This window comes from Triturus cristatus, chromosome 11 (assembly GCF_964204655.1).
Source record: "Triturus cristatus chromosome 11, aTriCri1.1, whole genome shotgun sequence".
NCBI lineage: Eukaryota > Metazoa > Chordata > Amphibia > Caudata > Salamandridae > Triturus > Triturus cristatus.
The window spans coordinates 812,759,310-812,903,488 of NC_140594.1; the positions used below are offsets into that span (position 1 = coordinate 812,759,310).

Sequence of the window (144,179 nt, forward strand, 5' to 3'; positions counted from 1 at the left end):
TGCTCGGAAACTTGGACTTGTTTTCCTCTCAAACTTGACGATGAATTCTCTTCTCAGACGCGTGGCACAATCGACGACTCTCTCTCCTCACGACTCCGGTGAAGTGCGCCTCTCCACCGGGCTGACACCTGGATCCTACTGATTGACCTGGAACGCTAGAGCGCTAACCTGCTGCTCACGCGTTCCAACAGCGGCGGCCATCTTAGATTCCAGTCTTACTCCTTTTCGCTTGGGGATCACTGTAGCGCCTGGTCTGCTGGTCCTGACATATAGCCACACACAACGAAAATTGTTGTACAATAGCCAATAGTCTCTCAGACATTTCCCTCTTTTTGACAGTTACTCGTGGGTTTAGACTACCTGCAAGTGTTTGGGCTATTCTCATTTCTTGAAAACTTTGCTCCTTCTTCAAAGTTTCCAAAAAAGAGTAGAAGTTTGGATGAGGTTTGCCAATTGTGTGGTTGAAGGAGTTATGCCATCCCTCAATGGCATTGTTTGTTTTTGCTTCTCCCTCTAAACAACTCGTGTAGCAGTTCCACCACTCCACATGGAATCGTGGCTTCCTCCTGCGACCCGATCTGCTTAGGTGTCCAATCCATGTGTCCTCGAAATAATTTAGAATGGGTGCCAATTTTTCTTCGTTACTTGTATAATAAACAGATTCTATAATTGCAGTGTAGTACTCGTCCACACTATCGGGAGCAACAAAACAAAGTGCTGTTAATTTTTTTAGTTCAAATTGTAGTTTGCTATCACGAGAATATTCTGCAACTAGGGATGTTTTTTGTAATTTACGCCAAAATGCCTGGGAAAAATGAAAAAAACATCCCTGAATTTGGGTATCCGTGTACGTTTTATTGATCACATTGATCATGCTCAATTCAAAATCTATAATTATTTTCCTAGGACTTTGAGATGTTTTACTTTTAATCACTGATAAAAGTTCAGTGTATGTTGCAGAAGTCTTATCAGGTAACAAACTATATACTAAGGGGATTACACTATTGTTAATTTTGGCATGTATAGTGTAAATTTGAGTGAAAGGATGGGGTGTACTTTTAAATGTCCCATCCATCATCCAAATTTCACTACTTTCTAACTTTGCAAGGTTACGTGGGGTACTAAAAATTAGAATTCGTTTCTGAGGGTTTTCGTTGTCATGCAGAAGGAAAGGTTCATCAGAAAAAGAAATAGAAAGATCATGTGGAATTCTAATGTCAGAGAAAGAATGTGGTGTAGATAATTGAATGTTACTTGCCTGCTTCTGTCTTTGAATAATTCTTCTCAAATTAGGAATTATAGGCATGTTACTAGCAACATGACTGGGGACATGCTGTGCAACCTCTCTTAAAATTGATCCTGTAGAATCATTGGAGGTGCTTGCAATAGCTTTCATTTCGTTAACTGTTTCTCTAATTTCTACCTCCATTGCAGAGGCAGAGTGGTTATGTTCTGTGGTTTTCACAACTAAATTATCAAGAGTAACCGCTCTGCCACTGCAATGGGTAGTGTAGTATTGCACACACCTCCAATGATTTCTAGTTAAACTTATTCTTTCCTTACTATATATGTATCCTCCATGGTTTAATAATTTTTTTCCCTTCCTGGATTTAATGTACTTCGCAGCTTCAAGACTAGACATTATCTGAAAAGAGAAGAGAAGAAAAAAAAATTAGGCTGAAAAAGTAAATGCAATACCTAAAATGTAACACTTACACCATCCAACACTTTCCCTACTGCTGCACCTTCCTGGAGTTAGAATAGTAAATATTACCCCTACACCATCCAACACTTTCCCTACTGCTGCACCTTCCTGGAGTTACATAGTAAATTGCACCCCTACAACATCCAACACTTTCCCTACTGCTGCACCTTCCTGGAGTTGGAATAGTAAATTGCACCCCTACACCATCCAACACTTTCCCTACTGCTGCACCTTCCTGGAGTTGGAATAGTAAATTGCACCCCTACACCATCCAACACTTTCCCTACTGTTGCACCTTCCTGGAGTTAGAATAGTAAATATTACCCCTACACCATCCAACACTTTCCCTACTGCTGCACCTTCCTGGAGTTGGAATAGTAAATTGCACCCCTACACCATCCAACACTTTCCCTACTGCTGCACCTTCCTGGAGTTGGAATAGTAAATTGCACCCCTACACGATCCAACACTTTCCCTACTGCTGCACCTTCCTGGAGTTGGAATAGTAAATTGCACCCCTACACCATCCAACACTTTCCCTACTGCTGCACCTTCCTGGAGTTAGAATAGTAAATATTACCCCTACACCATCCAACACTTTCCCTACTGCTGCACCTTCCTGGAGTTGGAATAGTAAATTGCACCCCTACACCATCCCACAGTTTTCCCTACTGTTGCACCTTCCTGGAGTTAGAATACTAAATATTACCCCTACACCATCCCACACTTTCCCTACTGCTGCACCTTCCTGGAGTTGGAATAGTAAATTGCACCCCTACACCATCCATCACTTTCCCTACTGCTGCACCTTCCTGGAGTTGGAATAGTAAATTGCACCCCTACACCATCCAACACTTTCCCTACTGTTGCACCTTCCTGGAGTTAGATTAGTAAATATTACCCCTACACCATCCAACACTTTCCCTACTGCTGCACCTTCCTGGAGTTAGAATAGTAAATATTACCCCTACACCATCCAACACTTTCCCTACTGCTGCACCTTCCTGGAGTTGGAATAGTAAATTGCACCCCTACACCATCCCACAGTTTTCCCTACTGTTGCACCTTCCTGGAGTTAGAATAGTAAATATTACCCCTACACCATCCCACACTTTCCCTACTGCTGCACCTTCCTGGAGTTGGAATAGTAAATTGCACCCCTACACCATCCATCACTTTCCCTACTGCTGCACCTTCCTGGAGTTAGAATAGTAAATTGCACCCCTACACCATCCAACACTTTCCCTACTGTTGCACCTTCCTGGAGTTAGATTAGTAAATATTACCCCTACACCATCCAACACTTTCCCTACTGCTGCACCTTCCTGGAGTTGGAATAGTACATTGCACCCCTACACCATCCAACACTTTCCCTACTGCTGCACCTTCCTGGAGTTGGAATAGTAAATTTCACCCCTACACCATCCCACACTTTTCCCTACTGCTGCACCTTCCTGGAGTTAGAATAGTAAATATTACCCCTACATCATCCAACACTTTCCCTACTGCTGCACCTTCCTGAAGTTGCAATAGTAAAATGCACCCCTACACCATCCAACACTTTTCCTACTGCTGCACCTTCCAGGAGTAAGAAAAAAAAATTCTTCAATCTGAAAACTTTATGTTCTACATTTTGGGAATATTTTAAAAATAAAAAGTAAATTGTTTGTTAAACTAATTGATGGTTTAAATACAATGTTGTATAAAAATACCTTGTTTTTTTGGAATTGGTTTCCTTGGTGAGGCTTTTGAAGTGGAATTGGCCTGCTGGCTGGAGTTGACACTTATGTGTTGGATGGAATCGTACAACACAAACAATTGTCTGGAAAAGTGATAAAAGGATAAAATGAGAAAACTGAACGTTGTTGAGAAATGCAAATTTAAAATAACTTTTTGCAAAAATGATATTCAATATAACTAATAGTACATAACACTTTCCCTACTGCTGCACCTTCCTGGAGTTGGAATAGTAAATTGGACCCCTACACCATCCAACAATTTCCCTACTGTTGCACCTTCCTGGAGTAAGAATAGTAAATTGCACCCCTACACCATCCAACACTTTCCCTACTGTTGCACCTTCCTGGAGTAAGAATAGTAAATTGCACCCCTACACCATCCAACAGTTTCCTAACTACTGCACCTTCCTGGAGTTAGAATAGAAAAATGTACCCCTACACCATCCAACACTTTCCCTTCTGCTGCACCTTCCTGGAGTTGGAATAGTAAATTGCACCCCAACACCATCCAACACTTTCCCTACTGCTGCACCTTCCTGGAGTTGGAATAGTAAATTATACCCCTACACCATCCAACACTTTCCCTACCGCTGCACCAACCTGGAGTTAGGAAAAAAAATTCTTCTAACTGCAACTCTTATTTTTATTATTTTGGGATTATATTAACATTAAAAATAAAATGGTTAGTCTAACATATTGATGGTTTAAATACAATGCTGTATAACAATACCTTGATTTTTTTGGAATTGCTTTCCTTGGTGAGGCTTCTGAAGTGGAATTGGCCTGTTGGCTGGAGTTGTCACGTATGTGATGGACTGAATCTTTCTGCAAAGAAACAAACAATTGTCTTGGAAAAAAAAAGAGAAAATAAAATAACTTAACGTTGTTGACAAATGCAAATTCTGAATAACTTTTTAAAATTATGACATAGAATATAAGTAATAGTACATAACACTTTTCTAACTGCTGCACCTTCCTGGAGTTAGAATAGAAAAATGCACCCCTACACCATCCAACACTTTCCCTACTGTTGCACCTTCCTGGAGTTGGAATAGTTAATTGTACCCCTACACTATCCATCACTTACCCTACTTCTGCACTTTACTGGTGTAACAATAGCAAAAGGAATGACTTTTACATTGTGGAAATTATAACTGTGAAAATATAAAATACCTTTTTCTGTTGTTGTTTGTTTTCGTGGCTTTTTGGTAATGCTGGCTGCAGGATTAAGTTATTTTTTATATTTATTTAATCCACAAACTTGTAACCGATTTACTGTGGAAATGAAAAAAAAATTCATAAATTAATGTTACTTAGTCAACGTTGGTTACAGCAAAAAAAACAATTTTTTGTAAATATGATATTTGACAAATGAGTATGAGTAACAATTGGTAAAGCAAAACATAATACACTTTGAATGCATTATTAAATAAGAGTATTAATGGATACACCTACACCATCACTCAATTACTCTACTGCTGAACATTCTGGGACTTAGAATAGTAATAATTACCCTAGTAACATGAAACGGTTTTTCAAATGTAGTACCTGACTGAAGTCATATTAGTAATTGTTACCCCTGCACCATGGTATTATTTCGTTTATGATGTAGTGTGAATGAGTAAAAAATTAATATAATCACCTTAACCATACAACACTTTTGATAATGCAAAAAATATATTTTTAAAGTAAATAATTACAATTAAATAACATTTACCTTCACAATAGTAAAGGTGAATCGATTACGTTGAGGTGATGCAAAATTAGGTACACGAATTCTTGATTTTGAAAAAATAGCAAGTTTCTGTTTTTGGAAAAGAAAGTAGTTGTTTTAATTTGGTATATATTTTTAGTGATAACAAATTAGAAATAGTACATTTTAAAAGTTCATATAAAATTTTTTAAAACATATTTAGTATGGAAAGCAAACATATTTTACGCTAAAGCAAGGTGTTAAAATATTTTACTGACTTACTAGTAGTTGCAAACTAATAATGCTTTTCCGAACGAATTCAGTGCTCTCTCTGAGGAGGTCGCAGTGGAGGTGACAGAGGGTCAGGTTTTGACGTCTGGTCTCTCTGGTAGTTGATAATCAACTGATTACAAAATGGTGTCTTCCGGGTATTTATACGTTTTACTCAGTGTCACTATTAATTTTTTTTAAAAGTGCGTTCGTTGTGTTTTTTTTTATACTTTATTTTACTGTGGAAAATGATAATTTAAAAAAGCATTTTAAAATGTATTGTTTTCATTCATTTGCTCCGTTTTGGCATCCATTTTGGAACATGTCTTTTGCTATTGTTTTCATAGAAAGTGTTGTAGGACAAGTTTTACAAGTGAGATGGTTAAAATGGCGCCTATGTGTATCTGTCTTCTGTTTTTCTCTGTTTACTTTCTTTCCGATGTAATCATGATAAAAATGTGTATGTATTGTTGTTAAATCTTTCGTTGTTTGTTTAAAACTTTGAAATGTGTGAATACGGATTTTTAAGGGGGATTTGAGTATTAATTTTAATACTCGAGTATTAATTTTAATACTCGGGTATTAATTTGGTAATGCATTTCAGTAGATTTACGTACAGTTTTTCTCCACATTTTAATACACTTCCCCACCCTAAAACCCCTAATTTCCCTGCATCCCGTGCCAGATTTTATTGTACTTTAAAAAAAAAAAAAAAAATCGCGTTGTAATGGTATGCGTTGTAATAGATTTCGTTGTAACTGTACTTTTAAGTATTTTAATAGGTTTTGCGTTGTAAAAGTATTCGTTGTAAAGTAATGCGTTGTAGTAGTATTTGCGTTGTAAAAAATGCGTTGTAATAGCATGCGTTGTAACAGCATGCATTGTAACGTCATACATCCACGAGGCAGCCTCTGAATTTAACGATTGGCTTCAGACAGCAGCTGACCAGGTAGCCCCTGAAAAATGGTCTACCATTAGGAGACATAAGCCCACTTCTCCTTGGTATAACCCCCATCTGAAGGCCCTAAAGGTGAAATGTCGAACAGCCAAACGAAGGTGGCGGCAGGATTATGACAAGATTGCGAAAATGAATTATAATACTGCCCTTAAACAATACAAGGTGGCAGTTATGGAGGCAAAAAGGCTGTTTTTGCCACTAAAATTGAGGAAGCTGGAAACTCCTCTAGGGAGCATTTTAAAACAGTAAATCTGCTTTCTAAATCCCAACTTGGCATTACTTTTCATCCCAATCAAATCATGTGTGACAACCTCTTTGAAGCTTGTCAGTTCTCAGATACATTACAGCCATCACAGTTGACAGTAGAACCACCCATGAGGGAATTAACTAGTTTTCCAGTGATTAGCCGAGACGAAGTTTGTAAATTGCTCCTCTCAATGAAATCTGGATCACCTAAAGACCCCTGCCCTGCAACGATACTACACTTGGCTGTTAATAGGATTGGTGATGAATTGACGCCATTAATCAATCAGGTTCTGGAGTTAGGTAGCTTCCCAACATGCTGGAAAAAGGCCACGATTAGGCCCATCTTAAAAAAACCTATGCTAGACCCAACGGAGCCCAAGAACTACCGGCCGTTCGCCGGTCTGCCCATAATGGCCAAGATTTTGGAAAAATCAATGAACAGAACACTGACAGAATGCCTTGATACCAATGAAGTATTGGATTTATCTCAGCATGGTTTTCGATCTAACCACTCGACCGAATCTGCTTTGATCGTAGTTGCTGAGGAGATCCGGAGAATAATTGATCAAGGGGGAAATGCGGTCCTGGTACTGCTTGATCTGTCAGCAGCTTTTGACACCGTAAACCATACGGTGTTGGTTCAGCGGCTTCGAGATGTGGGCATTGGGGGGTCAGCTCTGTCCCTCCTATCCTCTTTTTTGGACGGGAGAGTGCAGAGCCTGCATTGGAAGGGTCTGCAATCAGAGAGCTTCCATCTGCCCTGTGGGGTTCACCAGGGCTCAGCATTATCACCTACTATTTTTAATATCAATATGCTGCCCCTGGCCTGTCTGATTAGGAAGCATGGTTTTGCATTTACGTCATGCGCAGATGACTCCCAGCTCATAATCTCCATGGCTAAACATCCAGAGAACACGGCTGTTAGGTTTAATGCATGCTTGGAGGAGATTATGACTTGGATGAACCATAGCTTCCTAAAAATCAATACAGACAAGACAGAAGTCATCGAATTTGGCCAGGGGCAACATCGATGGGACGCATCTTGGTGGCCAATGACAGCTGGGGAATGTCCCACCCCTGCATCTAAGATTAGAAATTTGAGAGTCATCTTTGATTGTAAATTAACTTTTTCTGCCCAAGTAAACAGTCTCACCTCTTCTTGCTTCTTTTTAATTAAAACTTTGAAGAAGATTTTTCCCGTTATTGGGAAGGAACTGCAGAAGTCAGTGGTAGTAGCCCTTTTGCTTTCCAAGTTAGACTACTGTAATGGCCTGCTACTGGGAATTAATACGTCCCAAATGAGCAGGCTTCAATCATTACAAAACGCTGCTGCCAGATTACTCCTAGATATACCAAGGGGTAAATCTACCTCAGCTGGAATCCGAACCTTGCATTGGCTTCCAATTCAGCGTCAAGTTGAATTCAAAGCCTTATGTTTGGTTCATAAAACTTTCTATGGAGGAGGAGCTAAGGCCATGCAGATATTGTTTAGACCTTATATCCCCGCTCGATCATTAAGATCTAGCACCCTGGGTCTTCTCCATCTGGACAGGGTTAGGAAGGCAAGATGGGGTGGGAGAGCTTTCTCCCACTGTGCAGCAAAGTTATGGAACTCACTGCCTACAGCCATGCGTCTCCAACCTAACAGACTAGTTTTCAGGAGAGACTTGAAGACCTGGCTGTTTGCTATAGCATAGGCGACTGTTGTGGGCATTAACACAGGTACTCACCTTAGCGCCAAGACGCCACGGCATACGAGCGCTCTACAAACACATATCCTAGCCTATCCTACGCCTTCACTGCTTCAAAATCCCTATGCCTGCTCAGAGCAGGCGTAAGGAATGATGCAGGGCTTTTTGAATGGGACTCGCTCATCTACTGTGGCGCATTGCTGGAGTTGCGTTACTTTTATGAGCAACTCCAGCAAAGTGTCACTTTTGCGCCAACGGATGTGTCAGAATTTCTGACACATCTGTTAATCCTTGCGCCATGGAGCACAGTATTTTAAATACAGCACATCCATAGTGGCGCTAGGACATCCGGCACTGACACAAGTAAACTGATGCATCTATACAGATGCGTCAGTCCCTTGTAAATCTGTCCCTATGTACCCGCAACATATCCATGATTACACAATTAGCTTATTTTGGCATTTAAAGTCCACATGGGAGTACATATGTACATTGCTAGATGTGAAATTTACTACAGCAGACAATAAGTTTGTGACTTGTGTATTTATTAACTTGTAAAGGTGAAGAGAGGCTTTGTGCAAAAATAAACATAACAAAAAAAGGGAAGTAGTCAGTCAAGGTGAATGAAGCCATAGTTGTAAATGCCAAATTGGCTGAAGTCCACAGTCCAAAATACTACTCCCATCAGAAAGTGGAAAAGTGGAAAGTGTCCAGAAATAGTACACAGAGTGAATGTGTGACACACACTGGAGGATATTAATGTGGAAGTTTCTTGCTGGCAGTGGTGGGTGTCTTGCCAGCCACACCTGCTGGATTTTTGCATGGATTTCCCCCCTTGCGATCGCAGTTGGAAATCGCTGCTGCAGGGACATGGGTGTTTGCAGGTGTGTCTTTCTCTGGCAGGGCCTCCCTTCCTGTGGCTGCTGTAGATGTAGACATCCTGGATGAAGTTGGACCACAGGAAGAGGTAGATGGTACTGGAAAAGCCATGCTCAGGGTTCTGTTGATGTCCTGCAGGACTCTAATGAGCAGGCCTATGGTGGTGTTGTGGGTGGCCAGCTCCTGGTGTATGCTCCTCTACAGCTGCTTCATCTCCCGTATTTCAGTCAATACCTAGCACATCATGTCTTAGGACTCATGATAGACTCCCAAAACTTGGTTGATGGTGGCCTGGGTGTGAGTGGCCCCAGTGCCCTCACTCAGCGGGCCCACAGTACCCTTTCCATAAACAATACCCTTGGCCCAGTGTGCCCTCTCTCACTGGGTCCTGGTTCCTCTGTGACTGGGCTAATGATTCTCGCCTCAGAATCTAGGACTGGGGGGCACAAGATGGTAGTGACTGTGTTAGGTACACAGGTTGGGGGGATTGGGGGTGGCTGAGGTGTTGCAGTTGGGGTGGGAGGTGTTGGTGTGGGGACAGTGGGACTCACTGTTGACGTCTGCCAAGGCTGACCTGCTATGCCAGGACTGTCATTCATGTCCACATATCCAGGAGTGTTGTCATCGCTGAGGGCTTCATTATTGGGTGGAGTGGGTGTCTGTTCGCTGTTCAAGCTCTGCCCAGGTGCCAGATCTACCTGTTGTAAAATAGAGAACATTGTTATTGGTGAAAGTGTAGTATCTACATCCAAAGGTTTTGTGTCACAGTGAGTAGAGACCTAGGAAAACAAAATAGGTAGAGATTACTATTGTGATATATTTTCGTGTTATTGAACTTGTGTACAAGACATTTGGAGACATTTAATACGTGTACTAGAATTGAGAAGCTCGTTAGACGTGCTGATACATTTCATTTTGGATTAAGGAAAGAACATGACATCTCACAAACATTTAAGAGAACACAGTGGAGAAGTAACATGGGTATCTGACTATTCCAATGTCCAGTTGTGTACAGTACAGGTAAACACACAACTTGGTTGTATATTTAGTATTAGTCATCATGTGAGCAGTGCAGAGTCAATGGGTCACCTGCCACTTCTAATCAGCTGACCTATCTTATTGCCTTACAAATATCTGAGGTACACATTTGGTATGGTGTCACTCATGCCATCAATCTCTACTTCCCAACACTTGGCAACTGGTGAACTCCATGAGAAGTAAACATCAGTTGTAATATGGCAGACAAGTGAGAATGGGCAAATATTATTGCATCTTGTTTTCTGTCACAGAAACAGGGCCTCATAGAAGTTGCAGTCATTTCAAACTTTACTTCCCAACACTTAATAATGGTGAACTCCATGAGAATTAAACATCAGTTGTAGAGTGGCAGACAAGTGAAAATGGGCAACATCATTATTCCATCTTGTTTTCTGTTACAGAAACAGGGCCTCATTTGTAGTCATTTCAATCTCAAAAGTTGACAAATGGTTAGTGTAACATACCTGTTGCCAAAAAGCAGTTGGGCTGGACCATAAATGTATATATTGACACATATCATGGCTCCTGGGATGCTAATTTAATAGTAATACACTTACAGACACCATTCCAACATGTGGCTTGTAAGGGAGATTGATGCATGTGATCTTATATGCAACAATACACATTGATACTCACAGTCAAGCATCTCTGATACTTTGAGTTTTGCATATTAAGAAAGTAGATAGACAACAAAATAGCAAAAGATGAGAGCATACTAGACATTGAAGAGTTGTGACAGTTAGTGAGATGTAACTCCACATCCCCAGATATTCCTTTCAAGCCCTCAGAATGCAGGATGGCCAAGACCTTCTCTTCCCAGAGTACGCATCATCAATATTGCAATCCGCCGCGGCCAGTGGGACACACTCCATTGACGCAATCATTGGATCAGGCTGCATGCAAAGTAATACGGTGGTTGGAAGACCGCCGGCTCAGCGGTCTTCCTGGAACTGCCGTGGTACAGAGGTGAGAATGCAAAACTCTTAATCGGGTCCTCAGTCCCTACATTCTGACTTCTTGCTCTTCCAAGACACAGTTCTGCTTCCAGGCAGAATCCCTGCAACACTGACATTGTCAATTAAACAGAGTTGCTCAGGTTGATATATATATTACCTACTGGCAGTCGCCAGTAGGTAGTTATAGTTAGGACCTATTTTCCATAGGAAATCTGCAACATTCTATTTGGAATAACGTTGGCGCCGATTGACGAATCTTCGCGAAATTTTCCAAACTTTTGGACAGCTCTGGTCCGCTCATATCCTGAAATTTCACGGTGATTCGTCAAGCGGGGGCTGAGAAAAACGGGGGGTCCCAAAACGCATTTTCCCCATGTATTTTCCCATAGGACCTGTTGACGCAGCTACAGCCCGAACTGCTGAACGGAATTACACCAAATTTGGCAAAGAGGTAGTCCTCATTTCAGACTCGTGCCTTTTGCATAAATGGTGTAAATCCGTTCTGTAGGTCCTGAGAAAATTAGAGTTGAAACGATAGATATATCTGGGCGGAGCCTAACCACACATCTCATCGTGAGATCTGATTGGCTGTCAGAACTTCATCCAAGAAGTGTTGGCAGCCATCTTGGGACCAATATACATGATAGCACCTCATTAAAAGCATTGCTGTTAATAGAAGGTTTTAAGACTTTAGTTACATTATAAATTATTTGTTGATCGTACCATACTCATTTTAGGAATTGTGGTGTGTTCTAAGGTGATTTTACCATGTGGAAAAGCCTTCTGCTGTGATATGAATCATGTTTGAGAGAAAACTATTTTCTCATGCTTTTCCCACAGAGGTTTGGAAGGTGATCTATAAGCTAAACTGAGAGCATATTTTCTGTAAATTCACATTATCTTTCTCAGTCATGTGAGATTGAAGTCTGACATTCTCAGTAAAACATGTACATCCAACAAGGGAAGAGACTGTCAGTTAATTCCTTTGTGTTCTACTGCAGCTTCCCAGAGTGTTCTAAACTAGAGCGCTAACAGTCCTACTTATGACAAACGTATTGCACACCTGAAGCCATCTTGATTGGAATAAAGTGGTAACTCTTAAAACATTTAATTTAAAAAGGAACAAAATGAGGGGGTTCATTTTTCTATAGAAAGTATGATTAGTGCTGCAGAAAGAAAAATTGGGGCACATTTTGAGTGACTTCTCAAATCCCCTTCTATTTCATAAAAAATTCTGACATGCAGACTGAAACATGCACTTTCAATACCAGCAGCAGACTTCCCTGGTGAGCAGTAACTTTACTACCGTGATCTGATAAGCAACTAGAGTGCTAACATTCAGAATGAATGGCAAATGTGTGACACATCTGAATGTCTTCTTGATGGAACCAAAGTAAAATACTGAAAGTATTTCCTACTGAGGAGACTGCAGTAAATGAGGAAATTAGGAAACTTCATAACAAATAAATCTCCCAAGATGGCCACCAGAAACAAAAGAGCCCAAATGTAGCCCAAATATCACCCAGGGGTAGCCCAAGTATAGCCCAATGACAGAATATCCCAGAGTGTTCTTAAGAACAACTAGAGCGCTTACTGTCTTACTTATGACAAAAGTATGGCACACCTGAAGCCATCTTGATTGGAATAAAGTGGTAACACTTAAACCATTTAATTTAAAAAGGAATACAATGAGATCATTTTGCCATAGAAATTATGATTAGTGCTGAAGAAAGAAAATTAGGGTACATTTTGAATGACTTCTCAAATCCTCTTCTATTTCATTAAAAAATTCTGATATGCAGACTGAAAAATGCACTTTTAATACCAGCAGCAGACTTCCGTGGTGAGCAGTAGCTTTACTACAGTGATCTAATGAACAACTTGAGTGCTAACATTGAGAATTTATGGCAAATGTGTGACATATCTGAATACCTTCTTGATGGAATCAAAGTAAAAAACTGAAAGCATTTCCTACTGAGGAGACTGCAGTAAATGAGGAAATTAGGAAACTTCATAACAAATAAATCTCCCAAGATGGCCACCAGAGACAAAAGAGCCCAAATGCAGCACAAATATCACCCAGATGTAGCCCACATGTAGCCCAATGACAGAAGTGTGCAAAACACCTATTTTTTGTGTATTTGCAGTTTTATATAGTGCAGACTTGTCAGGTATTGGAGTGCTTTACATGAGCATTGGTTACATCACACAAGATCAAATTCATTTTGGTTGTAGACATGGGGAGATTACGTGATTTGACCAGAATCACAGAATGTTGAGCTGAAGCAGAAACTCCAACCTGGTTCCCCAGTTGCAAAGTCTGCAGCTCTGGAAGTAACACCACATCCTCTCCCCTAAGTGCAACATTTAATCAAGTGGTTAACTGGATAAAAAAACATAAAGATTACAAATAATTTAAAAGTTCTTTGTCGCTATTTGCAAACTCAGAAAATATGTCCTCATTTTTGTTTTTTAGAGCACTAACCATAATTTAGATGCAAATAAGACCCTCTCATATATGTAATTTCTAAAGGAAATGCTCTAGGTATTACAGTTTTGATTACATCAAGATGACGTCAGGCGTTCCACACTTTTGTAATTAATATAGAATGTTAGCAATCTAGTTGTTCATTGGGATTCTGTTGAGAGGCAGAGGCCAGGGTCACGGACTCTGAAAATTGAAGGCAGGTAGGAGAGTGCAGAGGCAACAATTTGACCACACTGGGCATTAAGGAAGGGCAGTGGCAGCACAACTGACTTTGGAGGGCAGTGGAAAGGGGGGCAAGGGCAACAAACCAACAATACAGGACTGGCAAGAGAGGCTGTGGCAAAATAATAGACCATTGTGGGCAGAAGGAAGAGGCAGTGGTAGTACAACCATACATGCCAACAGACCCGTTTCAGCCAGGAAACGTCCAATGTTTCTAAGCTCAAATGGGCTTTATTTGATCTGTCTCCTGTCTACGATCTCCTCTTTTTCAATGTAACTCAAAGGGGAAAATCAATACCCCAGTTTTTGTTTCAAAATCTCCCTCTTACCAAGTTCAAAATGTTCGCAAGTATGGTACATTGGATCATGGTAGGCAGGAGGAATTGGGGTAGGGACATGGACTCGGATAACAGAGTACAGGAGGGACATGGAGAGGTGCACCAAATTGACCCTACAGGGCAGGCATCAGGGTTTGCAGCAGCACAATACACCACACAGGGCATGCGGGACGGGAGTGCAGCACAACAATCCATAGAAAGCAATAGGGAGGGGACAGGACCATGCACATGGACAACAGAGAACAGAGGGGAAAGAGGCAATGGTTGCTAGCTGACCATAATGGACAGACAGGAGAGAAAGCTGCAGCATAACAGACCATAAAGGTCAGGAGGGACAGATCAGGGGCATTGTAAAGGGAAAAGACAAGTCAGGAAGGAGGGAATAGGGGTCTGCACATGGAAACAGAGGGCTGGGGGCAAGGGGGCAGGACAAGAGCAGCAAGATGACCATGGAGGTCAGGCAGGTTGGGCACTAGAAACAAGACACACCATGGAGAGCAACAGTGAGACTATGATGGCATACACACAAACCATGGAGGGAAGGTGGGAGAGGGTCAGGGGCAGCTTGCTGAGCACACAGGGAAGGTGGGAGGGGCTGTGGCAGCACAGAAGACCATGCATGGCAAGCAGGAGGGTTAGTGGCAGCACAATGGCTATGATGGGCAAGAAGGAGGGTGCAGGGGCATGCACAAAGGACCATGGAGGATAGAAGGGAGGATCAGGACCTGGGAACAGACACGAGAGTTCAGGGGAAGGGGCCTCACAATAGACTGCACGGGGCAGGCAGGAGGAGCAGTGGCAGCACAACAGACCAGGGAGGGCAGAAGGGTGTGGCAGTACAATGGACCATGAAGGACAGGAGGAAGGGGATAGGGGCATGGCATGTGGACAGGCAGGGTAGAGGTGGCAGGGACAGGTTACAATCATCTGACAATGCTAGGCAGGTGGGAGGGGAGTGGCAGCTCAACAGAACACTCAGAGTAGATAGGAGTGGATGGTCCATGGAACATGGTGGGCAAAAAGGATGGAACAGGGGCATGCACAAAGAAATTGGAGAGCAGGGGGAAGGAGAATAGGGGCAGCAAGCTAAGCACAGAGGCTAAGCAGGAGGTCAATGATCATGCTAAATGGAGGGCAGTGGCAGCACATCAGACCATGCATGGCAGGAGGGAGGAGGCTAGTCCATGGATTCAGACAACAGAGGATAGGGAGGAGGTGGATGGGGCAGCAAGCTAAATGTTCAGAGTAGGTGGGTATTAGGATTTTTATTGTTTTTAAAATGTGTGTCTGTGCGAACTACTTAAAATATGAACAAGTATGCAGCATAATCTCAATTTTATTCAGGAAGAAGAGGACGTTTGTGACTGTGACTCCGGGCTCACTTGGAAGAAACACCCCCTGACCCTCCACCCCCCATTGCAAAATGTAATGCTCGTGAAAAGGGTAGGTGGACGCAGTGTTATATAGAACATAGTCCTGAGAGCACGATTGAAAATGAAAACTAGATATAGTATATGGTATAAACTATGCACCAGAAAGTGTGATATAAGATGAACAGGTGCGTGAAATATAATATGCAATACATTGTGTGCAATGACAGATTCATTGGAGAGCGCGAGATAGCACAGGCACTAGCGCGTGCTATGCGATATGCGCCTTGGAGTGTAATATGCACAGGGCAGTGTTGTGTAACCTAACTAGTCTCTAAAGTTGTAATATAAAATATGTGCTGGGGAGTGTAACGTTGTATATGCATTGTGACAAAGATATGGATCCCAGATTGTAATATGTATGGCATAGCGCTGTGCGTTATAACATAGGCATCGAGGAAGGCACGTTAGATGGGGCAATATAACCCGTTCGAAGGCAAGTGTGGCATGACATATTCACGGGGTGGTGTTACAGTGCACATTGGCTAGAGAGTGTCATAGCATACGCACCTAGCTGGTGGAATACAACACAGAGGTGTGTGGCACTCGGCGGGCACTGGTGGGTGTAACACAGCATTGGGCTCAGCCAGGAGCATGCTGTGACTCTCAAGTGAGGTTCGTCTCCTTTCCAGAGAGTAAAATAAAAAGTATTACACATCCGGCAGTGGATGTGTGTTTTATTAACCGTGAGGGGGATTTCTTGCATAGTTTGGTCGAATTTTTGTCGAATCCCCTTTGAATGGCTTGCTGTGCGTGTGTATTAAATGTGCCAGTCAATACCTACCCATGTTTGTATAAATAAATGACAAGGGTGTCTACTTGGAGAGTACCCACCGGCGGGGGTGCCGAGATTAGGCACGGTAGGGCAGCAGACACGTCAGAGCTTCACTAGCGTGTAAACACATTCCACGTGGATTCATTGTATGCATAGTCGCCTTTTAATGAATATCACGCAAATTGTCATGGTGATAGGTACATACGGTTTGTCCAGCATGTCCTAGGTGTTTATATAACTATATATTTTTTTTAAATAATAAAAAACAAAGGCCGGCCCTGCGGGGATGGGGTCCCGGGGCCATAAGTGGCCTGAGGAGGGGGACAACGCAGCCCCCCCTCCTGAAGAATAAAAAAAAAAAAAGGCCATGACCCGGGGGTTGCGGTACCCGGGGCCGATTAAGGCCTTGGGAGGGGGGCCACGCGGCCCCCTTCCAAATGTATTTTTTTCAACAAAACAAATTAGGGTGCAGGCCCTGGGGGATGGGGTCCCCAGGGCCAATAAATTAGAAAAAGAAGGAGGCCACACAGCCCTACTTCTTAAAAGAATAAAATAAATAAAAGACCGGCATCGCGCCGGAGGCCACGCCCCCTCCTTGCAGCACTCTGCAAACGCGCCCCCTGGCCAGTTGTAAGTTGGGGAATTAATTCCCCTTCAATAATGAGGGTCCCTGAGGTCCAACTAGCCCAACAGGTATCTCCAGTATGCGCCAGGGAGCTGCGTTGCAGACAGGTGTTCTGAGGCCACGCCCCTTTTTACACCTCTATGCAACGCAGCTCTGTGGCGCTTACTGGAGGTACCTAGTGGGCTAGTTTGACCCTAGGGACCCTTAGGATTCAAGGGGACTTAATCTCACAACTTAGAACGGCCACAGGGCACGTTTACACAGTGGGGAAGGGAGGGGACGGGGCCTGAGTTGACGTGTGCAAACACGCCCTGTGGCGTGTTTTAAGGGGTAGTTTAAATCCCCTGCCCTATTATATACTAGGGGCTTACAGAGGAGGTCATGCTAATCACAGGGGGGCCCCAATGCATAGTGTTCCCTAGTGTATGTAGGTGTTTTCACTGTATTCTGAGTGTCTTTTAACATAGCACTGGCTCTAGGACTGGTTAGTTAAACTCAGTTACCACCATTATCCGTCTGAAAAAGTTGAGGGTACAGGATGATTTTGCAACAAGGCTTCTTTCTGCACTTCTGTTTGTTCTTTCTGCACGTTATCCTTCTTCCTGCACTTTTCTCCGTCTTTGAGGACTTCTGTGTCTTCTTTCTGCATTTCTTTTTTTTTCTTTCTGTGCGTTTTTTCTTCTTTCTTCACATGTCCTATCTCTGTAGGTATAGTTAGGAATTAGCATTTAAAAAACCTTAAAAATTCACTGAAAAACCATAAGTTTCAGGGGTGTTATAGTTAGCTGGACTTTTCACTTGTACAAAACCATTGAAACTCCCCCGTTATAGTTAGTTCAGTGATGTCATTTGAGATGTCATCAGTGATGTCATGAGTGATGTCACTGACCATGTCATGAGTAATATGTGACATGTGACATCATCAGCAGTGCATTGCATAGCTGAACTAACTATAACAGGGGAATTTCAATGGTTTTGTACGAGTGAAAAGTCCAGCTAACTATAATGCCCCTGAAACCTATGGTTTTTTCAGTGAATATATATATATATATTATCTACTGGCGGTCGCCAGTAGATAGTTATAGTTAGGACAAATTTTCCATAGGAAATCCGCAACATTCTATTCCCAATAAGTCTGGTGCCGGTTGATGAATCCTCGCGATATTTTCTAAACTTTTGGCCAGTTCCACTCCGCTCCTACCCTGAAAGTTTCGCGGTGATCTGTCAAGCGGGGGCCGAGAAAAAAGGGGGGTCCCAAACGCATTTTCCCCATGCAATTTCCCATAGGATCTGTTGTCGCAGCTACAGCCCGAACCGCTGAACGGAATGACACCAAATTTGGCAAAGAGGTAGTCCTCATTTCAGACTCATGCCTTTTGCATAAATGGTGTGAATCTGTTCAGTAGTTCCTGAGAATTAGGGTAAAAAAGTTAGTGATATATATGGCCGGGGAGAATCCGCGGACTTACCCGCACCGTAAGCGCACCCTCCCCGAACCGAGCACGCACCCTCCCGATCGCGCGCTGAATACTAATTGGCTGTTGAGTGTCTGTCTACATTCGAAACCAGGAACTGTTGGCGGCCATTTTCTGCCTCAGTAGAAGCGAGGCTGAAGAACCAAGGGGAATAAGTGTGTAAAACATATAAAAGGGGCAGAGTGGAAATACTCTGACCCTCTAGAGGTGCTTAGGGGGTCCCAGAAGGACCCCCTGGGGCCCGCCTTTTTTTTATTTTTTAAACGGCAAAATGCGCGCAAGTGTACTCCATCTCTCCTATACATCTCTTGCATATGAAAGCGCAGATTGTTATTGTAAATGGACCCCATTCTATAGTCTCGGAGAAAAGCAGAAACAGATTTATTCACATGTTTCCTAGATTTCTCAATTTGTGGACAAAAATGATCGGACCAGTTTCATTTCTGCCTTTGGCATATGTTAGAATACACAAAGGTACTTTTGGGAAAAAGTGAAATCAGTTCTGCAAAGGTGTCCTTCATAAGCATTTCCAGACCTACCCCAGTCAAAGTGCCTAGGTCATTGCCACCACAGTGCACTATTATGGTCAGGGTGTTGGATATGCATGAAGGATTTCACCAATGGCATCAATTGGTGCCACTTTAACCCTCTCTGTCCAATCCATGTAATGTCTACATTTGGCAAACATAGGTCTTTGTGAATGCCTTTGTTTTCTGCATACCTTTGGCTCCACAAAATATAGCTGTGTCCCACAATCCACACTGTAAGCATCTTGAAAGGAGGTCTGGATGCACTCAGATGGTCTCTGTACATGAAATGGCAGTTTGGAAAGTAAGATTTTTCTAAAAATTAGGCTAAGATGCAGTTTTGAAAAAAGACAAGAAATCATTGGTTGTTTGACAACCTTCTACACTGAAAGGTACGGTGCATATTTCTGTTTTTTAAACGTAGGATTCTTATTGGTTAACAAAAACTGATTGTAAGGAACATTATATATGATAAGCTGATATGTTGAAAAGTCAAGCACACTTGCTGTCTTGATTAGCAACATTGTGTGCTGAACTTGTGACCTGTGTGCTCAGTACAGTGTTCCATGACCTGTTTCTGTGGTAACAGGCAGAAGGCTGATTGGGGGAAGGGTTCAAATGTATGTCATTTGGAAAGGGTTCAAATGTTTAACCAATAGAAATGTGTGTTTGCTTTTGAATTTATGTGGGAAGGAATGTGATTTGATGTTTACATGTATATGTGGGGAAAATGAGAGGGAAACGTTGCCATTCTTTGGTTCTGCTGACAGGTGCACAGTGCCGAGATTCTGTATAAGAAAATCTGGTTTGTGACTGATATTTGGAGTGTGACTGATGTACTTCTTAATCTACAAAACATCTTGAAAGATGAGTTATTTAATTGTGAGGGGATGTATGTAGACTATTTTGATTTTAATCAGACTGATGTATTTCTCCTGCTAAAGTGTAGGGAGTACTTTTTTTCTCTACAATCTTATTGACAGTGTGTGTGCATGTAGAAACCATTCTGTGATAAGCATTTGTGTTTTTCATGACAGATAACTGTGCTGTTTTTATATTTTGGTAAAATTAGAAACCAGTCATTGTTTATGAATTTGTGAAATGAGTTATGTTTCTACACTAAAATGTAGTACTCCTTCTAGACGAAGAAATGTGTTTTGGTATAGTGCAAGGGATAGTGTTGTTTGTCTAGAATCACACAGTGAGTCTGTGTGTATTTGGGAACCACTGTGAGAGAAGCATTTGGTAACATCGTGTATTTGCTGACAGATAACTGTTTTAAAGCCTGTCTTGTTGTCAAGTTTTAGTAGCATTAGAAGGCAGTTTTTGACTCTAAAGTGCAGTTCTGAAATATGTAGTTTGTGCGCATTCCTCTTACCTCTTCCACTGTAGTGAATGAGTTTTGGTAAACTCCTAGGGATAGTGGTACTTGTCTATAATTAAACTGTGAGTGTGTGTGCCTTTGGGAACCATTGTGAGAGAAGCATTTGGTAACATCATGTATTTTCTGACAGATAACTCTTTTAAAACCTGTCATGTTGTCACGTTTTAGTAGCATTAGAAGCCAGTGTTTGCTTATGCATTGATAAAATGAGTCATGCTTTGACACTAATGTGCTGTACTTTAATATGTAGATTGTGTGTAGTCTCCTTACCCCTTGCACAGTAGTGAATGAGTTTTGTTAAGCTGCTAGGGATAGTGTTGCTTGTCTAGAATCACACTGTGAGTCTGTGTGCATTTGGGAACCACTGTGAGAGAAGCATTTGGTAACATCGTGTATTTGCTGACAGATAACGGTTTTAAAACCTGTCTTGTTGTCAAGTTTTAGTAGCATTAGAAGGTAGTTTTTGCTTATGCTTTGATTAAATGAGTCAGGCTTTCACACAAAAGCACAGTCCTGAAATATGTAGATTGTGTGCAGTTCCCTTACCACTTCCACAGTAGTGAATGAGTTTTGGTAAACTTCTAGGGATAGTGGTGCTTGTCTAGAATCACACTGTGAGTCTGTGTGCATTTGGGAACCACTGTGAGAGAAGCATTTGGTAACATTGTGTATTTGGTGACAGATAACTGTTTTAAAACCTGTCATGTTGTCAGGTTTTAGTAGCATTAGAAGCCAGTCTTTGCTTATGCATTGATAAAATGATTCATGCTTTGAAACTAATGTGCTGTACTTTAATATGTAGATTGTGTGTAGTCTCCTTACCCCTTGCACAGTAGTGAATGAGTTTTGGTAAGCTGCTAGGGATAGTGTTGCTTGTCTAGAATCACACCGTGAGTCTGTGTGCATTTGGGAACCACTGTGAGAGAAGCATTTGGTAACATTGTGTATTTGCTGACAGATAACTGTTTTACAAACTGGCTTGTTGTCAAGTTTTAGTAGCATTAGAAGGCAGTTTTTGCTTATGCTTTGATTAAATGAGTCAGGCTTTGACACAAAAGTGCAGTCCTGAAATATGTAGCTTGTGTGCAGTTCCTTTACCACTTCCACTGTAGTGAATGAGTTTTGGTAAACTGATAGGGATAGTGGTGCTTGTCTAGAATCACACTGTGAGTCTGTGTGCATTTGGGAACCACTGTGAGAGAAACATTTGGTAACATCATGTATTTTCTGACAGATAACTCTTTTAAAACTTGTCATGTTGTCAAGTTTTAGTAGCATTAGAAGCCAGTCTTTGCTTATGCATTGATTAAATGAGTCAGGCTATGACACAAAGTGCAGTCCTGAAATATTTAGATTGTGTGCAGTTCCCTTACCACTTCCACAGTAGTGAATGAGTTTTGGTAAACTCCTAGGGATAGTTATTGTTGTCTAGAATCACACTGTGAGTCTGTGTGCATTTGGGAACCACTGTTTGAGAAGCATTTGGTAACATCGTGTATTTGCTGACAGATAACTGTTTTAAAACCTGTCTTGTTGTCAAGTTTTAGTAGCATTAGAAGGCAGTTTTTGCTTATGCTTTGATTAAATGAGTCTGGCTTTGACACAAAAGTGCAGTCCTGAAATATGTAGATTGTGTGCAGTTCCATTACCACTTCCACTGTAGTGAAGGAGTTTTGGTAAACTCCTTGGGATAGTGGTGCTTGTCTAGAATCACACTGTGAGTCTGTGTGCATTTGGGAACCACTGTGAGAGAAGCATTTGGTAACATCATGTATTTTCTGACCGATAACTCTTTTAAAACTTGTCATGTTGTCAAGTTTTAGTAGCATTAGAAGCCAGTCTTCTCTCATGCGTTGATTAAATGAGTCATGCTTTGACACAAAAGTGCAGTCCTGAAATATGTAGATTGTGTGCAGTTCCTTTACCACTTCCACAGTAGTGAATGACTTTTGGTAAACTCCTCGGGATAGTTGTTGTTGTCTAGAATCACACTGTGAGTCTGTGTGCATTTGGGAACCACTGTGAGATAAGCATTTGGTAGATCGTGTATTTGAGTGAGGGTTTGACACTAAAGTGCAGTACCATGTAGTATTCTCTTCACTGCACCAGAACTGAAAATTTAAAAGTTTTACCCAGGCACTGTCCTAGCAGTAGTCTGATGATTTAGTCAGTTTCCAAGTACTCATGTTGTAAACCATACATTACCACATAGAGTGCTTCAAATGTCTATGCAGTATGCATGCAGTCTTCTAAAATACTATACACTTGTCTTTCACACCTTCAATTCCCTAGTCAGTATCCATATAGTCCAGCAAACATCCTGTCACTCCCTTTGCACTCCTCTAGTGACCCATTCAGTACCAAGTACTAATCCATTCACTGTGTCAAAAGACCACCACTTATAAATTCACCCAGGCACTCTCCTTGCTGTACTCTAATCATTCAGTCAGTACCCAAGTATTCATGCAATGAGCTAGGCCTTAGCACATAGACTGCTTCAAATGTTTATTCACTATAGATGCAGTCCTCTAATCACCTAAACGGTTGTTATTCACACCTTCAATTCTTCAGTAAGTATTCATTCACTTCCAGCAAACACCCTGTCACTCCTTTTGTACTCATATAGTGACCCATTCAGCACCATGTACTAATCCATTCACTGTGCCAAAACCCAAACACTTATAAATTCACCAAGGCACTCTCCTTGCAGTACTCTAATCATTCAGTCAGTGCCCACGTATTCATGCACTGAGCCAGGCCTTAGCACATGGACTGCTTCAAACGCGTTTCCACTATGCATGCAGTCCTCCAACCACCTACATACTTGTCTTTTGCACCTTCAATTCCCCAGTCGGTATATATACACTCCAGCAAACACTCTGTCACTCCCCTTGCACTTCTCTAGTGAGCCATTCAGCATCATGTACTAATCCATTCACTGCGCCAAAACCCAAACACTTATAAATTCACGAATGCACTCTGCTTGCAGTACTGTAATCATTCAGTCAGTACCCAAGTACTCATTCAGCGATCCAGGCCTTAGCACATGGACTGCTTCAAACCCCTATCCACTATGCATGCAGTCCTCTAACTACCTACACACTTGTCTTTCACACCTTCAATTCCCCAGTCAGTATCCATACAGTCCAGCAAACACCCTGTCACTCTTTTTGCACTCCTCCAGTGACCCATTCAGTAATCCATTCACTGCAGCAAAAGGCAACCACTTATAAATTCACCCAGGCACTCTCCTTGCAGTACTCTAATCATTCAGTCAGTACCCAAGTACTCATGCAGTGAGCCGGGCCTTAGCACATGGACTGCTTCAAACGCCTATCCACTATGCATGCAGTCCTCTAACCACCTACACACTTATCTTTCATGCCTTCAATTCCCCAGTCAGTATTCATACACTTCTAGCAAACACCCTGTCACTCACCCAGTGTGTTTCCTTATAGTACTGTAATCATTCAGTCAGTTAGCATGTAGTCTTTTAGCGAGGTAAGCTTTAGGGTATGAACTGCTTCAAAGAAGTATGCACTATGCATGTAGTGTTTTAACCATTGTCACACTTGTGCTTCAGGGCTATAGTTTCTTAGTCAGTTTTTATATAAAATGTGTTTCTACAGTAATAGAATAGTATAAATTTGAAGGTTATTAATATACTTTTATTTGTGATTCTTTTTTACAGATACTGTTTTTCAACGTTAAAATAGAGAAATCATGCCAGAAAAGGAAAAGAACAGAGACAGGAGGATTACTTGAAGAAACATCAACCACAAGTATTGAATGTACAAGATAATGTGGCTAAAAGGAAAAAATCTTCTGGTAAGATTACAAAGCAATTTATTAAAAATGTTTGTAGGACCAAACAGAATGTACATAATGCTGGAACTACTGAGAATTTTTCAAGTAAGAAAAAAATTCAAAATAAGGGGAAAAGCAAATGGTCAGTCAAAGGAGACAAAGTATGGTAAAAGAAGACAAAATCAGTATAAGGAATTACGCAAAAAAATATTTTACAAGAGAGTAGTGCATAATTTGCTGAAAGATGTGAAGAAATATATAAAGAGAGTTTTATTTTATAAAAAGTAGAAGCATATTGAAAACATTGTGGAAAAGGCTTTTGAAATAGAAAGGAAACTGTTTATTTTAGTATCAAAGAAAAGAGTTATTAATAAAAAAAATGTTTGTGATGTTTTTTTGGGAGAATGGAAACACAGTTCCAGTTCAGAGCCTTTTTTTAACGAAGAGAGTTATTCACAGAGCGAAAAATTATTGTATGCAGTTGACACCAGTGGTAGAGGTTATGAGGTTAGAGACGGTTGTCCAATTGAGAAAGAGAAAATGGTTGAAAGAAATGCAGAAGAAGTGATAGCTGATGAAGTTTTAGGGAGACGTGCTAAAAACCCTGTGTACACTTGGGATTGCAGTAGTACTTGCAGTGTATGACAGGAATCTATTGAAAAATTATGTAGTTTTTTACGAGCCTATACTAAAAAAAGTTTAAAACAAAAGATTAAGCTGTTGCAAGGACTAGACCCTTGCAGAGTGAGAAAACATACTGGTTTGCAAGGTCATTCTCTGGCTTGTCTTTCTAGGAAAGTTTGTCAAAGTGTTTTTCACCATTTCAGAATGCTGGCAGTACATCATACTCAAATGCGGAAGTTAGTGAGAAGGTTGTATTATGCAAAAAGTCCAGCACTAAAGTTAAGTGAGTTGAACAGTGCTCTTTTGCGTGGGTCAGTATCAGATGTGAAGCAGGTCTGTGATGATATTGAGTTTTGTTACTTTGGTCCTCAGCAAGAGAGTGAAGAACCTGACACATTAGTAGAACAAAATGTTGAAGACAATGTACAACCCATAATTACAGAAAAATTTGAGGATGAAATCACAAATTTTAAGGTAATTTCAGGTGAAAGACCAAATGTTTCCTGTATTTGTTGTCGGCGAAGTCACTAAAAAAATCAGACTAGGGGTGTCAATCTGTATTTAAAAAGTGAAATAGAAGATAATGATAAGTGGATGGAATTTGCAACTTATTTGTTGGTAGAGGATTGTTATGATTTGGGATCTGAGCAGCGTATTTGCAAATATTGTTATAACAAATTAGATGAGAATAAAATGCCTGCTAGAGCTGTTCATAATAATCTAGAGTTGGTTGCTATTCCTCCAGAGCTGATAGATTTAAATATGTATGAGTCTATTCTCATACAATGTGTTCATCCGTTTCAGGCTATTGTTCGTATGGAGCCCAAAACAGGTAAATTACCTCCATCAGAGTTGCAAAGAGGATTGAAAGGAAGAGTTGTGTATTTACCGTTAGATTTAAGGAAAAATATTGAAACTATTGATGTAGATCATGCAGAAAATGAGCCACTAGTCATTCTAGTTAATGGTGTTCCTACTAAGAATAAGAAAATTTGGCAAGAGTTAGTGGATGTTAGAAAAGTGCAAAAGGCGTCATTGTATCTGTTAAAAAATAATGAGTACTATAGAAATGTGTTTGTAGGAGAAGAAGAAATAGATTTAGCAGAAGATACTGAAACAATAAGTGGACAAATAGAAAAAGTGGACATGTCCAGATGTGAAGAGATCGATGAACATTACATTGTACATCCACTTAATTCCAAAGAGGTGATGGGGAATACGATTGAGTTGTTTCAAATTAAAAAAGCAACAGGAAGTCCCATGAGTGTATGGGAAGAGAGCTTGGAAGCTCGTTGTATCCCGCAGTTGTTTCCAACAGGAAAAGGTGGACGATATGATGAACGTCCTGTGCAGATTCCTGCATCTGAAAATCGGACAACAAGATTATATGCAGAAGATCCAAGATTTCGACAATGTATCCCTTATATGTTTCATCTTCTGTTTGAAAGTGACTTGTCTGGACTTTCATATGCAGTAAATCACATTTTAAAAACTGGAATGCATCTTCAAAATGTAACTGCAAAGGATTTTATGGATAAAGTGCATCAGAGAGATGATCATTTAGAATCTCAGTTGATTAATCTGATGGCATGTCAGCGTGGGACTAATGAATATTGGTACCTTCGACATGGAGAACTGAAATGTATGCTACGGAACTTGGGAACTCCTACATGGTTTATTACACTAAGCTGTGCTGAGTATGCTTGGGATGATTTACTTGAATTTCTTCGAGAGGCAAATTCCAATATAAAAAATATTGAATACAAGACACCTGGAGAATTGTGCTCTTTGGATCCTGTCAATGTATGCAGATATTTCAATCATAGATTTAAAGCTATGATGTCTTTGATCTGCAATAAAAAGAATCCTCCTCTTGGAGAAGTTGTGGATCTCTTTTGGAGAAAGGAGTATCAAGTAAGAGGTACTCCTCAGAGAAGATGAAAACTTAAAACAACAAGTCTTACGATTTCAAAGCCACAGGTGTGGAAAATACTGTCGACGAAAGTACAAGTCAAAGGATAAGTTCTATACCAAATGTCGTTTTGGATTTCCACGTCCTGTATTATCCAAAGGAAGAGTGAACAGTTTTATGTCAGCTGTTCGACATACCATCACAAGAAAGTCTTCGAAAAACACCTACAACTTAAGAAGAAGCGAAGAATCGAAATACATAAATGACTACAATCCAGTTATTTTATCCATGTGGAACGCTAACATGGATATTCAGTATGTTGCGGACAATTCCATTGCTGTTGCTCGATATGTAACGTCTTACATTACTAAATCAGAAAAGACTGAATTGAAAGAAATGTGGGAAGAGATTTCTCATGAGAAGACTCTAAGTAAGAAATTATACTGTTTCAGTTTGAAGATGTTAGCGCATCGTGAAATAGGAGCATATGAATGTTCAGATCGGTTATCATCTGCAAGTCTATATTCCAAAAGTAGAAGAATCATTTGGGTGAGTCTAGGTCTTGCAGGAATGCAAAATTGGGTACTGAAATCTGTTCAAGTAATTGAATATTTAGCAGAAAATGAACCAGAAAGTACAGATATTTTGAAAACGAATATGTTGGACACATACTACCCAAATAGAAGTCATCATCTTGGGAACATGTGTCTCTATGAAGAGCTGCAAAACTACACTTTTAAACGGAACACTACAGAGATCATCAACGATGGAAAATATGCAGTTATTGGTTCCGAAGAATGTCTGGTGAAACAAAGGAAAGGAAATGTAATTAATCACAGGAAACTGAGTTGCGACACTGCTGACAAAAGGGAATATTACTATTTAGCTCTTTTGCTAATGTTCAAACCATGGCGTTCAGAACTGGAATTACTTGGAGATTTTCCCAGCTATGAAGATTCATTTAATGCTTCTAAAGATAGCATAGAATGCAGTGCTTTCGCAAATTATGTCAAAATGTTGAATGATGAAATTGATCAAGAAGCTACAATTGCAGCTGAGATTGCTAGAGACAGTTCTGAAGACAGTCAAAGTTCTGCTGCACTGAGTCAAGATCCACTAGGACAACCAACTGTTGAAAATGAAGCAGCGATTGCAATGAATGAGGTGGAAACAGCAATGTATCAAGCTCAAGAAGATGCAATACAGTTAGGAAACTTGGAAGAACAACTAAATGTTGAACAGAAACAAATATATCAGCAAGTGAAAGAGCAGATTGACCATGGATTACTTCATGAAAAGAGAGAGTGCTCAGGTACATCATTTCAACCTATCCGAATGTATGTGAGTGGTCAAGCTGGAACAGGAAAAAGTTTCTTAATTAAAGTAATTACAAGGTATCTACAGAAAACAACTGATTCGCATTTGTCTTGTGTTGTCACTGCTCCAACTGGGTTGGCAGCACATAACATTAAAGGAATTACTTTACATCGTTTACTAATGCTGCCAGTAGAGCATGAGAACAAATTGGAATACCACAAGCTATCTGGAGAAGCTTGTTGTGAAGTTTCAAGAGTCCTGAAGAAAATGAAACTTCTCATTATTGATGAGGTGAGCATGGTCTCAAACTTGATGCTTGCCTTTGTGCATTTAAGAATGCAGCAAATTCTTAAAACAGAGTATGAAGTGTTATTTGGAGGAAAACACGTCATAGTTTTTGGAGATCTACTGCAACTGACTCCGGTAAAAGGACAACCGGTGTTTAAAACACTAGCCCATGAAGATACCAGAAAGTCTCTTGGCAGTGTTGGTAATGTGAACATTTGGACTCCTTTTGAATACAAAGAACTGACAACAAATATGCGACAGGCAAATGATGCTGAATATGGAAGTATTCTTCAAGATATAAGAATTGGAATTCTTTCAAAACAAGGAAAACAAGCTTTGGAGAGTCGATTGCTTTGCAATGTCTTTCCAAATGATAATGCAGTTCCTGCTTAAGTGTACGTGGAAATTGCTGAAAATAAACCAGTGATTTGCTGAATACTAACACTGCATGAGTGTTCCATATTCAACGAAGAATTATTGAAACTGGAAAATGAAGAAATTGTAAAAATGGAATCCTTCGATAAAATACTGCATGAAGTATTCACTATCATTTTGACGGAAAAGTTGAGATCAAAACTGGATTGTTTAGAAAAAAACTATCTAAAACTGCTGGTTTAGAAAGGCACTATGTGCGTGTGTAAACTGTCGGGTAATTTTAAGGCGTAATTTGGATGTAGAGAAAGGTTTAGTTAATGGTGCAATGGGTAAGTGGTGGATTTTGTGAATTATCAGAAAAAAGAAGGAATTGAATTTTTAAAAATTAAATTTGATCAGATTGATGAAGTTAAAGAAATTGGTCGTTGTTCAGTTCGTTTTTTGCTTGTTAAAGATTTATATGTCCGTAGGAAACAATTTCCATTTTCTCTGGCATATGCAGTGACTATTCATAAATCTCAAGGATTAAGTGTAGACAGTGCATTGCTGAACATTGGATCTACTGTATTTAAAGAGGGTATGGCATATGTTGCTTTGTCGCGAGTCAGAACATTATCTGGTTTGTTTTTGATTGATTTTGATGAGACAAAGGTTACTGCAGATGCCAACTGTGTAAAAGAGTATAATAGGTTAAGAAGGGCATATGCACCGAATTTAGGTCAATATCCTGTATTTGAAAAGCGTGTGGTTGGTCGGAAAAGAAGGTTGGAGAATATCTGTTCTGAAGGTGTGAAGAAGGGAAAAGAACAAGATAATGTTGTGATTGCAAGTAAAAAGAAATTGGACACTGTTGAAGAGATTTTTGGTTATCAGTTTGAAAATAGTTCTGGTGTCAACTGCTATGCTAATGTAGTGGTCAATGTTGTTTTTTATCTGGAAGGTTTGCAAGAATAAATTATGCAGAATCAGGAAAAAAGATTTTGTTCTCTGTTGCATTCTGTTTATGAAAAACTGCCAGCAGATAGAAGTAAAATACAATCTGTTTCAGATGTTCGTAGTCTTTTGGATGTGTGTTCTGGTTCTACACAATTTACACAAAATATCCAACAAGATGCTCAGGAATTTTTAATGTATATGCTTACCATTTTTGAAAACGAAGGTGTAGAAATAGAAAATATTTTTGGCCTTTCTTACAAATGGGAACATCATTGTGAAAATTGCATGTATACATGTAGCACCAATGTTGACACTGAGAGATATCTCTATTTAACATTACCAGACTGTAAATTAGTGTCTTTCAATTAATTAGTTGAAGGTGCAAATCAAAACATGGAGTGTAGCCATTGTAAATCAGAAATGTTATCCACATTATTCTTAACAAAATATGGAAAATACATAATTTTAATGATGCAACGTTGTACAGCTGACGGTAGAAAATTGGATACTTTAATAAAGCAATTTGTAGCAGCACAACTATCAATATCAGGAAGGACTTTTGTAGCAATTGCAATAATTTTCCATGATGGTCCTTCCACCACATCTGGACATTACACAGCCTATCTAAAATGTGAGAAAGGGTGGACACTTTGTAATGATTCCCAGTTGGTTTTTAAACAACGTTTGCCTAGGGAATTACAAAATTCCTACCTAATATTTTTAAAGGCAAAGTTTTAGGAAGATAATTCACTCTCTGAGGAATTTATTAATATAATTTAATAGGACTACCATTGGACAATTTACATAAAGAAGGAGTGAAAAAATACCATTCGGCCTCAAGGAAAGGTATATTTTTGAATGATGGACTTTTTGGTGGTCATTGATTCGGTGAATATTTTAATGCGGCAATATTTACAGTTTTTATATGTTAAACTTATAAAATGTTGTTAGCCGTAAGCATTTTATATATCAGTGATTTGTATCTTGTGGAGCATGTTGTTTTTTTTTAACAATCTGTCTGATTCTTTTTTTTTTGCCCGCTGTTAAGTGATGAGTACGATTGAAATCACTATTTCTAGTGAAATTCAATATATTCTGAGAACAGCAAAAAAGGCAAACAAATTACTTTGTGGAAATTATGCTGTGTTGTTAAAAATGTATTTTTACATGTTATAATTTTTTTTTCTTTTCTTTCACAGATCCAAATTTTAAAATAAGCAATTTATATGAATTTAGATTGCAATGAAAATCTGAAAAAAATGTATACAATTTTTTATTGCTATTACTGTGAAGGTAAGTTTAACTAAGTCTCAATATGCAGAATGAGGAGGTCTGCAAGAAGCTACAATGTTGAAACACGTTTGTAAAAACACTCTGTTTATACCTATGTAGTTTTAAAATCTGACCATAATCAGATATCATGTGACCTGCAAAAAAAGCGATTTGAGGGGTTCATAATATTTCCCATTGTAGCTATTGAAAGACCGCAATCATTTCAATCATTCTTCTTTGAACATCTTTGCAGACAAAACTCTGTGCTTACATTCTATCATTCGCAAGGAATTTTAAAACCTGGAAATATGTCACTTTTTGTAACATAGTTATTGCGCAAGACACTCTTTCATATTTACAAAGAGAGGAAAAGGCACTCTGTGCACTTTTTATACTCCATGTAAATACAACCTCATTATGCACACCAGTTTACGTTGAAAGGGTGTTCTATAAGTGTTGTTGTGCATGATTGCACTGAATACTCATAGAACAAGACAGATGTCTAGATTTGTCAGAAATCATAAATCTCGATATGTGTGTGAATGCTGCACCATTCTAAAATTGGTGTAGGAAAGCACAATAAGGAGAACTAAAAAAACTAGCAAATGTGACTTTCTTGCCAGCCGCAGATCAGATCGATCGACTGTTCACCGTAGCACAAAGTCGCATTGCACTTAGTGCAGTGCACTTTTAAAAATTGAAATTGAGGACGGATGTCCAAATTTTGGGCTGATGGATGCACTCTTGAAGTGCTCGGCTGCGATGAGGTGGAAGGCGCAGGAGCAGGAGTGTGTCTCATCCATCGGCATTCTTCTCGTGCAAGATTGTTTGGATGAAGGGTCCTTAGGTGCTTCATCATACTAGCCGTGCCGTACGAGTATTTCTTGTTAGGATCCCCTCGCGACAGCACTCCTTTGCAAATCTTGCATGTGACCAAGGTGGCATTGGTCTTATTCTGCCCCTCGGGAAAAGTAAAAAATGTCCACACCACTGAAGAAAAACATTCTTTGCGTGGTGCCTCCTCCAAAAATTCATCCTCAGATGTATGAGGAGATGCAGGTGATTCCTGCTGCCCTGAAGCCATTTTTAGTTGAAAAAAGTTAGAGCCAAGTGTAAACTTAGTCTAAAAAAATCTTCTTCTCTGCAAAGAGATGCTCCTCAAAAGAAGGTCAAAGAAGAATGATTGAATTGGGTAGGGTCTTTCAATAGTTAGAAGAGGAAGTGTAATGAACCAATCAAATCTCTTTTTTTGCAGGTCACATGGGATCCGCGCACCCTGCGCATAGGCAGCACGCACCCAGCGCGCATCCGCGAAATTGAATAAAAAAAATTATAGGATTAGATGTAAAAATATATTAGTTTTAAAACTAGTTTAGAGTTTGTCTTCAATTAATATTCACATGAAATACATATATATGTTTTTTTAAATGTTAAATATTTCGCGGGATCCGCGCACCTACCGCGTCATAGACGCAGATGACGCATCGCGGAAGCGCCTAAACGTCAACTTACGTACATCAAACTTGTCGCGTATAGGCTGGGAGTCGCGTACCTGTCGCATTGCGATTGCGCACTAGACACGTACCCAACGCATACCATGCGCGGATGCTAACGCGTAGGGATCGAGAACGGTGCGCATAGGGTGCGCGGATCCAAAAACATTGGAAAAAAATATATAAAATAAAGTTTTGAACATATAGTTAAAGAAATATTTTTTTAAATATAAAAAAATATGTTTGAAAAACCCAATAGAAACAAATATTTTAAAATTTTTAAAACAATTAATTAAAAAAATAAATTTTAAAAATGGTGATAAAAAAGAATTTCAAAAAAACATAATTAATGAAATTGACACACTGAATTTGAAAAATATAGAAATCCAATGAAAATCATTAAACATGATATCTTTAGAGATAAGTTATAGATAAGAATTAGCATTTAAAAAACCTTTGAAATTCACTGAAAAAACCATAGGTTTCATGCACGTTATAGTTAGGAATTGGCATTTAAAAAACCTTTGAAATTCACTGAAAAAACCAAAGGTTTCGGGGGCGTTATAGTTAGGAATTGGCATTTAAAAAACCTTTGAAATTCACTGAAAAAACCAAAGGTTTCGGGGGCGTTATAGTTAGGAATTGGCATTTAAAAAACCTTAGAAATTCACTAAAAAAAATAAAGGTTTCAGGGGCGTTATAGTTAGCTGGACATTTCCCTCGTACAAAACCCTAGAAATTCCCCTGTTATAGTTAGTTCAGCTAACTATAACTCGCGCCCCCGCAATGCACTATTGATGACGTCACATATTACATCACTCATGACATGGTCAGTGACATCACTGATGACATCACTGATGACATCTCAAATGACATCACTGATGATGTCATCCATGTGAAATTAGTGCATCTTCTCACACCCTAATATAACCTTTGATACACCGACTCAAAATTTCAGACGGCCATTTTGAAAACCATAGATACGCCAATACCAATAACTACATACCCACTCATTGACTCTTAGGTCTACATACACTTCCACTCCCTCACCTGTACAGTCACTCATACTTACAGTTACTCAATACAGGACAATCATATGCATTTATACACCTATATAGACACTCACACACTGCCAATCATCCATTGAGGTACTGACACACCTAGTCAGCCATGCAAATAATTAATTACAGTCCAATTTACTCACCTATACAGTTAAACATACTCAAGTTCACTTACTCATAAAAATACTATTAAATTCTGACGCTCTTATACAATTACTGATACAAGCACACACTCATCCATACAGCCACTCCCAAAATCACACAATCTCACATATAAACAGTTATATACTCTTACACACATATACACTGTGTTTCACATATGTAGTTACTGACACATGTACAACTGAGATATACATTAAATCACTAACACACCCTTACATACAGTCACCCATCCATACAGTCTATCACAGATGCACTCTTAAAACCATGCACCCACTGAATCACCCACTCACACATCTATGCACAGAGTCACACACACCCTACCCACACAAACACTCAGGCACCCATACAGATACTCAGACAACCAATCAATAACCCATATAGACACTCATATAGCTAGTCACAAAACCATGCAACCACTTATACACCAACACGCAGACACATACAGACATTCACACAGTTTAGTCACTAGTCTGCAGTAAGATACATTTAATGACTCACTTATAGAGTCAGTTACGCACCTAGAAAATCACCCATTCACACACTTACACCCACTCATTCTTCCATAGGCCTTTCACTATAAATATATCAAACATATTAAAACTTTTCAGAAAAACACACATTCACTGGATGGCGTCATCAGTGATGTCATCAGTGATGTCATTTGAGATGTCATCAGTGATGTCACTGACCATGTCATGAGTGATGTAATATGTGATGTCATCAGCAGTGCATTGCGGGGGCGCGAGTTATAGTTAGCTGAACTAACTATAACAGGGGAATTTCTTGGGTTTTGTATGAGGGAAATGTCCAGCTAACTATAACGCCCCTGAAACCTTTGTTTTTTTCAGTGAATATATATATATATATTACCTACTGGCGGTCGCCAGTAGGAAGTTATAGTTAGGACCTAGTTACTATAGGAAAATGGCAACATTCTATTCCCAATAACTTTGGCGGCGATTGACGATTCTTCGTGAAATTTTCAAAACTAATTCTTTGTTGAGATCAGCTCCCATGTTGAAAGTTTGGGGGTGATTCGTCAAGGGGGGGCCGAGAAAAAAGGGGGTCCCAAAACGGGTTAACTCCATGTTAATTTCCATAGGAAACTTTGGACAAGGCTACAGGTCGAACGGGTGAACGGAATTACCCCAAATTTGGCAGGGAGAAGGGTCTTGGTCTAGAAAGCACACGTTTATTTATTTGGTGTAAATTCGTTCAGTAGTTTTTGAGAAATATCAAAATTTACAGATATCGATGTTTGGGAATTCTGCCATCTTATTGGCTGAGGCGTTACGAACACGAGCTTGTTGCTGATTGGCTGCGAGCGGTTGCAACTAGGAAGTGTCGGCTGCTATTTTGTGATTCCATTGAACCGAGTAAGGTGAAAAAAGGGGGGAAAAAGGGGGAGTAAGTTGGAAATAGGAAGATAGGAGCATTGTAACCTCTGTGGGGTTTTTAGGGTGTGCTATAGAGGGGGTGCGAAGCAAAGTATTTACCCCTACCGGTGTGTAAGTGGTGGGCCACGGAAATTAAGTGAGGTATTGGGTAGAGTCTGATGCGGGTAAGGTGAGCTGTTGCAGGACTCGGGGATTAAAGCGTGAGCCCAAATTGTGTGTCTTATGCTGTGAAGTCATGTGCTCTGGTCGCTGCACTACAGTTGTGGAAGTAGTGTCCGGATGTGTTTATAACTACTAGGATGAACTACTGACCCGTACTGGTATGAAAGTCCTGGGGTATGGAATATAAGTGAGGTATTGTCTAGAGTCTCATGTTGCTAAGCTGAGCTGCTGCCGGAGTCGGGGATTAAAGCGTGAGCCCAAACTGTGTGTCATATGCTGTAAAGTCATGTGCTCTGGTCGCTGTGCCACATCTGTGCAAGTAGTGTCAGCATGTAGTTATAGGTACTTGGATGAGCTTTTGTTTAGAACATTGTAGCTTTTGTATGGTGGTTAGGTGGTGTTGTATAGGGAGTGCGAAGGTAAATCAATATGGTATTTGTAGAGCGCAAACTACTCCCCCCTATGGGTGAGTAGAGCTTGGGATCAATGTGAGAGGTCTGTGCTGCAAAGTGAGATTGTCTGGCCACTGCGCCACAGCTGTGTGGAGAATACATTTTGGCGAGGGTGCGGGAGTTGGCGTTATCTGGCCCTAAAATAGCGGGCCTAAATTGTAAGTTATAGGGTGGTTCTAAAAAGAGCCCTTGTGTTCATTAGTTGGAGCTACATATAAGTGCGGATGCACAGCTTCAAGTTATTCAGGAAAACTCGGTGTCCCTGATCTGTGAAGCGTACTCCATCACTTCTGTATATATCCGCCGTATCAAAACGTATGTTGTTGTTGTATATGGACCCCATTTTGTGGTCTCTGAGGTATGCAGAGTTAGCTTTGTTGACTTTTTTCCGAGATTTTTCAATCTGAGGACAAAATTGTTTAGACCATTTCCACTTCTGTCTTTGGCATATATTAGAATATACAAAGACAGTTTGAGGCAAAAGTAACATCAATTATCCAAAGGTGTCCTTCATAAGCATTTCCAAATCTACCCCAGTCAATGTGCCTAGGTCGTTTCCACCACAGTGCACAATCATGAGGTCAGGGTGTTGGAGATGCAAACAGGTTTTAACCAAAGGCAACAATTGGTGCCACTTCAATCCTCTCTGTCCAAACCATTTAATGTCCACATTTTGTAAACCTAGGTCTAAGTCAATACGTCTCTGTTCTGCATACCTCCAGATCTGTGACTGGGGGTGAATCTTTTGCCAATGTGCAACATTCCGTCCATCATCTTGTGTTTTGCTGTTCGCCCTATGTGGGAAGGGTATGCCCAGACGTGGGTCGCGTGCTCACTACGCCACTGGAGTCAAGCTATCCTGGCTGAAGAGGGGTGAAACCCCGAAACTGGTCCTAGGATGCTTGATTCCGGTCCAGGGAAGACATGGCTTGGCAGTTCGGGCTGGACTGTTCCCTTGAGGCACAGGGTTAAGACTGATTTGCATATGGCCATGTCTGAACTGGGGTGGCGTGGTGAGCAAAATAACGATGGATTAAACCCAGATCTGTGACTGGGGGTGAATTGTTTGCCAATGTGCAACATTCCGTCCATCATCTTGTGTTTTTTGCTGTTCGCCCTATGTGGGAAGGGTATGCCCAGACGTGGGTCCCGTGCTCACTACGCCACTGGAGTCAAGCTATCCTGGCTGAAGAGGGGTGAAACCCTGAAACCGGTCCTAGGATGCTTGATTCCGGTCCAGGGAAGACATGGCTTGGCAGTTCAGGCTGGACTGTTCCCATGAGGCACAGGGTCAAGACTGATTTGCATATGGCCATGTCGGAACTGGGGTGGCAGGGTGAGCAAAATAACGATGGATTAAACCCAGATCTGTGACTGGGGGTGAATGTTTTGCCAATGTGCAACATTCCGTCCATCATCTTGTGTGTTTTGCTGCATACCTCTTGCACCAGAAAACATAGCTATATCCTGCGATCCACACTAGCATTTTGACAGTATGGCTGGAAGGTATGGAAAGATGTCTGTAGCTCATGCAGTTCCTTCGTAGAATAAGAGATATTTTTAATGATGGTGAACTAGTTTCTTTTCGCATTCAAAACGGTACCTGATTGGGAGATGAAAAGCATTGTTTTTTAAAAGTATGGTGCACATTCATTTTGTGGAAATGTGTGTTTGCGATTGGTTTAGAAAAAGCAGTTTGCACGTACAGATTATATTACATATTATAGGATAAAATTTGCTCAACTCAACCCCACCTGCTACTTGCATTTGGAAGGCACTGTTTGAACTTAAAACAATCGTGAACTTTTAACCTGCTCGTGTTGTTAAATGTTCGAGAAAATGTTGCAAAAAAATATCGTTAGGTTTAAAAAAATTGATGAACTTTTAACCTCCACGTGTTGTAAAATGTTCTAGAAAGTGTGTTGATAGAATACTTTCCATTTCTGACTTCGATGTGTACTTGAATATTCATCATCATCATCATCAACGCTTTATTTCGATAAAAAACATATCATAAAAGCATACAAATTTGTTATAAAAAATAAAGTAACTGGAATTAAAAAGAAAAGAAGATAAAAGGAATATAATTACAAAGGGAGCAATCATAAAATGAGGGATACATTGCTACACCAAACATTACTACCCCCCAAAAAGACAAACGACAGTCTAAAAAAAGGTCATGAATAAATACATTTTAAAAAGAAGAAATATCATATCAGCAAGCGTAGAGACCTAAATCTAATAATCCATGACCAGCCAAGAAATTTGACTACGCCACATGCCAGCAGTGGACTGGTATCTGACTGTAAAATTCTAAGTGCAACACGATAGTTCGCAGTGCCTAGCTGCCTACAGACGGGACTGAGCCATCTTGCACAAGGGTTTTTGTAGGCAGGGCACTCGAACAAAAGGTGCGCTGTAGTTTCAACCTCCCCATTGCAACATGGGCAGTTTGCAATAGTTTGTTGGGGGGGTTTCCATTTGCTGGAAAACTCGCGAGTAGGGAGTGTGCCAAACCTAAACTGGGTATAGAGTGTCCTATCTCTAGGTTTCTGGATGAAATCAAAATAGTGTTCCAGCCTAACCACCTGTTTATGTAAATAGAAGTCTCCAGTCAAGCTACCTAAATTGGGAGTACTATACTCCAGGTTGTCAATCCAAGTCCAATAGGCCTTCTTAAGATCGACCTTGCTCAAATGTTTTTCAAACTCCCAAACTTCTCTTAGACCCATTGAGCAGAAACCTTTTTTAATATTGGACAACCACCCAATCCTATAAGAGCCCGTCAAGCTTATCACTTCTTTTAGGCCATCAACATATTTAGATAGCTCAGGGGTACGGCATAAACGGGCCCAAAAGAGCAAGGGACGTAGTCTAGCAAGATCCCTAAATGAGCGCCTGCCCATATCGCTCATCAGGGGTGTGAGGGGAGTACCCCTTGGGAGCGAGACCAAGTCCCTGAGGAATTTATTTTCAGATCTAGAAATTTCGTCGACATTGTCGAAGCCCCAAAGTTCGGCACCATAAAGTGCCGAACTAACAGCTTTGGCAGCATAAATCACAAGGGCAGGAGCAATGCCCTGCTCAGCGAAGAGCGATGTTCCTTCCCAATTGCTTTTGTGACCCGCTTATGATTAAAAAGCATTTTGTCAATGTCGGATCTCCAACTTAGTCTATCTGAAATTCTAATTCCTAGATAATCAAAAGTATTGACAAGCTCTAGCGAAACATCATCCAGCGTAGAAGTTATTTTAAGGGATCTACGGGGGTTTAACGAGAGAAGTTTGGTTTTAGAAGTATTAATGGTCAAGCCTCTCAAACTACAGAACAACTTAAACCTATCCAAAAGTTTTTGCAACCCTGCCGGTGTTTTAGAAATTAACAGGGTGTCGTCGGCAAAAAGTAATGCAGGAACTTTATCACCCGCCAGGGTCGGGGCATCAGCTGGAGTTTCCCGCAAGAAGCTTACCACCCCATTCACATACAAAGAGAATAGGGTGGGGGCCATAACACAGCCCTGGCCGACTCCCCTATTGACGGGGATTTTATCCGTTTTCTGTTCTTGAGAACCCCACCTCACCCGGGCATAATTGCCCACATGAAGACGGATCAAATGATCTAGGATAGGCAGCGGAAGGCCCATTTCATTCAAGACCTGCCACAGGCGATCGCGGGGGACTAGGTCAAAGGCGGTCTTTAAATCTATGAATGCCAAATAAACACTGCCCTTGCCAATCAAGACCACCTTCCAATATAAAAGAAGGAGCCTAAAAACCTGGTCAGTAGTACCCGTATTTGCTCTAAAACCCGCCTGGTAGTCTGATTATTATTATCGCTGGCCCATGACAGGATTCTCTCTAACAAGACCCTGCCAACTTTCTTCTGGCCATCATCAATAAGACTCATAGAACGGTAGTTGGCAGGGTCTCCCCTAATTCCCTTCTTAAATATTGGGATCACCTCCGCCCCCATCCATGATTCTGGGACGGGGGATCCTTTAAGACGGGCGTTAAGCAAGATGGTAAAATACCTGGCCCACTCTTGGGGATCAGCTCGAAACAGATCACCAGGAAGGCCATCTGGTCCGGAAGCCTTGGCTAAAGCTATTTTATTAATAGCAGCCAAAACTTCATATTCCACAAAAGGATCAAATGCCTCCATAAGAGAGGATGAGATAAAAGAACCAGAGAAGACTCCTGAGCTATGAGCGACATCCCCAGAATAAAGTTTTTTTAAATGGTCGTACCACTCCTGGTTCGTAATATGATTGGGAATTATATCAGAGTCCTGGCCTTTGGTCTTCCTGAACAATTTCCAAAAGGCATTCCCATCTTTGGCCAGACTAGCAGCCTTTAAATCTAACCAAAAGGATTCTTCCCAGGCCCGCTTAGCTCTTAAAACTGTCTTTTTATAATCCTTCCTAGCGCTCTGGACCAAGTGGCAATCTCGTTTTTTAACAGCAGCTATCAGGGTACATTTTTTTTGTCTACACGCCGAGTTATACCATAAACATGAGACTTTAAGGGACTTATTGAAGTTACTAGAGGTTGGTGATGCCACAAAAAAAGAACCCATTGACTCAACTGTCTCTAGATAGATATTCCCAATATTAGGGGGACCACCTACGACGCTACATACTGTGTGCAGTTCCTTGGTTTTAGCCAGCAGGACATTTTTTATAGCATTCAGTTTTTGAGCATCACAGACAATTTTCGGCCATTTCAGATACCTCCTGCAGTTAGAAGGAACTACCTCTTTTGAAGACATGATGCGATCAGAACAAAAATGAGAGAAATCAGAAGACCATGGATTCTTCATAGACAAACATAGAGAATTGTGATCACTGTCAGTGGTAGGAACTATGACCAGATCCACTAAATATCTCCATAATCTAGAATCAATTAGGATATAATCGATTCGAGATGGACATGATACTCTATTAAAGGTGTTAGCACCAGGGGTATCAGAAGGCATTCTGCCGTTAGCAGCACTTAGGCCAAATTCAAGTGTTAGAGCGTTCATTTGGATAGCCTGCTGCATCCACTTCTTGATCGGTGATAAAGTGAGTGATGGTATGCCCCACCTGGTATCCTCAACCTCTGTCTCTAGCAGATCTTCTGATGCCAAAGGTTCGAAGGTGCAGTTCATATCCCCCGCCACCAAAATTCATGAGTCAGGCGGACAGGAGGTGAGTTCGTCACCCAAAGCTGTAACGAGTGGCGACTTCTGACCACCCTTCGTACCTCTGACATAAACATTAAAAAGCTCGATGACAGGACCCCCTCTAGACCCTGTCAATGTTAGCCGCATCAAATCCAAAGATGTACTCTCAAGATGTTTTACTCTACAATTAAGGTTAATACTAACCCAGACAATGAGGCCCCCCGAAGGTCACCCACGACCAATAGAAGTTGCTGGTAAGAAAAAACAAGTAAAGCCGGATTTATATAATGGCACAAGGCTCCAGGTCTCCTGAAAAATACATTTATCGTGTTCCTCGATATAATTATTCCAGTCTGGCAACAACAATTTATTACATAAACCCGCAATATTCCATGAGATTATTTTAAGATTTGAAGTGGAGAGCGTTAAGATGTCATCAACATGATCAGACATTTCACGAGGTAAAGAATCACTACATCCATCACCATTGTCCTCACAGATAGTGCGGGGTATGACTATGTTGTTATGGGGTTGAGCTAATGGGATAACAATATTAGAATGCGCAACTAAGGATACAAAAGTAAGTCAATCATTGTTGTCAAGAGTAGATTGGCCCTCTTTCAATGGATCTGGTTCAAAGTCCCTGGATGTTAGTGGTTCAACAAGCGGAAAACGCCTAAACTTGAATATTAAAAAAACTATTTATATGGAAAAGTAGGAAAACAGTAATAGAGAGAATTTTCGAAAGCTAAAAGAATCAAGCAACTATTGTAATTTGTTCTGGATTACCTACTGGCGGTCGACAGTAGGTAGTTATCACTGTTAACAGTCTGAAAGTGCGGTGTTGCTCAGAGTGGCATGGTGGTGATATGATATGGTGCTACACTCGGGTACGAAACCGAGAGTCTAAACCGTGAGGTCATTGCTGTAAAGTGATGTGGTCTGGTGTTTGTAGCATACGTGTGCAAGTAGTGTTAGTAGGCGTTTATACCATACAGGGAGTGGGAAGCGAACTACTGACCGCTACTGTGTGTTGATAGTATACCTGAAGCGGGAAGCAAAGTAGTTACGCCTACCGGTATGAAGACTTGGGGATGAAACCGAGCTGATTGCTGTAAAGTGATGGGCTCTGGGCAGTGTAGGATACTAGCCGCTGTAGTATTAGTGTGTAAGTAGTGTTAGTATGCGTTTATAGTATATCGGGAGTGGGAAGCGAACTACTCATCCCTACTGGTGTGAAGACTCGGGGATTAAACCATGAGCCTCAATTGTGAGCTCATTGCTGTAAAGTGATGTGCTCTGGGCGCTGTAGCATATTTGTGGAAGAAGTGTTAGTTTACGTTTATACAATCTAGGGAGTAGGAAGCGAAAGTCTTACCCCTACCGGTGTCAAGATTCGAGGATGAAACTATGAGCTCATTGCTGTAAAGTCATGTGCTCTGTGTAGTATTCCACTGTAAGTCACAGTAGAATGTTAGTATGTAATTCTACTAGAATCTAAGGAACATATTATCAAGGAATGGCGTTAAAATTATTGCCGCTTTAGTGGCAGGAAACTGCCGCTAAAACTGCGATAATGGGCTTGATAAAATGCCATAGAGAATTCCAATAGAAGCCCATGTTAACACGAGAACATGGGCTTCTATTGGAATTCTCTATGGCATATTATCAAGCCCATTATCGCAGTTTTAACAGCTATAATTTTAACGCCGTTCCTTGATAATATGGCCCTCAGTATGTAATGTTAGAATGTAGGGCTATCATGAGGGGAACCTTGCGGAGTTTGTACATGGTGCTGGATTAGACGGTTGCTGTGCTGTCTGTTCCTGTTGGTGGTTGTTTCAGGTTTCTTGTTCTCTTGTAATAAATCTACTTATTGGATTCACTGCTGTCTGCTCTTCACTACATAAATTTGGTGACAAGTGGGAGAAGGCAAAAAGAAGGCACCACTCAGCAATATTTCAAAATTGCTTGCTTTGTGCTGAAGACCCGTTTTGTTTGTATAGCTGTTTCTACTCATGCCAGGGTCGTCGGCTCATTGAACTATGTCATCCGACTTCTGGTAGGATTTATATTTTCAGATTTTGTGCTTCCTCTGCTTCTTCACTACATTCTGGTCGCTGTACTACACGTGTGTAAGTAGTGTTAGTATGCATTTATACTAACAAATGCATCATGGTAGTAGGGAGGGCGACCTCTCAGGTGCAGCTCATACAATGTCCCGCGGTGTGCATTCGCTGGACATTTGTGTTTGCTATTAGAGGGTGGTGCATGGCTTCCACCCTGTGATAGCAAATACTTGTTCAACTACTTGAAGCGAGAGGAGGAAAACCTTGTATCACTGTAATAGAGGGGATGTGGATGGTAAAAATGGAGAGAAAAGAACAACAAAAAAAGCGGGGTCTCACCCGTTCTTTTAAATGAGGCCCCTGGTGGGTGGGTAATGTTCCGTGGCCAATCCAATTATTATATTGAGGGGTCTCTGTAGGACTGGCGATCTTAATGTCACATGTAAATTAGGCGCGGAAGGGCACAGAGACGTTTTGCAGCCTAGAGAAGCGGCACCTTCCTGGGTATTGTTTACTAATTGTTCGGGGGGTACAAGGCCAACTGAAGTCCGGGGATCGCCACACTCCGGGCCTCTATTTAAATATGCAGGGTGGGCCTCGGCAGTCCCTGAAGCCTCGGTGGTCCTAGGCAGTGCCTTTTTTGTTCTGTAATCACACTGGCAGTACTTATGGTGTTATAAAGTGATACACTCATAGAACTCGTGCAGTTGTACAATTACCCAGGCTTTATTTGTCTAATAGTCTGTTAGATTATGTTTGGTAGGTGCACTCTAATATTAAATAATGTTGTCCTTAAAATCCCCTATAAACAGATGATTTTCACAATAAACAATAGACAAGTGTCGTCAGAAAAAGAAGACCTATACACTCAGTTATTTATTTGAAAAAATAAGTAACCTTTATTAAAACAGAAATAAATAGAAAAGTAACTTTAATAGAACAGTATAATTAAAAAACGTGGGTTGGACTCCAGTGGGAGCAGTGTAGGAAACCTGCAAGACAAAAATGAAACATAATTATGTGTGCTATGTGGAAGAGGTAAAGAAAGGTAGTCCGAATGAAAGGACCATAGTGAGAATGGAAGGGAGGGGGAGTGGGTGGAAAGGAGAAGGGGAGGTAGAGTCAAAAGAAGAGAGGGAGGAGGAGACAGAGCGTTGGCCTATTGCACCCAACCCTTAGTGTTTACCCTCCGTCACCCGTTTGTCTAGGACGCTGGGGTCTGTGAGAAAGAGTGTGGTTCAGCAAGTCCTTAAAATTAAATACATGAGGACAGAGATTATGGGCCATATTATGAAGGAAGGGCGATAACATTATCGCTGCTTTAGCGGCAGGAAACTGCCGCTAAAGCAGCAACAAGCGGTTGATAATATGCCCTTGTGAATTGCCTTAGAAGCCCAGGTTCTGGTGTGAACCTGGGCTTCTATGGGAATTTACAAGAGCATATTATCAACCCCTTATCTTCACTTTAGCAGCAGTTTCCTGTTGCTAAAGTGGTGAAAATGTTATCGCTGTTGTTTGATAATATAGTCCTACATTATTAGCTACGGGAAAATCGCTTGCATGCACCTGTGCATCCAGGGTGCTGCACCCCAACCCCTTCCGCCGCACTGTGCTCAATTGTAGGTCTTGCACACTGAGGCTTCACTGCTCACCTGCCACCACTGGTGTGTCCCACGACGTGTTGGTGCAAGCTCCTAGTCTGGGGTATGTTTGTCCGATAGACCAGGTCTCCAGTCAGGGACAGTGTCTTGATACCACAATGGAAGGTGTTAGAATGCCAGGGCATCATTGCGGGGTCAGCTCCTGCTCCGCCCTTCTGGTGGCAATCAATGGAATGTCTGAAAAGGGAGAAATAATTTAATGGTGGAAACGTCTGGAGGTAAATGAAGGTTTATTTCAAGCTTGATAGAAAATCGGAGTTGAGTGCATCCTTCGTTTTTGAAGTACGATCTACCAACTGTTAGTGGTAATCGTGGTTCAAAGAGGAGTTGGAGTGCACGAGAATACACAAGGTTAAATAATAATATGTTATGCCAATGTTCACATACAAAGGAACAGAGCGCATGCTAGAAGCATAATGTGCATGTGTAATGCAGTGGCGGTAGCCTGTGTGCATGTACACTTAGTAAGGAGCTCACTACAGTGTCCTAAAAGCCAACGCCACGTGTCTGTAGGGCAGCGCTGCCCGCTGGCTCAGGCCTACATTACGGTACAGCAGGTCCTTAAAATTAGACCGATGTGACTGAGTGAGGTCAGAGATCACATCATTACGCATGGCAACATCGCTTTTTCGCACGTGCACACTCAGGGTGATGCTCCCCACCCCTCCCGCAGCACCGCGCTGAAGAGGTGTCTGTAGGGCAGCGCTGCCCGCTGGCTCAGGCCTACAGTACAGTCCAGCAGGTCTTTAATATGAGACAGAGATGTGACTGAATGAGGTCAAAGATCACATCATAACACATGGCACTATCGTTTGTTCGGACCTGTGCAGCTAGACTAAAGCACCCCACCCCTCTCGCTGCAGCGTGCTCAATTGGTGGCCATGTGCACCCAGGCTGCTCTGCTTACCTGCTGTCATTGTTGTGTGAGCAAATACTACAGGCAGCAGTGCTCACAATTCAGATGGAGTGTTGATTGCAGGAGAGTGTACACCTCACAGATCCTTTTCGTAGACGACAGGCAGTAGGGCTTACAATTTAGAGCCCGTGTTGATTGGCAGGATGGAGTACACCTCATGGATCCATTTCTTTTTTTTTATTGCGCATTGTGATATGTGAGGTGGATGCGGAAAATCATTTGAGGTAGTGTGGAAGAAGAGGGACATGTAGCGTCATGGTTATCCTATTTATACGTATGCAAAGTGGGCTGGGCTTGTGTACGCCAGGCCAGTGTAGGGGTGTGAATAATTATTCCGTGGACTTGGGCGTTGTTCAGTTCCTGCCTGGCCAGGAAGTGTACTTATGTGTGTTTCTTTTGTAGTTTTGACCTCGCAGAGTGAGCAATTTAGATTAGTGTAGCATGTGTCGGGAGGGCGGAAACTATCGTTAATGAGATAGCATGCGATCTAGGATGTGCAGTCTGCCCGTGGCTGATGATGTTCCTTAGAGCCAGCAATACACAGAAGAATGCCATATACTACATAGCACTCACTATTTCCTAGGTCTACACACACATCCAGTCACTTATACATGTAGTTACTCATCAATAGAGGACTATAATGTTATGTTATGTTAAATTCATTTGTACCGCGCACAGATACTCAGCAGAGTGTCCCGGCGCGAAACTCAAGGGAAGGAGCCACTAACCAGAGCACTATTCAAACAGGAAGGTTTTAAGCTTTTTTTTAAAGATCAGAGGATCAGGAATGCTGCGTACACTATCGTTAATGAGATAGCATGCGATCTAGGATGTGCAGTCTGCCCGTGGCTGATGATGTTCCTTAGAGCCAGCAATACCCAGGCCGAAAGGCAGCACAATAATGTGCAGACACACACCAGGGGCATCGTGTAACACATATTTGTTTTTTGATGGAACGTTTGAGATGCATGGCAATCACACATGTACAGAACATGAATATTGATCAAGATGATCGTTGCATGTTGTGTGTAGTATAAGATATGTGTATACAGGAAAACACTTTTCAAAAAAGCTTTCTAAGCAGAAGAGGTGTCTCTCATCAAACGCTGTAGAGAGAATGAGTAAAATGGGTGGGGTCATACAACTGTTACAATGGGAAATGTTATGAACCAATCAAATGCTTTTTTTTAAGGTCACATGGCAATCGCGCACCGAGCGCGTAAGGAGGCCGCACCCAACGCGATTTTGACAAAATATATTTATCATAATATAAGTTTATTACAGTTAGAAATATATAAATGTTTAAAATAATTTAGATTTTCGCGTGCTGTCATATACTGTTTAAAGTTATTTAGATATACTTTTGAGACAAAAAAAAAAGGGAATGGCGTACCCGGCACGATATTATACGTTGGTGACGTAACACAGGGCCTGGCAGTGTGTACTCGGCGAATACGTAACGTGCAGCAGGCACGACCCCATACGTACATGACGTAACACGTGGCTTGGTACTGCGTACTCGTCGGATATCAAAGTAGTACCTGGGGTGACTTCATGCGTTTATGATATTACGTGGGACGCAGTGCCACGAACTCGTCGGATATGAAATGCGCATCATTTACGAGTTTAGCAAAATGGCGTATAGGATTTGTGTGGTGATGGAGCTCGGTACGCTACCGGTATGGGAGTGCAGTTTTCTCCCCCCCCAAAAAAATATACATATTTTTTGGGGAAGATATAAAACATTACATGATTTTTAAAGTTAAAAACAAGAAGTATTATAGAGTTCCAAAATATTTAAAAATATAATAGAAAAAATATAGGTTTTATAAATATTAACATATGAAATTAATATTTAAAAAACCTTTGCAATTCACTGAAAAAACCAAAGGTTTTACAGACATTCTAGTTAGGAATTAGCATTTAAAAAACCTTTGAAATTCACTAGAAAAACCATAGGTTTCAGGGACGTTATAGTTAGTTGAACATTTGACTCATATAAAACCAGAGAAATTCACCTGTTATAGTTAGTTGAGCTAACTATAACTCTTGCGCCCGCAATGCACTGCTGATGATGTCTCATATTACATCACTCATGACATGGCCAGTGAGATCACTGATGACATCACTCATGACATCATCCATGTGACAATCTGATGCACATACTGATGCTCTAATATAAACTTTGATACACCCATTCTAAAATGCTGACTACTATTTTCGAAACCATACACAGAAGAATGCCATATACTACATAGCACTCACTATTTCCTAGGTCTACACACACATCCAGTCACTTATACATGTAGTTACTCATCAATAGAGGACTATAATGTTATGTTATGTTATGTTAAATTCATTTGTACCGCGCACAGATACTCAGCAGAGTGTCCCGGCGCGAAACTCAAGGGAAGGAGCCACTAACCAGAGCACTATTCAAACAGGAAGGTTTTAAGCTTTTTTTTAAAGATCAGAGGATCAGGAATGCTGCGTACACTATCGTTAATGAGATAGCATGCGATCTAGGATGTGCAGTCTGCCCGTGGCTGATGATGTTCCTTAGAGCCAGCAATACCCAGGCCGAAAGGCAGCACAATAATGTGCAGACACACACCAGGGGCATCGTGTAACACATATTTGTTTTTTGATGGAACGTTTGAGATGCATGGCAATCACACATGTACAGAGCATGAATATTGATCAAGATGATCGTTGCATGTTGTGTGTAGTATAAGATATGTGTATACAGGAAAACACTTTTCAAAAAAGCTTTCTAAGCAGAAGAGGTGTCTCTCATCAAACGCTGTAGAGAGAATGAGTAAAATGGGTGGGGTCATACAACTGTTACAATGGGAAATGTTATGAACCAATCAAATGCTTTTTTTTAAGGTCACATGGCAATCGCGCACCGAGCGCGCAAGGAGGCCGCACCCAACGCGATTTTGACAAAATATATTTATCATAATATAAGTTTATTACAGTTAGAAATATATAAATGTTTAAAATAATTTAGATTTTCGCGTGCTGTCATATACTGTTTAAAGTTATTTAGATATACTTTTGAGACAAAAAAAAAAGGGAATGGCGTACCCGGCACGATATTATACGTTGGTGATGTAACACAGGGCCTGGCAGCGTGTACTCGGCGAATACGTAACGTGCAGCAGGCACGACCCCATACGTACATGACGTAACACGTGGCTTGGTACTGCGTACTCGTCGGATATCAAAGTAGTACCTGGGGTGACTTCATGCGTTTATGATGTTACGTGGGACGCAGTGCCACGAACTCGTCGGATATGAAATGTGCATCATTTACGAGTTTAGCAAAATGGCGGATAGGATTTGTGTGGTGATGGAGCTAGGTACGCTACCGGTATGGGAGTGCAGTTTTCTCCCCCCCCCCCCAAAAAAATATACATATTTTTTGGGGAAGATATAAAACATTACATGATTTTTAAAGTTAAAAACAAGAAGTATTATAGAGTTCCAAAATATTTAAAAATATAATAGAAAAAATATAGGTTTTATAAATATTAACATATGAAATTAATATTTAAAAAACCTTTGCAATTCACTGAAAAAAACATAGGTTTTACAGACATTCTAGTTAGGAATTAGCATTTAAAAAACCTTTGAAATTCACTAGAAAAACCATAGGTTTCAGGGACGTTATAGTTAGTTGAACATTTGACTCATATAAAACCAGAGAAATTCACCTGTTATAGTTAGTTGAGCTAACTATAACTCTTGCGCCCGCAATGCACTGCTGATGATGTCTCATATTACATCACTCATGACATGGCCAGTGACATCACTGATGACATCACTCATGACATCATCCATGTGACAATCTTATGCACACACTGATGCTCTAATATAAACTTTGATACACCCATTCTAAAATGCTGACTACTATTTTCGAAACCATACACAGAAGAATGCCATATACTACATAGCACTCACTATTTCCTAGGTCTACACACACATCCAGTCACTTATACATGTAGTTACTCATCAATAGAGGACTATAATGTTATGTTATGTTATGTTAAATTCATTTGTACCGCGCACAGATACTCAGCAGAGTGTCCCGGCGCGAAACTCAAGGGAAGGAGCCACTAACCAGAGCACTATTCAAACAGGAAAGTTTTAAGCTTTTTTTTAAAGATCAGAGGATCAGGAATGCTGCGTACACTATCGTTAATGAGATAGCATGCGATCTAGGATGTGCAGTCTGCCCGTGGCTGATGATGTTCCTTAGAGCCAGCAATACCCAGGCCGAAAGGCAGCACAATAATGTGCGGACACACACCAGGGGCATCGTGTAACACATATTTGTTTTTTGATGGAACGTTTGAGATGCATGGCAATCACACGTGTACAGAGCATGAATATTGATCAAGATGATCGTTGCATGTTGTGTGTAGTATAAGATATGTGTATACAGGAAAACACTTTTCAAAAAAGCTTTCTAAGCAGAAGAGGTGTCTCTCATCAAATGCTGTAGAGAGAATGAGTAAAATGGGTGGGGTCATACAACTGTTACAATGGGAAATGTTATGAACCAATCAAATGCTTTTTTTTAAGGTCACATGGCAATCGCGCACCGAGCGCGCAAGGAGGCCGCACCCAACTAGATTTTGACAAAATATATTTATCATAATATAAGTTTATTACAGTTAGAAATATATAAATGTTTAAAATAATTTAGATTTTCGCGTGCTGTCATATACTGTTTAAAGTTATTTAGATATACTTTTGAGACAAAAAAAAAGGGAATGGCGTACCCGGCACGATATTATACGTTGGTGACGTAACACAGGGCCTGGCAGCGTGTACTCGGCGAATACGTAACGTGCAGCAGGCACGACCCCATACGTACATGACGTAACACGTGGCTTGGTACTGCGTACTCGTCGGATATCAAAGTAGTACCTGGGGTGACTTCATGCGTTTATGATATTACGTGGGACGCAGTGCCACAAACTCGTCGGATATGAAATGCGCATCATTTACGAGTTTAGCAAAATGGCGTATAGGATTTGTGTGGTGATGGAGCTAGGTACGCTACCGGTATGGGAGTGCAGTTTTCTCCCCCCCCCAAAAAATATACATATTTTTGGGGGAAGATATAAAACATTACATGATTTTTAAAGTTAAAAACAAGAAGTATTATAGAGTTCCAAAATATTTAAAAATATAATAGTAAAAATATAGGTTTTATAAATATTAACATATGAAATTAATATTTAAAAAACCTTTGCAATTCACTGAAAAAAACATAGGTTTTACAGACATTCTAGTTAGGAATTAGCATTTAAAAAACCTTTGAAATTCACTAGAAAAACCATAGGTTTCAGGGACGTTATAGTTAGTTGAACATTTGACTCATATAAAACCAGAGAAATTCACCTGTTATAGTTAGTTGAGCTAACTATAACTCTTGCGCCCGCAATGCACTGCTGATGATGTCTCATATTACATCACTCATGACATGGCCAGTGACATCACTGATGACATCACTCATGACATCATCCATGTGACAATCTTATGCACACACTGATGCTCTAATATAAACTTTGATACACCCATTCTAAAATGCTGACTACTATTTTCGAAACCATACACAGAAGAATGCCATATACTACATAGCACTCACTATTTCCTAGGTCTACACACACATCCAGTCACTTATACATGTAGTTACTCATCAATAGAGGACTATAATGTTATGTTATGTTAAATTCATTTGTACCGCGCACAGATACTCAGCAGAGTGTCCCGGCGCGAAACTCAAGGGAAGGAGCCACTAACCAGAGCACTATTCAAACAGGAAGGTTTTAAGCTTTTTTTTTAAAGATCAGAGGATCAGGAATGCTGCGTACACTATCGTTAATGAGATAGCATGCGATCTAGGATGTGCAGTCTGCCCGTGGCTGATGATGTTCCTTAGAGCCAGCAATACCCAGGCCGAAAGGCAGCATAATAATGTGCAGACACACACCAGGGGCATCGTGTAACACATATTTGTTTTTTGATGGAACGTTTGAGATGCATGGCAATCACACATGTACAGAGCATGAATATTGATCAAGATGATCGTTGCATGTTGTGTGTAGTATAAGATATGTGTATACAGGAAAACACTTTTCAAAAAAGCTTTCTAAGCAGAAGAGGTGTCTCTCATCAAACGCTGTAGAGAGAATGAGTAAAATGGGTGGGGTCATACAACTGTTACAATGGGAAATGTTATGAACCAATCAAATGCTTTTTTTTAAGGTCACATGGTAATCGCGCACCGAGCGCGCAAGGAGGCCGCACCCAACGCGATTTTGACAAAATATATTTATCATAATATAAGTTTATTACAGTTAGAAATATATAAATGTTTAAAATAATTTAGATTTTCGCGTGCTGTCATATACTGTTTAAAGTTATTTAGATATACTTTTGAGACAAAAAAAAAAGGGAATGGCGTACCCGGCACGATATTATACGTTGGTGATGTAACACAGGGCCTGGCAGCGTGTACTCGGCGAATACGTAACGTGCAGCAGGCACGACCCCATACGTACATGACGTAACACGTGGCTTGGTACTGCGTACTCGTCGGATATCAAAGTAGTACCTGGGGTGACTTCATGTGTTTATGATGTTACGTGGGACGCAGTGCCACGAACTCGTCGGATATGAAATGTGCATCATTTACGAGTTTAGCAAAATGGCGGATAGGATTTGTGTGGTGATGGAGCTAGGTACGCTACCGGTATGGGAGTGCAGTTTTCTCCCCCCCCCCCCAAAAAAATATACATATTTTTTGGGGAAGATATAAAACATTACATGATTTTTAAAGTTAAAAACAAGAAGTATTATAGAGTTCCAAATCATTTAAAAATTTAATAGAAAAAATATAGGTTTTATAAATATTAACATATGAAATTAATATTTAAAAAACCTTTGCAATTCACTGAAAAAAACATAGGTTTTACAGACATTCTAGTTAGGAATTAGCATTTAAAAAACCTTTGAAATTCACTAGAAAAACCATAGGTTTCAGGGACGTTATAGTTAGTTGAACATTTGACTCATATAAAACCAGAGAAATTCACCTGTTATAGTTAGTTGAGCTAACTATAACTCTTGCGCCCGCAATGCACTGCTGATGATGTCTCATATTACATCACTCATGACATGGCCAGTGACATCACTGATGACATCACTCATGACATCATCCATGTGACAATCTTATGCACACACTGATGCTCTAATATAAACTTTGATACACCCATTCTAAAATGCTGACTACTATTTTCGAAACCATACACAGAAGAATGCCATATACTACATAGCACTCACTATTTCCTAGGTCTACACACACATCCAGTCAATTATACATGTAGTTACTCATCAATAGAGGACTATAATGTTATGTTATGTTATGTTAAATTCATTTGTACCGCGCACAGATACTCAGCAGAGTGTCCCGGCGCGAAACTCAAGGGAAGGAGCCACTAACCAGAGCACTATTCAAACAGGAAGGTTTTAAGCTTTTTTTTAAAGATCAGAGGATCAGGAATGCTGCGTACACTATCGTTAATGAGATAGCATGCGATCTAGGATGTGCAGTCTGCCCGTGGCTGATGATGTTCCTTAGAGCCAGCAATACCCAGGCCGAAAGGCAGCACAATAATGTGCAGACACACACCAGGGGCATCGTGTAACACATATTTGTTTTTTGATGGAACGTTTGAGATGCATGGCAATCACACGTGTACAGAGCATGAATATTGATCAAGATGATCGTTGCATGTTGTGTGTAGTATAAGATATGTGTATACAGGAAAACACTTTTCAAAAAAGCTTTCTAAGCAGAAGAGGTGTCTCTCATCAAATGCTGTAGAGAGAATGAGTAAAATGGGTGGGGTCATACAACTGTTACAATGGGAAATGTTATGAACCAATCAAATGCTTTTTTTTAAGGTCACATGGCAATCGCGCACCGAGCGCGCAAGGAGGCCGCACCCAACTAGATTTTGACAAAATATATTTATCATAATATAAGTTTATTACAGTTAGAAATATATAAATGTTTAAAATAATTTAGATTTTCGCGTGCTGTCATATACTGTTTAAAGTTATTTAGATATACTTTTGAGACAAAAAAAAAGGGAATGGCGTACCCGGCACGATATTATACGTTGGTGACGTAACACAGGGCCTGGCAGCGTGTACTCGGCGAATACGTAACGTGCAGCAGGCACGACCCCATACGTACATGACGTAACACGTGGCTTGGTACTGCGTACTCGTCGGATATCAAAGTAGTACCTGGGGTGACTTCATGCGTTTATGATATTACGTGGGACGCAGTGCCACGAACTCGTCGGATATGAAATGCGCATCATTTACGAGTTTAGCAAAATGGCGTATAGGATTTGTGTGGTGATGGAGCTAGGTACGCTACCGGTATGGGAGTGCAGTTTTCTCCCCCCCCCAAAAAATATACATATTTTTTGGGGAAGATATAAAACATTACATGATTTTTAAAGTTAAAAACAAGAAGTATTATAGAGTTCCAAAATATTTAAAAATATAATAGAAAAAATATAGGTTTTATAAATATTAACATATGAAATTAATATTTAAAAAACCTTTGCAATTCACTGAAAAAACCATAGGTTTTACAGACATTCTAGTTAGGAATTAGCATTTAAAAAACCTTTGAAATTCACTAGAAAAACCATAGGTTTCAGGGACGTTATAGTTAGTTGAACATTTGACTCATATAAAACCAGAGAAATTCACCTGTTATAGTTAGTTGAGCTAACTATAACTCTTGCGCCCGCAATGCACTGCTGATGATGTCTCATATTACATCACTCATGACATGGCCAGTGACATCACTGATGACATCACTCATGACATCATCCATGTGACAATCTGATGCACATACTGATGCTCTAATATAAACTTTGATACACCCATTCTAAAATGCTGACTACTATTTTCGAAACCATACACAGAAGAATGCCATATACTACATAGCACTCACTATTTCCTAGGTCTACACACACATCCAGTCACTTATACATGTAGTTACTCATCAATAGAGGACTATAATGTTATGTTATGTTATGTTAAATTCATTTGTACCGCGCACAGATACTCAGCAGAGTGTCCCGGCGCGAAACTCAAGGGAAGGAGCCACTAACCAGAGCACTATTCAAACAGGAAGGTTTTAAGCTTTTTTTTAAAGATCAGAGGATCAGGAATGCTGCGTACACTATCGTTAATGAGATAGCATGCGATCTAGGATGTGCAGTCTGCCCGTGGCTGATGATGTTCCTTAGAGCCAGCAATACCCAGGCCGAAAGGCAGCACAATAATGTGCAGACACACACCAGGGGCATCGTGTAACACATATTTGTTTTTTGATGGAACGTTTGAGATGCATGGCAATCACACATGTACAGAGCATGAATATTGATCAAGATGATCGTTGCATGTTGTGTGTAGTATAAGATATGTGTATACAGGAAACCACTTTTCAAAAAAGCTTTCTAAGCAGAAGAGGTGTCTCTCATCAAACGCTGTAGAGAGAATGAGTAAAATGGGTGGGGTCATACAACTGTTACAATGGGAAATGTTATGAACCAATCAAATGCTTTTTTTTAAGGTCACATGGCAATCGCGCACCGAGCGCGCAAGGAGGCCGCACCCAACGCGATTTTGACAAAATATATTTATCATAATATAAGTTTATTACAGTTAGAAATATATAAATGTTTAAAATAATTTAGATTTTCGCGTGCTGTCATATACTGTTTAAAGTTATTTAGATATACTTTTGAGACAAAAAAAAAAGGGAATGGCGTACCCGGCACGATATTATACGTTGGTGATGTAACACAGGGCCTGGCAGCGTGTACTCGGCGAATACGTAACGTGCAGCAGGCACGACCCCATACGTACATGACGTAACACGTGGCTTGGTACTGCGTACTCGTCGGATATCAAAGTAGTACCTGGGGTGACTTCATGCGTTTATGATGTTACGTGGGACGCAGTGCAACGAACTCGTCGGATATGAAATGTGCATCATTTACGAGTTTAGCAAAATGGCGGATAGGATTTGTGTGGTGATGGAGCTAGGTACGCTACCGGTATGGGAGTGCAGTTTTCTCCCCCCCCCCCAAAAAATATACATATTTTTTGGGGAAGATATAAAACATTACATGATTTTTAAAGTTAAAAACAAGAAGTATTATAGAGTTCCAAAATATTTAAAAATATAATAGAAAAAATATAGGTTTTATAAATATTAACATATGAAATTAATATTTAAAAAACCTTTGCAATTCACTGAAAAAAACATAGGTTTTACAGACATTCTAGTTAGGAATTAGCATTTAAAAAACCTTTGAAATTCACTAGAAAAACCATAGGTTTCAGGGACGTTATAGTTAGTTGAACATTTGACTCATATAAAACCAGAGAAATTCACCTGTTATAGTTAGTTGAGCTAACTATAACTCTTGCGCCCGCAATGCACTGCTGATGATGTCTCATATTACATCACTCATGACATGGCCAGTGACATCACTGATGACATCACTCATGACATCATCCATGTGACAATCTTATGCACACACTGATGCTCTAATATAAACTTTGATACACCCATTCTAAAATGCTGACTACTATTTTCGAAACCATACACAGAAGAATGCCATATACTACATAGCACTCACTATTTCCTAGGTCTACACACACATCCAGTCACTTATACATGTAGTTACTCATCAATAGAGGACTATAATGTTATGTTATGTTATGTTAAATTCATTTGTACCGCGCACAGATACTCAGCAGAGTGTCCCGGCGCGAAACTCAAGGGAAGGAGCCACTAACCAGAGCACTATTCAAACAGGAAGGTTTTAAGCTTTTTTTTAAAGATCAGAGGATCAGGAATGCTGCGTACACTATCGTTAATGAGATAGCATGCGATCTAGGATGTGCAGTCTGCCCGTGGCTGATGATGTTCCTTAGAGCCAGCAATACCCAGGCCGAAAGGCAGCACAATAATGTGCAGACACACACCAGGGGCATCGTGTAACACATATTTGTTTTTTGATGGAACGTTTGAGATGCATGGCAATCACACGTGTACAGAGCATGAATATTGATCAAGATGATCGTTGCATGTTTTGTGTAGTATAAGATATGTGTATACAGGAAAACACTTTTCAAAAAAGCTTTCTAAGCAGAAGAGGTGTCTCTCATCAAATGCTGTAGAGAGAATGAGTAAAATGGGTGGGGTCATACAACTGTTACAATGGGAAATGTTATGAACCAATCAAATGCTTTTTTTTAAGGTCACATGGCAATCGCGCACCGAGCGCGCAAGGAGGCCGCACCCAACGCGATTTTGACAAAATATATTTATCATAATATAAGTTTATTACAGTTAGAAATATATAAATGTTTAAAATAATTTAGATTTTCGCGTGCTGTCATATACTGTTTAAAGTTATTTAGATATACTTTTGAGACAAAAAAAAAAGGGAATGGCGTACCCGGCACGATATTATACGTTGGTGACGTAACACAGGGCCTGGCAGCGTGTACTCGGCGAATACGTAACGTGCAGCAGGCACGACCCCATACGTACATGACGTAACACGTGGCTTGGTACTGCGTACTCGTCGGATATCAAAGTAGTACCTGGGGTGACTTCATGCATTTATGATATTACGTGGGACGCAGTGCCACGAACTCGTCGGATATGAAATGCGCATCATTTACGAGTTTAGCAAAATGGCGTATAGGATTTGTGTGGTGATGGAGCTAGGTACGCTACCGGTATGGGAGTGCAGTTTTCTCCCCCCCCAAAAAATATACATATTTTTTGGGGAAGATATAAAACATTACATGATTTTTAAAGTTAAAAACAAGAAGTATTATAGAGTTCCAAAATATTTAAAAATATAATAGAAAAAATATAGGTTTTATAAATATTAACATATGAAATTAATATTTAAAAAACCTTTGCAATTCACTGAAAAAACCATAGGTTTTACAGACATTCTAGTTAGGAATTAGCATTTAAAAAACCTTTGAAATTCACTAGAAAAACCATAGGTTTCAGGGACGTTATAGTTAGTTGAACATTTGACTCATATAAAACCAGAGAAATTCACCTGTTATAGTTAGTTGAGCTAACTATAACTCTTGCGCCCGCAATGCACTGCTGATGATGTCTCATATTACATCACTCATGACATGGCCAGTGACATCACTGATGACATCACTCATGACATCATCCATGTGACAATCTGATGCACATACTGATGCTCTAATATAAACTTTGATACACCCATTCTAAAATGCTGACTACTATTTTCGAAACCATACACAGAAGAATGCCATATACTACATAGCACTCACTATTTCCTAGGTCTACACACACATCCAGTCACTTATACATGTAGTTACTCATCAATAGAGGACTATAATGTTATGTTATGTTAAATTCATTTGTACCGCGCACAGATACTCAGCAGAGTTTCCCGGCGCGAAAGTCAAGGGAAGGAGCCACTAACCAGAGCACTATTCAAACAGGAAGGTTTTAAGCTTTTTTTTAAAGATCAGAGGATCAGGAATGCTGCGTACACTATCGTTAATGAGATAGCATGCGATCTAGGATGTGCAGTCTGCCCGTGGCTGATGATGTTCCTTAGAGCCAGCAATACCCAGGCCGAAAGGCAGCACAATAATGTGCAGACACACACCAGGGGCATCGTGTAACACATATTTGTTTTTTGATGGAACGTTTGAGATGCATGGCAATCACACATGTACAGAGCATGAATATTGATCAAGATGATCGTTGCATGTTGTGTGTAGTATAAGATATGTGTATACAGGAAACAACTTTTCAAAAAAGCTTTCTAAGCAGAAGAGGTGTCTCTCATCAAACGCTGTAGAGAGAATGAGTAAAATGGGTGGGGTCATACAACTGTTACAATGGGAAATGTTATGAACCAATCAAATGCTTTTTTTTAAGGTCACATGGCAATCGCGCACCGAGCACGCAAGGAGGCCGCACCCAACGCGATTTTGACAAAATATATTTATCATAATATAAGTTTATTACAGTTAGAAATATATAAATGTTTAAAATAATTTAGATTTTCGCGTGCTGTCATATACTGTTTAAAGTTATTTAGATATACTTTTGAGACAAAAAAAAAAGGGAATGGCGTACCCGGCACGATATTATACGTTGGTGATGTAACACAGGGCCTGGCAGCGTGTACTCGGCGAATACGTAACGTGCAGCAGGCACGACCCCATACGTACATGACGTAACACGTGGCTTGGTACTGCGTACTCGTCGGATATCAAAGTAGTACCTGGGGTGACTTCATGCGTTTATGATGTTACGTGGGACGCAGTGCCACGAACTCGTCGGATATGAAATGTGCATCATTTACGAGTTTAGCAAAATGGCGGATAGGATTTGTGTGGTGATGGAGCTAGGTACGCTACCGGTATGGGAGTGCAGTTTTCTCCCCCCCCCCAAAAAATATACATATTTTTTGGGGAAGATATAAAACATTACATGATTTTTAAAGTTAAAAACAAGAAGTATTATAGAGTTCCAAAATATTTAAAAATATAATAGAAAAAATATAGGTTTTATAAATATTAACATATGAAATTAATATTTAAAAAACCTTTGCAATTCACTGAAAAAAACATAGGTTTTACAGACATTCTAGTTAGGAATTAGCATTTAAAAAACCTTTGAAATTCACTAGAAAAACCATAGGTTTCAGGGACGTTATAGTTAGTTGAACATTTGACTCATATAAAACCAGAGAAATTCACCTGTTATAGTTAGTTGAGCTAACTATAACTCTTGCGCCCGCAATGCACTGCTGATGATGTCTCATATTACATCACTCATGACATGGCCAGTGACATCACTGATGACATCACTCATGACATCATCCATGTGACAATCTTATGCACACACTGATGCTCTAATATAAACTTTGATACACCCATTCTAAAATGCTGACTACTATTTTCGAAACCATACACAGAAGAATGCCATATACTACATAGCACTCACTATTTCCTAGGTCTACACACACATCCAGTCACTTATACATGTAGTTACTCATCAATAGAGGACTATAATGTTATGTTATGTTATGTTAAATTCATTTGTACCGCGCACAGATACTCAGCAGAGTGTCCCGGCGCGAAACTCAAGGGAAGGAGCCACTAACCAGAGCACTATTCAAACAGGAAGGTTTTAAGCTTTTTTTTAAAGATCAGAGGATCAGGAATGCTGCGTACACTATCGTTAATGAGATAGCATGCGATCTAGGATGTGCAGTCTGCCCGTGGCTGATGATGTTCCTTAGAGCCAGCAATACCCAGGCCGAAAGGCAGCACAATAATGTGCAGACACACACCAGGGGCATCGTGTAACACATATTTGTTTTTTGATGGAACGTTTGAGATGCATGGCAATCACACGTGTACAGAGCATGAATATTGATCAAGATGATCGTTGCATGTTGTGTGTAGTATAAGATATGTGTATACAGGAAAACACTTTTCAAAAAAGCTTTCTAAGCAGAAGAGGTGTCTCTCATCAAACGCTGTAGAGAGAATGAGTAAAATGGGTGGGGTCATACAACTGTTACAATGGGAAATGTTATGAATCAATCAAATGCTTTTTTTTAAGGTCACATGGCAATCGCGCACCGAGCGCGCAAGGAGGTCGCTCCCAACGCGATTTTGACAAAATATATTTATCATAATATAAGTTTATTACAGTTAGAAATATATAAATGTTTAAAATTAATTAAGATTTTCGCGTGCTGTCATATACTGTTTAAAGTTATTTAGATATACTTTTGAGACAAAAAAAAAAGGGAATGGCGTACCCGGCACGATATTATACGTTGGTGACGTAACACAGGGCCTGGCAGCGTGTACTCGGCGAATACGTAACGTGCAGCAGGCACGACCCCATACGTACATGACGTAACACGTGGCTTGGTACTGCGTACTCGTCGGATATCAAAGTAGTACCTGGGGTGACTTCATGCGTTTATGATATTACGTGGGACGCAGTGCCACGAACTCGTCGGATATGAAATGCGCATCATTTACGAGTTTAGCAAAATGGCGTATAGGATTTGTGTGGTGATGGAGCTAGGTACGCTACCGGTATGGGAGTGCAGTTTTCTCCCCCCCCCAAAAAATATACATATTTTTTGGGGAAGATATAAAACATTACATGATTTTTAAAGTTAAAAACAAGAAGTATTATAGAGTTCCAAAATATTTAAAAATATAATAGAAAAAATATAGGTTTTATAAATATTAACATATGAAATTAATATTTAAAAAACCTTTGCAATTCACTGAAAAAACCATAGGTTTTACAGACATTCTAGTTAGGAATTAGCATTTAAAAAACCTTTGAAATTCACTAGAAAAACCATAGGTTTCAGGGACGTTATAGTTAGTTGAACATTTGACTCATATAAAACCAGAGAAATTCACCTGTTATAGTTAGTTGAGCTAACTATAACTCTTGCGCCCGCAATGCACTGCTGATGATGTCTCATATTACATCACTCATGACATGGCCAGTGACATCACTGATGACATCACTCATGACATCATCCATGTGACAATCTGATGCACATACTGATGCTCTAATATAAACTTTGATACACCCATTCTAAAATGCTGACTACTATTTTCGAAACCATACACAGAAGAATGCCATATACTACATAGCACTCACTATTTCCTAGGTCTACACACACATCCAGTCACTTATACATGTAGTTACTCATCAATAGAGGACTATAATGTTATGTTATGTTAAATTCATTTGTACCGCGCACAGATACTCAGCAGAGTGTCCCGGCGCGAAACTCAAGGGAAGGAGCCACTAACCAGAGCACTATTCAAACAGGAAGGTTTTAAGCTTTTTTTTAAAGATCAGAGGATCAGGAATGCTGCGTACACTATCGTTAATGAGATAGCATGCGATCTAGGATGTGCAGTCTGCCCGTGGCTGATGATGTTCCTTAGAGCCAGCAATACCCAGGCCGAAAGGCAGCACAATAATGTGCAGACACACACCAGGGGCATCGTGTAACACATATTTGTTTTTTGATGGAACGTTTGAGATGCATGGCAATCACACATGTACAGAGCATGAATATTGATCAAGATGATCGTTGCATGTTGTGTGTAGTATAAGATATGTGTATACAGGAAAACACTTTTCAAAAAAGCTTTCTAAGCAGAAGAGGTGTCTCTCATCAAACGCTGTAGAGAGAATGAGTAAAATGGGTGGGGTCATACAACTGTTACAATGGGAAATGTTATGAACCAATCAAATGCTTTTTTTTAAGGTCACATGGCAATCGCGCACCGAGCGCGCAAGGAGGCCGCACCCAACGCGATTTTGACAAAATATATTTATCATAATATAAGTTTATTACAGTTAGAAATATATAAATGTTTAAAATAATTTAGATTTTCGCGTGCTGTCATATACTGTTTAAAGTTATTTAGATATACTTTTGAGACAAAAAAAAAAGGGAATGGCGTACCCGGCACGATATTATACGTTGGTGATGTAACACAGGGCCTGGCAGCGTGTACTCGGCGAATACGTAACGTGCAGCAGGCACGACCCCATACGTACATGACGTAACACGTGGCTTGGTACTGCGTACTCGTCGGATATCAAAGTAGTACCTGGGGTGACTTCATGCGTTTATGATGTTACGTGGGACGCAGTGCCACGAACTCGTCGGATATGAAATGTGCATCATTTACGAGTTTAGCAAAATGGCGTATAGGATTTGTGTGGTGATGGAGCTAGGTACGCTACCGGTATGGGAGTGCAGTTTTCTCCCCCCCCCAAAAAATATACATATTTTTTGGGGAAGATATAAAACATTACATGATTTTTAAAGTTAAAAACAAGAAGTATTATAGAGTTCCAAAATATTTAAAAATATAATAGAAAAAATATAGGTTTTATAAATATTAACATATGAAATTAATATTTAAAAAGCCTTTGCAATTCACTGAAAAAAACATAGGTTTTACAGACATTCTAGTTAGGAATTAGCATTTAAAAAACCTTTGAAATTCACTAGAAAAACCATAGGTTTCAGGGACGTTATAGTTAGTTGAACATTTGACTCATATAAAACCAGAGAAATTCACCTGTTATAGTTAGTTGAGCTAACTATAACTCTTGCGCCCGCAATGCACTGCTGATGATGTCTCATATTACATCACTCATGACATGGCCAGTGACATCACTGATGACATCACTCATGACATCATCCATGTGACAATCTGATGCACATACTGATGCTCTAATATAAACTTTGATACACCCATTCTAAAATGCTGACTACTATTTTCAAAACCATACACAGAAGAATGCCATATACTACATAGCACTCACTATTTCCTAGGTCTACACACACATCCAGTCACTTATACATGTAGTTACTCATCAATAGAGGACTATAATGTTATGTTATGTTATGTTATGTTAAATTCATTTGTACCGCGCACAGATACTCAGCAGAGTGTCCCGGCGCGAAACTCAAGGGAAGGAGCCACTAACCAGAGCACTATTCAAACAGGAAGGTTTTAAGCTTTTTTTTTAAAGATCAGAGGATCAGGAATGCTGCGTAGAGTCAGGGGTAGAGCATTCCATGCCAAAGCAGCTTTGCGCACGAAGGAGTTCCCGCCCAGCCTCTGGCGTTTGAATCTTGGGGTCAGCATCAAAAGCTGAGAGAATGAATGCAGCTCTCTCGCTGGTTTATAAAAAGCAAACCTCTTCTGGAGGTAAAGAGGGTCCTGACCATATAGAACCCTATGGGCAATCGCCAGGGTTTTGAATTTAATTTGTGTCTCCACCGGAAGCCAATGCAGAGACCACAAGTGGGCGCGCACACTACACCTGCGAGATATACCCAGCAGGAGTCTGGCAGCTGCATTCTGAACGATCTGCAATTTGTTCAAAAGGAAGCCAGGGATGCCGTCATAAAGTGCATTGGCATAATCCAAGCGAGACAAAATTAGAGCACGAACCACCGTTTCTTTGGCATGTCTAGAAAGAAAAGGCAAGAACTTATTCAAGGCTTTTAATATGCCAAAACCAGAGCCTGCCAGATTTTTAACCTGAGTGGAGAAGGACAGATTCTCATCGAACCAGATCCCCAGATTTTTAGCAGCCATGCCCATAGCCTTAGGCATAGGAAAGCCAGGGGGCCAAAGCATCTCTCGGAAGTCATCTGGAAAAGCCCCGTACAAGAGAACCTCTGATTTCTCCTCATTACATTTTAACTGTGCCTGAGCAAGCCAGCCAAAGACTAAAAGAAGACAGTGTTGCGCTGCGAGGACTGAGTCTTCTGCCTTATCCCAAGAAAACAGGAGCTGGGTATGATCAGCATAGGCCATCACCTTAGCCCCTAGTGACTCCGCTAAATAAATCAGCGGAGTCACATAGATGTTAAAAAGAAGGGGACTAAGGGATGACCCCTGAGGGACACCTGTAGCTACCTGCTGAGGCTCAGAAACACAAGGTGGTAGCCAGATCTGCTGTCAACGGTCTTCCAAAAACGATTTAACCCAAAGCCAGGCCGAGCCAGAAATCCCGATCACCGAAAGGCGGGCCAGAAGCAAAGAATGTGGTACAGTGTTGAAGGCCACCGACAGGTCGAGCGTAACCAAAGCCGCTCTCGCGCCAGCGTCCAGACACCCGCGAATTGCCTCTGTCACCTCCAGCAAAGCAGACTCCGTGCTAAACGAAGCACGGAATCCTGATTGCGCTGGATGCAACAGGCCTTACTCCTTAACAAAATTACCAAATTGCTTGTGACGACCTTCTCACAAACTTTAGCCAAGCTTGGAAGCAGTGATATGGGACGATAATTACCCGGTATCATTCGGTCAAAGGACAGCTTCTTAAGAAGGGGAAGGATTTGAGCTTGCTTCCAAGATAAAGAAACCCGACTCTCCAACAAGGACAAATTAACAATTTTGTTGACTTCGGGATTAAACATGTCCGCAACCGCAGCCAAAAGTCTAGCGGCACAAGGATCGGTCGGAGAACCCGACTTCAGAGGCGTAAGAATTTTAAGCGAGCAAGCTGGCTCAATAGGCTCAAAAATAGATAGAGTGTTAGTAGGAGTGGTGGCCAGCCCACCCAACAGACAGCCCGAAAAAGCCGGAATACTTGGAGTAAAGCTGGCTTGTATAGAACAGATCTTGTCCAGAAAAAACTTAGCAAGAGTGTTGCACCAAGTTTCTGAGACTGGTGCAGCTCGAGCTTGGGCACTCGGGGACATAAAGCTTTGCACGATTGAAAATATTTCTTTAGAGTTGTTGTTGGCCTGGTCAATCCGTAGAAAAAAATAGCAACTTTTGGCAGCTGCTATAGCGGTGTAATAGCTTTTTTTGTTTGGCTCTAAGAGATATTTTTGCCGGGAGGCCATAGTTGCTAGTGCACCATGCACGTTTCAGTACTTTGCACTCATGTTTCAAAGCTTTCAATTCAAGGGTAAACCATGGTTTGGAGGGAGAGTCTCTGGCCAACTTAGGCCGGCAAGGTACAGAAAGAGCCGACACAGAGGCAGCAATCCAATCCGTGAAATTGGACAGATTACCCTCAAGATCATCCTGAGGAGAAGGCCGAGAAACAGCCAGAGCGATAGAAAGTAGGGTCAATTTTTTTAAAAGTTGGAGGATGATGGCACTCAGCCTGTCTAGTCTGCTGGGTAATGTCCCAAGAAAAACAGGCCAGAAAATGGTCAGACCAGGATACTGGTAAAGGCATAGCCACCAGAATCGGGATATTAGAGCACACAGGGTCTAAAATATGGCCCCCCAGATGAATAGGATGGGAGACCCATTGAGAGATGAGCCAAATGGAGGGAACTAAGTAAATCGGCCAAATCACCTATATCAGATTGTTCAAGATGGAGATTAACATCACCCAGAACCAGGAAGCGAGAGAAGTGAAGTGCTCGCTCTGCCACCGCATCCCCACAAGATTTAAGAAAAGCCTCAGCAGGTCCAGGAGGACGGTAAATAAGGGAGCCCCCTAGAGTGAAGTGAGGTGAGAGCTGTATACTAAAGTCCAACGCCTCACACTCACCCCATACGACTGAGGCCTTACCATGTAACACCCAGCATTCCTTATACAAAACAGCCAGACCGCCCCCTCTTCCAGCAGGGTGGTCCACGCAATAAAATTTGTAGCCTGCTGGTGTTACCAGCGCCACCGTGGGATTGGAAGCAGAGTCCAGCCAGGTCTCAGTAACAAACAGCAAATCCAAGGCATTGTCAACGACCAGATCAAACACATCCATATGGTGCTTCCTTAAAGATCTAGCGTTAATAAGGGCCGCACTAATATGCAAGGTCCATGCAGCTCCCTTGGACTGCTGGTTAGGAGGCCTGGTCTGCATCACTGAGAACCCACACTCAGGACACACAGCATCCAACTGAGGGATCAGGGAAAGGCCTCCCTGTGAGCGACACATGGGAGGTAGAAGAGACTTCAAAAATTCCCTCTGTAATTGCAAGCGATTAAAAACTGAGGGCCCTGATCGGATAGCATAATTGGCCTGGCCGCTGACTCGGCGCAGACGGGCGCAGACGGGCGCAGACGGGCTTGCGTTTGGCGCGCCCGCTGCGCGTGTCCGCTGCGCATCCGAGCAGAGGCCATTAAATAACGCTACCCAGGGCGGCGTGTAGCGTGCCGAGACTAGAGCGCTAACCGCCAAAGTCAAACGGCACAACAAAATGGCCACTAAGATGAGAACTGGCCTCAGCAAAGTGCAAATAAAAGGAAGAACGGAGTTTAGCACACTCCGAGCTCAGGAGAGCTACAATCAGTCTCACATACAGTTTTCAACACCCCCCCGATAAATTCCCAATCACGTTCTTAGTAGAAGCACTGTGAAAATACAGTATTAGCAAGCCCCCCAATGAATTCCCACTATTAAAACAACTGAACAGGGTTAGAAATCTTCATATTTAAGAATATACAACTGTAAAAAATGGACCTTTCCAGAGCGCTGCACGCCCGAGCACAGCCCCTTAAGTAACGCTACCCAGGGCGGCATGTAGCGTGCCGAGACTAGAGCGCTAACCGCCGAAGTCAAACGGCACAACAAAATGGCCACTAAGACGAGAACTGGCCTCAGGAAAGTGCAAATAAAAGGAAGTACGGAGTTTAACACACTCCGAGCTCAGGAGAGCTAGAATCAGTCTCACATACAATTTTCAACACCCCCGATAAATTCCCAATCACATTCTTAGAGGAAGCACTGTGAAAATACAGTATTAGCAAGCCCCCCAATGAATTCCCAGTGTTAAAACAACAGAACAGGGTTATACATTTTCATATTTAAAAATGCACAACTGTCAAAAAACGGATCTTTCCAAAGCCATGCACTCATACATCTATACATGCAGTCATACGCTGCCACTCACACGCCTAGTCAGTAATACAAAGAATGAATCACATTCCCATTTAATCATGTATACAGTTATACACAGCAACTTCGTTATTTTTAGACATACCACATCACTTATTTATACAGATACTAACCCATATATACTGTCTTATACAATCACTGATAGAAGCAGACACTCATTTATACACCCACTCTTGAAATAACTTAGTCTCACGTATACTCATTTATATACTCCAACAGTCACATATAGTGGCTTAAAACATATGTAGTTAGTCACAGATATACCACCGAGACATTTATTCACTCACCAACACACCCATAGACACACTAACTCACCCATACAGCCCTTTCCAGATGCACTTTTTAATCCATACAACCACTGAATCACCCACTCAGACATCTATGCACAGACTCATACATCCACCCACCCACCCACCCACATAGGCACTCAGGGACCCATACAGATTCTCAGACAACAAATCAATAACCTATATAGACACTCATGTAGGTATTCAGCAACCCATGCAGTTGCTTACACACCAATGGAGAGACTAATACAGACTTTTACACAGTTTAGTCAGTAACCCATGCATTCAGTAAGACACGTTCAATCACTCACTTATACAGTCAGTCACATACATACGAAATAATTCCTTTAGGCACTTGTAAATGCATTCATTCTTCAATACACCTTGGCATATATACATTTGATAGAAACACACATTCACTGGATGATGTCATGAGTGATGTCATCATTGATGTCATTTGAGATGTCATGAGTGATGTCATCAGTGATGTCACTGACCATGTCATGAGTGATGTATTATGTGACATCATCAGCAGTGCATTGCGGGCGCGCGAGTTATAGTTAGCACAACTGACTATAACAGGTGAATTTCTCTGGTTTTATATGAGTCAAATGTTCAACTAACTATAACGACCCTGAAACCTATGTTTTTTTTAGTTAATTTCAAAGGTTTTTTAAATGCTAATTCCTAACTATAACGTCTGTAAAACCTATGTTTTTTTCAGTGAATATATACACACACACACATATATATATTTATATATATAACAACTCTTGTCGCATATCCTCCACCAGAAGAACGAGTGCAGACCACAAATAGATGCAAAACGTATTTTTTGTTGTTTATTGAGTTACATCTGCCATTACGTGTTTCTGCCGTTACCGGCCTTAATCTCATGACAATGCTACAAATGCTGATCGGCACTTTTAAAGTGACAAGTGCTCCACATGTGGTTAATAGACATGGCTGAAAGACTTTCCTACTGTGCAAATAAGGCATAATATACGGCTAAATCCGTATTTGATTGCATCACATTGATATTTCCATACCCATATTGGTATTTATGCAGTGTAAGTACTGCCATTGGTCATTCACATTTTTTTACTGCATGACACAGTGCAATTCCAGTAATGCTGCATTTACTTACATATCATTAGGCATATGTGCAAATGAAATAAGTGAACCTATTTACTATATTTCCCCCTAATCCTTCCCAGCCAGCATTTTTTCTCAAATTTATTCCTTTAAAGCATGGATAATCACAAACTTTCTCTCGGGGGACAAATTTACAGTGTGGTTTATGGGCGAGGGCCGCACCGGTGGGGGCGGGGCAGTACGGTGAGGGGGCGGGGCTAGAGCAAAAAAAAAAACTATGCCCATGAGGTTGAACACAGGCCCCTGCAGCGGACGCCTTCGTCCACTGAGCCACCAGACCCAGTATTCACACATCTCTCTCTCTATTTATCTCTCTATCTCTCTCTCTCTCTCTGTCTCCCTCCCTCTCTCTATCACTCTCTCTCTCTCCCTCTCTCCCTCCCTCTCTCTCTGTCACCCTCTGTCTCACTCACTCTGCTTGACTCCCTCTCTCTCTCTGTCTCCCTCCCTCTCTCTCTCCCTCCCTCCCTCTCTCTCTGTCTCCCTCTCTCCCTCTGTCTGTCTCCCTCTGGCTGTCTCTCTCTCTGTCTCACTCACTCTCTCTGTCTCCCTCCCTCTCTCTCCCTCTGTCTGTCTCGGTCCCCCTCTCTCTGTCTCCCTCTGACTGTCTCTGTCTCTCTCCCTCTGTCTCCCTCTGACTGTCTCTGTCTCCCTCCCTCTGTCTCCCTCTGTCTGTCTTTGTATCCCTCCCTCTGTCTCCCTCTATCTGTCTCCCTCCCTCTGTCTGTCACCCTCCTCCCTCTCTCTCCCACTGTCTGTCTGTCTCCCTCTCTCTGACTCCCTCTCTCTGTCTCCCTCTCTCTGTCTACCTCTGTCTCACTCACTCTACTTGTCTCCCCTCTCTGTCTCCCTCTCTCTGTCTCCCCCCTCTCTCTCCCTCTGTCTGTCTCCCTCCGTCTGTCTCTGTCTCCCTCTGTCTCCTTCTGTCTCCCTCTATCTGTCTCCCTCTCTCTCTGTCACCCTCCATCTTCCTCTGTCTGTCTCCCTCCCTCTGTCAGTCTCCCTCTGTCCGTCCCCCTCTGTTTCCCTCTCTCTGTTTCCATCTCTCTGTCTCTCTCTCTCTGTCTCCCTCTCTGTCTGTCTCCCTCTGTCTCCCTCCCTCTGTCTGTCGCCCTCCTCCCTCTATCTCTCCCTCCCTCCCTCTCCCTATCTCTCCCTCCCTCTCTCCCTCCGTCTCCCTCCCTCCCTCTCTCTATCACTCTTTCTCTCCCTCTCTCTGCCTCCCTCTCTCACTCACTCTGCTTGTCTCCCTCTCTCTCTCCCTCTCTCTGTCTCCCTCTCTCCCCTCTCTCTCCGTCTCCCCCCTCTCTCTCCCTCTGTCTCCCTCCCTCTGTCGCCCTCCCTCTCTCTCTCCCTCCCTCTCTCTCTCCCTCCCTCTCTCCCTCTGTCTGTCTTCCTCTGTCTGTCTCTCTCTCTGTCTTACTCACTCTCTCTGTCTCCCTCCCTCTGTCTCCCTCTGTCTGTCTCGGTCTCTCTCTCTCTGTCTCCCTCTGACTGTCTCTGTCTCCCTCCCTCTGTCTCCCTCAGACTGTCTCTGTCTCCCTCCCTCTGTCTCCCTCTGTTTGTATCTGTATCCCTCCCTCTGTCTCCCTCTATCTGTCTCCCTCCCTCTGTCTGTCACCCTCCTCCCTCTGTCTCCCACTGTCTGTCTGTCTCCCTCTCTCTGACTCCCTCTCTCTGTCTCCCTCTCTCTGTCTACCTCTGTCTCACTCACTCTCTCTGTCGCCCTCCCTCTCTCTGTCTCCCTCCTTCTCTGTCTCCCTCTCTCTGTCTCCCCCCTCTCTCTCCCTCTGTCTGTCTCCCTCTGTCTGTCTCTGTCTCCCTCTGTCTCCCTCTGTCTCCCTCTATCTGTCTCCCTCCCTCTCTGTCGCCCTCCTCCCTCCGTCTCCCTCTGTCTGTCTCCCTCCCTCTGTCAGTCTCCCTCTGTCCGTCCCCCTCTGTTTCCCTCTCTCTGTTTCCTTCTCTCTGTCTCCCTCTCTCTGTCTCCCTCTCTGTCTGTCTTCCTCTGTCTCCCTCCCTCTGTCTGTCGCCCTCCTCCCTCTATCTCCCCCTCCCCCTCCCTCTCTCTATCTCTCCCTCCCTCTCTCCCTCCGTCTCCCTCCCTCCGTCTCTCTATCACTCTCTCTCCCTCTCTCTGCCTCCCTCTCCCTCTCACTCTGCTTGTCTCCCTCTCTCTCTCCCTCTCTCTGTCTCCCTCTCTCCCCTCTCTCTCCGTCTCCCCCCTCTCTCTCCCTCTGTCTCCCTCCCTCTTTATGTCTCCCTCCCTCTGTCTGTCGCCCTCTGCCTGTCTCCCTCTGTCTCCCTCCCTCTGTCTCCCTCCCTCTGTCAGTCTCCCTCTGTCTCCCTCCCTCTGTCCCTCCTCCTGTCTCCCTCTGTCCGCCCCCCTCTGTCTCCCTCTCTCTCTCTCCCTCTGTTTCCCTCTCTCCCTCTCTCTGTCTCCCTCCCTCTGTCTGTCTCCCTCTGTCTGTCTCCCTCTGTCTGTCTCCCTCTCTCTCTGTCTCCCTCCCTTTCTCTGTTTCCCTCTCTCTCTGTCCCCCTCTCTCTCTGTCTCCCTCCGACAGTCTCTGTCTCCCTCCCTCCATCTACCTCTCTCTGTCCCCATCTGTCTCCCTCTGTCTCCCTCTGTCACCTCACCCGCTGCTGTCACTCTCTGCTGCCCTCCGTCACCTCACCCGCTGCTGTCACACCCTGCTGTCCTCCTCACCCTCTATCACCTCACCCCCACACGTGTCACCCTGGGCTGAGGCACTTCCCTGGCACGCACAGTCACTGCCGCACCGAGTACTTCACAGGTCTTTTAAAGACCATTCACTTGTTAATGAGGCTTTGTTGTATTTCACCTCTTTTTGGCGCCCCTGCATCTCCACGCAATCAGAGGGGAGATGCAGGGGCGCTAAGAAGAGGTGAAATACAACAAAGCCTCATTAACAAGTGAATGGTCTTTAAAAGAATCGCCCGCCCCCCATAGCTCGGTGGTGTTTGCTGACAAGCACAGGTACGATGTCTGCAAGGTCCGCGGGCCGCCAAGGAAGGCTTGCCGGGCCGCTGGCAGCCTGCGGGCCGTGCTATGAGTATCTGTGCTTTAAAGTGACAAGTGCTAACTAACTACCGGATATAGTCAACTAGTACATTTGATAGATCATAATACTTGTATAAATACTTTTTATCTTCTCCCATTATGGATTTGGCCTCAATATATTTTCTCCTACATTCGGCTGATATAGGATACCTCCTATAATCAGTCGAATACATATATTCCAATTAACATACATGGCCAATCCTATCTTATTTATACCATATCTCGGGTATTGATTATGTGCAAAATTCTAAAGTATGTATGTGCCTTCACATAAAAATACTTCCCAGCCAGGATTTTATTAATGTGCATACTACCTAAAGTGCTTACTTTGTGAAAATTGCGTAAAATAGCTGCAGCTGCAAATTATGTACATAAATTACAATTGGGAAAATGTGTATAATTCAATAATTCATAGGTTCCTTTATCAAGCAGTTTAAAGTACATGGAATAAATTCACATTCAGGTTTCCTGGTAGCTAAAGTGCATATTTGTGGAGGATTAAAATAAACCTTCCAAAAAGTTGTTATAAAAGTTGGTATAAAATCACAGTACAAATAACACATTAGTAAACCCCAAAACCTTACAAGATATATATACACGCACATTCTTTCAGAGTCTATATCCTTCGTAGAGCAATCTCCCCGAAATCATTGTATCCCACTTCATCATGAATAATCGAATTCACATATATGTATGCAGGTCCTTACTTGTATTTAGCCCTCCTGGTAACCTTGTATCTAACTCCAAGATTTACCTTGTCTCCAACCGTCTCAGCTTCTCCTCCCGGTTACCTCCTCTTTTTTGGGAAAAGACAGCATCAATTATAAAATATTTAAAATGCTTAAGATCGCTATCATGAACTTCTCTAAAATTTCTTGCCACCGGGTAACTGGGGTCCTTATTGACTATGGCCCTTGTATGCTGTAAAATCCTTGTATGTGCCTGCAATTTAGTGCTGCTTACATACTGGAGGCCACAGCTGCATTCCAGTACGTACACCACATGATCTGTTTTACATGTAAGGTGTTTACTGATCACCTGCATTTTACTGCTAATAGCTGTCTGGTATGTGGTTTTATTAAAACCATAATTGCAGGCTTTGCAGGTCGAACACTTAAAAAAGCCTTTTCGTGCAGTAAGCCAAGAGCCTGTTCGTCTATCCTCTGGGCTTACTAGGGAATATCCCAAGGAAGCTGTCTTTTTATAGGAGATGGAAGGTGTTTTAGGTAACAAATGGCCTTTTACTGGGTCATCTAATACAATAGGCGAATTCCGTTTAATTATGCCCCTAAGTTGTTTTTCCTGCTTGGTATACATTAGAATCAATCTTGTAGGTTCATTAATTAGTGTACTCTGCATCATCTTGTCTCCCTCTCTCTCTCTGTCTCCCTCCCTCTCTCTCTCCCTCCCTCCCTCTCTCTCTGTCTCCCTCTCTCCCTCTGTCTGTCTCCCTCTGGCTGTCTCTCTCTCTGTCTCACTCACTCTCTCTGTCTCCCTCCCTCTCTCTCCCTCTGTCTGTCTCGGTCCCCCTCTCTCTGTCTCCCTCTGACTGTCTCTGTCTCTCTCCCTCTGTCTCCCTCTGACTGTCTCTGTCTCCCTCCCTCTGTCTGTCTTTGTATCCCTCCCTCTGTCTCCCTCTATCTGTCTCCCTCCCTCTGTCTGTCACCCTCCTCCCTCTCTCTCCCACTGTCTGTCTGTCTCCCTCTCTCTGACTCCCTCTCTCTGTCTCCCTCTCTCTGTCTACCTCTGTCTCACTCACTCTACTTGTCTCCCCCTCTCTGTCTCCCTCTCTCTGTCTCCCCCCTCTCTCTCCCTCTGTCTGTCTCCCTCCGTCTGTCTCTGTCTCCCTCTGTCTCCTTCTGTCTCCCTCTATCTGTCTCCCTCTCTCTCTGTCACCCTCCATCTTCCTCTGTCTGTCTCCCTCCCTCTGTCAGTCTCCCTCTGTCCGTCCCCCTCTGTTTCCCTCTCTCTGTTTCCATCTCTCTGTCTCTCTCTCTCTGTCTCCCTCTCTGTCTGTCTCCCTCTGTCTCCCTCCCTCTGTCTGTTGCCCTCCTCCCTCTATCTCTCCCTCCCTCTCTCTATCTCTCCCTCCCTCTCTCCCTCCGTCTCCCTCCCTCCCTCTCTCTATCACTCTTTCTCTCCCTTTCTCTGCCTCCCTCTCTCACTCACTCTGCTTGTCTCCCTCTCTCTCTCCCTCTCTCTGTCTCCCTCTCTCCCCTCTCTCTCCGTCTCCCCCCTCTCTCTCCCTCTGTCTCCCTCCCTCTGTCGCCCTCCCTCTCTCTCTCCCTCCCTCTCTCTCTCCCTCCCTCTCTCCCTCTGTCTGTCTTCCTCTGTCTGTCTCTCTCTCTGTCTCACTCACTCTCTCTGTCTCCATCCCTCTGTCTCCCTCTGTCTGTCTCGGTCTCCCTCTCTCTGTCTCCCTCTGACTGTCTCTGTCTCCCTCCCTCTGTCTCCCTCAGACTGTCTCTGTCTCCCTCCCTCCCTCCCTCCAAATGGCCTATTACTGGGTCATCTAATACAATAGGCGAATTCCGTTTAATTATGCCCCTAAGTTGTTTTTCCTGCTTGGTATACATTAGAATCAATCTTGTAGGTTCATTAATTAGTGTACTCTGCATCATCTCATCTGTACCTCGTTTGTTAATGCTACATTATAGGAGGTCAGACCTGGACTGCAGTCTAGATTTCCTTTTGGCGGCTTCTATGATTTCTGTTTTATAGCCCCTTGCTAGGCATCTCTCCTTGCTTTCCTGCTGTTTCATGTCCAGATCTTCATCATCACTGCATATCCTCATAATGCTTAACATTTCCCCATAAGAGATTTTGTATAAGGTGTGCAGGATGTGAACTTGTGGCGTGTAAAACCGTATTACCTGCAGTTTGTTTACAATGCAAAGATGTTAATCTGATTGTTCACTATGTGAACCTTTACATCAAAAAAAGTTACCTTCTCTGAGCTAATGGTGGCAGTAAAATTCATATTTTTTACATTGATTTGTGAAATAAAATCCAAGGCACATTGCTCTGTTCTGTTCCAAATTATTAATAAATCATTGATAAGCCTAAGCCAGGTTATTATTTTGTCCTTGAGTATGTGGCCATACTGTTGTTTGAGGATCGGCTCCTCCCACCACCCCATATGCAAACAAGCATAGGTGGGAGAGAAGCTGGCCCCCATTGCCTCACTTCAAACCTGTTAGTATGTCTGATTTTTAAACATGAATACATTATTTTCAAGGCAGAACGGAAGCATGCTGATCAACATTTGGCTATGCTGTGCACATTTTAGAGGACGATTATTAAGAAAGTGCTCCACCGCTCTAGTACCATCCTTGTGCCTAATACTCGTATAGAGCGATGTGACGTCGAGAACAATAAGCATCTACCCTGATTGCTATTGTGTATTTTGAATTTTTCGTAAAAAGTCACTTATATCTTGTACATATGATTGGAGGCTTTGCACATGATCTTGTAGAAAAAAGTCTATATATCTAGACATGGTTTCCAAGGGACTAACACATGCCACTATGATGGGCCTGCCTGGCGGCTTTTGTATGTTCTTGTAGACTTTAGGAATAAAATAAATAACCAGCTTTGTTGGATGTTCTTTTAAAAAAATATATATTCCTCCATACTTAAAAGGCCCACACTGTTCAATGCTAGTAGTTTTGCATAAAAATCATCATGTGTACTTTTCATTTTTTGAAGTGAACTTTTCTTATAGCATTCAACGTCATTAAGCTGTGATAATGCTTCTTCCATATAATTGTCAAGTGGCCATAGGACGATATTACCTTCTTTGTCAGAATTTCTGATGGCCACTTGTTTTTCTTTTTGAAGTTTCTCGATTAGTTGATTGTACTTTCTTTCATGATTGGTAAGTTTGTTCTATTTCTTATGTAAGTTGATTTCCAATTTTTTGATTTGTTCTACCACTTATTCATTAAAAATGTCCAAGGAGACCTGATGCATCATTGGGGTAAATTTAGATTTGAGTTTGAAGGAGGTATTGGGTTTGGCAAAGACTTCATATGTTGTTATATCAGGAATGTCTGTCCTTTGTTGTTGGTCACTGACATTTTCTCCACTCTGTGAAATTGTATTTTCCCTTTGCTGATATTGAAGATCATGAAGCAGGGCTAGATCTCCTACTGTTAAATTCGATGTATCTTGTGATGTTTTATTTATTGCACTCTAAGGGCCTCATGTACGTAGCCGAATACCGGTCGGTAACGGCCGATTTTCGGTAATTTTACCGTAACCGACCAGTATTTAGGCTTGTGACATGTAGGGGGCTCATTTCTGTATTCGGTAATTTACCGATTCGGTAAAATTACCGAATCGGTAATTTTACAGATTCGGTAAATTCCGAAAACAGAAATGAGATGTAGGGGGAGTGTGTGGGTGTTGTTTGGAGTCGGTATTTACCACCAACTAATAGTTGGTGGTAAATAATGTATGGATGTGGAAATGCATTTCAGAGCGCCTAGACGTGTGCAATGTGGCAGACATACATGCCCTTAGGGCATGTATGTGTGCCACATGTGCACACATGGCCGTTTCAGGGGTGCAACAGGGTGTCAATGTGACATCCTGCCACCCTTGCATGTGTTCCCCCCATTACCGAATCGGTATTTACCGATTCGGTAATGAGGCATACCTTCCCATCAATGGGAAGGTATGCCTCATTACCGAATCGGTAAATACCGATTCGGTAATTACCGACTCACTCCGATTCGGTAACATTTACCGAATTTTTACCTACATACACTTTACCGATTCTAAAATACCGATTCGGTATGATTCGGTATTTTAGAATCGGTAAAGTGTATGCCACCTACATGAGGCCCTAAGTGAGCTTTTGGAGTGAATGATATTACTTTAACTTCAATTTTCTTATAAATTTATATTCGTCAATACGTGTTTGCTTACAATTGAAGTTGCTCTCAGGACAGTGGGACAATACTAACATGAGTAATATATATATATATATATATATATATATGTATATATGTGGTAGTAGTACGCCAGTCACCAACATACTGTCTAGCCATGTAAATGCAACAACCAAACTAGCAGCTCAAGAAAAAAATGAACTAACTACACCTGAATACCTGGACCTCTATTCTGCACCCTACCCAAATATATGTGGACGTAGATCAGGCTCATACCCTACCATGAATATATGTGGAAGTAGATCAGGGTCAAGATCTATATGTAAGTCCTATCTCAGGGAAATGTTGTGCAACACGGAATAGGCTACGACAATCTTGCTCACAACTTCTGGGGAGAACACTACCACCCACCCCCATGCAGTAGATTTCTGAATTGCATTCAATGATGGCATCTGTATGTATGTATCCGATGGTACCTCTGTTGAGGTAGTATAGTTGGACATCTGCATGGATGTGAGGAAATTGGGCAAGAGATTATACCCGGCATTGCCTGCAACAATGTGATCCTTTGAAAATGGGACCTTTATTCAAAATGCAATACATTATCCCTACATATATGCAAAGGGTGTGAGGGTAATGTGTGTGTAGTAGGTTATAGAGAATATTGCATATGCCACCCCCAGATGCACATGCAGCTTACCAATGAACCACGTCACTAAATGTCCCAGCAACAAAGCAACATGCAAGAGGTGACTGGCAGACAATGTAGCTGTCTTGTGTGCTGTCAGGAAAGTTGTTGTACACATCTGTGAAGCAGCCCCTGGTGTTGCTGGCAGCTTGAACGTTGATGGAGTGCCAGCGATGTCTGTCACAGAAAAAGTGATGCTGTGTGGTGAGGTGACTTAAGTGCTGTATGGGTGCAGTCAATGGCCCCTACCTAACACATGAGGGACTGGGCAAAGGCATAAATTCCCTTGACACCCTTTGTCTTTCTACTATTCACTGTGGCTTGGCAATAAATGTGCCCTTTCTTTTGTTCATGCATCCCAGTACCTGACAGAGGCATCAAATCTGGATGGCCAGTATCATGCTAATGTTATCAAGTCAAGTCAAGTAAAAAGAAGCTTTATTTCGGCCTTACAAGACCTTAAAAGGACACAAAAAATGCGGTACATGCGTATCCTGCGACAGTACATTGGAGGGCACAAAGTTTGAATATGGGCAAAAACACATAATCCATGAAAGTTTCACCAACTGCAATACACACAACGTCATCTATTGCGTTATGTGTCCTTGCCCCCTGGCATACATCGGGAAAACTACCCAACCGGTGAAAAATCGAATTTCCCAACATCGATCAAGGATTAAGTGCAAAACCCTTAATGCCCCGCTGGTATCACACTGCATAGAGAAGAACCATGGTCCAAACGACCTCAAATGGACAGTTCTACGCCATATTCAAGGAAAAAACATTGATGCAACCCTGTCAAAGACCAAAGCTAAGATTATCATGTTCCTAGGCACCATCGAAAACGGGCTAAATGAGATGACGGAAATAACACACATTATATAATAGAGGCTCACGATACCCCCTCCAGAAGCTATAGGTTTTGTCAAATCCAAAAGCAAACAAACACTGAGTCTTTAACCCCTTCAGTGCCCATGACGAGCTGGACTCGTCATGGGCTGCGGTGGCGCTGTGCCCATGACGAGTCCAGCTCGTCATGAACTCCGCCCGCTAATGCAAGGCGCGGCACTGGGCGGGGAAAGGGGCGGGCATGCAAGGGGTTAATTCTAGACCGTGATAAACACCTCAAAAAAAACCTCCCAGATTCCACCCTCCAAAGTTACTCACAAAAAGATAAGGCACAAAAAGAAGCAGAAATATTGGATTCATTACAATTTATATCATACTTTCAAGAAAAAGGGACAATTGCGGTAAAAATCCCTGCCGTTTGAACCACGCTCAACAACTCTACACACCAACCCAGTGATGACCTTGTATTTTACCTTCCTCAAAATCGAAAGCCCCAAAAAAAAACAGCGGCAGCAACATCCGCGGACAAACCTTGATAAAGTTCTATTCAAGTCGCTCAACCTTGGAGCACCAACAACTTCGTTACCATGACGATGGTCCACGAGAATGCCCCGGAAACTCCCTTATAACCAACCAATGCGCAGAAGCGTCTCGCAGCACCACGCATTTGCCGGAAACGCGAGGAAAGAGGATTGCCGAAGACTGAACAACCACGAATTCTTTGAATGAGAAGACCGGCACCCAAATCCTAACCGAGAAAAAAGGTACGGAAAGCGCAAACTACAAACTTACTAACAAGCATGCGGTGATCCGAAGAGGCACTCGTTTCCTAATAACAATGTGTCAGCTCAAATACATGCAAACGCATTTTTTTTTTTTTTTAAAAACCCTCCAACTCGCATGCAGCACAAGACATGTAAAGCCAAACTATTGATAGTTTTAATTCGAGCACACAATTCGACTTTAGAAATACGAGTAATCAGCACCAACAATAAAAATGAAAACACGTTAGCCACGTTATGCCTTTCGAAAAATAGATTGCCTAAGCACCACCTCTGCAAATCTCGACAAATCCACAGCTAGACAACATGTCCGCATTAAAATACTTTAAAATACAAAAACAACTCACGAATACAAACTCAAACAAATACGTTTATCTACTTCCAGTTCCGCAGGAAGAAATCCGCCACATAAGGCAAGCTGAGTAAAGTCACGTAATCTGGATTCTTCGACCAAAGAGTTGAAAGGTAGGACAATCACCATCCAGTGATTAGAACAAAAAAGTAAAACGCTCAAACCACGAGTGCTAATATCCATACCACTCATCTCTGTATCTCAGACAAAGATGTAAAGCCACCGTTTCCTGAGCGCACGTAAGTTCCGCAACATATCCCTGTTTTTCACAGCATTTTCACTACAGCCCAGAAATTAAAACAAACATAACCTTGTTCCCACAGGTAGAGACGTCCGACCATAACCACACAACAGCCCTGAAGATGACCTTACGAATAGAATACAGGTCCCCCCCTGTCATAGGTCGAAACGCGTCGGCTAATAGGCAGAGATCCAGATATCCTTGGGAGTGATATATCTAGACATCAGTACTTCCCAAAGAACGCGAGCAACAAACTAGTGTAACGTTCCCCTTAATCATCAAGATATAAGTATCTTACTCTGCCATAGGACCGGACCAACAGTCAGGACTTGAGGAACGAACCTGTTAGATCATTCGGACAACTCATTAATGTCATGTGAAAATGTATCATTTGTCTGTTTAAAGTTTTTTGAATTGTAGTAAGTCTTGTCACTAAGTCACTGTATATACATGTAAATATTTGTCACTATTTCATGTTCAGAATGTGTATATGGTAAAATGAAGGAGTGTTCGTTCAGTTACAAAAAACAAGAAAGTGCAATAATTGATGCATAAACCGCAGTCATTAAAAAGGCTAGCAGGAAAAAGAAATTTTGTGATCAATGGTGTCAGAGGCAAATGCATGTTATAAAAAGTTTACAAGACCTTAAAGCACATATAAAACATTTACAAATTCATTACAATTTATCAATATAACGTTTTTTGTATACTCATAAATATAAAAACATCTAAAATATTAAGTAGCTTGGTAGGCATCTGGGGGCATATGTATTAAAATCCGTTATTGCGATTCTCAAATAGCGATTTTTTGAGAATCGCTATTTGAGAATCGCAAAACAGGATGTATTTAAAAATTCGCAAATATTTTGCGATCTCTTGTTATTCCTTAATTGCGATTAGCAAATCGCGAAATCTCAATTAAGGAATACCTTCCCATTCATTCCTATGGGCCAGGAGGCCCATAGGAATGAATCGGAAGTCATTCTCAATTTGCGATTCGCAATTAGAGAATCGCAAATTAAGAATAATTTCAAGGGCGCAAGGGTGTCATAAGGACACCCTGAGGCACCCCTGAAATGAGCATGTGTGTGCATATGGCGCACATACATGCCCTAAGGGCATGTATGTGCGCCACATGGCACTTTGAAAAATGCCAAAAAGTGCATTTTTCAAAGAAATCGCAAATTACCACCAACTTGAAGTTGGTGGTAATTTGCGATTTCTTAAGGAGAAATCACACAACTTGGGTGCTTGTTACATAGCATTTAAGGAATCGCAATTTGCGATTCCTTAAATGCTTACGCAAAATTAAGGAATCGCAAAATTAGCGATTCCTTAATAATGCGATGCGAAAATGGCTCATACATTGCGTTTTGCGATTTTGGATTCGCAAACGCTGTTTTTTTGCAAATCGCAGCGTTTGCGAATACAAGATCGTTTGCTACATATGCCCCTAGGTATCTCAATCATAAAATACAAAGTCGAATGTATTAAAATGTCAGAATAAATAAAATGAGGTGTCCGTGGTCTTTAGAAAGTGCAGAGGATGGGCAGTTTAGACTTATACTTTCTTTAGAACTGTGCAATCAACACACCACATTGAGAACAAATAACGGGAGACAGAATAAACAATTGGCATGCCAGTGTCGTATTTCAGGATTCTATAGGCTTGTAGGCAATGGGAAGTGCCAAGGTTCCTGCAAAGCTGTCTTAGTCAACGAGCCCTTATAGCCTTGTAGATAGGGCAGAAGAACAACACATGCAAGTCGGTCTCCGTACAGTTTTTGCAAGACGGACAAGCTTTCGTCTGACTACCCCTACACTTATAGGTGACAGCATGTAAGGGGAGTATGCCATGCCTGGACTGCATGTAGAGTTTTTTGGCTAGGAAGGGCTGTATGTCATTGATGCTAGGTTCTAGGAGGTATAGGAATTTGACATCTAGAAAGGATGTAGTAAGTGTGCCTGTCCTGAGGTCCCTCTGGAGTAAATTGAGATGGTGATCCTTAAAGTTATTTATCAGAACTTTTCTTGGTGTTACCAGAGAGCTTTCTTCCGGGCTATTCCATAAATCTCCCATTCCAATGGCTACAAAGGAGTTCTTAATGTAGGTGACCCAGGAAATTTTGCTAGCCCCCCTGAGACTGGCCACCTCCCTCCGTTCCTCCTTAAACGTGGATAATTCTGGGGTACTTCATAGGCGGCGCCAGTAAAGTAGGGGTCTGAGCGCTACCTCCTGTGCCATTGGACTCACGCCCAGGTCCATTCGGAGCGGACTTAAAGGGGGACTATAAGAAAGACCCACCAGCTGTCTAAGGAAAGAGTTTTCAATCCTTGCAAGTTGCTCGGTTGGCCTATGGCCCCATAATTCGGCTCCGTACAAGGCAGCCCCTCTAACTTGCGCCTTATAGATTTCCAGCACCGGCCCCAGCATCTTACATACACACTTCCTCTGCTGTTTCGCGAGGCCCCCTGACGTTTGCGTCAACTTGAGACAAACCTTCCTGATTTGATCACCCCACTCCATATTCTCGTTGAGGGTTAGGCCCAAATAGTCACAGACAGAGACTTTCTCTAAAGATTCCCCGGCTAGTTGTGGATTAGGACGCTTTGAGTGGCCTGCATTGAACACCATACATTTTGTTTTCTGGGTATTTATTTCCAGGCCCCTGTTCTTGTAGAATAGGAAAAAAATATCCAGTGCCCTTTGAATACCCATCGGTGATTTTGACAGCAGGAGGATGTTGTCTGCGAACATCAAGGCAGATACCTTGCGTCCCGCTTGTTTTGGAGCGTCTAAAGCCTCTCCGGCTGCCAAAGCTCCCACTAGGCCATTTATAAAGAGACAAAAAAGGGTAGGGGCTAGGACACACTCCTGTCTCACACCTCTCTCTATGGGTCTGCGATCAGTGATTTCTCCATTCTTTCCAAATCTAATTTGGGCATAGTTGTTCGCATGCAATCTTTTCAGAATCTCACATAAGTACGGAGGCGCCCCTAAATCATATAGAATAGCCCATAGTTTTTCTCTGGGGACTAGATCAAAGGCCGATTTCAGGTCAACGAAAATCATTTAGAGACTGCCACCCTCCAAGATTACTGTTTTCCAGTGCAGTAGTTGCAACCCAAAAACTTGGTCAATTGTGGACGTTTTTGTACGAAAACTGGCCTGATAGGGGGTAAAAATGGAAAACTCCTCCATCCAATTCTGCAAACGGTCCAGAAGCACTCGAGCAAAGATTTTTTGTGCAACTTCAATGAGGCTAATGGGCCGATAATTTGCAGGAAGGAGGGGTGAGCCCTTCTTGAAAATAGGGATAATTTCAGCTCCTAACCATGTTAGGGGGATCTTAATTCCCTGTAATATAGCGTTAAATATGCTCCAGAGATAGGGGGCCCAAACACTAGGTTCATTACGGTAGAGGTTTCCAGGGATCTTATCGAGCCCCGGGGCCTTAGCAGGTATTACTCAGGCAATTGCGGCCGTAACCTGTTTTAGAGAAATTGCCGGAGTTTTCAGGCTGACTAGATATGTGAGAGAGGTGAAGGTTTCGGCATGCTCAAGAGTACCCTCTTCCCTGGAGTAAAGTGACTGAAAGTGTGCCCTCCAGACCTCGGCCCAAGTTCGGTTTGAAAGCATGTTTATCCTCCTTTGTGTCTGAGCTTATTAATTTCCAAAAGGTCCTCTTGTCCCTCCTGTTTAGAGCGTCTCTCAGGCTGCCCCACTTTTCTATTTCCCACTCCTTTTTAGCTTATTTGATTTAAAGTTTATATAGTATCCTGTTGCCCTTTATCGCCAGCTTATCATTACTTTTAATCGCTGTCAACAGGTTTGTCTTAGCCTTACGGCATTTGCCATTGTACCAGGGATGTCTAGGAGCACTGCCTGCCTTTGCTTGTATTATTTTTACAAAGCTGTCCACCATGGCCACCACTAATCCTTGATGATTCTCTGCTATTTTACTGAGGGCGCGGACAGAATCTCTGGACTCACCTAGTAGAATTGCAACCTCCAAATAAGGCAAGATTGTTTGGTAAAGTGAAGATAATCTATCTTGAGATTCACATAGGGTGCCCCATCTTATTCTCCTCCTGCTTCTAGTAAGGATTGGCCCTGATGTTTTAAACGATTGGTCCTTAAGGGCTTCTCCAGTATATGGAGAGTCCATTTCTAGGATCAGAGCATTATGATCACTATTGAATCTAGAAACAATCTTAAAGTTGACCATCCGATGCCAAGATTTAGTATTCACCATAATATTATCTAGGATTGAAGGGGAACCCAACCTGTTATAGGTGAAATTTGCCGAACTGTCAGAGTTGAAATACCCATTATACGCCCTAAACGAGTAATTCAGCGTGAGAGTGTTCAGTTGAATGACTAATGGTGTCCATGCCCTTACTGGCTGTGCGTTGGCCACTGGAATGGCCCAGTGCAGATCCTCGTCATTTGGTTCGTCAGCCTCCAGGTCCCTCAATGGTTCATACTGACAGTTGAAATTACCAGCCAAAATCACTATGTCATAGTCAATGACTGTGGATATGAATGATGATAATTTGTTGAGGGTGGAGGACTCTTGCCTGTATCGGTTGGCCGTAAGTATACATTAATAAGCACTAACCTTGGCCTGGCTGCAGAGCTCAGAATAACACATAGAATGTCACTAGATGATGTCTCCACCTGCTTCCCCGTGCAACCCAAGTGCGTAGCAACCCAAGTAGTAAGTCCCCCAGATGGTCTGCCCTTCCCCCCAGATGTGGCGGGTATGGCGTAAGTTGTGTAGCCAGGTCTATGGATTGTCTCCCTGGCCCAGGTGTCCTGCAGCATACATATATCTGAGTCTTGGATAACGGCACCCCACTCTGGGTTGTCTATTTTGGAGTGGAGACCTGCCACATTCCACGATAGAATTTTAAGCTTCGGTGAGAGGTTTGTGGGGTTGCTAAGATTTTCAGATTCCCTATCCAATGGCCAGTGAACACTCCTAGCTATGGACTGGTGGGCCTCAGCAGTTATTGGAGATGGGTTCGCCAGCTGTTGAACAATATGTATCTCCGGTGGTAACTCTGTGATTTTGTTGAGAGGGGGTTTTCCCGATGTCTCATTCCATTTATCACTACTGTCTCCCCTACCCTCTAACAATCCTGGCGTATAAAGCATAGAAATATCAATATCGCTAGTTTCTGCCCTTCTCTCATGTGGTTCATCTTTAGATGTTTCCAGTCAATCTATATCCTCCATAATACTGAGGGCCGCACAGTGGTTGTACACTGGAATGTTATATCTAGATTGGTTCCAGCCCCCACCCCTATCCGTTCTAAGTGGTATCTGCGTCTGGCTAGGAAGATTGTAGAATGTGAATCCCTGTTTGGTCGACTGTCCAGTTCCCCACCCTGTCGAGTAATATTTGAACAAGGTTGGGCGACCCAAAAGATAACACCACAAAATCACCCCCTAGGAACTTCTGAGAGCTGCCTATCCAACCAACCCATCTGGCCATTTTGAATTCAGTGAAGAGTGAGGAGGATAATCCAGATCTCGAACTGAGCAGGGACAGTGCTTTGTTTTTAAGAGAGGACCAGTGTTCCTTAGTGCCATCAGGCAACATGGGGACATTGGCTAGCACTATCGTATAGGGAGTTGCTTCCGGTGGAAGGTGTAGGATGTTTGTGACGGTTGTACTTCTTGGTCTGTGAGATGCTTTGTCTTGTCCAACTATCTTTGGTGCTTACCTTGTGTTTCCGTGTCTATATCTACCAGTTCACGGTTCATTTTGTATATTTAATAAACTTCCTGGATAGAACTTTTAGCCTGCGGCTTGTGGTGCACAGTAGGCATTCCTGCCTGACTCTGTCTTGTGTGCGGGGGAGCTAATTGACCAGATTGCAATGTGGTCTCATGACCAGGATTTGAGAGTCCTGATTGCTCAGGCAAGGGCCTATCAATCCCAGTTATTCATATGTCCTTTGTGGTACAATGACAGTGGCAAGAATTGGTCAATGGGTGCTGGCTGATCAACGGCCCTGGCGGGCTCGGCAGAGGCTGCTGCATCCGTTCGAGTTTATCAATACACACTTCAAATTGATTTAGTTTTTGGAATAGGGGTTCTAATAGTTGTAACCAGCCCTTCCATTTTTTCCCAGAACTCTCTACTTGCAGTGCCCTGTATGGAAGTTGTTGGACTTGTGGGGGGTGCTGTATTGGCGGAATTGATTACGGAAGGAGGCCCATCAGCCACCTCCTCCATCTCCTCCCTCGTGGTTCTATTTCTGTGCCCTCTCTTCAGTGCTGGAAGAGTAAGCTTGGTTGGACCCTGCCCCTTTCTTTTCCTGGGCTGGGTAGGGGAGTTTAAAAACGCTAGACCCCCAAAGCAAACAAAAGCAGAACTTATAGCGAGCTCAAAGTGTTAATAAAGTGGCAGAGCCCCGCCTCTTACGGTCTCTGGCAGGCTCGGACGGGCCCACCCCAGCCCGGGCACGTCCACGCATGTCCCGCACTGCGGAAGCACTAGCGCGAGTTTATGCGCCTCCTTGGCGCTTGCAGGCGTCAGCGTTCAGTAACGTGCCCCACGGAATGCCGGGAACTGTAGTTCTACGCCGCGCGCAGCCCCCTCCTCCCGGGAGCCGGCACAGAGTCCCAGCCAGTGGCAACAGTGGTAATAGCGGGAGCATGGTCATCCGCCCCAAGCAGCCCAGCAAAGATGAGAGGTCCCTGAGGAGATGAAGGCCAGTAATGTAAAAGGATGCCCGCGCTGCGGGAGCACTAGCGCAATTTTATGCACCTCAGTGGCGCTTGCAGGTGTCAGTGTTCAGTAACGTGCCCCAAGGAATGCCGGGAACTGTAGTTCTGCCCCGCGCGCAGCCCCCTCATCCCGGGAGCCGGCACAGAGTCCCAGCCAGCGGCAACAGCGGTAACAGCGAGAGCATGGTTGTCCGCCCCAAGCAGCCCAGCAAAGATGAGAGGTCCCTGAGGAGATGAAGGCCAGTAATGGAAAAGGATGCCCGCGCTGCGGGAGCACTAGTGCGATTTTATGCACCTCCTTGGTGCTTGCAGGTGTCAACGTTCAGTAACGTGCCCCAAGGAATGCCAGGAACTTCTGTGCCGCGCGCAGCCCCCTCCTCCCGGGAGCCGGCACAGAGTCCCAGCCAGCGGCAACAGTGGTAACAGCAGGAGCGTGGTCGCCCGCCCCAAGTAGCCCAGCAAAGATGAGAGGTCCCTGAGGAGATAAAGGCCAGTAATGTAAAAGGATGCCCACGCTGCGGGAGCAAGAGTGCGTTTTTATGCGCCTCCTTGGGGCTTGCAGGCATCAGCGTTCAGTAACGTGCCCCAAGGAATGCCGGGAACTGTAGTTCTGTGCCGCGCGCAGCCCCCTCCTCCCGGGAGCCGGCACCAAGTCCCAGCCAGCGGCAACAGTGGTAACAGCGGGAGCGTGGTCGTCCGCCCCAAGCAGCCCAGCAAAGATGAGAGGTCACTGAGGAGATGAAGGCCAGTAATGTATAAGGATGCTATCATAAAATGGAGTACAGCCAGTATTTCGACATAGGCAGGGATAGACTGGGATTCTACTTTCAGTCTGCAACAATGTGATGGATCACATCAGGTGAGAAATAGAATCTGGCAATGACTGCTTCCCTGGACCTGCCAAAAGTGTTGATCCTTTGCCTGCAAACCCTCTCTCTTCTCAACTGATTATTCCTCAAAGTGAGGAGCAATGTTGAAAACATGTTTGCTGACATAGTGAATGCAGAAAAAGTTGCTTGGATTGTGAGTCCATTTCCATGGTGGTCAGCTGGCTATGATTGATCGGTGTTGAAATGTTTTGCACCTGCAGGTAGGTGGTGGAGTTCAGAACAATCACGCTTTGCTTAGCCAGGTATGTTGCAATTGTTGTATGCCTGGTTAAAAAATGCAACCAGGTTTACTTTTAAGGCAAAAATGAATCTTAACAAAAAATAGGCTTGGTATGAAATTCAACATGGTTTGCTTTTAACAAAAAATTAAATCTTAACAAAAACTTTAACCATATTATTATAAAACATTTCCTTTAAAGAAAATAACAAGTCTTGGATGATAATAAATGAAATTGTATCACACAGGATTTCCTAAAGGTCTAAAAAAAAAAATTGAATCTTCGAAAATTAAAAACAAAAAAGTTCCTTTCTGTCTCTATTTATTGCAATAGTTACTTGCTTGCTCCACTGTTTTCTATTTTAGGATGGGAGTGTAATGCAGTAGCACTGGTTGGCCATGGTGGTGCTGGTCTTACTTCAAAGCTGAGCTGGAGTACATTTTCACTATTTTGGGTCCTTTTTCGATATAGTAACTCTAGAAAGGTAGTTTGTGAATAGCAATGGTTTTACATTTTTGTGGTGTGGTGTTTGTCCCTCCTTAACCCCTTCTTGTACTTACCTTAACCCCGTGTTACCCCCTCCCTAGTACCCGTCCATTTTATTTCAAGTATTCCCCATTTTCCAGCCACTCCTTCTGGTCCCCACCACATTTACTACTAAACGGTATGCGTAGATGTGCAGACATCACTGTGCTCTGGGTTGAGATCTCAGCAAAGATAAGGTGGGAGAGGCAAAGAATGACAAACTTTAGGTTCATAAATAACATTTTGAACAATACAAGTAGTGATATTGTAGAACTACTGGATGAACAAAGTTCAATTTGTGAACAGGAGTGAATTAACTGCAATGTAGTGCTGATCTGGCTATTCCGGAAGCCTGAGGTGCTATATATAGTTTCCTTGATTCTCTCCTATTGCAACAGGAGCTAGGGATTATTGTAAATAAATTTCCGAGCACGACACCCAGACAGCTGTCCATTGATAAAGTTCATTTTAAGGCATGAAAGTGATGAGACAATATGGCCATTTCAGGCACTGCCAGAATGGGAATCCAAACCAGCCCAAGTAAAGCTGCTCAGCCGCCCTCCAGTTGGGGGGAGGCTGAGCTGTTTGTCAGGCACGGTTTTTGCCAATTTTGGTATGGGGGCAGAGATTCCAGAACTGGCCCCCGATTACAAAAATGGCACCCCAGGGGCCCATAACTGGCCCCCACCCTTGCAGCCCACTGGGTAAACACCCAGTGCCCGCTACGGCCAGTCCGCCCCTGATTTCAGGTCATAGGCACCCAAGGATCTTTTTGAATGCAGATCATGCTAACAGTTTGGCTCTAGAACCTGGTGCTAAAATAGTCTGTTACCACACAGTCATAATATTTTCCCAGACGGCGTAGCCCTCTTTTCTTGGTTTTCCAACAGGTATGGAGAATAGCACATTTCAACAGGTTTTACAACAGGAAAAATCAGTGTTACATTTTCTGCAGTGATCTGGCCATACAAGTTTGATGCCCAATTTCACTATTATCGCTGGCACTCGGAATGTGGCTGTATGTTGGAGCATGTACTCAACTCAAAAACATTGCAAAAAATAGGACTCTCACCTGTGCCTAACCTGCTAATAGAAAGTTTTACTGCATATATAGATGAAAACATATGAACGTAGCATTGTGATTGGGAAAGTCAGTCCTAGGTTTCAACATCCGTCAGCAAAGGCAATTGTTCTTTACTAGCCTTAGATTGTTGGGCCCTGCACAAGCACTGGCTAAACTACTAGTGCGGAGTTGCCATCTTGGGTAATTTATTTCTGTATTTTCAAGATGGATGTGATGTTGCGTGTAGGCTATTTCAGCGAGACCACAAGAAGGAGACCAAACAGATGTCAGGAAGGCACATGCAAACAGGAGAAACAAGTCTCTTATAGAATAATGAGCCCACGGCATTCCACCTTATCTGCATTAAAAAAGCCACAAGCTGATCACAGTGGTTTTATTTCTTCAAATTAATTTATGTGAGGCATGGTAGAAAACAGAATGCTGATTTGGAGAAATCTTCATTTTATTAGGGCCTGTAATGCGTACCCTTGTCAATCAAGGGGTTCTATTTCATATTTCTTTTTACAATTGATGCAGAAAACTGCGTATGATGTTGTACCTTGCGTACTACTTTCCTTGCAGCAGTTTTTACTTCTTCATTCCTGAGACAATAGATGATTGGGTTTAACATTGGAGTGAAAACTGTATAAAAGAGTGATGCCACTTTGTCTTGCCCCAAAGACCTGCTGGAAGGTTTTAGGTGAGTGCCCGCTGCAGTCCCAAAATACAGACAGATGACTACAAGGTTTGGAAAGCATGTGGAGAAAACCTTTCGCTTTCCCTCCAACAAAGGAATTTTCAGAATGACCCTGACAATATGTACATAGGAAATTAAGATTACCAGGGAGGCGGTCATAGCCAGGCTACCAGCCATGACAAGGATCACGATCTCATTGGGCAGGTTATTGGCACATGCCAGCTTCATCAAGTTGGGGATATCACAGTGGAAATGGTCTATTACATTGTCGCTGCAGAAGGGCAATTGGGAGACGTGTGTGGTGAGAATAACGGAGTAGAGGAAGCCAGTCATCCAAGAGCCACCAACTACCAGGAGGCAAAATCTTTTGTTCATGATGATTATATACTGCAAAGGTTGGGAGATGGCAATATAGCGATCGTAACACATGGTGCTGAGGAGGATAACTTCAGTGCTACAGAAGAAAACGAAGGCAAACACTTGCGCCATGCATTCCCTAAAAGCAATGTATTTCTGGTTCATCAGTAGATCCACCAGCATTCTTGGCACGGTGACTGAAGAAGAAGCAATGTCAAGGCAGGCTAAGTTCCAAAGGAAGAGGTACATGGGGACATGTAGCCTTGGAGTGATTGTGATGAGGACAATAATGATCAAGTTCCCCAGCAGAATGATGATGTAAACAAGCAGGAAGGCAACAAACAGAGCAGCTCGTATATCTGAAGACTCGGAAAATCCTAAAAGCTTGAACATGGAAACTGTGCTCCTGTTTCTTGAGTTCATCTTGAGCTGCAACATATATCTGCAAAAATGTTAGATTGAAAATTTGAAATCCAAAAGCATTGAAAAAGAGACTTTCAGGTCATGGATGGCACTCAACCAATGGCTTACTGTCACTCAACTAATTAGGGTAAGCAATATGTCATACACCATTCGATTACTTGACGACACAAACTTTCAAGACACACCATTTGATCTGGATGTTGGGCCATTGTTTTCTAAAACAATGGGGATTTTCCTAGCTTCAGTGAGAAGGATATTTAAGATTTTATTAGATTAAATGAGGCATGTATAATACACAATAACTCTTCAATCACTGGACAGCAGCAATAACAGGTACCATTATATAGGCATATTACATCACTGGTACAATATATGAGTTGGTATAGGAGCCATCACCCGTACTTATTGCATGTCAAAAGCGAAGATCAGCGAGAACTTGAAGAAACTTGTGTTAGTTCCAACACATTCCTAAAAGGCAGTTAGTTCCGCAGAACTAATATGCATGAGGCAGGCTTGTAAAGAGCAAAACCCCAAAACCCTTTTAGGCTAGACAGAGGAGACAGACCTCTTGAAGTGAGGGAGGGATATTATACACATCTCAGTGTCTCTAATAAAATCTAAAATTTCGACTTCACTGAAGTTAGGAAAAACTCAATTTATTCAAAGACAATGAGGCGGTATAATATGCAAGTTTAAACATTGGAGAGAACTCGGCCAGCCATAACTTCAGCAGTTTTAAGGTAAAAGGTCCTAAGGGATGCTGCACGCAGCCAATCAGCAGCCTTAAAGATATCTTCCAGCTTAGCACTAGCAAAGATTGCCTGTTAAGCCGTAACCCACAGTTCAAGTGACCTCCAAAAGAGGAGGTGTCAATGCCAAAGGTGGACATTGTTAGCTTAACGCGATCAGACAAGGTGGGATGCAAAAGAAGCTTGTGAGGGTTCTTAATGGAAAGAAGAAGCAGGTCCAAGGAGCAGAGATGGGAAGTGACGAAGAAAGGAAATTACAATAAGAGTTTTGGAAAATAAGGGTAAAGGACAGATTGGGAAGACATCTCGATACATGCTTGAATGTAGACATTGTTCTGACTGGTGAAAAAGGAGTCCCTAAAGGGAGAGGGGCTCTGACATCAGAGACCCTTCTATTAGATATCAGATATAATAAAGATGCTGCTTAAGGGAAAGGTCTCCAAAGAGAGAGCAGAATTGGAAAGTATGAAGACAAAGAATGGAAGGGCAGCAAAGCAGAACCACCTTATGACACCATGGATACAGAATACAGCTTAACTTGGCTTTAACTGAAAGCACTTGAACCCTTTTTTCCAATTAACCATTGCACCAATGAGACCAGGAAGATGGAGAGGTGGTGCCTAGAATGAGTGGGAACAGATTAAAAGAAAGACAACGTATCTAAATCAGGAACAAGCAGCCTCAGAGGATGTCCCTCATCCAGAAATCAGACATGAACCTGAAGAGACGAAGCTCAATGAAGTATTCCAAAAAGGAAGAAATTGAAATGAGAATAGATTTGTTCGGAGAAGAGAGGGGAGAGAGGGATGGAGAGGAGAGGACGGGAGGGGTGATGAGGGGAGAGGAGGGCAGAGAAGCTGGAGGGAAAGGAAGGAGAGGAGAGGAGGGGAGGGGAAGAGAAGGGAGGGGAGGGGAAGAGGAATGGGAGGAGAGGTGAGGCCAATAAATTAGCATGACAGTGAATGTGCAACCAGTAAATTGGAGTCGATGATGTGTGGGGTGCAGTTCAAGGCAGAATGAAGGGTGAGCCAGTCTTTGACGTTAGAGTAGGTAGTGGGTGGTACAATCAGTAATAATGTATCAGTTTCAAGGGCATTGAGTTTGAGGTGATTGCGAGTCAGCCAATGTTGTGTTAATGTTAGGGTGTTATTGAGGGTGTGGATGTCGTTGAGGGAGGTTATTGTCATGTAGAGTTGGGTCTCATCGGCATACAAATAGTAGGGGATGTGGAAGCATTTGAGGATTTCAGTTAGGGGCTCCATGTAGCGACTGAACAATGTCGGGGAGGAATCACTGACAAAAAATTGACTACAACAATATCGAGGTACAAAAATATTGTGACAAAAATATCAAAGTCAAGAATATCGACATCCTATCTACATCATGGTAAGTACACAAATATCAAGAAAAAAATATCGATGTCAAAAATATCGTTGTTAAAAATATCATTTTTTTAATGTTAAAAAAATAATATAAAATAAAGTAGATAATACATATAATTAAAAGAAACATAGTTAAAAATATTTTAAAATCATAACTAATACATTTAGGGGCTGATTCCGATCCAGGTCGGAAGGGCACCGAACGTGATCCGGCCGGAAAAACTACGAGCCGTACGCGTGTTTTCCGCCCGACTCGTACAGCTGTACGAGTGAGCCAGTACGATGCGAGCTACATGAAATTCACCGACGGAGTCATTTCCAGGTCCTTACCGCTCCGTACGTCTCGGTCATAAGCTAACCGTGGCGTGCAATGGATGCGATTCACGACCGAGCCAGTACGATGCATGCGTCGGACAGCCTGTGCGAGCCAGAGTGTCCGGCTCACAAAAGCTCCCGGAGTCAGACTTCGGGAGTCCGCGTCGGACCCCCGACACCCGCAGCCGTACGACTCGCACATGGGGGAGAAACATGGGTCTCCCCCACACAGGCATGTACGGCGCGGATGGCACCAACACGCACCCACTGTAGGGGGCGCACTTGTTCGAGACGTACCCATTCAGTCAATGGGAGCGCATGTACGCGTCGTACAACTGGCTGTCATTGACTTCTATGGGTGTCCGACCGAACCGAGTCTGACAGCATACATGCGCATCGTACTCGCTCGGTCGGACTGTATGGGTCTGGCTCGGTCGGAAAACACTCTGGATCGATCTCGGTCGGAATGCTTTCCGACGCGGATCAGAATCGGCCCCAGAATGTTAAAATAATTTCACATATACATATAAAATATAATATATATACTTACCTAATAATATTCATAAATACTTATTTTATTAACTTATAAATTGTCAAAAACACATTTTATAAATACATATATACACATACAAAAATAATATAAATACAAATATCAAAAATATATATAACAAATCAAAAAATTACAATATTTTTAATCTTTTTAAAACAAATAATACACAACATTAAATAAAACAATACAGAAAAAAATATTGGATAGCGGAGGGAATAAAATTACTATTTCAACTCCAGAGAGTGTAACACTAGGGAAAGTGTTGGATAGCGTAGGGGTAACAATTACTATTACAACTCCAGTGAGTGCAACAGTAAGGAAAGTGTTGGATAGCGTAGGGGTAAAAATTACTATTCCCACTCCAGAGAGTGCAACAGTAGGGAAAGTGTTAGATAGCGTAGGGGTTAAAATAACTATTCCAACTGCAGAGAGTGCAACAGTAGGGAAAGTGTTGGATAGTGTAGGGATAAAAATTACTATTCCCACTCCAGTGAGTGCAACAGTAGGGAACGTGTTGCGTAGCGTAGGGGTAAAAATTACTATTCCCACTCCAGAGAGTGCAAAGGTAGGGAAAGTGTTGGATAGCGTAGGGGTTACAATTACTATTCCAACTCCAGAGAGTGCAACAGTAGGGAAAGTGTTGGATAGCGTAGGGGTAAAAATTACTATTCTAACTCAAGAGAGTTCAACAGTAGGGAAAGTGTTCAATAGCGTAGGGGTAAAAATGACTATTCCCACTCCAGAGAGTGCAACAGTAGGAAAAGTGTTGGATAGCGAAAGGGTTAAAATTATTATTCCCACTCCAGTGAGTGCAACAGTAGGGAAAGTGTTGGATAGCGAAGGGGTTAAAAATTACATACTTATCAATTAAATAATTTTTTTAACTAAATAATGAATTAATAATATATTAGCAATAATTTAGTTATGAATACCCAAAAATTAAAATCAATAATTACTTGAATAACATTAAATTACTTCCCACCCTATTCCCCTATAAACCCGCAACCCGCACTGCATAAAAATTAACACAATTAATATTAAATATCAATTAATCAATTGATAAAAAGTCATTATCAATTAGTAATTAATTAACAATAAAATAATTATCAATAACAATAATTAAAAAGTAATAACTATTTAATTATAATAAATTACTTCCCACTCTCTTCCCTATAAACACACAACCCTCTCCTAAACTTTGTTAACACAATTAATATATTTATCAATTAATCAATCAATAAAAATGAATTACCAATTAATAATTAATAAATAAAATTAATTGCCAATTAATAATTAATAAACAATACATTAATAATCAATACCAAAAAATATCATTTTGAATTAATTTTTCAGAATTAATTTACTTCCCACCCTATTCTCCTATAAACCTACAACCAGCTCCAATAAAAGATTAACACAATTAATATAATTATCAAATAATCAATTTATAAAAATTAATTACCAATTAATAATTAATTAATAATAAATTAATTATCAATACCAATAAATACAAATGAATAATTACTTAATTACAATTAAATTACTTCCCTCCCTATTCCCCTATAAGCCCACAACCTGCTACAGAACTAAAATGCAAAATTTTATTAAAAACAATTAATCATTTCTAGAAATTATGATTTCATTTACTATAATTAAATTACTTCCCACTCTCTTCCCCTATAAACCCACAACCTGATACAGTACAAAAACACAAAATTTACTTAAATTTTTTTTAGTAATTTCTAAACATTTATTACATATATTTAAAAAAAATACAAAACATAACAAAAAATGTGGAACAAATGCATATAAAATACATACTAAAATACATAACACTAACATAAACATCGATATTATTAACAACAATATTTTTGCTAACGATATTACTAACTTCGATATTAACCCCTTCGCTGCTAGGCCTTTTCCCCTCCTGTGCTAAGCCTTTTTTGGGCTATTTGGGGTAGTGCGCGGTTAGGCCCCTGTAACTTTTTGACCACATTAGGTATCCATGCCAAATTTGCGTCCTTTTCTTCCAACATCATGGGGATTCTAAAGATACCCAGGGTTTGTGGATTCTCCTAGAGGGTTCCCAGAAATTAGTCAAAATACAGCAAAATTTTGTTTTTTTTGTGAAAAATGGGAAAAACTGGCTGCAAATGAAAGCGTCTGGGTTTTTCTCTGCAAATGGTATTAAAAAAGGGTTTGTGGGGCTGAAATCACAATTTCTACAGCTTTTAGGGAATGACAGATTTTTGTCAGAAATCCAACATTTTTTACACAGTTTTGGCATTTTTCTGGGACATACCCTATTTTTGCAATTTTTTGTGCTTTCAACCTCCTTTCAGTTAATGGTAGAAATGGGTACAAAAGCAATAATGGATCCTGGAAAGCTATACATTTTTGAAAAGTAGACAAAATTCTGAATTCAGCAAGGGGTCATTTGTGTAGATCCATCAAGATTTCTTTATAGAAACTAACAGTTAAATATAGGAAAAATAAAAAAATTAGTTGAAAAAAGCAGGCTTTTGTGTCAACGTTTTCACCTGTAACTTCTTCTAATTATGACATCTATATGAAAGCAATGTACCGTTACATCCGCTGGACCTTCCTGGTTGTGGGGATATATAGGACTTGTAGGTTCACCAAGAGCCCAACGAACCCAGTGTAAAAAACTGAGCAGCATTTTGTAATGGTTTTTTGTTATGTTCCGGGTATATAGCAATTATTGTGGGAAAATGTATACATGGAAAAATCGGTATGAAAGACACCTATGTATTTCTGAAATGGGAACAAATGACAGAGTTTAGAAACAGTGCATATTTGCACATTTTCGAAATTGGGAATACTCATACTAGCATGAGAATTATAGGTCATTTTTCAAAATGACTTTTTCTTTACACAATGTCTTTCATTTGGAAGGGAGAAATGCATCAGAAATCAATAGGTAATAACAGTTGCTTTACAAATCTGAACTACTCTAAGTCTCCCGATAAAAATGGTACCTCACTTGTGTGGGTAGGCATAGTGCCCACGACAGGAAGTGGCTCAAAACCTAACGTGAACACACCACATTTTCACAATGAAAATGTACACATTTTTTGCGAAGAGTCTAGCTGTAGTTTTTGAACCCTAGCTCTGCCGGCTCCTAGGGAAACCTAGCAAACCTATACATTTTTTAAAGGTAGACACCAAGGGGAATCCAGGATGGGGTGACTTGACTGCCTCCCACCATGATCTGTTACCCAGAATCCCTTGCAAACCTAAAAATTGACAAAAAAAACCCTTTTTCCCCACATTTCTGTGGTGGAAAGTTCTGGAATCTGCGTGGATCCATAAATTTCCACCCACCCCGTGTTGCCCAAAGTCTTACGAGAAAAATGGTACCTCACTTGTGCAGGTTGGCCTGCTGCCCGCGACAGGAAATTGCACAAAATGCAATGTGGTCACACCTCAATTTCGTAGTGAAAAATGACCCTTTTTTGGCAAAGTGTCTAGCTGTAGTTTTTGAACCCTAGCTCTGCCGGCACCTTGTGAAACCTAGCAAACCTATACATTTTTGAAAACTAGACAGCCAGGGGAATCCAGGATGGGGTGACTTGAGTGCCTCCCACCAGGGTCTGTTACCCAGAATCCCTTGCAAACCTAAAAAATTGACAAAAAAACACATTTTCCCCACATTTCTGTGGTGGAAAGTTCTGGAATCTGCGTGGATCCACAAATTTCCACCCACCCCGCGTTCCCCATAGTCCTACGAGAAAAATGGTACCCCACTTGTGCGGGTCAGCCTAGTGCCCACGACAGGAAACGGCGCAAAACGCAACGTGGTCACACCTCAATTTTGCAGTGAAAAATGACCCTTTTTTGGCAAAGTGACTAGCTGTCGTTTTTGAACCCTAGCTCTGCCGGCACCTAGGGAAACATAGCAATCCTATATATTTTTGAAAACTAGACACCCAGTGGAATCCAGGATGGGGTGACTTGAGTGCCTCCCACCAGGGTCTGTTACCCAGAATCCCTTGCAAACCTAAAAAATAGACAAAAAAAACAAATTTTCCCCACATTTCTGTGATGGAAAGTTCTGGAATCTGCGTGGATCCACAAATTTCCACCCACCCCGTGTTCCCCAAAGTCCTACGAGAAAAATGGTACCTCACTTGTGCGGGTCGGCCTAGTGCCCGTGACAGGAAACGGCACAAAACGCAACGTGGTCACACCTCAATTTTGCAGTGAAAAATGACCCTTTTTTGGCAAAGTGACTAGCTGTAGTTTTTGAACCCTAGCTCTGCCGGCACCTAGGGAAACCTAGCAAACCTATATATTTTTGAAAACTAGACACCCAGGGGAAGCCAGGATGGGGTAACTTGAGTGCCTCCCACCAGGGTACGTTACCCACAATCCCTTGCAAACCTAAAGAATTGACAAAAAACACATTTTCCCCATATTTCTGTGATGGAAAGTTCTGGAATCTGCGTGGATCCACAAATTTCCACCCACCCTGTGTTCCCCAAAGTCCTACGAGAAAAATGGTACCTCACTTGTGTGGGTTGGCCTAGTGCCCGCGGCAGGAAACGGCACAAAACGCAACGTGGTCACACCTCAATTTTGCAGTGAAAAATGACCGTTTTTTGGCAAAGTGACTAGCTGTAGTTTCTGAACCCTAGCTCTGCCGGCACCTAGGGAAACCTAGCAAACCGATATATTTTTGAAAACTAAACACCTAGGGGAATCCAGGATGGGGTGACTTCAGTGCCTCCCACCAGGATCTGTTACCCAGAATCCCTTGCACACCTAAAAAATTGACAAACAAAACACATTTTCCGCACATTTCTGTGATGGAAAGTTCTGGAATCTGCGTGGATCCACAAATTTCCACCCACCCCGTATTCCCCAAAGTCCTACGAGAAAAATGTTACCTCACTTGTGCGGGTCGGCCTAGTGCCCGCGACAGGAAACGGCACAAAACACAATGTGGTCACACCTCAATTTTGCAGTGAAAAAGGACCCTTTTTTGGCAAAGTGACTAGCTGTCGTTTTTGAACCCTAGCTCTGCCGGCACCTAGGGAAACCTAGCAAACCTATATATTTTTGAAAATTAGACACCTAGGGGAATCCAGGATGGGGTGACTTCAGTGCCTCCCACCAGGATCTGTTACCCAGAATCCCTTGCAAACCTAAAAAATTGACAAAAAAACACATTTTCCCCATATTTCTGTGGTGGAAATTTCTGGAATCTGCGTGGATCCACAAATTTCCACCCACTCCGTGTTCCCCAAAGTACTACGAGAAAAATGGTACCTCACTTGTGCGGGTCGGCCTAGTGCCCACGACAGGAAACGGCACAAAACGCAACGTGGTCACACCTCAATTTTGCAGTGAAAAATGACCCTTTTTTGGCAAAGTGACTAGCTGTAGTTTTTTAACCCTAGCTCTGCCGGCACCTAGGGAAGACTAGCAAACCTATATATTTTTGAAAACTAGACACCCATTGGAATCCAGGATGGGGTGACTTGAGTGCCTACCACCAGGGTCTGTTACCCAGAATCCCTTGCAAACCTAAAAAATTTACAAAAAAACCAAATTTTCCCCACATTTCTTTGATGGAAAGTTCTGGAATCTGCATGGATCCACAAATTTCCACCCACCCCATGTTCCCCAAAGTCCTACGAGAAACATGGTACCTCACTTGTGCGGGTCGGCCTAGTGCCCGCGACAGGAAACGGCGCAAAACGCAACGTGGTCACACCTCAATTTTGCAGTGAAAAATGACCCTTTTTTGACAAAGTGACTAGCTGTAGTTTTTGAACCCTAGCTCTGCCGGCACCTAGGGAAAGCTAGCAAACCTATATATTTTTGAAAACTAGACACCCAGGGGAATCAAGGATGGGGTGACTTGATTGCCTCCCACCAGGGTCTGTTACCCAGAATCCCTTGAAAACCTAACAAATTGACAAAAAAAACACATTTTCCCCACATTTCTGTGATGGAAAGTTCTGGAATCTGCGTGGATCCACAAATTTCCACCCACCCCGTGTTCCCCAAAGTCCTACGAGAAAAATGGTACCTCACTTGTGCGGGTCGGCCTAGTGCCCGTGACAGGAAACGGCACAAAACGCAACGTGGTCACACCTCAATTTTGCAGTGAAAAATGACCCTTTTTTGGCAAAGTGACTAGCTGTAGTTTTTGAACCCTAGCTCTGCCAGCACCTAGGGAAACCTAGCAAACCTATATATTTTTGAAAACTAGACACCCAGGGGAATCCAGGATGGGGTGACTTGAGTGCCTCCCACCAGGGTCTGTTACCCAGAATCCATTGCAAACCTAAAAAATTGACAAAAAACACATTTTCCCCACATTTCTGTGATGAAAGGTTCTGTAATCTGCGTGGATCCACAAATTTCCACCCACCCCGCGTTCCCCAAAGTCCCACGAGAAAAATGGTACCTCACTTGTGCAGGTCGACCTAGTGCCCGCGACAGGAAACGGCGCAAAACACAACGTGGTCACACCTCAATTTTGCAGTGAAAAATGACCCTTTTTTGGCAAAGTGACTAGCTGTAGTTTTTGAACCCTAGCTCTACCGAGACCTAGGGAAACCTAGCAAACCTATATATTTTTGAAAACTAGACACCCAGGGGAATCAAGGATGGGGTGACTTGAGTGCCTCCCACCAGGGTTTATTACCCAGAATCCCTTGCAAACCTAAAAAATTGACAAAAAAAACACATTTTCCTCACATTTCTGTGATGGAAAGTTCTGGAATCTGCGTGGATCCACAAATTTCCACCAACCCCGTGTTCCCCAAAGTCCTAAGAGAAAAATGGTACCTCACTTGTGCGGGTCGGCCTAGTGCCCGTGACACGAAACGGCACAAAACGCAACGTGGTCACACCTCAATTTTGCAGTGAAAAATGACCTTTTTTTGGCAAAGTGACTAGCTGTAGTTTTTGAACCCTAGCTCTGCCAGCACCTAGGGAAACCTAGCAAACCTATATATTTTTGAAAACTAGACACCCAGGGGAATCCAGGATGGGGTGAGTTCAGTGCCTCCCACCAGGGTCTGTTACCCAGAATCCCTTGCAAACCTAAAAAATTGACAAAAAAACACATTTTTCCCACATTTCTGTGATGAAAAGTTCTGGAATCTGCGTGGATCCACAAATTTCCACCCACCCTGCGTTCCCCAAAGTCCCGCGAGAAAAATGGTACCTCACTTGTGCGGGTCGGCCTAGTGCCCGCGACAGGAAACGGCACAAAACGCAACGTGGTCACACCTCAATTTTGCAGTGAAAAATGACCTTTTTTTGGCAAAGTGACTAGCTGTAGTTTTTTAACCCTAGCTCTGCCGGCACCTAGGGAAACCTAGCAAACCTATATATTTTTGAAAACTAGACACCGAGGGGAATCCAGGATTGGGTGACTTGAGTGCCTCCCACCAGGGTCTGTTACCCAGAATCCCTTGCAACGTAAATAATTGACCAAAAAAACAAATTTTGCCCACATTTCTGTGATGGAAAGTTCTGGAATCTGCGTGGATCCACAAATTTCCACCCACCCCGCGTTCCCCAAAGTCCTACGAGAAAAATGATACCTCACTTGTGCGGGTTGGCCTAGTGCCCGCGACAGGAAACGGCGCAAAACGCAACGTGGTCACACCTCAATTTTCCAGTGAAAAATGACCCTTTTTTGGCAAAGTGCATAGCTGTAATTTTTTAACCCTAGCTCTGCCGGCACATAGGGAACCTACCAAACCCATACATTTCTGAAAACTAGACACCTGGGGGCTTCCAGGGAGGTATGGCTTGCGTGGATCCCCCAACGTTTCCTTACCCAGAATCCCCTGCAAACCTCAATTTTAGCTAAAAAAAACTCTTTTTTCACACATTTTGGTGTGGGAAAGTTGTGGCATCACCGGGCTCACACAAATTTACCACCACCCAGCATTTCCCCAGGTCTCCCGGTAAAAATGGTGCCTCACTTGTGTGGGAGGCCCAAGTACCCGCGGCAGGCAAGGGCCCAAAACGTAGTGAGGCGACATCAAAATGGCCTATCACAAAACCACCTGGTTTTGCAAGGGGGGTCACTTGGGTTTTTAGCCCGGTGCTCGGCGGCCATCTAGGGAAACCTACCAAACCCATACATTTCTGAAAACTAGACACCCGGCGGCTTACAGGGAGGTATGGCTTGCGTGGATCCCCCAACGTTTCCATAACCAGAATCCCCTGCAAACCTCAATTTTAGCTGAAAAAATCACTTTTTTCACACATTTTGGTGTGGGAAAGTTGTGGCATCACCGGGCTCACACAAATTTACCACCCCCCAGCGTTCCCCCAGGTCTCCCGGTAAAAATGGTGCCTCACTTGTGTGGGAGGCCCAAGTACCCGCAGCAGGCAAGGGCTCAAAACATTGTGAGGCGAAATCAACATTGCCTATCAAACAAATGTTTGGGCCCTTGCCTGTCGTGGGTACTTGGGCCTCCCACACCACCAGCCAAGCACCAGTCCGTGCACACCGCCAGTCCACGCACACCGCCTGCCAAGTACCAGTCCACGCACACTGCCAGCCAAGCACCATTCCACGCACACCGCCAGCCAAGCTCCAGTCCACGCACACCACCAGCCAAGCACCAGTCCACGCACACCGCCAGTCCACGCACACCGCCAGCCAAGTACCAGTCCACGCACACCGCCAGCCAAGCACCATTCCACGCACACCGCCAACCAAGTGCCAGTCCACACACACCAACAGCCAAGCGCCAGCCTACACACACCTCCATCACATTTAGGATTTTTTTAGACAAAAATAAAAACACAAACAAATCGCAAATAGATACGAATCTACAAACACAAAATCAGCAACGAAATACATTGCACTAACGCCAACCTTGAAACAGAATCAAATTTTTCAAAGAATACAGACCAGGCAGTTCACTTTACCACTCATGAATGCTCCCAAAAATTATTTTGCGTGTGGTACGCTCTAAAACAAGCAGGGACACACAGCCCAGGTTTAGAAGGACAGTCGGGGCAGTACACACGAATCTCCTTCCGCGTACCTCTTGGCCAACAATCAATCAATCAATCAATCCCATCACTTGTATAGCGCACTACTCACCCGGTAGGGTCTCAAGGCGCTGGGGGGAGGGGTCCGCTACTTCTCGAATAGCCAGGTCTTGAGTTGCTTCCTGAAGGAGAGATGGTCCTGGGTCAGCCGAAGGCGGATGGGGAGGGAGTTCCATGTCTTGGCTGTCAGGTAGGAGAAGGATCTTCCTCCGGCGGTGGCTCTGCGAATGCGTGGTACGGCGGCGAGGGCGAGGCTGGTCAATCGTAGCTGGTGGGTGGGCTTGTAGAAAGTCAGGCGGTTGTTGAGGTACTTGGGGCCCAGGTCATGGAGAGCCTTGTGTGCGTGGGTGAGGAGTCTGAACATGATCCTCTTGCTGACGGGGAGCCAGTGCAGGTCTCTCATGTGGCCGGAGATGTTGTTGTGTCAGGGGATGTCCAGAACGAGTCGTGCGGAGGCGTTCTGTATGCGCTGGAGTCTTTTCTGTAGTTTGGCTGTGGTTCCGGCGTAGAGGGTGTTTCCGTAGTCCAGTCGGCTGGTGACGAGTGCCTGGGTGACCGTCTTCCTGGTTTCGGTGGGGATCCATCGGAAGATCTTACGGAGCATGCGCAGGGTGTTGAAGCACGATGAAGAGACGGCGTTGACTTGTCTGGTCATCGAGAGGGAGGAGTCCAGGATGAAGCCCAGGTTGCCTGCGTGGTCCGTTGGCTTGGGAGTGGTGCCCAGGGCAGGGGGCCACCAGGAGTCGTCCCAGGTGGAGGGGGCTGATCCCAGGATGAGGACTTCCGTCTTGTCTGAGTTCAGTTTTAGGAGGCTGTCCTTCATTCACTCAGCGACGTCTTTCATCCCTTCGTGTAGCCTGGCTCTGGAGGTGGCGGGGTCGTTGGTGAGGGAGAGGATCAGCTGGGTATCGTCGGCGTAGGAGATGATGTTGAGGTTGTGTTGGCGTGCGATGGCTGCGAGAGGGCTCATGTAGACGTTGAAGAGGGTCGGGCTGAGTGATGATCCTTGTGGTACGCCGCAGATGACTTCGGTGGCCTTGGATCTGAACGGGGGAGGCGGACTCTCTGGGTTCTGCTGGCGAGGAACGAGATGATCCACTCCAGGGCCTTCTCTTGGATTCCGATGTTGCTGAGGCGCTGTACTAGGGTGCGGTGGCAGACAGTGTCGAACGCCGCAGAGAGGTCCAGGAGGATGAGGGCCGCTGTTTCCCTGTTGTCGAGCAGGGATCTGATGTCATCGGTGGCTGCGATGGATGTATGATGGTACAACGCGTACTATCACAACACGGTATGTTACATCGCGGTTTTGACAACGCAAGTCGTTACATCAACTTGCGTTGGAGGGCGCTGGATTTAGGAATAGTGTGAATCACTATTCCAACTCCAGTCTACGTACAGTAGGGAAGGTGTTGGAATAGTAATTCACACTATTCCTTAGTCTAGAGCGCCCTCCAGTACAAGTCGGTGTAACGACTTTCGTTGTAAAAACCACGATGTAACCATACCGCGTTGTAATGGTTGCGTGGTAAAGGATGTTTCCCGGCTGCGATCAGGGCGGTCTCGGTGCTGTGGTTGGCTCAGAAACCGGACTGCGAGGGGTCGAGGGATCCGTTCGTCTCAAGGAAGGCAGCGAGCTGTCTGTTGACTGTCTTCTCGATGACTTTGGCAGGAAAAGGGACGAGCGAGATGGGGCGGAAGTTCTTGAGGTCGGTGGGGTCTACTGTTGGTTTCTTCAGTAGGGCGCTGAGCTCTGCATGCTTCCAGCTCTCCGGGAAGGTGGCGGTGGTGAAGGAGACGTTGATGATGTCCCGGAGTTGGGGTGCGATGACGGAGTCGGCCTTGTTGAAGATGTGGTGGGGGCAGGGGTCGGTTGGTGATCCGGAGTGGATGGTGTTCATCGTGCGGGTGGTGTCTTCGGTGCTGACCGGGGTCAAGTTGCAGATGGTGGTGGTGGGGGGCGTTGGTTCGGTGGTTGGGTGCGTGGTTGGTGCACCGAAGCTGTTGTGTATGTCGGCGATCTTGCGGTGGAAGAATGAGACGAGTGAGTCGCAGAGGTCTTGCGAGGGGGTGATGTTGTTGTTTCCGGCGCTGGGGTTGGAGAACTCTTTGACGATGCTGAAGAGTTCCTTGCTGTTGTGGGTGTTGTTTTCCAGTCATTCTTTGAATGTTGACCTTTTGGTGGTGCGGATCAGCTGGTGGTGTATGCGGGTGGCGTTCTTGAGGGCAGTCATGTTTTCTGTGGTCTGGTCGTGGCGCCAGGCTTTCTCGAGGGTGCGGCAGTTCTTCTTGGAGTTTTTGAGTTCATCGGTGAACCAAGAGGCTTTCTTGCTGCCGGGTCTGCTGGGAGGGGTCTTCAGTGGTGCGAGGTCATCTGCGCAGTCGTTGAGCCACTGTGTGAAGATGCGGGCTGCTACGTTGGGGTCCGTTGCGCTGGCAGGAGGGATCCGTCTGAGGGAGGTGGTGAGCTGGTCGGTGGTGATCTTGCTCCAGCTCCTGCGGGGAACCTGTTGCGGGTGGTGGTGGGTCATGGTTCTCCTGAAGCTGAAGTGGATGCAGCTGTGGTCAGTCCAATGGAGTCCGGTGGAGTGGCTGAAGGAGATGTACTTGCTGGAGGAGAAGACTGGGTCAAGCGTGTGGCCGGCGTAGTGGGTGGAGGTGTTGACCAGTTGCTTGAGTCCGAGGTTGGCGAGGTTGTCCAGCAGGGTGGTGGTGTTGCTGTCATTGTTGTTCTCCAGGTGGAAGTTGAGGTCCCCTAGGAGGATGTAGTCTGAGGAGGCGAGGGCGTGCGGGCTGATGAAGTCTGCGATGTCTCTGCTGAATTGTGTGCGTGGTCCCGGGGGTCTGTAGATGAGGGTGCCTCTGAGGGTGGTCTTTGGGTCGGTGTGTATCTGGAAGTGGAGGTGCTCGGCGGCGGTGAATGTGTCGTCGGGGTTTGTCGTGATGCGGATTGTGTTCTTGTGGACGATGGCGGTGCCTCCTCCGGTCTGGTTAACGCGGTCCTTCCGGGTGATCTTGTATCCGTCCGGGATGGCTATGGCGATGTCAGGCGCTGAGGAGGCGTTCATCCAGGTTTCCGTGAGGAAGGCGACGTCTGGTGATGTTCTGTTGAGCAGGTTCCAGAGTTCGACGGCGTGTCTGTGGACGGAGCGGGTGTTGAGCAGGATGCATTTGAGGTGGTTGTTGCTGGTGCTCGTCGGCTTGGCGGGTGCGGTGCAGGTCCGGAGGCAGGTGAAATTGCAGGCTTGGCAGGTGAAGGGTCCGTGGGTGCGTTTCGGGGTGGCTCGGTAGCAGGCGGGGTTCCGGCCGGGTTTGAGTGCGTAGAGGGTGGCGGCGTCGTAAGTCCATCGTGTGGGCTGGCATCTTCGGGGGCCAGGGGTCCTGGTGCTGGGCGCGGTCCAGGCGCAGATGGGCGTAGTCGGGCTTGCCTTTGGCGCGCCTTCGGCGCACATTCAGCGCACCCGCTGCGCGTGCTCGCTGCCCGTACGCGTGGACTCCGCCATAAATGGCGAAGTGGGAGGGAGGATCAGCTGGGAGGCGGGAGCGGGGCGGCGAATGGGGGTACAGAAAGAAAAAGGGGGCGGGCCGCAGGGGAGCAGCGGCAGGGAGCGGGGGGAAAGGAGAGCGGGAAAAACGGGCGAGGGGGCAGGTACACAGGACAAAAACGGGGAGTACAATGAGCACAGAGACAAGGCAAAATACAAAATACAAGAACAGAATACAATACGTAGCAATAAAATACAATACTTAGCGGGAGCGGCGACAAAACACGGGCGGAAAAACCGGCGAAGGAAAAATCAAAAGCTCAGCTGCAGGGCAGCGGCGAACTCGAGGCAGCAGCGGTGGAGCCTGGCACACTCAAGGGGAGTCGCGCAGTGTGTGGAGCGACCGGCCCTGAAGCAGGGACAAGGGTCAACAGACTCTACATCTACATCTCCTATCTACATCTCCTACTGGGAAAATCTTTTGAGGGTGTGGGAGGAATGTGATCAGGAAAGTGGCGATCTCTCAATCTAGCAACATCCTCCACCACTCCAACTCTAGGAACACTTGCCTGTTCCACTACAACAAGGCTGCCTATTACAGACTCCTGAAACTAAGCAAAAGTCATCTTTGACTCAGGGCAAGAATCCTGGAACACAACAAAAGCATTAAAGGTTGCCAAGTGGAAAAGATGGATAGCCAACTTCTTGTACCAAATGTAAGCCTTACGAAGAGCAGCGTAAGGTTCCAACCTCTGATCTACTCTGTCAACACCACCCATGTGCCTATTATAGTCTAAAATGCACACAGGTTTGCGCGCTTCAGCGACCTGACCCCAAACAGTCACAGGTGCAGTGCTTTCATCATGGATGGTAGTCAGCATGTAGACATCTCTCCTGTCTGAAAACTTCACAGCAAGAAGCTCCTCGCAACGTAACACACTGCACTGTCCCCGCACAAGCTTTTGACAAACAAGTTATTTTGGGAAACCTTTACGGTTAGAGCGGATTGTGCCACAAGCAACAGTGTCCACTTTGGCCAATTCCCTGAACAACCGCACACCACTGTAGAAGTTATCTACATATAAATGGTGGCCTTTGTTAAAAAATCCTCTACCAAGTTCCCAAACAATTATCTCAGTCACTCCAAAAGTGGACGGACAACCAGGGGGGTTAATCCTGGATTCCTTACCGGTGTACACCCTGAAATTAGAGACATATCCAGTCCTACTGTCACACAGCATATACAGCTTAATTCCATAGCATGCCCTCTTACTAGGAATGTATTGCCTAAAAACCAAGCGGCCCTTGAACAACACCAAAGACTCATCCACTGCAATTTCTTTCCCAGGAGCATAGATCTCAGAAAATCGATCAACAAAGTGATCAAGGACAGGCCTAATCTTAAAAAGACGGTCACACTCAGGGTGATCTCGTGGCAACGCTAAACCATTATCAACAAAATGCATCATCCGAAGCAGAAGCAAATACCTGTCACGACTCATGACTGCCGGAAAAATAGCAGTTGCCATCAAGGGACTAGTAGACCAATATGAAGACATTGATGGCTTCCTTAGCAAGCCCATCAAAAAAGTTAAACCCAAGAACTTCTTCATCTCTTCAAGATTTGTGGGAGTCCACCGGGTAGCTCTAGAGTGTGGCTTAAGACTGGCACTGTTGTCCCTCAAAAACTGTTCGGCATACAAATTAGTCTGCTCAACAATCTCTGCCAAAAACAGATCGTCCATAAACAACTGAAAAAAATGTATCGGCAAAAAGTTTTCAGTATTCACTCTACACCCTGGAACACCAGTAAAGTCTGGCAATGCCGGCTGCTCCATGCCAGGGGCAACCCAGAGGTCATCACTTTCAAAGGGAAGCCTTGCAGCCCCAGCCTGCAGCCCAGATGCCTCTTGCCGCACTACACCAACGGGAAGCCTTGCAGCCCCAGGCTGCAGCCCAGATGCCTCTTGCCGCTCTATCAGCACATCAGTCTCCTCCTCTAACACAGGCACTTCATCCGCACTAAGAGTATCTTCATCATCCGATGACTCCATATGGAGAGAAAACTCACTGTCAGAATCGTCCCCTGCCTCCTCTCCCTCAGATGCAGTCAGTCTCTGAACCATGGTCAGAGGAAGACTCAAAAAGCAAACCAACAACCTGCTGAGCAGTAATCCTGCGGCTAGCCTTTATACTTACTAAGATAGAAGACTGCACAAACAAGTCAACAACAACCAACAATGTGCAAACCAAGTAAGTAAATAAATGTGTACCTTTATCACAAAGATCAATGTACTCAAAAACTATAGAATTCAATTACAAGAGACAGCTACACTCACCAGAACCTACTCTGCAGTGACACAGCAAAAACCAACGATATCCAACTAGAAAGAAGAAAAAAAAACAAATTACTCACAAGACAACAAAATACACATCGAGCACCAATGCAAACAGTTTTTGACACTCAAAAACCAAACATACTGCTATTATTACACCATTTGCAAAAAAAAATTCATGCAGAGAAATCAAACACATTTACATTGTACAAAAAAAGTCTCTTACCAAACTACACAAACAGCAGAACCACCAGTAACGAAACCGCAAACTGGAAAGAGCAAAAGCCTTCACCTAGAACAAAAAAGTAAAAAAAAAACATTACAATTCCAATTCACAGAAAATATAACAATAAACATTATAACATGCTATGTTACTACCCAAATGGTCAATCGGGTTGTGTGCCAGGTGGGGCAGAAAACAGCAGGAAAAAAAAACAGGCTAATCTGTCCCGGGGTGGGGGGGCCAAATACATATTATAAAAAATTGCCCGCTGGAAGCGACCCTTGCCCAAGGGGTCACTTCCATTTTTATTTAAACTAATTCCCTGGTGTCTAGTGGGCTTTTCTGCCCCCACCCCCGGGACCAGAAACGGCTACACAAAAGACCGATCTGCCCGAAGGGGGGGGCAGAAAAGTCTTAATAAAAGTTTGGGACCCCAGGAAGTGACCCTTGCCCAAGGGGTCGCTTCCTTTACTCAAAAAATAACATCCCTGGTGTCTAGTGGGCTTTTCTGCCCCCCCCCCGGGACCAGAAACGGCTACATAAACGACCGATCTGCCCCCAGGGCAGAAAAGTCTTAATATTAATTTTGGCCCCCAGGAAGCAACCCTTACCCAAGGGGTTGCTTCCTTTAAGCAAAAAAATAACATCCCTGGTGTCTAGTGGGCTTTTCTGCCCCCCCTGGGACCAGAAACGGCTACACAAAAAACCGATCTGCCCCCAGGGGGGGGGGCAGAAAAGTCTTGATAAATAATTGGGCCCCCAGGAAGCGACCCTTGCCCAAGGGGTCGCTTCCTTTACTCAAAAAATAACATCCCTGGTGTCTAGTGGGCTTTTCTGCCCCCCCACCCCCGGGAGCAGAAACGGCTACAAAACTACCAATCTGCCCACAGGGGGGCAGAAAAGTCTTAATATTAATTTTGGCCCCCAGGAAGCGACCCTTGCCCAAGGGGTCACTTCCTTTACAAAAAAAATAATATCCCTGGTGTCTAGTGGGCTTTTCTGCCCCCCCTGGGAGCAGAAACAGCTACATAATCGACCGATCTGCCACCAGGGGGGGCAGAAAAGTCTTAATATTAAATTTGGCCCCCAGGAAGCGACCCTTGCCCAAGGGGTCGCTTCCTTAATGCTAAAAAAGATATCCCTGGTGTCTAGTGGGCTTTTCTGCCCCCCCAGGAGCAGAAACGGCTACATAAACGACCGATCTGCCCCCAGGGGGGGCAGAAAAGTCTTAATATTATTTTTAGCCCCCAGGAAGCGACCCTTGCCCAAGGGGTCACTTCCTTAACGTTACAAAAGACATCCCTGGTGTCTAGTGGGGCATCCCTGCTCCACGATCGCGACGCTGTGCGCGATCGTGAAGCAGGAATGCCCAGCATTGAGACATCAGGGGAGAGGAAATACTCTTTCCTCTCCCCCGATGCCTCAATACTTACAAAAATCACCCCCGCGGCCCCACCGGAGAACAAAACTTACCTGCTCCTGCTGGGACGCCTGGAAGTAAATGGCTTCCAGGCGTCCCAGCGCTTCCTGATGACGTCGGCACGCACTGTGCGCGCTGACGTCATGGGGAAGCATGGGTGGGCTCGGGGGTGGCAGCGGAAACTCTTCCGCTGCAAATATCGAGCCCCCAGGGGCTGTGCTCATGACGGAGCGGTTCCGTCATAAGCACAACCCAACCGATGCTCATGACGGAACTGCTCCGTCATGAGCATCGAAGGGGTTAACAAAAAAGCTATTTCTTACCTTCTGGTCGATATTCTGGTCACCGATATTCTTGATGTCGATATTCTGTCCCTATGATATTTAAAACTCAATATTTCTGTAAGTCGAAAAAAAACTCGCTATTATGTCTGTGCACCGTCAGGGAGAGGGTAGAGCAAGGTTCCTTATGGTCAAGCGAGCAAAGGGCATCGTGGACAATGTGGACCATGGCAGTTTCTGTGATGTGACCCGATCGGAAGCCAGATTAGCAATGGTTTAGGAGTTGGAACTGTACAATATGGTTGTGGAACTGTAAGAGTAAACATTCTTCTAGCAGTTTGGCAAGTGTAGGGATGTTGGAGATGGGGCAGTAGTTGTTGAGGTTGGACTGGTCAGAGATAGTTTTATCAGGATACGGGTAACCTGACCAAGTTTGAGGCAGGTGGGTAGGGAGCCTTGAGTGAGACAGGCATTGATTATTTTAGTCCACAGTGGAAACAGGAGGTGAATAGACTCATTTAGGAGTTTGGAGGGGATCAATTAAGTTGTTATAATATTTCAAGGGGTTCAGAAGATTAAGAGTGCCAATCTCATTGAGGGTTATGAAGCTGGACAAGGCAGCATCATTTTTGGGAGAGATGAGGTGGTTACATGGGTGAGCTACATGGCCCATTGTGGTTGGGGTGGAAGAAGATGGAGAGCAGTCTGGATGTTGTTAGTGATTAACAACGTTTTCTCAGTAAAAAAGGAGGCAAAGAATACACAGTTAGGGGGTGCTTTGTTGTTTATGGAAGAAAGATAGCTTTTGCAGGTAGATTGGTTTCTGATCATTTGGAACAGTTTCTGAAGCCTATTAGTAGCAGTGTCTAGTTGATTTTGAAAGAAAACTGCTTTGGAATTTCTAATGAGCCTATTGTAGGCACAGCGCCTTTGACATGGGACTTTAAGGTGGCCAAGGTGGGTCAGATGATCCCTGCTGGATGACAAAGTACATGCCTTCAAATTGAGATGTCTTGCATTCTGAATTGAGGTCACCCAGACTATCCTCCTTGTCACCAGTGCCATAAGGAAGATGGAAGAGTGTGTTTACTCATGTCCTTACTGACCAACTGCTATACCTGCTAAATGCCAACTGACAATCTTGAAATTCTGAGTACAGAGTGACCTCAAACAATTCCATGGGATGAAATGGTGCTCAAAGACATCACAGGTAGCATCAAGGGTGAGGTGGCCTGAGACATTCTAGACTTGGTCTTGACCATGTTCTATTGTACGATCAATGTGAAAATGGGGTTGATGAATCCAGACCTATCTAGTGAAGAAGGGTGAGGATACTCCGAGACAAGTGTAGTGTTGTAGTGATGTCAGAGGGAGATACTCAGCATGTAGTTAGGATGTCTCAGCTCGATTGGTCGAGCATCAGTATGCCTTTGTATATTCAGAATATGAGAAGAGTACCAGGTGAAGGAGAGACATTTGGAATGAAACATCATGTCAAATGTGTCTAGGGAAAAAATGGCATCTCTATTGTTGTCATCGCTCAAAGGCATAATCTCATGGCAGGGGTATCCCTGGCCATACATTCATCCTTCCTGACATAGGCCTCCTGCCTTCCTTGACCTGGCATCATCTGTCTCACCATTGCTCAAAGGTGGAGCCTCATTAGAGGGTTTTCGTTGCCAATGTAATCCTCCTTGATACAGTACTCAAGGGTGGGTCTCTGGCATTCATTGAGATGCCTCGCTAGGCCTTTTTAAAGAACTTTACCATAGGCTGACTTGCCTTAGGCCATGGTGAAAGGCTCTTAGGTGTTTATGGTTACAAGAATCTCTTTCTGATCTTTTCGTCTCCTTCAAGACGGAAGAAGGGGAGAGCTGTGCCAGCAGGTGGTTAGTTCCTCAGAGACCAGTGAGCCTGGCAGTGGCTTAGAGCGGGCAAAATCTCATGGCAGTCTGCATTGAAAACAGAGGCTGATAGTACAAAAGCCACACAAAATATGATAAAAGATAAAGCCTCAGATAGTTCTCTGTGAGGAAATAATAGTGCGAGGCTTTGGCTTAAATTCATGCTGGCACTTAAAAACTGCTTCAACAAAAGAACCTGTACATTTATTTTGCTTTCTTTTAAACCTAGGCAAATCAATTACTCCTTTAATTCTGTCCACTTCTCTCTCACTCTCTTTTATAAATATGACATTAAGTTCAATAACTGAATACAAATCGGTGCCTCCAAAATGTATTTTATGCCTCAAAGTGAAGGGTTTGAGCAAGGAAGAAGTGCATTCTATCTGACAGCCTTCTATGATGTAAGATGCTAAGTCAACCTAAGTGTTTGCTGACCTGTTTTCGTCAAGCAGGTTAGGTATTTCTGTTTTGGTACAATTGCAATTGTAGCATCATGAGCAGAAATCACACTGTGCCCAATTTCTCTTCATTTGCTATCTATTCTGAAACAATATACTTGCTTATTTCAACAGAAACATATCAAGGTATAACTGAACCAAATAGAACAATGACTACTCTAACCAATTCCACTGTGTGGAGAATCATGTGCCAATTAACTCTTCGTGGCTAAACTAATAAAGGACATTATTATTCCCAAGCTTAGTATGATAATTTTAGCGGGGTCCTATCCTACTTCTACAGGTGGGTGCAGCATACTGAAAAGCTATTTTTACAAACAGATTAAGGCCATGGCAAGGAGACTGAACAATTTTATCAGTGTTTGTTTAACAGCACGGTGACCACATGAACTGTGATCTCATCATTTACATGATAGAAATCAATTGCCTTGAGCTTATTGAAGTTGCATACGGCCTTCTGACAGTCATATATGCTTATTGGTTCTGCAAATATGTGAAGTGATTGAACTATTACCACACGGTACTCAGGTATCTAAAGCATTGTGCATGTGTAGAAACAGAGTACATCAAAAAAGTGCAGAGATCAGTCATAGATCTTCCTCTAAACAACAGAATTGGTATACTGTATGTATTTTGGCTTTGCCCCTTCACCACCCACTACCTATACCTAGGATTTCTTGTTCTCAGTTTCTATTTTTGGTAAATTCTGGTGTGGTTTTTTCAGTGTTTTCAAGTGATATCAATTCCTTAAAAAACAGTGGTTATCAGTGGTTACACATTTTTGCGCCATTAAAAGCAACAGAAACAGTGTTTTTCCAGTGTTTATGGAACGTTTTGCTTTTATTATTGCTTGCTTTCTACACTGATTGTGCATGGCATATAGACAGTGTCCGTACAGTGTATATGAGGTCCAAATAAAGTTTTGCCGACCAAACTTATTGCAGTACACCATACAATACTTCTTCAGTGGGTCTTTGGTCAGGTGCGCTCGCTCTTCCCTTCCCATGTATGTGCGCTTGCTCTTTCCTTTTTCTATGAAAAGGCTCTCTCAACATTGGCACTTGAGACGGGCAACGCCAAAACAGCCAGTACACCATTTGCTATCTCTGGACACTGACATTGCTTTCCATGCTTTCCATGCCAATACTGGTGCACTTGAAGATTGCAATTCTCTGGGCAGGTTCTGCAATATTTGTGTTGAACTGGGCGCTTATGCCCTTAAAGTTATTGAAAGCAGTCAAAAATGAATCAGCACTTTTGAAACTGCAGACAAAATTCCCCTTTATGGAAGGGATCTAGAATTTGTAAGAGTATCACAGTGAGGTTTCTTCGACTTCAAATGCCATGGTTGGTGAAGGGACATTTCTATGCATCATTGTAAGCCATTTCTCATACATTGTAAAATAAAAGTTCCTGAATTTCTGTTCAACATTGCTTTGCCTACCAAGTGGCAAGCACTCTAACATGGAACATGTTGCAGTTCCAAAGTCACTAAGCTTGTCGCCTAGCCTACTCTCAAGGAGATGTTTCACATATACACCAATTATACTGCACACTTGGCAGACAAGTGTGTCTTCAGACTCTAGTTTTTTATTATGAACACTACAGCTATTATGTTTTCCCGTAAAAATCTAAGAATGCAGTACAGTGTACTTTTTTCACATCACTATGAGCCCAAAGATCCTCAAATTTCTTGCCTTTGGCATCATCACTCAGCAAACATTCTGTAAACAAATGCCTCATGGATAATATAGCATTCACAGCCCCTTGGACTGAGAACCATCAACTAAGTGACACAGTTGGGATGACTCTTTCTTTGATGCCACACAAAGCACAAATGAGAAATATTTGCTTTGTAGTTCCCGCGCATAACAAAACAGTGGACCAGAATGGACTAAAAAGTTAATAGAATTCTTCATTAACTCTGAAGATTGTAAAGATGCTTTCAGCATACCATCTAACAGGTGGCAAAGATCTCTTACAGAGAAGCACTTCAGCTCAGATATCGATTTTGTTAGGTCATGACAAACCTTTTTCATATACGTAGCTGAATCACTGCAAATACAAACAGTATCACTCCAATCTTTGTTGAACTTAGAGAGAATCTTATCGCAGCAGCATTCCATGTGACACTGTGTTCCATGTTTTCTAAAAGTTTGGTGTTATGTTTTCACCACTATCCCATATGCTTGGTTATAGCACTCTTTTCACATATACTTGTCACTATACCTTGCACTGAATTTTTAAAGCCTGAGGTGTTGGCAATTCACCTACTATCAATACTGACTCACTAGAAACTGGGGGCTAATGTATCAAGGGTTTTTACTCATTTTCTGTGGGTAAATGTGATGGCACATATTGGGAAAGATTCTTATGAAACCAGCTATTTTACCTATCAGTGAAAGGCTAAAAGGCAGCCAAAATATCAAATAGGATTTTGATATTTCCTGATTCTCTACAGTTTATGAAATAATTAAACAAGACCTAAAACATGCTTCTTAACCTGGCATCTTTAGACCAAAGACCACAAAACCAAAAAAAGCAAAAGGAAGAAGAAACAATATTTTAGTGACATCCCTAAACAACAAAACTCAAGCAGAATAATGTTAGCCCAGTCTTTCTTGCTGCTAGCTTGTATAACAAAGTTATACGGTACTGGCCCCTTCAGGAAGAAAACAAATGACTCTTTCACTCTTCTTTTCCTTTCTTTGAATGGCATTTATTTTGTGGTTGTACAGGTATTTATTCAGTGTTTATATGTTTACACTGGTGAGGGCTATTTTCCTTTTGATGGGGTTTTATCAGTTATTATAGGCTTAAACCTAAAACCGGCCAGCCTACCTATACCCTTGCGTATTACAGAAGTTACCGCATGTGGAACAACTGCATTATTAATAACCCTTATGACATGTGAAATTACATGATGTGCCTGAACACACTGCATGGCACAGTAGCAACATATAGCAGTCCTTCTTCACTTCTCACGTTTTGAAAACCTCCAATGGGATTGAACATTGTGACTTTAAAATTTGCATGTCTGAAGCACACTCCATTTGATGAACAACATTGAAAAAGGCATATTCGCCAAAACACGTCTGCTGTTTATTAAGAATTTCCCAAAAATCCCGAGAGTGCTCCAATTGCTTCTTTAAAGCTTACGATATATATATATATATATATATATATTATCTTATAGTTAGGACCAAGTTCCCATAGGAAATCTGAAAATTCGATTTTGAATAACTTTGGTGCCGGTTGACTTATCTACGTGAAATTTTCAAAACTAATGGGGCGCTCCGCTCAGCTCCTACTCTGAAAGTCTCGGGGTGATTCGTCAAGCGGGGGCTGAGAAAAAAGGGGTGTCCCAAAATGTGTTTTCCCCATGCATTTTCCCATAGGACATTTAGTCGAAGGTACAGCCCGAACGGCTGAACGGAATTACTTGAAATTTGGCAAAGAGGTAGTCCTCAGGTCAGGCATGTGCCTTTTGCATATATGGTGTCAATCTGTTCAGTACTTCCTGAGAAAATCAAAAGTAAAATCACATATATATCTGGGTGGAGCCTAACCACACATCTCACCGTGAGATCTGATTGGCTGTCAGCACTTCATCCAAGAAGTGTTGGCAGCCATCTTGGGACCAATATACATGATAGCACCTCATTAAAAAGCATTGCAGTTAATAGAAGGTTTTAAGACGTTAGTAACATTATAAAACATTTGTTGATGGTACCATACTCATTTTAGGAATTGTGGTGTGTTCTATGGTGATTTTACCATGTGAAAAAGCCTTCTGCTGTGATATCATGAATCATGTTTGAGAGAAAACTATTTTCTCATGCTTTTCCCACAAAGGTTTGGAAGGTGGTCTATAAGCTAAACTGAGAGCATATTTTCTGTAAATTCACATTATCTTTCTCAGTCATGTGAGAATGAAGTCTGACATTCTCAGTAAAACATGTACATCCAACAAGGGCAGAGACTGTCAGTTGATTCCTTTGTGTTCTACTGCAGCTTCCCAGAGTGTTCTAAAGAACAACTAGAGCGCTAACAGTCCTACTTATGACAAACGTATGGCACACCTGAAGCCATCTTGGTTGGAATAAAGTGGTAACTCTTAAAACATTTAATTTAAAAAGGAACAAAACGAGGGGGTTCATTTTGCCATAGAAAGTATGATTAGTGCTGCAGAAAGAAAAATTAGGGCACATTTTGAGTGACTTCTCAAATCCTCTTCTATTTCATTAAAAAATTCTGACATGCAGACTGAAACATGCACTTTCAATACCAGCAGCAGACTTCCCTGGTGAGCAGTAGCTTTACTACAGTGATCTAATAAGCAACTAGAGTGCTAACATTCTGAATTTATGGAAAATGTGTGACACATCTGAATGCCTTCTTGATGGAATCAAAGTAAAAAACTGAAAGTATTTCCTACTGAGGAGACTGTAGTAAATGAGGAAATTAGGAAACATCATAACAAATAAGTCTCCCAAATTGGCCACCAGAGACAAAAGAGCCCAAATGTAGCCCAAATATCACCCAGATGTAGCCCAAGTATAGCCCAATGACAGAATGTCCCAGAGTGTTCTAACGAACAACTAGCGTGCTAACAGTCTTACTTATGACAAAAGTATGGCACACCTGAAGCCATCTTGATTGGAATAAAGTGGTAACACTTAAAACATTTAATTTGCAAAGGAACAAAATGAGGGGCTTCATTTTGCCATAGAAATTATGATTGGTGCTGCAGAAAGAGAAATTAGGGCACATTTTGACTTCTCAAACCCTCTTCTATTTCATAAAAAAATTATGACATGCAGACTGAAACATGCACTTTGAATACCAGCAGCAGACTTCCCTGGTGAGCAGTAGCTTTACTACAGTGATCTAATGAGCAACTAGAGTGCTAACATTCAGAATTGATGGCAAATGTGTGACACATCTGAATGCCTTCTTGATGGAACCAAAATAAAAAACTGAAAGTATTCCCACTGAGGAGACTGCAGTAAATAAGGAGCGCTTACTGTCTTACTTATGACAAAAGTATGGCACACCTGAAGCCATCTTGATTGGAATTAACTGGTAACACTTAAAACATTTAATTTAAAAAGGAACACAATGAGGGGGTTTATTTTGCCATAGAAATTATGATTAGTGCTGAAGAAAGAAACATTAGGGCACATTTTGAGTGACTTCTCAAATCCTCTTCCATTTCATTAAAACAATTCTGATATGCAGACTGAAACATGCACTTTTAATACCAGCAGCAGACTTCCGTGGTGAGCAGTAGCTTTACTACAGTGATCTAATGAGCAACTAGAGTGCTAACATTCAGAATTTATGGCAAATGTGTGACATATCTGAATACCTTCTTGATGGAATCAAAGTAAAAAACTGAAAGCATTTCCTACTGAGGAGACTGCAGTAAATGAGGAAATTAGGAAACTTCACAACAAATAAATCTCCCAAGATGGCCACCAGAGACAAAAGAGCCCAAATGCAGCACAAATATCACCCAGATGTAGCCCACATGTAGCCCAATGACAGAAGTGTGCAAAACACTTATTTTTTGTGTATTTGCAGTTTTATATAGTGCAGACTTGTCAGGTATTGGAGTGCTTTACATGAGCATTGGTTACATCACACAAGATCAAATTCATTTTGGTTGTAGACATGGGGAGATTAAATGATTTGACCAGAATCACAGAATGTTGAGCTGAAGCAGAAACTCCAACCTGGTTCCCCAGTTGCAAAGTCTGCAGCTCTGGAAGTAACACCACATCCTCTCCCCTAGGTGCAACATTTAATCAAGTGGTCAACTGGATAAAAAAACATAAAGATTACAAATAATTTAAAAGTTCTTTGTCGCTATTTGAAAACTCAGAAAATATGTCCTCATTTTAGTTTTTTAGAGCACTAACCATAATTTTGATGCAAATAAGACCCTCTCATATATGTAATTTCTAAAGGAAATACTCTAGGTATTACAGTTTTGATTACATCAAAATGACGTCAGGCGTTCCACACGTTTGTAATAAATATAGAATGTTAGCAATCTAGTTGTTCATTGGGATACTGTTGAGAGGCAGATGCAACAATTTGACCACACTGGGCAGGCAGGAAGGGCAGTGGCAGCACAACAGACTATGGAGGGCAGTGGAAAGGGGGACAGGGGCAACAAACCAACAATACAGGACTGGCAAGAGAGCCTGTGGCATTATAATAGACCATTGTGGGCAGAAGGAAGAGGCAGTTGTAGTACAACCATACATGCCAACAGACCCGTTTCAGCCAGGAAACGCCCAATGTTTTTAAGCTCAAATGGTCTTTATTTGATCTGTCTCCTGTCTACAATCTCCTCTTTTTCAATGTAACTCAAAGGGGAAAATCAATACCCCAGTTTTTTTTCAAAATCTCCCTCTTACCGAGTTCAAAATGTTCGCAAGTATGGTACATTGGATCATGGTAGGCAGGAGGAATTGGGAGAGGGACATGGACTCGGATAACAGAGGACAGGAGGGACATGGAGAGGTGCACCAAACTGACCCTACAGGGGAGGCATCAGGGTTTGCAGCAGCACAATACACCACACAGTGCATGCGGGACGGGAGTGCAGCACAACAATGCATAGAAAGCAATAGGGAGGGGACAGGACCATGCACATGGACAACAGAGAACAGAGGGGAAAGAGACAATGGTAGCTAGCTGACCATAATGGACAGACAGGGGAGAAAGCTGCAGCATAACAGACCATAAAGGGCAGGAGGGACGGATCAGGGGCATTACAATGGAACAGACAAGCCAGGAGGGAGGGAATAGGGGTCTGCACATGGAAACAGAGGGCTGGGGGCAAGGGGGCAGGGCAGGAGCAGCAAGATGACCATGGAGGTCAGGCAGGTTGGGCACTAGAAACAAGACATACCATGGAGAGCAACAATGAGACTATGATGGCATACACACAGACCATGGAGGGAAGGTGCGAGGGGGTCAGGGGCAGCTAGCTGACCACATAGGGAAGGTGGGAGGGGCCATGGCAGCACATAAGACCATGCATGGCAAGCGGGAGGGTTAGTGGCAGCACAATGGCTATGATGGGCAAGAAGGAGGGTGCAGGGGCATGCATAAAGGACCATGGAGGATAGAAGGGAGGGTCAGGACCTGGGCACAGACAAGAGAGTTCAGAGGAAGGGGCCTCACAACAGACCGCACGGGGCAGGCAGGAGGAGCAGTTGCAGCAAAACAGACCAGGGAGGGCAGAAGGGTGTGGCAGTAAAATGAACCATGGAGGACAGGAGGAAGGGGATAGGGGCATGGCATGTGGACAGGCAGGGTGGAGGTGGCAGGGACAGGTTACAGTCATCTGACAATGCTAGGCAGGTGGGAGGGGAGTGCAGCTCAACAGAACACTCAGAGTAGATAGGGGTGGCAGGTCCATGGAACATGGTGGGCAAAAAGGATGGAGCAGGGGCATGCACAAAGAGGGCAGGGGGAAGGAGAATAGGGGCAGCAAGCTAAACACAGAGGCTAAGCACGAGGTCAATGATGGGCCATAGAATTGGGCAATGGAGGGCAGGAGGAGTGGACTGGTACATCATGCTAAATGGAGGGCAGTGGCAGCACATCAGACCATGCATGGCAGGAGGGAGGAGGCTAGTCTGTGGATTCAGACAACAGAGGATAGGGAGGAGGTGGATGGGACAGCAAGCTAACTGTTCAGAGAAGGTGGGTATTAGGAACTTTATTGTTTTTAAAATGTGTGTCTGTGCGAACTACTTAAAATATGAACAAGTATGCAGCATAATCTCACTTGTATTAAGGAAGAAGAGGACGTTTGTGACTGTGACTCCGGGCTCACTTGGCAGAAACACCCCCTGACCCTCCACCCCCATCGCAAAATGTAATGCCCGTGAAAAGGGTAGGTGCACGCAGTGTTATATAGAACATAGTCCTGAGAGCACGATTGAAAATGAAAACTAGATATAGTATATGGTATAAACTATGCACCAAAAAGTGTGATATAAGATGAACCGGGGCGTGAAATATAATATGCAATACATTGTGCGCAATGACAGATTCATTGGAGAGCGCGAGATAGCACAGGCACTAGCGTGTGCTATGCGATATACGCCTTGGAGTGTAATATGCACAGGGCACTGTTGTGTAACCTAACTAGTCTCTAAAGTTGTAATATAAAATATGTGCTGGGGAGTGTAACGTTGCATATGCACTGTGACAAATATATGGATCCCAGATCGTCATATGTATGGCATAGCACTGTGCGTTATAATTAAGGCTCCCTGTTTTCCGTTTTTACTGATTTTTACAGATAAATACAGACAGAAAATCATTTATTTTCTTGTCTGTATTTATTTTTAAATGCGGATAAAAACGGAAAATGGGTGTTTTTTTAATGATTCTAAATATACTTTGCCAAGACCACCAGGCCAATAACTGTGTGGATTGATAGGTAATGGGTTAAAAAAGAAAGTGATTTTAGTAAAAAGGCTTAAACAGCAGTGCCTATGCACAAGGGTGATAGTGAAAAATGCATATTTTCATCTAAGTGCATTGATTTATCTTCTGAAAGGTGTTCATATCACTGAAACCTGGCAGGCATTCAAGCATGACTGCATATTTATTGGTTCAATAAATGTGGAAATATACCAGTTTCAGCGTTACTTTTTTTTAAAATGTGTAATAAATATGGATAAATACAGATAAAGTTGACAAAAAATAAATATGGATAAATACAGACGGAAATGACAAAAAAATAAATACCATAAAACCGAGAGCCCTATTTATAATATAGGCATCGAGGAAGGCACGTTAGATGGGGCAATATAACCCGTGTGAAGGCAAGTGTGGCATGACATATTCACGGGGTGGTGTTACAGTGCACATGGGCTAGAGAGTGTCATAACATACGCACTAGCTGGTGAAATACAACACAGAGGTGTGAGGCACTCGGCGGGCACTGGTGGGTGTAACACAGCATTGGGCTCAGCCAGGAGCACGCTGTGACTCTCAAGTGAGGTTCGTCTCCTTTCCAGAGAGAAAAAAAAAAAGTATTACACATCCGGCAGTGGATGTGTGTTTTATTAACAGTGAGGGGGGTTTCTTGCATAGTTTGGTCGAATTTTTGTCGAATCCCCTTTGAATGGCTTGGTGTGCGTGTATATTAAATGTACCCGTCAATAGCTACCCATGTTTGTATAAAGGGTGTCTACTTGGAGAGTACCCACCGGCGGGGGCGCCGGGATTAGGCACGGTATGGCGTCAGACACGTCAGAGCTTCACTAGCGGTGTAAATACATTCCATGTGGATTCATTCTATGCATAGTCGCCTTTTAATGAATATCACGCAAATCGTCATGGTGATAGGTACATACGGTTTGTCCAGCATGTCCTAGGTATTTCTTTAAATCTATATATATTTAAAATATTAAAAAACAAAGGCCGGCCCCGGGGGATGGGGTCCCCAGAGCCATAAGTGGCCTGAGTAGGGGGGCAACGCAGCCCCCTCCTAATGAATTTAAATAAAAAAAAGGCCATGACCCGGGGGTTGGGGTCCCCGGGCCCGATTAAGGCCTTGGGAGGGCCAAATTAATTTTTTTCAACAAAAAAAATGAGGGTGCAGGCCCTGGGGGATGGGGTCCCCAGGGCCAGTAAATTAGAAAAAGAAGGGGGGCCACACAGCCCTCCTTCTTAAAAAAATAAAATAAATAAAAGACCGGCATCGCGCTGGAGGCCACGCCCCCTCCTTGCAGCATTCTGCAAACGCGCCCCCTGGCCAGTTGTAAGTTGGGGAATTAATTCCCCTTCAATACTGAGGGTCCCTGAGGGCCAACAGGCCCAACAGGTATCTCCAGTGTGCGCCAAGGAGCTGCGTTGCAGACATTTGTTCTGAGGCCACGCCCCTTTTTACACCTCTGTGCAACGCAGCTCTGTGGTGCTTACTGGAGGTACCTAGTGGGCTAGTTTGACCCTAGGGGCCCTTAGGATTCAAGGGGACTTAATCTCTCAACTTAGAACGGCCACAGGGCGTGTTTACACAGTGGTGAAGGGAGGGGACGGGGCCTGAGGTGACGTGTGCAAACACGCCCTGTGGCGCATTTTAAGTTGGGGAAATAATTCCCTTTCAATCCTGGGGGACCCTGGGGGCCAACTAGCCCACAAGGTGCTTCCAGTAAGTGCCACTGCTCTGCGTTGCAGAGAGGTGGTGCAGGCCGTGCCCCTTTTTACACCTCTCTGCAATGGCGCTTACTGGACGTACCTAGTGGGCTATTTTGCCCCTAGGGATCCTCAGGATTCAAGGGGACTTAATCTCTCAACTTAAAAAACGGCCACAGGGCATGTTTACACAGTGGGGAAGGAAGGGGACGGGGCCTGAGGTGACGTGTGCAAACACACCCTATGGCACGTTTTAAGTTGGGGAAATAATTCCCCTTCAATCCTGAGGGCCCCTGGGGGCTAACTAGCCCACCAGGTGCTTCCAGTAAGCGCCACTGAGCTGCGTTGCAGAGAGGTGGTCCAGGCCGTGCCACTTTTTACACCTCTCTGCAACGCAGCTCTGTGGCGCATACTGGAGGGACCTAGTGGGCTAGTTGGACCCTAGGGACCCTCAGGATTCAAATTAACTTAATCTCCCAACTAAAAACGGCCACAGGGCGTGTTTACACAGTGGTGAAGGGAGGGGACGGGCCTGAGTTAACGTGTGCAAACAAGCCCTGTGGCGCGTTTTAAGTTGGGAAAATAATTCCCCTTCAATCCTGAGGGCCCCTGGGGGCTAACTAGCCCACCAGGTGCTTCCAGTAAGCGCCACTGAGCTGCGTTGCAGAGAGGTGGTCCAGGCCGTGCCACTTTTTACACCTCTCTGCAACGCAGCTCTGTGGCGCATACTGGAGGTACCTAGTGGGCTAGTTGGACCCTAGGGACCCTAAGGATTCAAATTAACTTAATCTCCCAACTAAAAACAGCCACAGGGCGTGTTTACACAGTGGTGAAGGGAGGGGACGGGGCCTGAGTTAACGTGTGCAAACAAGCCCTGCGGCGCGTCTTAAGTTGGGAAAATAATTCCCCTTCAATCCTGAGGGACCCTGGGGGCCAACTAGCCCACCAGGTGCTTCCAGTAAGCACCACTCCGCTGCGTTGCAGAGAGGTGGTCTAGGCCGTGCCCCTTTTTACATCTCTCTGCAACGCAGCTCTGTGGCGCTTACTGGAGGTACCTATGTTATGTTATGTTATGTTATAGTCAATTTGTAGAGCGCCTATCACCAACGGTCTCTAAGCGCTTACACAGAGAGAGCATAACCAACTGCGCCTAGATCATTCCGCCATACGTCCTACTTGGGATGAAGAGATTATCTTTTTAAACAAATGAGTCTTCAGGTTCTTCCTGAAGGACAGTAGCTGCGGGTCTGCCTTCAGGCTAGTTGGTAACTCATTCCACAATTGCGGGAGGAGTACAGATAAAGCTCTGCCCCCTTTTGATTTTAACTTAAATCGAGGTTGACAGAGGTTGGAGGCCGTGCCCGAGCGCAGGGTTCTGCCTGGAGTGTACTTCCTCACACGCTGCTTGATGTAGTCTGGAGCTTTGCCAGAGATTGCCTTATGAGCTATGAAAAGGCATTTAAACTGCACTCTGGACTTAACAGGCAGCCAATATAGCTTCGAAGGAGAGGGGTGATGTGCGAGTTCCGAGGTAAAGAATAAATTAACCTAGCAGCGTCATTCTGCACTACCTGTAGTTTCCTCAACAGCCTCTGTGGCAAGCCAAGATACAAGGCATTGCCGTAGTCCAGCCTTGAGATAACTGTGGCGGACACAATGGACTGCAGGGTGGGGGCAGAAAGAATAGGAACTAACTTGCGCAGTTGCCTCAGCACCCCCGTGCACGACCCCACCACTGCTGAAACTTGGGGGGCCATAGAGAGGTCTGCATCGATCTTTAGTCCTAAACTTTTCACCACCCTACCCGGAATGGGAGTTGTACCAAGTTCTGGAGGCCAAAACAGGTCACACCAGGGGTTTGCTTGATTTGTGATGACCAAAACCTCTGTCTTCTCAGCATTTACTTTCAGCAGGTTATAGGTCATCCAGTTTACAGTAAATAGAAGCAGGTTTCTTATTGATTCCTGTGCTTCCACTGAATCTTCCAGCTGGAGCAAAAGCTGGGTATCGTCGGCATAGTTAAAGATTTGACAGTTCCTATGCATTACCTCCTCCACAAGGGGGTGTAGATAGATATTAAAAAGCAGAGGCGAAAGAGCGGACCCTTGGGGCACACCCCAGGTCACAGCACTTGCCTCGGATAGCTGGTCCCCCAACTGCACTCTCTGGGTGCGACCCGTCAGAAAGGACTCAGGCCACTCAGGCACTTGTCCTGTAATTACCAGCCTTGCGATACGGTCCAGTAAGATGGAATGGCTGACCGTATCGAAGGCCGCTGACAGGTCTAAAAGAATCAGGGCACAAGGCTGTTTGTTATCCGCCCTGATTCTCAGCTCATCAATGACGGCGGCTGTTACTAGCTCAGTGGTATGTTGGGGTCGAAAGCCCGCCTGCCTGGGGTGGAGTAAGCCATGATCCTCTAGGTAGCTAGCCAAGGTGTTCAAGACATGCTTATCCAGGATTTTACCCAAGAATGGCAGTTGTGAAATAGGCCGATAGTTCTTTAAGGCCTTGGTGTCTGTGCCTGCTTTCTTTAACAGTGGGGAGACCCTGGCTTCCTTCAACTGGACTGGGAGATAGCCCACCTTTAGCGACTCATTCAGGAGACTCAGCAACTGAGTTTGAATAGCCGGCAGAGCCATTTGGAAGAACCTTGGGGGGCATGGGTCCGTGCCGGACCCTGACTTGACTTGACCGACAAGCACGGCCAGGCTCACCAAGTCAATGCAAGGGAAATTACTCAATGTCCCTGAAAAGTCCTGACTAGCTGAGCAGGATGACAGCGAAGACTCAGCTGAGATCGCTGTGATATCCCTAATGATGTCTTGTACTTTCTGGAGAAAGAACCTTTGGAAGGCGTTGCAGTCAGGCTGGTTGCTAGCAGGGACCCTCCCATCCAGCTGCGTAGGTTCCCTTAAGATAGCAAAGGTCTCTCTTTGTTTATTTGTGGCTACTCTGATCCTGTTTTCATAGAAGGCTGACTTCCTCACCAGAATCTCTGCCTTGTATTTTGAAAGGGACTTTTTATAATCTTCTGCCTCCGCAGGACTATAATTAAGTCTCCACCTTCTTTCCACCTTATGAAGGGCTTGTTTTTGTTCTCTAAGTGATGCATCAAACCACAATGCTCCCTTTCCTTTAGCTCTGGTTTTCTCTAGTCGTTCGGGAGCCAGTTTGTCCAAGGCAGCGCGGATCCAGGCCATGACGGCTGTGGTATCCGAATCCAAGTTTCGTTCCCTTACCATAGGAGGTGGGGTGGAAAGCAGCGTGGCAAGTAAGGAATCTGCCTCTATCTTTTTCCACGATCGGACCTTCCTCCATAGTGGACTCGGTCCAGCGGGTGGGGGATCTCCTGGGACCCAGCACTTAATCAAGAAGTGGTCCGACCATATACAGGGACTAACTTCAGATATTTCTGTCTGGGGTATAGAGGACCAAACTAAATCAAGTGTATGGCCCTTCTCGTGTGTAGGTCCTGCTACTAATTGCTGTAGGTTAAGTGAGGAAAGGTTATTTCCAAACTCACCCACTATGGGGTCCCTAGGCGTCTTATCCCAGTGGTAATTAAAGTCCCCTACCACCATAAGGAATTTGTATCTAGAGGACAAGTTAACCATGAGCTCGAGAAAATTATCATTAAAATCTGGCGAGCTCTGGGGTGGACGATACACAGCCAACAGCAAAATGCAGGAGGTTTTGAATGAAATTTTTATCCCAAGGAGCTCTGCGCAGTCACAATTTTTGGCTACCACTTGTGTTACCTTGAGACTTTTTTTAAACAAAAAGGCAACACCACCCCCTCTACAATTATCAGGGCGATTATACCATAATGCATCATAGTCCGGCGGGAGTGCCGCCAGTATATCTGGCGTAGATGAAGGACCTAACCAGGTCTCTGTGAGGGCAAGGATATCAATCTCGCCGTCAGCAAGGAGTGTGAAAACCTCTAGGTGGTGTTTTTGTAAAGAGCGCGTGTTAAGCGTGGCGATTTCTAACCCAGGAAGTTTCGGTGGATGTGGCGAGCATGAAGGTCGTGGAGGTACACCTACTTCCTGCAATAAGGATTCTTTCTGCAACGTGGCTAATGTGACAGTGTCTAGCCCCGTGATACCTGGTCGTAGAGTCCGAAGAGTATCCATGGTGTACCGTAGAGACGGATGAAGAGACCTGGCCCTTAGGCCCGGTCTGGCGCGGACGGGCGCTGACGGGCTTTCCTCTGGCGCGACGCTGCGCGCGTGCGCTGCGCGCTCGCATGCTGTTCCCCTAAATAGTGTGTGGCAGAGGACCTGTGTTGACACTAGAACGCTGACCCCAGAGGCGTCCTGGAAGCGTCACGGACACACACACAATATGGCGGTCGGGAGCAAAAGCGGCGCGAAAATCACCCAAATGGTGAGTCTTGTGGGTCTCAATTTTAAGGTGCGAGCAGTGCGGGCATGAGGGGGAGTGGGAAAGATAAATTTGACACAATAATAATGCAATACAATCAAAATTGTTAAAAAAAGCAAAGTGCTCTAAAAAAAGTTAAAAGTTAAAAGAAACGAGCAGCAGTGATTCTAGGTCAGCAGCGGTAGCGTATTAGTCCTCTCTGTTGTCCCTGCGCAATCACCTGGTCCCCTAAATAGAGTTTGCCAGAGGACCTGTGTTGACACTAGAACGCTGACCCCAGAGGCGTCCTGGGAGCGTCACGGACACACACACAAGATGGCGGTCGGGAGCAAAAGCGGCGCGAAAATCACCCAAATGAGGAGTCTTGTGGGTCTCAATTTTAAGGTGCGAGCATGAGGGGGAGTGGGAAAGATAAATTTGACACAATAATAAAGCAATACAATCAAAATTGTTAAAAAAAGCAAAGTGCTCTAAAAAAGTTAAAAGTTAAAAGAAACGAGCAGCAGTGATTCTAGGTCAGCAGCGGTAGCGTATTAGTCCTCTCTGTTGTCCCTGCGCAATCACCTGGTCCCCTAAATAGAGTTTGCCAGAGGACCTGTGTTGACACTAGAACGCTGACCCCAGAGGCGTCCTGGGAGCGTCACGGACACATACACAAGATGGCGGTAGGGAGCAAAAGCGGCGCGAAAATCACCCAAATGGTGAGTCTTGTGGGTCTCGTTGGACCCTAGGGACCCTCAGGATTCAAGGGGACTTAATCTCCCAACTTAAAACGGCCACAGGGAAGTGAGGGGACGGGGCCTGAGGTGACGTGTGCAAACACGCCCTGTGGCGCGTTTTAAGAGGTAGTTTTAATCCCCTGACCTATTATATACTAGGGGCTTACAGAGGAGGTCATGCTGATCACAGGGGGACCCCAACGCATAGTGCTCCCTAGTGTATGTAGGTGTTTTCACTGTATTCTGAGTGTCTTTTAACATAGCACTGGCTCTAGGACTGGTTAGTCGGACTCAGTTACCACCAGTATCCGTCTGAAAAAGTTGAGGGTACAGGATGATTTTGCAACAAGGCTTCTTTCTGCTCTTCTGTTTGTTCTTTCTGCACGTTATCCTTCTTCCTGCACTTTTCTTCGTTTTTGAAGACTTCTGTTGCTTCTTTCTGCATTTCTTTTTTTTCTTTCTGTGCGTTTTTTCTTCTTTCTTCACATGTCCTATCTCTGTAGGCATAGTTAGAAATTAGCATTTAAAAAACCGTTGAAATTCACTGAAAAAACCATAGGTTTCAGGCACGTTATAGTTAGGAATTAGCATTTAAAAAACCTTAGAAATTCACTGAAAAAAACATAGGTTTAAGGGGCGTTATAGTTAGCTGGACTTTTCACTCGTACAAAACCATTGAAATTCCCCCATTATAGTTAGTTCAGCTAACTATAACTCGCGCGCCCACAATGCACTGCTGATGATGTCACATATTACATCACTCATGACATGGTCAGTGATATCACTCATGACATCACTGATGACATCTCAAATGACATCACTGATGACATCACTGATGACATCATCCAGTGAATGTGTGTTTTTCTGAAAATTACATATGTTTTATATATGTTTTTATATATGTTTATCTCAAGGTCGATAGAAGAATAAATGGGTATATAAGTGTCTAAATGGATGATTTGTTTTTGAAAAATTGGTTGTATAACTGACTGATTAAATGTATCTTAGTGAATACATGGCTTAGTGAGTAATGTTTAAATGTGTAAATATCTGTATCAGTCTCTCACTTTGTGTATAAGTGGCTGCATGGGTTGGTGAGTAGCTACATGAGTGTCTATATAGGTTATTAGTTGGTTTTTTGAGTATCAGTATGAGTGTCTGTATGGTTCGGTGGAGGGTATTACGTAGTGCATAGGTGCATGAATGAGTGATTCACTGTTTGTATGTGTTGAAGACAGCATGTGTGCAGGACTGTATGGGTGGATGAGTGTGTGCATGGGTGTGTTAGTGCCCATCCTGCCTGACCTCCAAGGTCATCTTGCTGCTCCTGCCCTGCCCCCTTGCCCCCAGCCCTCTGTTTCCATGTGCAGACCCCTATTCCCTCCCGCCTAGCTTGTCTGTTCCATTGTAATGCCCCTGATCCGTCCCTCCTGCCCTTTATGGTCTGTTATGCTGCGGCTTTCTCTCCTGTCTGTCCATTATGGTCAGCTAGCTACCATTGCCTCTTTCCCCTCTGTTCTCTGTTGTCCATGTGCATGGTCCTGTCCCCTCCCTATTGCTTTCTATGGATTGTTGTGCTGCACTCCCGTCCCGCATGTACTGTGTGGTGTATTGTGCTGCTGCAAACCCTGATGCCTGCCCTGTAGGGTCAGTTTGGTGCACCTCTCCATGTCCCTCCTGTCCTCTGTTATCCGAGTCCAGGTCCCTACCCCAGTTCCTCCTGCCTACCATGATCCAATGTACCATACTTGCGAACATATTGAACTTGTTAAGAGGGAGATTTTGAAACAACGCCGGGGTATTGATTTTCCCCTTTGAGTTACATTGAAAAAGAGGAGATTGTAGACAGGAGACAGATCAAATAAAGCCCATTTGAGCTTAAAAACATTGGACATTTCCTGGCTGAAACTTGTCTGTTGGCATGTATGGTTGTACTACCACTGCCTCTTCCTTCTGCCCACAATGGTCTATTATATTGCCACAGCCTCTCTTGCCAGTCCTGTATTGTTGGTTTGCTGCCCCTGCCCCCCTTTCCACTGCCCTCCATAGTCTGTTGTGCTGCCACTGCCCTTCCTGCCTGCCCAGTGTGGTCAAATTGTTGCCTCTGCACTCTCCTACCTGCCTTCAATTTTCCGAGTCCGTGCCCCTGGCCTCTGCCTCTCAACAGTATCCCAATGAACAACTAGATTGCTAACATTTTATATTTATTACAAAAGTGTGAAACGACTGACGTCTTCTTGATGTAATCAAAACTGTAATACCTACAGCATTTCCTTTAGAAATTACATATATGAGAGGGTCTTATTTGCATCAAAATTATGGTTAGTGCTCTAAAAAACTAAAATGCGGACATATTTTCTGAGTTTTCAAATAGCGACAAAAAAATTATTTGTAATCTTTATGTTTTTTTATCCAGTTGACCACTTGATTAAATGTTGCACCTAGGGGAGAGGATGCAGTGTTACTTCCAGAGCTGCAGACTTTGCAATTGGGGAACCAGGTTGGAGTTTCTGCTTCAGCTCAACATTCTATGATTCTGGTCAAATCACTTAATCTCCACATGTCTACAACCAAAATGAATTTGATCTTGTGTGATGTAACCAATGCTCATGTAAAGCACTCCAATACCTGACAAGTCTGCACTATATAAAACTGCAAATACACTAAAAATAAGTGTTTTGCACACTTCTGTCATTGGGCTCCATGTGGGCTACATCTGGGTGATATTTGTGCTGCATTTGGGCTCTTTTGTCTCTTGGGAGATTTATTTGTTATGAAGTTTCCTAATTTCCTCATTTACTGCAGTCTCCTCAGTAGGAAATGCTTTCAGTTTTTACTTTGATTCCATCAAGAAGGTATTCAGATATGTCACACATTTGCCATAAAATCTGAATGTTAGCACTCTAGTTGCTCATTGGATCACTGTAGTAAAGCTACTGCTCACCACGGAAGACTGCTGCTGGTATTCAAAGTGCATGTTTCAGTCGGCATATCAGAATTTTTTAATGAAATAGAAGAGGATTTGAGAAGTCACTCAAAATGTCCCTCATTTTTCTTTCTTCAGCACTAATCATAATTTCTATGGCAAAATGAACCCCCTCATTGTGTTCCTTTTTAAATTAAATGTTTTAAGTGTTATCAGTTTATTCCAATCAAGATGGCTTCAGGTGTGCCATACTTTTGTCATACGTAAGACAGTAAGATCTCTAGTTGTTCTTAAGAACACTCTGGGACATTCTGTCATTGGGCTATACTTGGGCTACATCAGGGTGATATTTGGGCTACATTTGGGTTCTTTTGTCTCTGGTGGCCATCTTGGGAGATGTATTTGTTATGAAGTTTCCTAATTTTCTCATTTAATGCAGTCTCCTCAGTAGGAAATACTTTTAGTTATTTATTTTGGTTCCGTCAAGAAGGCATTCAGATGTGTCACACATTTGCCATAAATTCTGAATGTTAGCACTCTAGTTGCTCATTAGATCACTGTAGAACAGCTACTGCTCACCAGGGAAGTCTGCTGCTGGTATTCAAAGTGCATGTTTCAGTCTGCATGTCAAAAAAAATTTATGGAATAGAAGAGGATTTGAGAAGTCAAAGTGTGCCCTCATTTTTCTTTCTGCAGCACTAATCATACTTTCTATGGCAAAATGAACCCCCTCATTTTGTTCCTTTGTAAACTAAATGTTTTAAATGTTACCACTTTATTCCAATCAAGATGGCTTCAGGTTTGCCATACTTTTTTCATAAGTAAGACTGTTAGCTCTCTAGTTGTTCGTTAGAACAGTCTGGGACATTCTGTCATTGGGCTATACTTGGGCTACATCAGGGAGATGTTTGGGCTACATTTGGGCTCTTTTGTCTCTGGTGGCTATCTTGGGAGATTTATTTGTTATGAAGTTTCCTAATTTCCTCATTTACTACAGTATCCTCAGAAGGAAATACTTTCAGTTTTTTACTTTGGTTCCATCAAGAAGGCATTCAGATGTGTCACACATTTGCCATAAATTCTGAATGTTAGCACTCTAGTTGCTCATTAGATCACTGTAGTGCAGCTACTGCTCACCAAGGAAGTCTGCTGCTGGTATTCAAAGTGCATGTTTCAGTCTGCATGTCAGAATTTTTTTATGAAATAGAAGAGGATTTGAGAAGTCAAAGTGTGCCCTAATTTTTCTTTCTGCAGCACTAATCATACTTTCTATGGCAAAATGAACCCCCTCATTTTGTTCCTTTGTAAACTAAATGTTTTAAGAGTTACCACTTTATTCCAATCAAGATGGCTTCAGGTGTGCCATACGTTTGTCATAAGTAAGACTGTTAGCGCTCTAGTTGTTCGTTAGAACACTCTGGGACATTCTGTCATTGGGCTATACTTGGGCTACATCTGGGTGATATTTGGGCTACATTTGGGCTCTTTTGTCTCTGGTGGCCATTTTGGGAGACTTATTTGAGATGAAGTTTCCTAATTTCCTCATTTACTACAGTCTCCTCAGTAGGAAATACTTACAGTTTTTTACTTTGCTTCCATCAAGAAGGCATTCAGATGTGTCACACATTTGCCATAAATTCAGAATGTTAGCACTCTAGTTGCATATTAGATCACTGTAGTAAAGCTATTGCTCACCAGGGAAGTCTGCTGCTGGTATTGAAAGTGCATGTTTCAGTCTGCATGTCAGAATTTTTTAATGAAATAGAAGAGGATTTGAGAAGTCACTCAAAATGTGCCCTAATTCTTCTTTCTGCAGCACTAATCATATTTTCTATGGCAAAATGAACCCCCTCATTTTGTTCCTTTTTAAATTAAATGTTTTAAGAGTTACCACTTTATTCCAATCAAGATGGCTTCAGGTGTGCAATACGTTTGTCATAAGTAGGACTGTTAGCTCTCTAGTTGTTCTTTAGAACACTCTGGGAAGCTGCAGTAAAACACAAAGGAATCAACTGACAGTCTCTGCCCTTGTTGAATGTACATGTTTTACTGAGAATGTCAGACTTTATTTTCACATGACTGAGAAAGATAATGTGAATTTACTGCAAATATGCTTTCAGTTTAGCTTATAGATCACCTTCCAAACCTCTGTGGGAAAAGCATGAGAAAATAGTTTTCTCTCAAACATGATCCATGATATCAAAGCAGAAGGCTTTTTCACATGGTAAAATCACCTTAGAACACACCACAATTCATAAAATGAGTATGGTACCATCAACAAATGATTTATGATGTAACTAAAGTCTTATAACCTTCTATTAACTGCAATGCTTTTTAATGAGGTGCTATCATGTATATTGGTCCCAAGATGGCTGCCAACACTTCTTGGATGAAGTACTGACAGCCAATCAGATCTCACGATGAGATGTGTGGTAAGGCTCAGCCCAGATATATCTATCTTTTTAACTCTAATTTTCTCAGGAACTACTGAACGGATTTACACCATTTAAGCAAAAGGCCCGAGTCTGAACTGAGGAATACCTCGTTGCCAAATTTGGTGTAATTCCGTTCAGCAGATCGGGCTGTAGCTGCGTGAACAGGTCCTATGGGAAAATGCATGGGGGAAAAGCGTTTTGGGATCCCCCTTTTTTCTCGGCCCCTGCTTGACGAATCACTGTGAAAATTTCAGGATAGGAGCGGACCGGAGCTGGCCAAAAGTTTGGAAAATTTCGCGAAGATTTGTCAATCAGCACCAATGTTATTCCAAATAGAATGTTGCGGATTTCCTATGGAAAATAGGTCCTAACTATAACTACCTACTGGAGACTGCCAGTAGGTAATTTATATATATATCCACTGAAAAAAACATAGGTTTCAGGCACGTTATAGTTAGGAATTAGCGTTTAAAAAACGATAGAAATTCACTGAAAAAACCATAGGTTTCAGGGGCGTTATAGTTAGCTGGACATTTCCCTCGTACAAAACCAATGAAATTCCCCAGTTATAGTTAGTTCAGCTAACTATAACTCGCTCCCCCGCAATGCACTGCTGATGATGTCACACATTACATCACTCATGACATGGTCAGTGACATCACTGATGACATCACTGATGACAACTCAAATGACATAACTCATGACAACACTGATGACATCATCCATGTGATAATTTGATGCATCTACTCGCACCCTAAAATAACCTTTGATACACCCACTCTAAATTACAGACTGCCATTTTAAAAACCATAGACACTCCAACACCAATAACCACATACCCACTCACTAATTCTTAGGTCTACAACTCATCCACTCACTCACACTTCCAGTCAATCATACTTATGGTCACTCAGTACAGGACTATGATATGCACTCATACACCTATATAGACCCTCACACACCACCACTGATCCATAGAGGGACTCACACACCTACTCAGTCATGCAAATAATTAATCACACTGCCATTTTCTCCCCTTTATAGTTATAAACACACCAGCTCAATTACTCACTCAAATACTAGCACATTCTTACGCTCTTATACAATCAATGATACAAGCACACACTCATCCATGCAGCCACTCCCACAATCACACACTCTCACTTATAGCCATTTATGTACTCCAACACACATATATACTGCCTTTCACATATGTAGCTACTCACACATGTACCACTGAAATATACATTCACTCACTAACACAACCATACACACACTCCCCCACCCATACAGTCCATCACAGATGCACTCTTGAAACCATGCACGCAGTGAATCACCCACTCACATATCTATGCACAGAGTCACACACACCCCACACACCCACACAAACACTCAGGCACCCATACAGATACTCAGACAACAATCAATAACCCATATAGACACTCATGTAGCTATTTGCAAACCCATGCAGCCGCTTACACACCAGCAAACAGACGGATACAGACATTCACACAGTTTAGTCACTAACCCATGCATTCATTAAGATACGTTTAATCACTCACTTATAGAGTCAGACACGCACCTACAAAATCATCCATTCACACACTTATACACCCACTCATTCTTCAATATGCCTTTCCCTATATATAATAAACATATTTAATCTTTACAGAAACACACAGACACTGAATGATGTCATCAGTGATGTAATTTGAGATGTCATCAGTGATGTCATGAGTGATGTCACTGACCATGTCATGAATGATGTAATATGTGACGTCATCAGCAGTGCATTACGGGGGCGCGAGTTATAGTTAGCTGAACTAACTATAACGGGGGAATTTCAATGGTTTTGTTCAAGAGAAATGTCCAGCTAACTATAACGCCCCTGAAACCTATGTTTTTTTCCGTGAATTTCTATGGTTTTTTAAATGCTAATTCCTAACTATAATGTGCCTGAAACCATAGGTTTCAGGCCTGATATATTTAGGAATTAGTAATTTGTAAATTACAATTTTTAATGTACTAATTGTTATACTGATTTTTTAATTACATTATACATTACAATACAAAATATACTTTCTCAGAATGAATTACTTTAGTTTAAATACTTTGCAAATAGGCAATAGACTTTTAAGTACAGTAGTTACAGTTGTTGCAATGGGCAACACCATGCAACATTGAGCTCAATGTGAATTTCTAGTCAAATGCAATTAGTTACTTTAGGGATTACTTTTCTAACCACAGGACTGGATCTTAGATTCAGTCCTAGGACATCTCCTGTAAACAGTTAAATAAAAGTGTTTTGGTTACAGTAGTGATTTTTAAGAAATATTCTTGTATTTTAAAAGTTGACGTTGACACAGACATTTTTTCACGTAGAATCACCAATGTTATCCTATGACAGAAAATTCACTTAGCAGGTAAGTAGTGTTATCGTTACTTTTTCTTACTCAATGTTGGATCCTTGATCCAGCACTGGTGAATCTCCCGTAAACAGTTGAAAGAATTTGTTTAAGTCATACAGACGATTTTTAAGGAATATTTTTAGTTTGTGAAAATACACTTAGAAACTTTTCTGGTGAAAACCACACAATAGATTCCTATGGAAGGAAGTACAAGCTACTGGTAAGTACGCTTAGAATTACTTTCCAGGGTCAGTGCTGGGCCAAAAGATGCAGCACTGGGTTCTTTCCTGATAACAGGTGAGTAAATCGGAATTCGTAGTTCGGCTGATTTTGGAGGAATATTTGTATGTTTCAAAAATGGACACAAACTTTTCTGGTGAAAACTACACAATGGATTCCTATGGAAGGAAATACAAGTTACTGGTAAGTACGCTGAGAATTACTTTTCAGGGTCAGTGCTGGGCTAAAAGATGCAGCACTGGATTCTCTCCTGATAACAGGTGAGTAAATCGGAATTCGTAGTTCGGCTGATTTTAGAGGAATATTTGTACGTTTCAAAATTGGACACTTAGAAACTTTTCTGGTGAAAACCACCCAATGGATTCCTATGGAAGGAAATACAAGTTACTGGTATGTATGCTTAGAAATACTTTTCAGGGTCAGTGCTGGGCTAAAAGATGCAGCCCTGGGTTCTCTCCTGATAGCAGGTGAGTAAATCGGAATTCGTAATTCGGTTGATTTTAGAGGAATATTTGTACAATGGTGAAGGAAGGGGGCGGGGCCTGAGGTGACGTGTGCAAACACGCCATGTGGCACGTTTAAAGTTGGGGAATTAATTCCTCTTCAATCCAGAGGTCCCCTGGGGGCCAACTAGCCCACCAGGTACCTCCAGTATGCGCCAGGGAGCTGCGTTGCAGAGAGGTGTAATGAGGCCACGCCCCTTTTTACAACACTCTGCAACGCTCTGTCCTTGTGGGACCCCCTGAGCAGGCCTAGGGTGTCAGGGTGTTTCTACCCTGCCCCCTTTTCGCGTTTTGTGCCTTTTTTGGGGGGGTTTCTTGTGTCTCGGTTCTACCGAGGCACAAGATGGCTGCCAACACTTCCTGATTGAGAGTGTTGGCAGCCAATTAAAATTTAGCTCATGATCGGGAGGGTGTGCGGATCCTCCGAGGCCATAGATATATATTTACTTTTAACTCTAATTTTCTCAGGAACTACTGAACGGATTTACACCATTTAAGCAAAAGACAAAAGTCTGAACTGAGGACTACCTCTTTGCCAAATTTGGTGTAATTCCGTTCAGCAGTTCGGGCTGTAGCTGCGGCTAAAGGTCCCATGGGAAAATGCATGGGGAAAATGCGTTTTGGGACCCCCCTTTTTTCTCGGCCCCCGCTTGTCGAATCACCGTGAAACTTTAAGGATAGGAGCGGACCGGAGGTGGCCAAAAGTTTGGAAAATTTCACAAAGATTCGTCAACTGGCACCAGAGTTATTAGGAATAGAATGTTGCGATTTTCCTATGGAAAATAGGTTCTAACTATATCTACCTACTGGCGACCGCCAGTAGGTAATATATATATATATATATTCACTGAAAAAACCATAGGTTTCAGGGGCGTTATAGTTAGCTGGACATTTCCCTCATACAAAAGCCTAGAAATTCCCCTGTTATAGTTAGTTCAGCTAACTATAACTCGCGCCCCCGCAATGTACTGCTGATGACGTCACATATTACATCACTCATGACATGGTCAGTGACATCACTGATGACATCACTGATGACAACTCAAATGACATAACTCATGACAACACTGATGACATCATCCTTGTGATAATTTGATGCATCTACTCACACCCTAATATAACCATTGATACACCCACTCTAAATTACAGACTGCTATTTTCAAAACCATAGACACTCCAACACCAATAACCACATAACTACTCACTGATTCTTAGGTCTACACACTCATCCACTCACTCACCCGTACAGTCACTCATACTTATGGTCACTCAGTACAGGACTATGATATGCACTCATACACCTATATAGACCCTCACACACCACCACTGATCCATAGAGGGACTCACACACCTACTCAGTTATGCAAATAATTAATCACACTGCCATTTTCTCCCCCTTTATAGTTATACACACACCAGCTCAATTACTCATACAAATACTAGCACATTCTTACGCTCTTATACAATCAATGATACAAGCACACACTCATCCATACAGCCATTTATGTACTCCAACACACATATATACTGCCTTTCACATATGTAGCTACTCACACATTAACCACTGAAATATACATTTACTCACTAACACAACCATACACACACTCACCCACCCATACAGTCCATCACAGATGCACTCTTGAAACCATGCACCCAGTGAATCACCCACTCACATATCTATGCACAGAGTCACACACACACCCCACCCACCCACACAAACACTCAGGCACCCATACAGATACTCAGACAACCAATCTATAACCCAGATAGACACTCATGTAGCTATTTGCAACCCCATGCAGCCGCTTACACACCAGCAAACAGACGGATACAGACATTCACACAGTTTAGTCACTAACCCATGCATTCATTAAGATACGTTTAATCACTCACTTATAGAGTTAGTCACGCACCTACAAAATCCTCCATTCACACACTTATACCCCACTCATTCTTCAATATGCCTTTCCCTATATATAATAAACATATTTAATCTTTACAGAAACACACAGACACTGAATGATGTCATCAGTGATGTCATCAGTGATGTAATTTGAAATGTCATCAGTGATGTCATGAGTGATGTCACTGACCATCTCATGAGTGATGTAATATGTGACGTCATCAGCAGTGCATTACGGGGCGCGTGTTATAGTTAGCTGAACTAACTATAACGGGGGAATTTCAATGGTTTTGTTCAAGGGAAATGTCCAGCTAACTATAACGCCCCTGAAACCTATGGTTTTTTCTGTGAATTTCTATGGTTTTGTAAATGCTAATTCCTAACTATAACGTGCCTGAAACCATAGGTTTCAGGCCTGAAATATTTCGGAATTAGTAATTTGTAAATGACAATTTTTAATGTATTAATTGTTATACTGATTTTTTTTATACTGATTTACTAAATTTTTTAAACTATTTTTAGATATTTATTTTTTTAATTACATTATACATTACAATACAAAATATACTTTCTCAGAATGAATTACTTTAGTTTAAATACTTTGCAAATAGGCAATAGACTTTTAAGTACAGTAGTTACAGTTGTTGCAATGGGCAACACCATGCAACATTGAGCTCAATGTGAATTTCTAGTCAAATGCAATTAGTTACTTTATGGATTACTTTTCTAACCACAGGACTGGATCCTAGATTCAGTCCTTGGACATCTCCTGTAAACAGTTAAATAAAAGCGCTTTTGTTACAGTAGTGATTTTTAAGAAATATTATTGTATTTTAAAAGTTGACTTTGACACAGACATTTTTTCACGTAGAATCACCAATGTTTTCCTATGGCAGAAAATTCACTTACCAGGTAAGTAGTGTTATCGTTACTTTTTCTTACTCATTGTTGGATCCTGGATCCAGCACTGGTGAATCTCCTGTAAACAGTTGAAAGAATTTGTTTAAGTCATACACGATTTTTAAGGAATATTTTTAGTTTGTGAAAATAGACCGAAACTTTTCTGGTGAGAACCACACAATGGATTCCTATGGAAGGAAGTACAAGCTACTGGTAAGTACGCTTAGAATTACTTTCCAGGGTCAGTGGTGGGCCAAAAGATGCAGCAGTGGGTTCTCTCCTGATAACAGGTGAGTAAATCGGAATTCGTAGTTCAGCTGATTTTAGAGGAATATTTGTACGTTTCAAAATTGGACACTTAGAAACTTTTCTGGTGAAAACCACCCAATGGATTCCTATGCAATGAAATACAAGTTACTGGTAAGTACGCTTAGAATTACTTTCCAGGGTCAGTGCTGGGCTAAAAGATGCAGCCCTGGGTTCTCTCCTGATAACAGGTGAGTAAATCGGAATTCGTAGTTCGGCTGATTTTAGAGGAATATTTGTACGTTTCAAAAATGGACACAAACTTTTCTGGTGAAAACTACACAATGGATTCCTATGGAAGGAAATACATGTTACTGGTAAGTACGCTTAGAATTACTTTTCAGGGTCAGTGCTGGGCTAAAAGATGCAGCACTGGATTCTCTCCTGAGAACAGGTGAGTAAATCGGAATTCGTAGTTCGGCTGATTTTAGAGGAATATTTGTACGTTTCAAAATTGGACACTTAGAAACTTTTCTGGTGAAAACCACCCAATGGATTCCTATGGAAGGAAATACAAGTTACTGGTAAGTACGCTTAGAATTACTTTTCAGGGTCGGTGCTGGGCTAAAAGATGCAGCCCTGGGTTCTCTCCTGATAGCAGGTGAGTAAATCGGAATTCGTAGTTCGGTTGATTTTAGAGGAATATTTGTACAATGGTGAAGGAAGGGGGCGGGCCCTGAGGTGACGTGTGCAAACATGCCCTGTGGCACGTTTTAAGTTGGGGAATTAATTCCTCTTCAATCCAGAGGTCCCCTGGGGGCCAACTATCCCACCAGGTACCTCCAGTATGCGCCAGAGAGCTGCGTTGCAGAGAGGTGTAATGAGGCCATGCCCCTTTTTACAACACTGTGCAACGCTCTGTCCTTGTGGGACCCCCTGAGCAGGCCTAGGGTGTCAGGGTGTTTTTACCCTGCCCCCTTTTCGCGTTTTGTGCCTTTTTTGGGGGGGTTTCTTGTGTCTCGGTTCTACCAAGGCACAAGATGGCTGCCAACACTTCCTGATTCAGAGTGTTGGCAGCCAATTAAAATTTAGCTTGTGATCGGGAGGGTGTGCGGATCCTCCGAGGCCATAGATATATATTTACTTTTAACTCTAATTTTCTCAGGAACTACTGAACGGATTTACACCATTTAAGCAAAAGACACATGTCTGAACTGAGGACTACCTCTTTGCCGAATTTGGTGTAATTCCGTTCAGCAATTCGGGCTGTAGCTGCGGCTAAAGGTCCTAAGGGAAAATGCATGGGGAAAATGCGTTTAGGGACCCCCCTTTTTTCTTGGCCCCCGCTTGTCGAATCACCGTGAAACTGTCAGGATTGGAGCGGACCAGAGCTGGCCAAAAGTTTGAAAAATTGCGCGAAGATTCGTCAACTGGCGCCAGAGTTATTGGGAATAGAATGTTGCGATTTTCCTATGGAAAATAGGTCCTAACTATATCTACCTACTGGCGACCGCCAGTAGGTAATATATATATATATTCACTGAAAAAACCATAGGTTTCAGGGGCGTTATAGTTAGCTGGACATTTCCCTCGTACAAAACTCTAGAAATTCCCCTGTTATAGTTAGTTCAGCTAACTATAACTCGCGCCCCTGCAATGCACTGCTGATGACGTCACATATTACATCACTCATGACATGGTCAGTGACATCACTGATGACATCACTGGTGACATCTCAAATGACATCACTGATGACATCACTGGTGACATCGTCCAGTAAATGCATGTTTTTCTGAAAAGTTTAAATATGTTTTACATACTTATAGTGAAAGGCCAATGGAAGAATGAGTGGGTGTATAAGTTTGTGAATGGGTGATTTTCTAGGTGCGTAACTGACTCTATAAGTGAGTCATTAAATGTATCTTACTGCAGACTAGTGACTAAACTGTGTGAATGTCTGTATGTGTCTGTGTGTTGGTGTATAAGTGGCTGCATGGTTTTGTGAATAGCTATATGAGTGTCTATATGGGTTATTGATTGGTTGTCTCAGTATCTGTATGGGTGCCTGAGTGTTTGTGTGGGTAAGGTGTGTGTGACTCTGTGCATAGATGTGTAAGTGGGTGATTCTATGGGTGCATGGTTTTAACAGTGCAACTGTGATGGACTGTATGGTTGGGTGAGTGTATGTATGAGTGTGTTATCCGGATAGAGAAAGCCACATACTATGCAGACAGAATACACGGGGCAGAAAATTCCGCCAGGGAACTGTTCAGCATATATAAGTCCCTATCCACCCCAAAAACCTTTACTCAAGATGAAGACCACTCAGCAGCAGCATGCAATCGCATTGCTAACTACTTCGGAGACAAAGTGTCTAAGATTTATTCTGCTTTTCCCGATATACCACCTGTAGCGGAAGAGCCTGCAGACTCAGCAGGAGATGAAGCCGATCAAAATCTGCTACTCCAGTTTACTATCCCCTTACCGGAGGATTTAGTTAAAATTTGCAGATCTGTCAAATCTGGCTCCCCTCGAGATCCCGCATCCCCAATAAGGTTGAGTGACAGTCTGGGGGACACTTGAACCTTACATCAGGCACCTGCTAGATGTCTCCTTTCGATCCAGTTCTATACCTGAGGATTGGAAACAGGCTGTGGTGCTTCCCCTCCACAAGAAGCCCAACATTAGCTTTGAGAAGCTGGACAATTTACGCCCCATTTCTCTGCTGCCTTATTTCTCTAAGGTAGCGGAGAAGGTGGTAAACAAACAGCTAATGAAATATGTGGAGGAAAGCAACCTTCTTCACCCTACCCAATTTGGGTTTCGGCCCCGTCATTCCACGGAGTCTGCCCTTCTCAGGGCTACCGAAACCCTCAGGCAAGGTGCTGACGAGGGACAAACCATGGCTTTAATCCTCTTAGACCTCAGCGCGGCGTTCGACACTGTAGCACATTCCATCTTGCTACAGTGTCTGAACAAAGGTGGGGTGAGAGGGGCAGCGCTGAAATGGATTTATTCATTTCTTGCAGGCCGAGGCTTCCAAGTGAGGCAAGGTGACCATTACTCTGAGCGAATCGCTTTGGACCAGGGGGTGCCGCAGGGCTCGTCCCTGAGTCCAACACTTTTTAATCTTTATGTTGCCCCGATTGCCACCTTAGTAGAGAGTCACAGCCTCCGAATGGTGTCTTATGCCGACGACACGCAGTTGGTCATCTCCCTGTCGCGCGCACCCGATCTTTCGGCGGACATCTTCAGAGCTTGCATGCAAGATCTAGCTGCCTGGATGTCTGCCAATTGTCTCAAGCTTAACGGAGGCAAGACCGAGGTGCTGGTCGTGGGGGGAGGCCGATCGGCATGGACGTCGGCATGGTGGCCACCATGCCTAGGTCCAATACCCATCCCGTGCCAGAAAGCAAAGAACTTGGGCATCTGGTTCGATACTGACCTGACCTTTGGCCCCCAGATCAATCGGGTGGTCGGATCATGCTTCGGGACCCTCAAAAGTCTCAGGAAGGCATTGAAGTTTTTACCTGTAAGAGCCCGTCAAACCCTGGTGCATGCACTAGTCACATCAAAGATGGACTATGGCAATCTTCTCTATTTAGGGACCTTGGAGAAGAATTTGAGCCGCCTACAGGTCTTACAGAATGCCGCTGCCCGACTAGTGCTTAGACTACCCAGAAGAGCCGCATCCTCAGCGGCCCTCCGGTCTTTGCATTGGCTCCCGATCAGAAGCAGGGTAGAATTCAAAGCACTATGCACGTGCCATCGGATCATCAATGGGAGGTCTCCTCTCCCTTTGAAAGGACTGCTGACGTCTTATGAGCCGTCCCGCTCCCTGAGATCTTCCGGCTCAGGACTCCTGGCTATCCCCAAGGTGTCTAGAGCACGGATGGGCGGAAGATCCTTTAGGTACCTTGCAGCTTCTAGATGGAACACACTTCCCAGAGCATTGCGACTAGAACCATCAGAACTAATCTTTAGAGCCAAGCTTAAAACTGCACTATTCGAACAGTAAGGTATTCCACTTCTGTAGGTTCCAGTAAGTATCTGCTCCTCAGCGCGGGGACACGCCGCTGGGCGTCACCAAGCGCTTTACAAAACCCCCTAAATAGAAATAGAAAATAAATAGATTGAATGTATAGCTCAGTTGTACATGTGTCAGTAACTACATATGTGAAACGCATTGTATATGTGTGTAAGAGTATATAACTATCTATATGTGAGAGTGTGTGATTGCGGGAGTGGCTGTATGGATGAGTGTGTGCTTGTATTAGTAATTGTATAAGAGTGTCAGAATTTGTTAGAATTTTTTTGAGTAAGTGAACTTGAGTGTGTTTAACTGTATAGGTGAGTAAATTGGACTGTGTTTAATTATTTGCACAACTGACTAGGTGTGTCAGTACCTCAAGGGATGATTGGTGGTGTCTGAGTGTCTATATAGGTGTATAAATGCATATGATAGTCTTGTACGGAGTGACTGTAAGTATGAGTGACTGTACAGGGGAGTGAGTGGAGGTGTATGTAGACCTAAGAGTCAATGAGTGGGTATGTAGTTATTGGTATTGGAGTATCTATGGTTTTCAAAATGGTCATCTGAAATTTTGAGTCTGTGTATCAAAGGTTATATTAGGGTGTGAGAAGATGCACTAATTTATCACATGGATGACATCATCAGTGATGTCATCAGTGATGTCATTTGAGATGTCATCAGTGATGTCATCAGTGATGTCACTGACCATGTCATGAGTGATGTAATATGTGACGTCATCAGCAGTGCATTGTGGGGGCACGAGTTATAGTTAGCTGAACTAACTATAACAGGGGAATTTCTAGGGTTTTGT

General features: G+C 42.9%; 1 protein-coding gene and 1 pseudogene across 1 annotated transcript; both read right to left on the minus strand.

Annotated features, from left to right (window-relative positions):
- Positions 1–9,058: 9,058 nt before the first annotated feature.
- Positions 9,059–85,191, minus strand: LOC146785472 (uncharacterized; annotated as a pseudogene).
- Positions 85,192–89,361: 4,170 nt separating this feature from the next.
- LOC146785473 (olfactory receptor 8H1-like) lies at positions 89,362–90,333 on the minus strand. The gene has a single exon (XM_085633056.1). The coding sequence runs from the start codon at positions 90,331–90,333 to the stop codon at positions 89,362–89,364; it is 972 nt and encodes a 323-aa protein (XP_085489182.1).
- Positions 90,334–144,179: the final 53,846 nt, after the last annotated feature.

Bases quoted from the DNA above. Each gene is read 5' to 3' on its own strand.
- LOC146785473 (XM_085633056.1), bottom strand. From the start codon at position 90,333: ATGAACTCAAGAAACAGGAGCACAGTTTCCATGTTCAAGCTTTTAGGA.